The 138,755-nt window shown below is 41.3% G+C and overlaps 5 protein-coding genes and 3 long non-coding RNA genes across 16 annotated transcripts in view; 2 read left to right on the top strand and 6 right to left on the bottom strand.

Annotated features, from left to right (window-relative positions):
- slc7a6os (solute carrier family 7 member 6 opposite strand) overlaps positions 1-7,019 on the top strand; it is a 7,594-nt gene extending 575 nt beyond the window's left edge. Inside the window, exons 2-4 of the mRNA XM_079665679.1 lie at positions 3,143-3,411; positions 5,553-5,685; positions 6,180-7,019. Coding sequence (XP_079521805.1) covers positions 3,143-3,411; positions 5,553-5,685; positions 6,180-6,307 — 530 coding nt within the window. The 3' untranslated portion in view covers positions 6,308-7,019. The remainder of the gene's footprint in view (positions 1-3,142; positions 3,412-5,552; positions 5,686-6,179) is intronic.
- An 11,477-nt stretch (positions 7,020-18,496) lies between these two features.
- pcsk6 (proprotein convertase subtilisin/kexin type 6) lies at positions 18,497-40,714 on the bottom strand. Its single transcript, XM_079663771.1, has 21 exons — positions 40,403-40,714; positions 39,133-39,237; positions 38,515-38,625; positions 38,274-38,417; positions 38,063-38,139; positions 37,175-37,263; positions 36,484-36,656; positions 36,186-36,398; positions 29,216-29,316; positions 28,446-28,549; positions 28,243-28,360; positions 25,753-25,941; positions 25,197-25,333; positions 24,927-25,082; positions 24,243-24,345; positions 22,103-22,299; positions 21,285-21,372; positions 21,104-21,207; positions 19,476-19,605; positions 19,161-19,273; positions 18,497-18,672 (listed from the first exon to the last, which is right to left on the bottom strand). The coding sequence occupies exons 1-21, from the start codon at positions 40,601-40,603 to the stop codon at positions 18,575-18,577; spliced, it is 2,751 nt and encodes a 916-aa protein (XP_079519897.1). The 5' UTR covers positions 40,604-40,714; the 3' UTR covers positions 18,497-18,574.
- A 195-nt stretch (positions 40,715-40,909) lies between these two features.
- LOC307028602 lies at positions 40,910-54,677 on the top strand. Of its 9 annotated transcripts, none has more exons than XR_013805039.1 (9): positions 40,910-41,202; positions 41,905-41,974; positions 42,069-42,170; positions 42,354-42,452; positions 42,967-43,078; positions 43,278-43,445; positions 43,584-43,738; positions 45,230-46,682; positions 53,987-54,677. It is a non-coding gene; the product is annotated as an uncharacterized lncRNA (long non-coding RNA). The 9 variants fall into 9 exon arrangements; XR_013805040.1 differs by having other exon boundaries at positions 42,056-42,170; XR_013805041.1 differs by having other exon boundaries at positions 42,056-42,170; positions 42,945-43,078.
- A 143-nt stretch (positions 54,678-54,820) lies between these two features.
- Positions 54,821-56,205, bottom strand: LOC307028604. Its single transcript, XR_013805048.1, has 2 exons — positions 55,141-56,205; positions 54,821-54,920 (listed from the first exon to the last, which is right to left on the bottom strand). It is a non-coding gene; the product is annotated as an uncharacterized lncRNA (long non-coding RNA).
- An 18,876-nt stretch (positions 56,206-75,081) lies between these two features.
- On the bottom strand, positions 75,082-76,654 carry plekhf1 (pleckstrin homology domain containing, family F (with FYVE domain) member 1). The gene is made up of 2 exons (XM_079662957.1): positions 76,285-76,654; positions 75,082-75,981 (listed from the first exon to the last, which is right to left on the bottom strand). The coding sequence occupies exons 1-2, from the start codon at positions 76,529-76,531 to the stop codon at positions 75,374-75,376; spliced, it is 855 nt and encodes a 284-aa protein (XP_079519083.1). The 5' UTR covers positions 76,532-76,654; the 3' UTR covers positions 75,082-75,373.
- Positions 76,655-80,383: 3,729 nt separating this feature from the next.
- Positions 80,384-88,489, bottom strand: pop4 (POP4 homolog, ribonuclease P/MRP subunit). The gene is made up of 7 exons (XM_079666213.1): positions 88,334-88,489; positions 86,559-86,614; positions 85,647-85,864; positions 83,301-83,378; positions 83,115-83,176; positions 81,508-81,609; positions 80,384-81,321 (listed from the first exon to the last, which is right to left on the bottom strand). Exons 1-7 carry the CDS (start codon positions 88,338-88,340, stop codon positions 81,185-81,187), a joined length of 660 nt encoding a protein of 219 aa, XP_079522339.1. The 5' UTR covers positions 88,341-88,489; the 3' UTR covers positions 80,384-81,184.
- Positions 88,490-89,505: 1,016 nt separating this feature from the next.
- Positions 89,506-133,202, bottom strand: tpcn2 (two pore segment channel 2). Its single transcript, XM_079666901.1, has 25 exons — positions 132,357-133,202; positions 119,166-119,221; positions 118,240-118,316; positions 116,562-116,739; positions 115,514-115,630; positions 114,510-114,616; positions 113,498-113,570; positions 112,005-112,104; positions 111,856-111,921; positions 111,682-111,746; positions 108,600-108,691; positions 108,403-108,484; positions 106,941-107,030; positions 106,455-106,574; positions 105,631-105,690; positions 93,598-93,726; positions 93,173-93,222; positions 92,869-92,968; positions 92,713-92,784; positions 92,342-92,415; positions 91,427-91,532; positions 91,118-91,200; positions 90,963-91,044; positions 90,636-90,727; positions 89,506-90,508 (listed from the first exon to the last, which is right to left on the bottom strand). Exons 1-25 carry the CDS (start codon positions 132,514-132,516, stop codon positions 90,430-90,432), a joined length of 2,310 nt encoding a protein of 769 aa, XP_079523027.1. The 5' UTR covers positions 132,517-133,202; the 3' UTR covers positions 89,506-90,429.
- Positions 99,677-104,630, bottom strand: LOC307030453. The gene is made up of 2 exons (XR_013805664.1): positions 99,997-104,630; positions 99,677-99,776 (listed from the first exon to the last, which is right to left on the bottom strand). It is a non-coding gene; the product is annotated as an uncharacterized lncRNA (long non-coding RNA).
- Positions 133,203-138,755: the final 5,553 nt, after the last annotated feature.

Raw genomic sequence — 138,755 nt, 5'->3', positions numbered from 1 at the left:
TTCAATTTTATTCTTCATTTCACTTGTTTGTTTGTTCTTGTTTGTGTTTGCTCGCTTGCATGCCCCTGCATAGCTATAAGAAATACTTAAGTTGTTGGTCAAGACACTTTCCATCTGATGAAGGCCAATGCCTTCATCAGATGTAAAAAAAGTAGAAAACATTACATTCAGTTGTAACTTCCAAAACAAACATTATTTACACTATTATGGCCCCTGTTAAAAATGTTTGTAATGTTATCTACTGTAAGTTGGTCGAACGAATGCCTCCTCATCCGGAAGCTGACCGAGCAGACCCGAGCAGCAGTCGAGAGGAGCCGAGCGCATCCGCGAAGCATACAAAATGGCGACGTCAGAGTTCCCGGGTTATGGCTAGAAAGGATCCGTCTAGTGTAAATATGACATCACGTTCTCGTTGTAACTCTCGTTGTAATCGGAGCGGCTCGGAAACACATCTACAGCAGTAACATGATGCAACATACACATTAATGCAGCAGCAATATTAATAGAGAAACATCAGACTTAATAGTAAAACACTGCAAGGGAACATTTTATTGCACCAGGAGCTATCTTGGGACTTTTACTGCGACAACGTTGACTTGCCTGTGAATAAAAAATAAACCATAGTGTTGGTGATCTACAGTGTGGTCATTCTTCTTTGAACACCAACAAGACCGCTAACACCCTATTTCAACAATCACACTCCCTGTCATTGACATAATTAATAAGATAGTTTAGCTTCTCACTATCATTTGCTGTGGCCAACTGATGTTAACGATCGTAACTGAAAGGCTGCCTGCCAAACGTAAACATTCAGCCACGTGACATTCAGCCAAACTCTCGCGAGAGTTTTACACAAGACGGATCCTTTCTAGCCATAACCGAGTTCCCGTTGGCCGGCAAAATCTAAATCTCTTCGGTCACAATAATTTCCCTTTAGCACAATACCGCTTCAGTTGCGGCACTTATGTGACAGACAAGAAGAGTATGTGACAGACAAGAATAGTCAATTCTAATGTCTAACACTTAATGTGGAGAAAGAGATGTCCTTTATGGGTTGATTGTGCGTTGATCTGTTGGTAATGCCTCGGGGTTCCGGTGGGCATGTAAACAAATGCATAATGCTGCGCTATACTTTGTGGCCTCACCCAGTTGCATAGCGACACTTATTGTTTAGGTGTCTTTTAATAAGCAGGTAGAACTAGCTAGATCTGATCAATATGGACATAAACGCGAGTGAAGTCTAATCTGACGGGAGAGAGAGATCAGCTGCTGCTGAGTCGACACGCAGTTCTGCATGATCACATGCAGCGGTGAGCGGACAAAACACACACCTCAGGTTAGAATATCACACGTAGCTGTTTTAATTACCTCTCAAACTACCTTAACTAGTTATAGATATGTTTAGTTTTACTGTCGGGTCACTCATTACTGGATCTGCGAGCTGCATGATACTGGTATAATAGATTGCCCGATTGGGCAACCAGCAGGTGAGGCTTCATTGCCCGAGCTAAATACTAGATGGCCCCGGGCCATCGGGCAGCCCTTAATGTCGAGCCCTGATACCGCTATTTTATTGTCTTTTTCGGACACCTTCAAATACTGCCAGACTGGTGAAGCCATTTTGGCGAGCTTGTTTTGCTGCGCACAGAGAAAAGTGTCATGTATTCTACATCATGCGATCGGCTCTCGCGTTTGGCATTTTTAGAGAGCACCAATCGATAGGCAGAGAGTGAGTGTCGGCCGATGTCGATCGGCGGCAGAGAGTGAGTATCGGCCGATGTCGATCGGCGGCCGATCGATCGGAGCATCCCTAGTATTAGTATCATCACTGTGCGATCAAAGCGGCAGGGGAAGCAAACCCAGACATCACACGACGTAGCTTTACGGAGCAAAAACGGAATATAGTCTTACCTTTGCTGATGTTCTGATCAAAAGTTGTGTTCAATGGCATTACAATGATTAAAATGCTGCTGAAGGTTAATCCAATTTGTCTGTGTCACTTCGAAATGATTACTGATAATCCATCATAACATTTTTGTCAAAAACGGAGATTTCATATTGGCTGGTATTAGAGCTACAACCCAGCTTCCGGTTTTGGGCATTCTGGCTGCGCATCACTCTCACTCCTCAATGGTAATGTTTAGATGGATTTTATGAACTTCCTCTCGATTCTATTGGCTCTAACGGTTCAAGAGGTGTCAATCATCAAAATCGAACGAGGGGGGCCAGAGATATGGAAAATGCACCCAAATGACCCCAGAAGTGTTTTTTGTCAAATGTCACTTGTTTGCATCAATCTTGGTACAGGGTACTTATTATATGTTGTACTTTGGATTCCTAAAGCTTTTAGTCTACCATCCCATCATTCAAGGGTGGTTTTCACTATAAGTAATGGGGGGTTTTTTGGACGGAAACTATGATTTACATTATTTTACTATGTTCAATCTGAATTTACTCTTAAAATATAAAGTTCTATATTGATTCTCACTCTTCTACATCCAACTCACAGGTTTATCATTGCTTTGAGAAAAAAGATGATTAATTTGCCCCTTTTTTAAGAAGTGAAGATATAGTCTGTCATTTTGGAGCCTGAGGCCTGAAAAACAGGCTCGGGGGTTAAAAAACAGATTGAATTGGCAGACCTTCAAAACGTAGCCCCATATTATTCAGTAATGGAGTATGAACAACCCTAGACTTGTGTAGTGCGCCATGTGTTGAAGCCCAATTCCCGAGAGGCCAATGCTCATGTGAGGCCATTGGGCGCAATTCATTGAATTGAATCATAATTCAACATGCCAGCACTTGAATAGACCTCACTGAAATAAATAAGTCCTAAGAGTTGTAAAAGGTGCAAAATAGCCTAATCCAATCTTCCCTCCATTATACTCTTTATGAATGTCAATAATCCAGGATAAGATGCCCATCAACAGTGAAAGTTCATAACAAAAATCTTCAATACATTTTCAAAGTCAATTTCTTAAACCAGAATAAGCAGTAAATATTTAGCAACTTATTAAATGAAATACTGTTTGAGGATCAAGAATAGATGTGTGTTTTTGTGACATATGGTAACAAGAAAATCCTTCAATTGCATAAAGTACTAACTGCCTTTTGTTCATCTGTTTATCATTCAAATAATTAGTTGACGATGCTAACATTGACGACCTGTGTAGTGATTTATTTTGTCTCTTTGTATTTCTAAAGACCCTGTCCTCAGACCCAGAGGCGATCCTGTGTAACAACACCAAGATGCTGCGGGAGCGCCTGAGCATCGCTGGAGATAAAGTGGGGGGGGAGCACCGCGAGCAGGAGGACGACTACGTCTACGACCTGTACTACCAGGAAACGGTGACGGCAGGGTGGATCCAGGACATCCTGTCCGTCAGGGCCTACGCCGACGAGGGAGAACTGGTGTGTGTGGATGGATGGACGGACAGATGAATGAGTGCTGAACTCGCAGTGAGTGAATGAAGACATGGGTGAAGTAGAGAGTAGACATGGTGAGGCTTCACACCTGCTATCAAACTGTTATGTGGAGAAACAGGAAGGTCAGCTGACCGTCTCTGCCTACCCTGCAGTCAGCTTACATGCAACTTGCTCTATCAAAATCAGTCACATTCTTCCTAAAATCATACATTGTAGGTAATGAGCTGACGCCTCTCTCCAAAGTGACTTGCATACACTTTAAAGGTCCCATGTCATGCTTTTCTGGTTATTAGCTATGCCCTTCTGTGTTATGAAGGTTTTTATGCATGTAAACGGTCTGCAGAGTCACAAACCCTCAAAGTACACCCTGTAGCGAGTAAAACTCTAACACAGAAAATACCTCCCCAAAACGCCTCGTTGGAGATACGTCATTGTCCATGTGATTCTTCCGGGTACGCATGATGTCAACCGTACCCGGAACGAAATGGACCAATCCGTGGAGCCGTTACGTCCGCGGAGCCGTTACGTTAAGCCCCCGCTGATTGGTCTAAATTGACCAATCCACAGACTTCCTCACACACACACTCAGTGCAAGCAGCTCTGCTGATTTCTCCTGCCTGGATGCAGGCTGATAACAGACAGTTGGGATCGCGGTGAAATTCTCTCTGCAGAACCATTCTCACAGCGCTTATCAACCTTTTTCTTACTCAATATCAAGCCACACTTATTGTTTTTACTTCGGCTGTGACTTTGTGTGTGCTCAGGGTGAGTTTGGCTGTGTTTCGCTAAACAAGGAAACGACACCTCCACGGAGCTTAGCGCGATTCACAACGTCCCGACCAATCAGAGCACACTGTGCTCACAGGGAGGGTTGGGGTTGGAGCTACAACGAGCCGTTAAAGGCAGAGAGTGAAATTCAGTGAATACACGTAGTTTACAGAGATGCTGTATGAGAAACCAATGTGAGTTTGGAAAATTGCACAATATAAATCTATTCTAGTAGACCTCAACAATGGAATTATGATCAGTGGAAATGGCCATGACATGGGACCTTTAAAGCTGTACAGCCTGTAAGAGCCATTTGGGGTTACGTATCTTGCCCAAGGACACTTCATGGTGGCGGCTAGAGATGGGGTTGAACCTGTGATCTGATTGGTATGACCGGAAAATATGATTTACTTAAGAAAAAATATATACATTTAGTTTTTGTTTTCCAAAATCTAAGCAAAGTATGTTGCATAATCTGATGTCTATCACAAAACAAACCATTATGAGGAAAAAGGCCTTGAAATTATTAACCAGAGCTTTTGAAAGAGTGGGCTCCAGGCTTAGTACTTCCCTCTAATAGGACCACAGTTGGTCTATAACAAACTGTTTAGCAGGCTGTCCCTTTCCATTATGTTGAAAAGTCTTATTGTTCACATCCATTATATTGATTAGGCTGACACGTTTTTTATATAGAAGCATCGTTGACAAGGGTGTTTGTTTTTTACTGAAATGATTGAAGGACGCTAGGAAGAAAGTTGGTGGGCTGCAAACATATTTTCATTGTCTGATAATGTCGATAACGGTTAAATATTCTCGTTTAAAATCAACCAACAAAAATCAATTTCTCGGGATGAGCCGTTGTATCAGAGTGCTTTTGATAGGGTGGGTCACATGTTTGCTGAAGCGAAATGCTACTTTAGGCCAGTCAGTACCTTTTTGAAAAGCTGTTGGTCCACATGTTGCTGTTCTCATAAGGGACCAGCATATGGCAGAAACTGCATGCACCTCAATATTCATAAAGCCTTGCTCAACTGTAGGTGACAAGACCTGCATTCTCATTTGGCCCAAAACATTAACAGGATCATTTTAATAAAAGTTTCTTGTACATTTCTTAGAATATTAATTACAAAGAGACTGTCCAAAATTGTTAATTTAGTTGAATGGCTAATTCAATTAATTTGTTTCTTTTAATGTTGTTATTATTACACATTTTGGACAATATAACCAAAAGTGAGAGCATTGTCTTGCTTAATTAGTTTAAAAATATTTGTTAAGTCCATATTATTACACACACTTTGGTAAGGAGAAAGAAGCCAATAGTGAATAGACTTTGTATAAACTGCTTGTTGTTATCGCAGGTTCCTGACCAAGTGGTGCATGAAGAGGAGGTGTATGAAGATGAGGATGATGAGAACGAGGAAGGCAACTGGAGGAACGACTACCCCGATGAGGGCAGTGATGCAGACAGCGACCGGGAGGAGCGCTATGGTGGTACGGAGTTCTGCAGTCATTAATGTGTCAGTTATCACGGGCTCTTTCTTAACGCTTCATTACCAAAGCCCTCATTTCCTTTTTCAAAATGGTTGTCTGATCTGGTATCAAAGTAAATCAACATCACAGTGAGAGGATATCACAATACAGTCATTGTTCTGTAACTTTAGTGAATTAGTATATCTTTTTTTATGTAGAATTCCCAGAAATAACAAACTGCCCCACACCAGGCGTTTAGGAGTTGTTTTCTCTTCTTTCTTTTTTTTTAAAGATAATGTCAATGAGGCCCTGTTGAATGTTTAATTGTTCCTGTTGAAAAATAAAAAAGGTTGTTTGGTTACACTCTGATATTTTAGTTTGAAAACCCCCTCCCTTCTTAACTCACCTGTGCAGTTACTTATCAAAGATATGTGCCAACCTTTGTTGGTTTAGCTTGTCCTTTGAAACCCAAGTGTTGTGGCTTGTTACATCAGATCCTTGTCTAATGTCTGCAGGTTACGCGGAGGATGAGCACTCGTACAGCCGGAGGAGCTGGGGGCTCTACCAGAGGGAGGTGGCGCAGGAGCTGCGGGGTGAAGATGACAACGAGGATGATGATGGAGACAAATATAATTCCGATTGATCTAAACCGCACCTGTCTGTGGATCTTCCCAACGCCCTCTCCACAAATATCACCAAACTCCAGACCTCTGTGTAGTTGAGAGTGGGGGGGGAACACACTTTAAAGAAACCAGGACATGGGTATTAACGTGTAGCAATACTTGTGTAGCACCAACCAGGTTTCAATTGGCTGGAAACCTCCTCATAACTTAACAAAAAGTACATTTCATATGCAAATGCCAAAAAGCTCCCACAATGGAGTCATTCAGATCCCCCCCCCCCCCCCCCCCACCTCTCCTACACAGAGGGTGGAGCAGTGTGCGTTATTTCCTGGAGGATCCAGAGTGTCTTTTTCTCTTTTCTTTTTTAACTGGTGGAGTGAACTTGTGTGTGGGTGTTTGTCCAATGTGGATGTGTGTTAAACTGTTGCACATTAGTGTGATATGCCTTGTATGCTTTGTGCTGTTAACACTGTGTAAGTGAGACGTGTCGGGCCGCGCGTGGTTCAGTTTAGGGTGCAGCGTTATGTGCATGGTAGTGTGTGTAGGTATAACTGTGTGTTAGAATTTTCTGCATAATGTGAAAGCGTGACGCATATGTTTTGTTGTGGGTGTGTGAGATGGTTCAGAAATTCCCCCTTGAAGCTCAGATTGCTTGGATGCTTGTTGAATTTATTTTTTTGTAAATATGTAGATGTGTATAAAAACAAAGCTTTGAAATAAACTTTAAACATCTCAGTGTCAATTTTTCCTACATGAAAAAACACAATTCAAACCTTTTTAAAAGATCAAAATCCAAAGAAAGTATGCAATGCGATAATCTGCTACATTTTGTTTCAATAAAAGGACATTTTCCCAGCATGCTCAGCCTGGAGCTGCTGATCTGACGAGCTGTTTGGTCTCACACTTTCCTGATGCAGAGATGCTGTTCTCTTGTTCAGGGTTCCCGCGGGGTCTTAAAAAGTCTTAAATCTGAATTTAAGGCCTTTAAAAATGACCCAAAAAAATAAGGAAGGTCTTAAAAATGATAGGATTTGAAAGGTACTACTTTGTTGCGATCGCGTCTAAATGTGTTTTGGGGAAAATGTCCGGGCTGCAAAGTAACCAGGACGGTAATAGCCTTTCAGTTCCCCCCAACAATTTGTATTGAATTAAATCAACATGGAACCAGTAATCATTAACTTTGTTTCCCCCGGCCACTTATTGGAGAACACCCAGCTAGTAACCTAGCAACCAAGCTTCGGCCAGCGGCAGTCAGAAACTCGGGTATCTTCAAATCTACTTACAAATACATATGGGGAAGTGTCAGTTCAACCGTATTTGGTTGGAAAACATCAAATTTAGTGCTGGTTGAAACCAGTGGAGGGGAACGTGTTTGAAGCCCGCTGCACCTTTTGCAAAAATAAATTGGCGTTTGTTTTGCTTATGTAGCGTTAGCTAGTGCAGCAGCTCCGAGCAGCTCACGCAACAACACCGGGGGACCTTCGCGCAACGTTTGGGTCTACGTTAACCCTAAAAGCGGAGGTGCTGTAGACGCTAAATACCGTAGCTAAACACCAATCAATCATACAACGGCAACGATGAAAGATTGTAGCCAAGGCAGCAGAGCTCTGAATATAGCAGGTCACCCTTTAAAAAGAGATCTTTTGATCTCAAGGAGCTTTCACCTGGTTAAATAAAGGCTACAAACAAACAATAGCTCTTTTCACTCTCACACACACACACACACACTAGGGCTGCTCGATTATGGCAAAAATCATAATCACGATTATTTTTGGTCAATAATTGATATCACGATTATTAAATATGATTATTCATTGACTTTTGGAAACATCCATTTATTGAACTTTAAAACATGTGTATAATTTGAACAGTATCTTTTTAACTGTTGATTACCCTGAATGCATAATTCAACTGAAAAACCAATACAACAATTAATTAAATAAATGATACATTTAAATAAATAATATCAAAATAATAAATACCAATAAACAAGATCAACAAATATTTTGGAGGGCACTTCCACAAGCTACTAAACATATATAAATATGATAAATACAAATAAATTAGACTAAAATGAATTAAATCAGATATGTTCTAGTGCACTGTCACAACCTAGCAAAGCTAAATAATAGTTTTTTTCGATTATGTTGTTTTCGTAATTGTGGCAGGCCAAAATTAAAACACGATTAATTGCTCAGCCCTAACACACATACACACTTTTTGGCTAACACAGTTCTGTGTACTATTATGCTGTTATGTTCAGTCATTGTTCTTATGTTGAACATGAATACATTTACTTTGTAAGTAATTATGGGACGTATTTCTTCTTTCATAGCAATTTTCCTTCATACTTTCTTGCCGGGAAATATATCTTAAATTCTATTCAAAGTGGTCTTAAAAAGGTCTTAAAAAGTCTTAAATTTGAGTTGGCGATACCTGCAGAAACCCTGTTGTTAGAAACCATTTATATTTACTTAAAGGTGGGGTATGTAATTTATTTCAGAAACAGTTTTTGTTATATTCCATGGAATGCTCTTAACATCCCGATAGCAATTAATACATTAAATGCTTTGACAATTTTTTTTTTTTTTAATTAAATCATCTGTGGAAGTCGTGGTACTGTAAAAAGCACGACCAATCATCTGAGCCGGCCCGGCTAAAATAACTGGATGGCCTGTCAGCCTTCCATCTGTGCACAAACTTATCTCGTGCCCTCATTGGTCATGTGCGCGTTCGTGTCAGGTTCGTGTGTGTTGGAGGAGAGGCTCTGTAAGGAAGTGGCAGATTTTTTCCGGTTGTGTATTTTCAAATTCTAGCGCACTCAAGCTGGTTTCTCCAAAATGACATACCTCACTTGTAAATAATTGTGAGGTACTTGAGTATTTCCATTCCATATTGTACTCTTTATACAATGCATTTAATTGACATCATTAGTTACTCTTCAGATTATACAAATCCATTTATTATTGAGCCACCTAGCAGTACCTACGGTCTTTAAAATGAGCTGCAGCATTAAAATAAGGAACACATTAGCCTCATCCCAATACCCCTCCTCGACTCCTCTCTTCCCCTCCTCCGGGGTTGCGTTCCAATAGTCCATTTAGCTCATAGATGAGTTAGCTTAGGAACCAACCAAGTGAAATGACCCGGAAGTACGTCAGTGGCAGCCATGTTAAGTGCCGTTCCAATTCTCTAAATGAAAGGAAAGGAGGTTTCAAACTTCCTTTATAACCTCCTTTAGCTTAGGAACCACTGGATCTCCCTTGAAGAAAGGAGAGGAGAAAATGCTGCCCCACAATGCATTGCAGCCGCAGCATTTGCCGTCACTCAACAGTTGGCCGTTCACGGAAACAACCGATTATGACAGAGAAATTATATCATGAAAGTTACAGTGCTTGTTAAGCATTTTAAAAAGTATGTGGTAAGTTGCCAAAGTGCTTTGTTCTGAACGTTCATCAGTATTATAATAAAAAAGAGAAATATGAACGTTAGTTTTTACTGAAAAGATCAAATAAAGTCAACATTTCACAGTCTTTATTGAGCTGAGTGGGGTTTGTTCAACTTTTAAAAGATGTTTGAATTGTTATATACACAGTGATAGATGTTAAGGACTAACGTTTATAATAATTAAATTGTATTGATTTTCATAGTTCATACAATCATACGTATTGGGATCATTTGTATTAATGTGGACCGGAGGGAGAGGGTGACGACTCTGACGAGCATAAGTTTCACTTTCATTTTTTATTTCAATTCCAACTTTGGTCATGAAGAATATGTTTCTCTGTTGTCCACGTTCATAAAGCATAAAGCAACAGCATCAGAGCACGGTGCAGAGTCTCTAGATGAGTTTACAGTAGTCCCTCGTTCTTATTATAAATGTTGTAGTCCGCTGTATAGAAAACTGTAGTTTCCATAGTTTCCCCACAGCAGCAGACGCACATTCATGACGTCCGCTGGAGCATCATAAACACGTCGGATAGTGAAAGTGCATTCGGATTCTCTAAAGTAACGCAGTCTCTTCTCCTAAGTCCTTTTGAATTCTCCTATCCACTATCCCTTAACCCCGTGACGTTTCACTCAGAGGTCAAGGAATAGGAGATAGGGTTAGAATTTAGGAGCTGATTTTTGGATTATCGGAACGCAACCGGGGACTTGACCCGGAAATCGATCAAGACACGCCATTTTGAAGGACGTCCCAATAGCTGAAATGCACACGGAGGAGTCGAGGAAGGGTGAGGGAGGAGGGGTGCGGGAGGAGACGAAAGGGAGGAGACGAAAGGGAGGATACACGCGAGCAGACTACGCAGAAGTGTTTTTACTACTCGCGTATAAAAGCCCCGCCCCCACTTTCACAGCTGGTCGATCTCAACAGAGGAAAACCAAGCCCCCAGGAAGTGCGCCGGACTCAGATGAAAATATTCGTGGTGGCCAAACGGCGATACTACGCTTCCGTTTGGTTGCCAGGACCGGAAACACTTTTTCCCATTGACTTACATTGGGAAAGAGTGGTCTGGTAATCGTTGGATAATTTTTTTTAAACTAAATAAACTACCCAGTATGAACACTTGTATAGCCCTTTTTTTTAAAAAACATTCGTTCCTCAAGTTGTAATAATGTGCTAATAACGTTATTCTGAGTTATTTCTCTCTGCATTATGAACGTGCATCTAACCCAAGGGACCGCGCCGCCCGGCACGTTCATGTTACGTGTCCCGACCAATCAGAGCACACTGTGCTCACAGGTAGGGTGGGAGCTGGAGCTATTAGAGCTACAACGAGCCGTTAAAGGCAGAGAGTGAAATTCAGTGAATACACGTAGTTTACAGAGATGCTGTTTGAGAAACCAATGTGAGTGGCGTTTATCTTTACCCATGGATGCACAATAAGAACGGACCCATATCGTCTTACTGCCATCCCACGGAGCTGTAATAATGGATATATTGTGGTGACACGTTATTGGACATAATTCACCTCTCGTATTGTGTTGCCACACGGACCCTTTAGTGGGAACACCTGTAGCTTCAGCTGCCATTCCTGCTAGCTCGTCAAGCAGAGCAGTCATGTGTTAACCTCTCTGTTATTAGTGGCTGAAGGATTATTTGAATTATTTGAAGTATTAAAGTAACGTGGTATGGCAGGAAAGTTCAATCTGGTATATTCCTTTTAATGTCACCTTATATATATTCATGTGTGTTAAATTAGAAGGGACAAAGTATCTTTTCCCTCCCCCAATATATTGAGGTGAAGTCCTTGTGTTTAGAGAGAGATGTGAGCAGGGGACACCCTTATTTGGGGATAGTGCCAAGACGCTGGAATGTTTCCCTCGTAAAAGAAGGGTGTGCGTTACACATGCTTGGAGCAAATGTGTGTGTGTTTTCATTGCAGTAAATATATGTGCTACATGAAACACTGGTCAACTATACCTCTGTTCTTATTCTTTCATGTGCGGGTACTAAATGGCTACAAACATTGTGGAGAAATTAGCTTAAACATGTTTTCTTATTCTATATGAAATGGAAGCAGCTTTTATGACAGGGACGAGAGAGCTGGGGGAGGGGACACATTCCGAAGAGTTTCAGCATGTCAATTATCAGGGAAATCGACTTGTTTTCAATAGATATGTGTGGTTGGTTACTTTGTATTAATAATAACAGTATGTGTAAAGGAAGCTGGAAATATACAATGTGAAACCTTTTATTTGAAGTAAAGATGTGAACGATGGCTCAAACAAATGGAAAGGCGGTAGGACTAATGAGTGTGTTCTCTATATTAGGCCTGTGTGAAGTTTGACTATTTGAAAAGCATCTCTAATACTGCTTAAGAGCATAGGTAATGTGTTCCTCGTTATTATTGATATGAAAGTAATTAACATGTATTACGTACATATTTAGCCAACTGTAAAAACTATATATTAAAACATACTTTTAACTTGTGTGTGGTAACCTGAAGGGGGGAAGATGGACTCAGGGACAAAGGGCCATAAAGGGGATGTGTGTGTGCTGGCTACAAGATGTGAAATAAGATAAGGAAACTTGTTGTTGAGAGCAGGTTCGTACCATACACCAAAAGGTGTCTGGTCTTCGTCAAACTGAAAGACACTTTTTGTTTCCGGGTTTCTTCTGCTGTGTCGCATTGATTGGGAGCGACAGGCCATGTGTTGGTCTCTGCCAATAAGATGACCTCTGGGGGAAAGCACACACACACCTCCTGATGTGATTTTAGTATGAAACACTGTGTTTTTTGGGGGTTCGATCTCTTTTCTTCAGGCTGACCAGGAGAGTAGGACAGGAGAAAGAGCAGGAAGTACTTCCTTTGTGTTTGTATTGTTACTTTTTATCATTAAAGCAAGATTATTGTTTAACTTGTATTCTGGTGTTTCTTAATCCCTTCCTTTTTACGAATTTACCCAGCTTATCAAACGACACGCGGAGACGAGGTTGGTTTTAAACATCCTCTCAAATCTCCAACATGGCTAATAAAGATTGGAACTCCATTCTGAATACACCACCTCCGACTCCCTTTTCACGGCCCTACAATATTGCACATGTTTGCTGTAATTCATTATCATACTACATGGGCTGTATCATTAAATCTTGTACCGTAAATGTTGTATTAAATAAAGTTAATATTACCGACGTTAGATTAACGTCCCTGTAGCTTCTTATTGCACTAAGAAGCTTATTGCACTATATATATATATATATATGCAGTGCAATCATTCTTTCATGCTAAATGATGCTCTGTTGCTTGGATATCACTAGATCCTGTTACAGCAACACACTCTCACTCCATAATCGTCCAGGAGCGACGTTTGGTCAGGGTCCCGTGGCGTGCAGTCGTGACGCTCCTAGGCTCCTTCAGCTTCATAAAGGGACACAAATAGCTTTCAACTGATTGCAATGTATTCCCATCTGCGGCGGGATTTGACGCTCATGGAAGCATGGCATTCGTTAGTGTCGGCTGCCCTTAAAGGCAATGTGAGCGTCCATTCCCATTGGATAACGGAGAATTGTACATCCGGAAGTAAGTATTCCCCTTACTGTCGATTGATTTTACAGTGATATCTGCACTACTCATCGACTAAAAAACACCACATTATCCTTGTTAATTACACAACATTGATTGGTTTGAATTGTGTGCAATGCTTTTGTATTTTTCCCCTTCGATTCGGAGAAACAAATATTTTTTCGGAATAAAGGATGGCAGAAGACACTACACTACCCAGAATCCCCAGCTATCGTTTAGGACTACACATTGTGCTCTGTTTGACAAACCCCGTTTTTTTTCACCATTCATTCCAATGGCTGGCGGCTATGTGCCGTGATCTTCAAATTTCTACCTGCAGAAAAAAAAACATGGCAGAACTTCGTTTTATTCTCTGTGGAAAATGCCTATTTTAAAGTTATTTTGGCCATTAAAATGCGTTTTGATGTAATTTGATGCGAGAAATATGAGTTGTTATTTCAGATTATGTGTGCAGTGGATGTACATGATCTTTAGTTTGCTAGTTATTATGAAGATTACTTACACAAACGGTGTAGTTATGCAATGAATGAAAAACTTGGGTCGCAGGTTCCTCAATAGTGCATTACAAGACATCTATCAATATTTGTGCATACCTCCAGCAATGTTAACTATGTTGAAGCACTTATTTTAACTGACATTATACATATGTATTATACTCTTATAAGATGTATATAGATATGTCATCCCCGGCCTTGTCAGGTATTGAACAATCAATAAATAAAGAACACAGAATTATTAAATATAAAATACAGAATTTGTGTGATTATACTAAATGATTTACAAATAAACACCACTGCATATTTACAACTGTTACACATGCTGATTTAACGCAAATGTTTCCAACTTGGGATAAATAAAGTATATCTTATCTTAAGATGATCGATGGCTACTGCCATATTTGCAAAATTTGCCTATGAACCTTAACAAGTGCATGTTTTAGGCTTATCAATGAATGTAATGTAATGTTATCAATTAACAACAGGAGGGGTCACAAACATAAGACCAGCTGTTAAATAAAGCTCTTCTGACCTTAGCTGGCATGTGGGTATATATATTAATGCTGCCCATTATGGGCACAAGCAATTTTCACCCATTTATTAATTATATGTTTTAAATTTGAGTGTTTCCTATCCCCTAAACCTCCAGGGATGTACACAGTATACTGGCAACTTCTTATTATGGGAAATACGAAAACGTCTTTTAAAACTACAACTTTAAACGTGCCATAGATAGAGAACATGTTGCGAACATGTTTCGCTCTCTCAAAAGTTGGGCCATTTTATCATCATGCGCCAATGAGCAACTCTCATAGGAATGAATGAGGCCCCGCCTCCCACACTGTATCCAGTTCTTATTATACATCCATGAGGAAAACCGACAACTGGAAGATGAGTGGAAAAGCGTCACATAAATGTATAAGTGCGCACAGCTCCGTGGGAATTATTATGTGCAATTCATTTCTAAAAGGCTTTCACATTACTATAATTATAGTTTTATTTAAATGTAGGCTACATTTTACACCAAAATGGAACACAAAAGCAGGACCAACCATCATACATTGAATTCCTTGACTAACAAGAGAAAGATTCATTCATTTAAATAAATATTTAACAACAAATGGGCCGGTTCTAAAGGGTTATTCAGTTAAGCCTGATGAGAGGGGATACAGGTGTGCACATGTCATCATTAACAGACGTCGTTTAAAAGTGACGTTTGAGTGAACGAGGACATCCCAATTAATACCTGAGGACTCCTCTGTCCTCGCGTCACCTCCTCGTGTCTCTCGCTCGCATCTTACGGAGGCGGAGCTAAGACGCAAGGAAGTGAAGCGAGTGAGGGAAAGGAGGAGTCGAGGAGGGGTATTGGGATGAGGCTATTGTCTTAATCATTTATAACTCTATATGCTTCTGATGTAGGCCTTTTATCTATATATAATACTTATTTCAAGATTATTTTAAAGCTAATACCTTTGTAACTTTACTGTTTTAACTAATCTGTGCTGTTGTATTAGCTGTAAAGTGTCTCTAGGCTATTTTTATTATATGTACAGCACTTTGGCTTGACCAAAAATCGTTTATAAATGTGCTATATAAATAAAACTTGATTTGATTTGATTACTGTGAAAGCAGGACTTTTACTTTTAGCATTTTATCTTTTCTGTATAGTATTTGCTGTGAATGCAGCTGTAAAGGCGTTGAATATCGCATACAAAAAATAACTCACGTTAGTCAAGGTCATGTATAATGTTTATCAGGCTTGAGAGTAACATGTGATCATGTTCTCATCCAAGCTTTAAGGAAGGCTTAGTCAAATGTGATAGTAAGCTGCAGATAAACATGTTATCTAATTTAATGCAAATCAATGCTTCACCTCACTTAAAAGGGTTACTTCACCAATAATATAACTTATTCCTCATGCAGTATCAACACTCATTCCTCTTCACTAATGTCATATTCTTTTTATTTGATTTATTTTATGTTTCTTGTCCACCGTTTATAAAAATTGTAATACTGTTTAAAAGTACAAACATCCTATATGAGCGTTTGGCCACAGCAGTAATTGTATTTGTCTCTGATGATAAAGTACCATCTGTTTATCACTGGCAAATCAGAATCTGAATAGCTAAAATGTGCTTGGCAGATATTCAAATATTGTATTAGGCTCTGACCGCCTGCAGAGGGCAGAAGTGTGTCTTCATAAATAAAGGAATACTAATCTTCTGTCGGTCATAAATTATCATACAATATGAGTGGATTCTTGAGGAGACATAGTGCTATTTAATTTCTCCCTTGATAGTCATAGATAGGGAAATTATTAATAAGATTTTATTTTTTTTGTTAAACAGGATAAGCAAAGGGGGAGTTCTTCCTGCCTATCAGGGAAAAAATGTCTTCCGGGAAACGGGACGCGTTTCATTCTATCTGCAAGCAATTTAAATATGTTTTGCTGCTGCTTTGGCCCTAGCTCCGCCTTTGTTCAGGTGTTTCTGATCTGCACTAATTACTCATATAAAAGAAAGGCTGGAGGAGAAGTAGATATTTCTGTCATATGCAATGACTCTTTTTCTGTCTTCGCCCTAAGCGGTTGACCAATCACAACAGAGCAGGCCAGCTAACCAATCTGTTTCAGACAGAGGGTGAAAAGAGGCGCTGCAACACAGGCAGTGTGACACAAAATAAAGAGCTTTTAGAACATTAAAGCATGATGGAGACATGTCACAGTAGAGACACAAAAGACAAATATGAACCTGAAAATGAGCAGAATATGATAACTTTAATTTAATGTTAATAGCATCACTTGTCCTTGTTTACATGCTTGCTATGGGCTAAGGCAGGGGTGGGGAATCTCCGGACCCCGGGCCGTACACGTCCCGCGAGACAATTTGGTACGGCCCTCGAGGTAATTTATAAACACACGCAAAAAAGAAAAAAAATTGAAATCTAGACCGCAAAAAAATTAAACAAGCCTGTTTTTCCTAGCCAAGGTCAGGGTCCTTGAACACAACACGAGCCTAACGTGTCATCACGTGGCATATGTCTCGTCTGACAGGGGTGCAGTTCTGCCGGAGAGCACCAGAACGCGGCTCCGGCACTTCCAAAAATGGCAGTACCCATAAGGAGCCGTACACATGCCGCTGTTTTTGCGTGGCTGTGTCTTTAGTTGAAAGCCCAGTGGCGATCTGTTTATCTGTCATACTGATCATACATTCAATAGCTTTGTTTTATTAGCATCTGGTTAGCTAGCTATGCTAACGAATATAAGAAGCTTTTTCTACAACCAGTGAGGTAAAGGCACATCTTTATAAGATCATTATAGTTATAAAACAAATAAGATAATAAAGTAAACAGGTATAAAATACTATATGACAGTAACATAAAGTTGTTATTAATAAACACGAATACAGTTTGAAAGGGGAGTGATTTGTAAAATATCCATAAAGAAAAATAAATCTGCTTACAGTTCTGTTTCATATGGATGTTGAGAGATGTATCCATAGATCTCTTAATGTTACTCTCAAAGTGCACCAGATTGATGCTTTTCACTTCAACATTTAAAAAAAATCTTCCCAGGAGAGCATGCCCCCCGGACCCCCCTAGAGGAGGTGAAGACCCCCCTTAGATGATGTTAGGTCCCCCACCACTTAAATCATGTCCACATGGATAGGAAACTAAATACATTTGCACACATCTTGTGTCCATATCTTTCTGTTGTGGTGGTCATGCCAAAACCGTGCACGTGCATGCATGTGCGAGTCATGGTAAGATATCTGGATTAAGAGGTTGCTTTTTCTTTGCACATGCTGAAACAAAGGCCAAATGAATGGGCTGTGATTTTAGTATGTTTAAGCAGAGGTCAATAACTTGTACGGCCCTCAGAAGATATTGTAAAAATTGAAATGGCCCTTGAGAGGAAAAAGGTTCCCCACCCCTGGGCTAAGGTAAGCTAAGCAGTCAACCATACCAGGACCAGGACCAGTACTGGTATAAACAGAACCCCCCCTGTTCCATATGATAATTTATATTATTATTATTATACAGCATACATACAGCTCTGGGTCTGAGATGAGTCTGTTTCCTGACAATCTGAACATATTCCAGTTGCTTCAACACTTCAGAACACATGTCTCTGGCTGCAGGCTTTCTTCATCCTCAAGAATGTGTTTTATTTCTACATTTTCGTTCTACATCTCATATTGATCATGATTGCACCATGATCTCATTTTTATTAAAAACAGCTGCATGCTCTTTCTGCTGAAGGTAAAGTGAACACAACTCTAAAGCTGGGTAGTGCAAGTTCATATCAGCTGAAATTTATTTAAATATTCTGTGGAGCAAAACGCGAAATAAAAGAAATGTAGCCTAGCATAAACGTTTCTAGCTACACCAACTTCAGTGTGCTGTAATATTTACATTTTAACTGAGCTGTAGATATAATATGATGAAGGAAAACATATAAAGCTCATACCAGCATATGAGATGTTATCGAGAGTAAAACTAATTTGATCAAAGTATCAGTTATAACTTTATAATGCAAAAAGTGCATTCATTATAATGCAGTTTGTACATGTTAGATACAATTCAAGTTTATTACAGAATATTTCTAGATATTCTACAACTGAAGAGCTTCATCCAAAATGCGACATCCGACATTTGTATAAAAGTTAACCACACTGTACAAAAAGTCGTTTGAGTTCTTTATTAACGATTGCAGGCCAATTCATGGTTTAGAGTGATGGAGAACAAAATGTGGTGGGGGGCCTCATCCGTTCATCTGACAGGTGCGGCAGCAGAATTTACTGTACAGCTTCTTCTCACAGAGACGGTTGGACCGGACCATTTGACAGAACACCTCGTCAGCTGACACACAAGCAGACAATCAGGTTCAATATATAACTAAAATAAATTATACCATATAATACCTAAACTTCACTATCTGGTCCCTGTTTGTAGTGTCAAGTTGGTGTAAACATAATTTATTTAGCTTATATCTGCTAAGTGTTGCATGTTTCCTTTTTATTAAGAAAATATAATCTACCTCCTTTTCACAAAAAATTAAAACATGTACTGTACTGTAATGCCAGTAGTAGCATTAGAAGACCTGAAAATATGAATGATTCAGACTAAGTCACGTCATCCGAGGGTCAGCGGTTCGATCCCCAGTCCCTGCAGTCAACATGTTGAAGTGTGGGTCAAATATACTGTGCCCCAAATTGCTCCTTTAGGCACGTCTATGATATTAAAGTGTTGGTAAGTCACACACCAGGGTGAATTATCATTATCCCTCGACACATTATCATGGGGCAAACCTATAAGTTATTGGCCCCAACATATCATTTGGTACTCACCATTATTACAGGAAGCATCCACAACACAGGTCCTGCTAACCAGACGGTACCCCTCTTTGCATTTGGTGCATGTTGTTCCGGGGCCACTGCAGCTCAGGCAGTTTTCCTCACACCTTTATAGAAAAATCCATATAAAGCCAGTAGTTAAGAACTAAAATCATCAAATTATAAACAAACTTATTTTTATTCATTTTCGTTTCTATAAGGATAGTAGCTTAGAAGTATTTCAGCTGAAAAAATGTTGATCAATGGTGTAAGAAAATATGTTTTAATGAGTATGAACCAGAGATATTTGTAGGACTGAGAATCCCCCACCTGTGGCAAATCTTGTGAGGGACTCCAGCTGCCTCTCCGGGGTAGTATCCAGGACCACAGCTCTGCACACACCTCCACTCCTGCTGCAGGAAGCCCTCAGCACACTGGATACACTCCCTCTTACCTGGACCTGGGAAACACACACATCTTCATTAACTAATGTCACACAGTGCTTTAGGAAAAACGTGATTGAAAAATATTCACATCTTGGTGAGTCCTTAAACCCGGAAATTAGTTAGCATTTTACCACTTCCTGTTCCCTTATCTTGAAGTCAAAGGTTTTTTGGTTGGATGCTATGAATGAGATCTGGGGTTAAAGGTCTCCTTTTACACTACTTTTAGGCATATATTATAGGTCTCAGATCTATAAAAACCTATCTGTGTTTTGCTCAAAATACCAGACGGATCACCCATTCTAGTCATGCATCATACCCCTCTATTTCAGCCTGATAGAGAAGTGCTGATTCTGGGTTCGTAGATTAAAAAAAAGAAAAAGAAAAACGAGAGCCGAGACAAGAGCTCATGCAGGAGAATTCTACCCAGATACTCAGCTAAATGCTGCTGTGATTAAACGCCATATTATGTTCCAAACCACATCAAAGATTATTTCTGAAACAGTATGGAGCTCAAATGCTTTTTTTCTCACGGGTTTACCACAAGGTGAGTACCTTTTTATATCCTTATTTTTTACACATACTCTCTCCAGTACAGATTAGCTCTGAGTGTTAGCGATGCTTGGTAATGTAAACAAAGACCATATTACTTCCAAAACACGTCGCACATTGTTTCTGATACAGCAAGGTTTCTGATAGGGCCGTGGGTGTAAAGCCCGCCCATAGTTTCCGATATAACGTCATATTGGCAGCAAATCTGGATCAACTCCGTTGTTCCCTCGTTTTTAGAGATTAGGGTACAGAGGAAAAGAGGGAGGGTTTGGTTTTCTGACACTTTGTGAGTTCCCTGACACACCGGGGAGACATATTCATTTATGTATAAAAGACATCAAAAAGTGAATTTTGCATGATAGGAGACCTTTAACACAAGTTAAAGAGATTTTCACGTTTTGTTCTATGACATGAAATATGTCAGTTAACACGCTTACTGGTGATCTAATGGTGTCAGAAACGTCTTGTTTTAAAAATGGCATTTGCTAACAACATTAGCCACCTTTAGCTTAAAGGTGCTGACACACAGCCATGTGCCCCTTATCTAGTTAATTTATAGCCATTAGCTTTTACTTCTGCAGATTGTATTTACGCTTCCAAAAACATAAAAGTGGTGTTTGTACGTGAGGATTATTCTTCTGAACAAAACATGTAAATATCATAGACATGTTTGCCACAGATTTCCTCAGAGATTCCTCAGATCCACAGATTTCCTGCAATATTCTAAAATCCTATAGAAGAAAATCCCATTGCTTTTCTCAAGGGAGCTCGTGCTATGTTAATTTCCGGGTCAACCTACAAACATAAGTTATGACTGCATTTTCTTACCTGAATCTTTTCAACTATGCCTGCTAGCCCTTCTAGGTTAACCTCAGGTTTAGCAATTCCCTCATCACTTGGAGGTTTTATTTGGTCTGTTTCTGTGATGGCACTGTAGAAACTGCTCATACCAAACACACTGACCTGTACAAGTCCTACAAGAGGAATGGCATGTGCTGCAGGTCATCTCCTCCAGGTTGGAAAAAGTCCCATTGGTGCAATCAGGAACACAAGTTATTCCTGCCAGACTATAAACACAAATCAACTACATTCGAAACGTAGTCAAAACCAAACTGTAAATGGCGAAAAGACTGTTTCTACATACCTGTAGCCCTCGCTGCAGGCAGTGCACCTATCTCCATATCTCAGGCATGTCATACAGGTGTCATGGCACTTCAGACACTGTCTCTGATCTGGCATAGACAGCATGCTCAAGCATTAATATAGTGCTGCAAATAATATAATTACGATGATTTTCTTAACAATTCCTATGAACACAGCAGGCTTTACATTTAGACAATTTACAAACAGGACACCAGGAGACGTTATGGTTGAATAATATTCAATATAATAGACTGTTTTATGTAATTAGTGGGGTATCTGAATCTACTCCTATTACTCCCCATAATTTTCACATCATGATTATAAACCACAGCAAGGCTTCTTTTTGCAAGGCCTTGTTCAACTTGGATTATATTTTTATATATATATATATATTTTACATATTACATTTTCTTTGAGATGCCAGTGAAAGTATTTCTTGGCTTTGAGTGTGGGTGGGAAGTTTATTATTTAGGAGGACACACTTTCATTATCACCACGTCTCTTTGCTTGGTTTAGGAACCCCAGTAGCTCCTGAATCTTTATAGTGGTAATTTAGGTTTAGAATGTAAGCTGATTATTACAACTAGCTTGCTAATATGGAGCGAATTGAATTTTGTAGGTATAGTAGATAAAAGCCTATCAAATCCAAATGTGTGATACTATGAGACTAATGTTTGCAACTCAATAACCACTAACACCCCAAACACTTCTATCGGCATTAAACTGATAAGAACCGACCATGGAGCTAAGATGTTTAAAACCCCTGACATACATCATTTCTAAATATCAGATATGTATTAAAAGGATGTGTTGACTTACTCTCATCAGCAAAGTACCCTGTGGGGCAGGTATGGATGCAGCTGGAGTTGAGTGTGTTGAGGTACAGGCCTCTTCTGCAGGACAGACAGCTGCTAGCTGACCGGCCCTCACACTCCTCACAGCCTTTAAAGCAGTGTCTACAGCGACGGGACGCAATGTCCTCATAGTGTCCCAGAGGACAGTGGCTCACACAGGTTCTACACACAGGGGCAGCATGGTGAGAGTTAGTTTGCAGCTAAATATGGAAGGGCTTGTATGGGTGGATCGGGGAAATCTGATTCCAAGGGTGACCTGTTCTACCCAATACCCTAGGAAATGAGCCGGCCATTGGTGCATATTTTTGTAGTGGCCAAAACGGTGGGATTACAACTTCTGTGTCATTGGTGTGGCGTCATTGAGCCCAAAAATACTTTTTTCCATTGACTTACATTGGGATTGGAGGATTAGGAAAACTACATTGTACATGTTCCAAGGGCCCAGAACCTCAGATGATCTGGTATTTTTGTTCTTTTCAGTCAGCCCATTTTGACATCATGCGCCACTGAGGAATTTTCATTGAAGTAAATACCGTATCCAGTTCCCTTTAAACATCCATGGTTTTACCCCCTTCCATCCTGGTCGTGGAACGACGGATCAGCTTTTTACTCTCGCAAGGATCCTGGAGGAGGCCTGGGAGTATGCTTATCCGGTCTACATGTGTTTTGTAGACTTGGAGAAGGCGTATGACTGGGTTCCCAGGGAGATACTGTGGGAGGTGCTGCAGGAGTAGGGGGTGAGGGGGTCTCTATTCAGGGCCATCCAATCTCTTCATTCCCAAAGAGAGAGCTGTGTCCGGGTCCTCGACAGTAAGTCTGACTCATATCTGGTGAGGGTTGGCCTCCGCCAGGGCTGCGCTTTGTCAACAATCCTGTTTGTGATATTCATGTATAGGATTTTGAGGCGCAGTCGTGGGGGAGGGGGTCTGCAGTTTGGTGGGCTAAGGATTGCACCACAGTTTTTTGCAGATGATGTGGTTCTGATGGCTTCATCGGTCTGCGACCTTCAGCACTCACTGGATCGGTTCCCAGCCGAGTGTGAAGCGGCTGGGATGAGGATCAGCACCTCCAAAGCTGAGGCCATGGTTCTCAGCAGGAAACCGATGGACTGTCCACTCCAAGTAGGGAATGAGTCCTTACCCCAAGTGAAGGAGTTCAAGTATCTCGGGGTCTTGTTCTCGAGCGAGGGAACAATGGAGCGTGAGATGGGCCGGAGAATCGGAGCAGCGGGAGCGGTACTGCAGTCGCTTTATCGCACCGTTGTGACGAAAAGAGAGCTGAGCCAGAAGGCAAAGCTCTCAGTCTACCGGGCCATTTTCGTTCCTACCCTCACCTATGGTCATGAAGGATGGGTCATGACCGAAAGAACGAGATTGCGGCCGAGATGGGTTTTCTCCGCAGGGTGGTTGGTGTCTCCCTTAGGGATAAGGTGAGAAGTTCGGTCATCCGGGAGGGACTCGGAGTAGAATCGCTCCTCCTTCGTGTCGAAAGTAGCCAGTTGAGGTGGTTCGGGCACCTAGTCAGGATACGACATGGGCGCCTCCCTAGAGAGGTGTTCCAGGCACGTCCAGCTGGGAGGAGACCGAGGGGCAGACCTAGGACCAGGTGGAGGGATTATATCTCTTCGTTGGCCTGGGAGCGCCTTGAGATCCCCCAGTCAGAGCTGGTTGATGTGGCCAGGGAAAGGAACGTTTGGGACTCTCTGCTGGAACTGCTACCTCCGCGACCTGACCACGGATGAGCGGGAGAAGATAGATGGATGGATCTACCCCAGACCACTCCCTGAACACAACCCTGCTACTGCTGCATTGATGGCAGTTCTATTAATGATTATTTTAGAATATATGCTAACAGAAACTGTATATACTGTATACTATTAAGTTCTTATGGCAAGCGTGCTAGCAAACACCGTCTATCCAGCACAAATTGACCAACATTATCATTTATTTAAGTTGTGTTTCTGGCCAGCTACGGACAACCTTACAATCTCCTTTAGACACTGTCTGGGTCACCAACTATCACTGTTCACCAGTTATTCCCAGATGTTCTGTCCTTTCTTTGGAGCTAGGCAGATTTGCAAATGTAAAGTTTCTTTGAACTCTTACCTGCCACTTTTCAAGCTGCCGGAGCTGAAGTGGACACAGTTGAGGCAGTGATCAATATCGGGTCCGTCACAGCCCTGGTCTCTACACTCACTGTGGCAAGGTCCTTAAACACAACATGAATTATAATCAACAAACCGATCCTCATTATCATCATTATCAGTTCATGTTGCACTGTTGGAGGTCACTTAAGTTGTTTTCACTGCCATATGTACACTGTAGCTACTGTGCAAAGGACAATAAAGCCTTGAATCTTGAAAATAGCTTATGTGTGTATTTCTGTCTGAGACTTGTGTTTTTAATGTGTTAGGTGATGTTCCCAGGAGTAACTTGTTGTATTTCTTTCATTTATATGATTATAGTAGTACCGCTTTCTGTTTTTAGGAAAGTAAATCTTTAGTTTGTTTTTGAATTGGCCAGGGAGCCCTTTTATTTTAGCATTATGAAAACAGCATATTTTGTTTTTACAAATCAGTTTTGTCTCTTTCTTTTTGTCTCTGGGGTTTTTAATCTCTTGTTACTCCCCTTTTCCACAAGATAATTAAGTAAAGTAACATATGGACGCTTGTCCGGGCAGACAGTGAGTTACTGATTCGTTCGTCCTCTTGTTTGTCTTGGCACATAACAATAGTATTTTAGTTTAGATGGAAAGTTGTTGAACAATGTTGAATTATTTGATTCTCTTACCAACGTACTCGTCTTCTTCCTCCATCTCTGGTTCTTCCAGGATCTCCACTGTAGCCGGGTTCTCTGACATCCTTGAATGTGAGTACTGAGCAGCGGGGTGCTGGGAAGGGTTCTGAGATGTGCCAAACAGGATCAGTGTCCACTCTTTTAGGTTGCCTGTGCCAAGTAACAAAGAAAATAATATTTGTATTCAGGTTACTTTGTACAAGGACATCTGCTTCCATTTGAATTGTAAATGTGATGCCTGAGGACTCTTATCCTGGACCTTACCCAGCACCTCAGGGTTGCGTAGCTTTGATGGTGAGTCAACAATCTCTAGAGTCCATGTGCCCTCTGCCCTCTCACCCCAGAAATGAACTGTCATGAACTCCCAGTTCCTGAAGCCCTCTTTGGAACTGTCATACAACCTGTGAACATAACAGTGGGAAAGGTGAGGTAAAGATCATGGGCTGAATTACCCATTCAGAGCACTTTACCATTTGAACCATTTACACATGATTGCAATTTTGGATCAACCTAATCTCTCCATCTGGGACCAGATCACATCACTGCTGGTGACACTTAAAAACCTAATTCAGACTTTATTGATCAATGTATCTGCTCAAACCAGATTTAACGCAATCAGAATATGACATGCACTAGCCCAATATGTTACTGGCAGCTGCCTGTTAGAATGACACAGGATGCCAAGAAAGTGAGAGGAGGAATCCCTGTGTTAGTGGTCCGTAGTTCAAATAACTCTCTCAGAGTTAAAGCTCACAGAGCTCCTGGTGCAGCTGATAAAAATGTCTAATTTTCTTTTTTGTATGAACAAAAGATATCTCACCTCTTGGCCAGCAGCTGTGTTCTGGTCCCAGACGGAGAGATGAGGTTAATCTCCAGGTCTCCTCGGCGTGGGTGGACAATCAGGACCTTCACCACCACGTGTTCCAGGTGACCCACGTGCTGCTCCAGATTTCCTGAATACCCAGAGGTGGTAATGCTGCTGTTGAGACGCTGGCCAGCATGGATGTGTCTAGGACAGCCGTAAGCATTAGCATTTATATAATAAAAAAACATGATAACTTTTAGATTGCCCTCTCTTGATATGGTTGGTTCAGCAGAAGGGAAAAGCTTTGGGAGAAAATCTAAATCAGTGAATACTCTTACAACTATAAAGCTCCTTTTTATTCTAGCACCCAATCAAGGCCCTTTTACACCACATGACAACAGTTACCAATCCATATGTGTTGAATTATGGATTTTGTTATTATTGTATGCACACAGACACACACACACACTCACATACAGCAGCCAAAAGTAATTTCTCTGACATGTGTTTTTGAAAATGTTCTACTTCTCAATTCAGATTGCGATTGTGTACTGTAGATATGTCTAACATGTTAAAGTACTTTCTGAATGGACATGGCATTTTCACTATTCACAACACATGGCATATTTGCAGGTAGGTCAATATTGGGTTGAGCTATCGTTAAGATAACACAAATTATTTGTGTTTACGAACTAAAAGTGATGCAACGTTTGTGATCTTACACACACCGATCGATTAGTGGTTGACCTGATCAGGGATCGGGTTTATGTGTAGAGATAACCAGAGCTTTTATTCTCGTTGCTTTATATAATCATAACAGAGAACCAACAACTTAGTAACAAGCATTTTATTTAGCTGCCGTTTTCACAAGGACAGAAAAGATAGACCCTGACTGACTTAAAGGTCCCATGTCATGCTTTTCCGGTTATTACCCATCCCCTTGTGTGTTATGAAGGTTTTTATGCATGTAAATGGTTGTGTGTTATGAAGGTTTTTCTGCATGTAAATGGTCTGCAAAGTCACAAACCCTCAAAGTACACCCTGTAGCGAGCAAAACTCTAACACAGAAAAGACGTGTCTATGCTGCCCTAGAACGCCTCGTTGGAGATTTCGGAAATGTCTCTTTGTCTTCCTGGGTACAGTGACGTGCCCATACCCAAATGGACCCATTGGTACAATTAGAACAATCCGTGGAGCTCCTCACACACACACACACACACACACACACACACACACACACACACACACACACACACACACACACACACACACACACACACACACACACACACACACACACACACACACACACACACACACACACACACACACACACACTGTCAGCGACAAAACTGTGACGCGCTGGGGGGTTTGCTAGTGGAGCCTCAAAGCAGCGAAACTGTGGCACACTTACACTGTAGGTGCGCCGCGTTTGGGGGGGAGTGGAGCCTCGCAGATGGGGGTGCTGCAGCCCCCTCAGCATCCCCCCCTTCCCATTCGCGATGTCTCGCTGTCTCGCAGGTCCCACGCAGCAAGCAGGAAAAGAACCCAGCTCACACTGTCCGCTCCTCGCAGCAGCGAGCCGCGCAACGCCCCGCCAACACGGCACCCAGACCCCACGCAGCATTCTCATCTGTTTGTCCTTACTGGTGTCATTTTCTAGTTGCTAACGCCATTGTAAGATAAGATAGAGCTTTATTGTCTCCCTTAGGAGAAATTTGTCTTGGGCATCGAGATAATAAACATAAAACATTCAGGTCAATCAGTCATAGATACAGAACAGAGATCACATATCACATGGCAAAGAAACAAACAAGAAGCATACAGGTACAGCACTTTCCATATTGCACATATCCCTATTGCACATACATAATCAAATTTCACTTTTCCCTATTGTATTTATACATAAATCAAATATTCCCCCTTCCCATATTGCACCTATGCATAGTGTCCGTCAAATTGCACATATTGTAACACATAATCACTGATGTTCCGCTGTAATGGTAGTGGACTCATCACAACAGAGTGGGCGAGCTGACCAATCAGAGCACACTGGGCTCACAGGGAGGGGGGGGGGGTGACAGAGAGTGAATACACATACTATACAGAGATGCTGTATGAGAAACCAATGTGAGTTTGGAAAATTGCACAATATAAATATATTCTAGTAGACCTCAACAATGGAATTATGATCAGTAGAAATGGTCATGACATGGGACCTTTAAGATCATCAGACAGTGGGAGGAGATTTCCCCAAAATGATTATTGACACAATTAAATGGGAGTGGTAAATACTGTGTCTGTGTGTTGAAGAGATTGATTAATCCACCTCATTTCAACATCTGCCTTAAAATGAGTCTCAAACAGTCTGAATTCAGTCCGTCATGAATGCACCAAGGATTCATTTCCACTTTTTTAGAGATCAGAGAGCTTTATACAGGATACAGGTATGGAGGTCAAGCCAAACCTTAAGCCTCCACTGCACCTGCCTGCAGTTTCCCTCACCTGGTGCGCCGCTCAGAAACCCGACTGCAGGTGTGCTGAGGAGGAACAGTCCTCCACTTGCAGGCCTCCACTACCATGGCCTCTGCATCCACCAGGCCAAAACCATAGAGGTGGCTCACTGTGAGAAAAGACAAACACAGCATAAAGAGAGTTAAACCTTCTAGAATTATCTAAAGCTTTACTGTTGTATTAATTAAGCTTACCTTTGAGTCCTGCAGCGTTGGTCTTCCAGTCATCAGCTTTCAGGTGGACTGGTCTGGACGTCTTCACCAGAAGATGTTGCACATCTCTCCACGTCAGCAAAAGGCTGCAGAAACCAAACACACAGTTCACCTCAGGACAATTCAATGTCTGTAGTTCAACCAGGTTCCGAAGGAATGTGCCATGTTTTGAGCAGATTGTTCCTCTGGTTATCCTAAGCCTTTAGGCTCTAGTACATTCACACATGTAGAAAGAAAAGATACGGGAAGAGGCAAGACACCATTTATCGTTAACTAGACTAAAAGGATTAGAGTGGGGGATTCTACATTTTTCTTATTGTTAGCATATCCCATGAAAAGGCCAGAACCAACAATGAATGTATCCTACCAACATGTGTTGTGCGTGTTGTCCTTACTGGTGTCATTTTCCGGTTGCTAATGCCATTGTAACACATAATTTACTGATGTTCCGCTGTGGTGGACTCATCAGAACAGAGTGGGCGAGCTGACCAATCAGAGCACAGAGGGCTCATAGGGAGGGGGGGGCAGGAGCTCCAACAAGCCGTTTAGGACAGATAGTGAATACACATGCTATACAGAGATGCTGTATGAGAAACCAATGTGAGTTTGGAAAATTGCACAATATAAATCTATTCTAGTAGACCTCAACAATGGAATTATGATCAGTAGAAATGGCCATGATATGGGACCTTTAAGTTGGCAGCAGAAGGTCTTAGAAGACAAAAGAAAATACAGAAGACAGATGCACTGACTTGGCCTCCAGGGCGAGAGCGATGACTCCAGCCACAATGGGAGCGGAGACAGAAGTGCCGGTATGAGCATCGGTGCAGCGGTGTCGGAGGTCAGTGGTGATCTGTAAGGCAGCACAAACACAGTAGAGTTGATTCACTAGCATGGATTTCCTTCTAGTATTAATCTGTACTGTATTAGGGCCTGCATTTTCCTGTTAAAATCAATCAGTATGTATCCTGTCAGGGAATAGATTTAAATTATTAAATGTACCGCAGTCTATCTCTTCTTAAGCCTAGGATACAAATGACCATCTTTTCTGACAGGAAAAGAGAGAATGTTGTCCCATAAAAACATGTTCTTACTCAATATCAAGCCACGATTATTGTTTTTATTTTAAATCGTATAATGTCGGACTTTTTTTGTCGTCTGTGAGGAAAAGAAATGGGGCTCAGAGCCTCAGAATACTGAAATCTGTATTAAAAAAAAAAAATGTGTGATTCTTTTCTAAATAACACACTGTTATTTACTTACCAATAACACACAACTATCCTTGCTTTTATTTATTGGTTTGATTCCATAATCTCAGGCTTTTTTGGCATCCGTCAGGAACTACATTTCAAAATAAAAATAACCGGAAACAGACGTAGGCCTGGCTATAAGGGACTTTTCGAGCATCATTGCGATACACAGCCACTGAACTGATTATCCAAGATCCTCAGCTATGGTTTAAGCTCGCCGATTGGATTTTTTTTGCCGCAATGCATGTAGGGATATGGTGTTAATACGATATTAAATCCGAAAAACATTTCTGAGTTTAGGATGGCCGAAGACCCATAATCCCCAGCTTTCGTTTAGGACTACAGTCCCCGTGATTAATCTTCAAGCTCTGGGATTGGATGTTGGAGTGGCAGTGCGCCAAGGTTACGCCGAGCGTCAAACAGCTGTTTGAAATGGAACGAAACCATGGCAGACTATCCAAAACTGGAATCGAACACCCCCCCAGAACTACACATGCTGGCTATTGTGTTTCGCAAAATGTTCTATGGGACGTCTCTACTGAACGTTTTTGTTTTTCCCACAATTAGAGGTTGCCAGTATCAAACACATTGGTGTTATCAAATGTAAAACATATAATTAATAAATGGGTGAAAATCGCTTGTGTCCATAATGCGCAGCATTAATATATACCCACATGACAGCTCATTGTTACTTTGTAATTCTACTCCACTACAATTCAGAGATTAACCTGGTATTTTTACTCCACTACACTTATTTGAGTTACTTTGCAGATTCTGATTAATGATGTGAAATATAAACAACACTTAAATCAGACTTTAGTTACACGTGAGTAAAATTCAGGTACGGTGATTGTCAAGTGCCAACAATCAGGAGAGATATTTGATAGTTGGTGCTTGAGAAGACTAAACATTTATCTGCAATTGACATGAATGGAAACGAGTAATAAAGTATATTCATTACTCGTTATTCTCTACTAATAGTTAATTAAAGACTGTATAATGGCTATTTTGCACATCCCTTTCAAGATTTTAAGATTTTCAAAGGTTTATTGACATATCATATACAAAACTACGGTGTATGCAATGAAGGAAAAACGTGGGTCGCAGGTTCCTCAACAGCGCATTATAAGACATCTATCAATATGTGTTTGTCCCTCCAGCATTAAACTGTCACATTTCTTATACTATCTACATACATAAGAGTATAATTAATGTGTATAATATCAGTTAAAATAAGTGCTTCAACATAGTTAACATTACAGGAAAGCAATATATTAGACGTTAAGTACTTTGTCAGGCTTAATATTTATCTGTAGATAGATACCCCCAAAGTTTTTTTCTTATTTAAAAGAAGACCTTAATCTAAAGTATTATTTAATATTTAAATAAAGGTTAATTCGTTTTTCTGTTTTGCACATCCTCATATTAATATCTTTGTACATCCTGCACTAAACTGTTTTATTGTAGAGATCACTTATAGTATCTTCTATATTTCTATCATTGACCTTCTACTTTCCCCCTATGAAAGTATGTACTCTTAATATTTTTTTCATCAAATATAACAAACAATTATTAAATAACGTGCTTTAACCACTAGGCGGTGCACACAAGGTTGACACAGCCATAATAACTTTGTATTATTAGTGTAGGTCACTTATGTATGTACAACATCTGAAGATGTGTAGTTTTATTCATGTTTTCACATAATTTTACAGCATATTGCTATCCTATTTCAGACTCAGTATTTACATTCTTATATTCAAAGAAAATCAGTAATATCTTTAAAAACTACAAGTCCTTTTATATCAGCTGTGTGTTATGGTGTAAATATAACCTATCTACGAATTAGATCAAATATAAAAGTCAGCCGAATTAGTGTTGATACTGCAAAGAGACGTATTGTGTGAAGAGAAATTGAAGATGTTGTTTAATTGTTGATATATTTATGATCCACGTCAAGTATTCATTTTCGGCGGCATTTCTTCCAGTTTTTCCAAAGGTCTTCTCATCAGGGCTCTATAAATAAAGAACTACGGCAGATCTGTAATATGTAATGCAGTGTATTACAATGCCGTTATGTGATGACTTTCAAAGAGAAAAGCAAGAACACTCGGAATAAAGTATTATTTTCTTTTAAAAAAAACGTTTTTCGGATTTAATATCGCATTAACACCATATCCCTACATGCATTGCGGCTAAAACATCCAATCAGCGAGCTTAAACCATAGCTGAGGATCTTGGGTAATCAGTTCAGTGGCTGTGTATCACAATGATGCTAGAAAAGTCCCTTATAGGCCTACGTCTGTTTCCGGTTATTTTTCTTTTGAAATTCAGTTCCTGGCGGACGCCAAAAAGCCAGAGATTATGGAATTAAACAAATAAATAAAAACAAGGATAATTGTGTGTTATTGGTGATTCTATAACACATAGGTTTGAGCAAGCTCTCTGATTGGTCAATAGGCGTGTTTGATTCCACGATCAAACAACGATCAAATAGAACGTGCCTAATCACAAAGTATCCAGTGGCGTACACACGCCACTAGCCTACCGAAACTACTTCCATGAACCTACATCGTGTGGTTTCCATAGCGACGTTTAGCGACACAAAGCCGTTACACTGTTATACATTGTCTCTCGTTGGAAATCGGTAGCTACAAAATGTCAGATTTTAAAGTTAATTTTGATTTGTTGGGGGGCCTCAGTATGGATGAATGGTTGGACATGGACACAGACCACAAAACCAAACAAAGATTTGCGGCTGTTTCGACTGACGAGTTGAGTGCGTTGGAAAAAAGTCGCAACGAAAAGAGTACATTGGCGTCAACTACCTGGGCTGTCAAATGTCTCAAAGCGTTCTTAAAAACCCAGGAGAAAATGCTGGATTTTGGAACAGTGTCCAAACCGTTACCATGGGAACTACTTTCTAGGAACTACTTTCTGATGGAGATTAACTCAAGCAGAAAGCATAGGTTTGGGAGCAAATTAGCCCACATTATGAAATTATTTTACGATATTGTTGATTACAATGATAGTTTGTGTAATAGAATCGCAATCATACACTTGAGGGCCGCAGTACTGTCGTACCAATAATGACGTTCAAGAACGGCCTCTCGTGTATGATTGCTTAAGTAAATAACAGTGTGTTATTTAGAAAATAATAACAAATTAGAAGGAATTATTATATTTGTTATTATATATTAAAAAAAATACAGATTTCAGTATTCTTAGGCTCTGAGCCCCATTTCTTTTCCTCACAGAGGACAAAAAAAGTCAGACATTATACGATTTAAAATAAAAACAATAATCGTGGCTTGATATTGAGTAAAACATGTTTTTATGAACCCCACAGTTTCCGGTCTTCCAAGACCCGAACGGACAAAAAGACGTGCTGCAGGCACGAAACATACAACCAATAGAAATACATTGCTTTTAAAATCGTTCTGTGTGACACGAAAGAAAGGGGGAAATCGTGTTGGTGAACACGAATCAATAGATGAAATGTCGTGACTATAACAGGAAATGCCATGAGACTGGGTTGGAGGATCACAGTGTGACCCGGCCGCGTCTATCGTTTTTCCAACCCAGTTTAGATTTAACCACGCCCACTTCCACATTACGCAAGGGTAGACGTAGATCTACGCGATAGTTTTATAGACTTCATCTTCGGCAGTTATAGCAGTCGCGTTAAAGCAGGATATTGAATAGTTGTTTTTTGTCTTTCCAAAGGATTTGTTGACTGAAAGTAAACGATCCTGTAATCAAAGCCATATCGAAGAGTCCTGAGATTGTATTACTGGTGTTTTATCATCTATAAATAGCCTGTGTGTATCCTCAAATGTTGTTTTCAGGACAAACAAAAGATGTTTTAAATATCTTATCAGCTGGTGTAAGTGCAGAATATTGAATATAACCTTGACTATTACTGTGTACTTCATTTATCTGAAAGCATTATTTAATGATACCTAAATATATACAGATGTTTGCTAATGTATCCCTCTTATATCCATCAGGAATTAATATTAAGTGATGAATTAACATTACCTCAGCACTGCATAAGTGTGGTCGTCAGTCATATTGACAAAGAAGCAAAGAAGACGCCGCGTATGCTTGCGTAATGCGGAAGTGGGATCTAAACTCGGTTGGAAAAACGATAGACGCGACCCAGCCACAGAGAGACACGGCTAGTAGTACGAGCCAAAACAGAAACCAACCGTTTGTTGTTGACTACAGCACTGTTAATACATGTGTTAGCATACATTTGTATCACTTCACAGGGTCCATCTTTCTCTTATTTTTATTTACTCTAGCCAACACAACCTCTGTTGATCTTTGGTCTTCTCCCACACACACAAACAAACACAGTACATGAATGTAAATTAAACCTTACAACAACCTTTGTACACACTGTTTTCATGGGCGTAGGAAGCATCCTGAATGTGGGGGGGACATTTTTAACGGGGTTTGGGAATCCTCCCCACGAAAAAAAAATAGATTTCCTGTATTCTGGTGCATTTTAAAAGTTGTTTTGATATTTTTATGTGGCTATACTAGCATGAGGGAAATGATGGGTACATTTTGTAATTTCATCCAGTAGTAAAGAAAGGAAACATATTTGATTATTAATTCAGAGCCGTCTTTGAATTAATAAAAAGCAGTTTAAATGCCCATTTTTTGTACATTTATATACAACAATAAATATTTGTGAGTGCATTGAGAGATATTGTTGTGGAGAGTTATTTATATATAAATCGCAAAATACATTTGTGAATCCTTCTGTGAGCATTTATTAATATCGAGACTGATCTGACTCCATACAGATGTTAAGTTCACCTAGGAATGGTATCATTGACTTAAATGTTCAAATAAATGTTGCTCTTCTGTCTATATTGGTCATATGATGCCCCTTGACTGAAATGTTTCCTGTTCAATATCCCCACTGATTTCCTTAACATTCTGGGATGAGAGTCCACATCACAATTTACTCTAAACTGTCATTTCCCTTTCATCGCTCACCTCAGCAATGGACCTCTCTCCACTGTCCCTGTATTCTGCCTCTGGCTCACTCAAGTCCCAGTCTGTGACATTGGACATTTTGAAGACTCAAAGTCCCAAGCAGTAGGTAGAATATTAGCTAGTCTATGTAATGTGCACAGAAAATAAATAGTTAACTGAATACTGGGATGGAAATTGCCTATAAGCACTCAGTAAAACATAAACACACACAAAAAGCTTCTGAATGATAAGAAGTATAATTAAAACATAATGCACATTACCATTTTGAGAGAGAGTACCTAAGTTAAAGAACTCAGAAAATAAGCTCTTATCGAACTGAGGCTCCAGTAAAACACACTGACTGCGTCTCTACATGGACATCATGGTGTTTACATGAGCACAGAGAGATCGGGTTATTCATGTTCCCTGTTTACATGATAAATACTAGTAACGTGGCATTTTGATGCCTTTTCTCATCTAAACTATTCAGTATTTGTATCTCTCTATCATGACATAAAGACGAAACTCCTCTCAAGAAGTGAGACGCTTTTGCGGCCGCCGCCGCCATCACTGTTAACTGATTAACTGCTACCAGCTGAAGACTTACTTTCCTCTTCTTTGAAAAAAATGTTCTTATGTCCATGTTGTCTGGGGGAGAAAACATATCAAACCAAGAGATCGTCAGCTTTGATTTTCGCTGTATTAACCATTTCCTGAACATTTGATGTGTGTGCCTTACCTCCGCTACCGACATTGCTTCATCTGACAGATCTGAGCTGTCTAACTATGAAAACACTCCCTTGAACATGCACGCGCTATGGGAGAATCTGCCTTGGTACAAACAGCATTGAAAACATGGTACGGAGTTTCATTGATTTGGGCATTCTCTCAATAAGCAAGTGGATTGGATTTGATAGTCAAGCACTGACAAAGCTCTACAAAGTGCGGCGAGTGGATAGACCGATTCACGGACTTTCCACATGGTAAAAGTGGGGAGGTCTAAACTAATCATTTCAAAAAGTGGGGGGGACTTGTCCCACCCTCATATAATGGCTGCGACGCCCAGGCATTGAACCACATGCCTCACCTCATAGCTGTGAACAGGAGAATGGTTCTCTTAAAAATGACATACTGAATTAAAAACTGTGAGAAAGGGCCCCTACTTTTCATTTGATGATCACTTCACAGCAAGCTACCAATAGAGGATGAACATTTGCAATCAGATAACCACAACCTGAGCACAAACATGACTCACAGCGTCAGGGATTTAGCTTATTTGCTACATGCTAACAACGTAGCATACTGTCTCTTTAGCGGCTACAGTCCTGTACATCCACCAGCTTATAGCTAACTGTTGGTGTTTGTTTGGGTACAGTTATCTAAACAGTGCAGGCGATGTGTGGGTGACCATCAGTTAATTGGAATCACACATATTAGATGTATGTCTAATTGATTAAGGAACATTGTATGCAGTACTCACAATCTTCCTCTCGTTAAACTCTCCACTGCTGTAAGTGGTCGCCAGGATGGAGCTGCAGGCCTCCAGGTACCAGGGCTTGTTTCCGTTCTCTGTGGCGCTAGAGATGGAGATGGTGTAGATACTGCTGGTGTAACCGTCACATGAACAGTGGTCCCCCTGCCGGCCCCCGTTACCTGACGCCCAGACAAAAATGGACCCCAAGCCTTTGCGACCCTGTGGGACAAATAGTGATGTAGTGATGTAATTCTACTCAATTATACGTGCATAAGTCTGTTCAGAAGTTCGGTCTTTTTCAAACCTTCTTGATGCCTTGCTCAAAAGCCTGCTTAGTTAGCTGCCCTGGGCCATCCACTGTCTTGCCATCGTCTTTTGGCCCCCAGCTAGCACTGTAGATGTCGATGTAGTCAGGTCGCACTCCCAGGGACTTGGCTTCGACTAAATCGGTCACTTCACCATCCAGCATCCGAATCCCTGTATCCAAGGTAATATCAATACTAAAACTTTGGACACACTCAACAGACAATGTTCTGTTTTCCCCTGTCTGGATGATCATTCACCCTCATCCTAATTCATTTAACCTGTTTCTCATTACCCGTTCTCTTTCATAGTAAATTTACTTTGAGTGCCTATTCCGCTCGTTGCCAGTTCTTCTCAGTACCTTTGTGTCTAGCATTCCAGCATGTTATACATATTGTTACGTGACCCTGCTTTGGCTCACTCACTGCTGTTTTAGTTGCCTTTCCTTACCTGTTTACCAAACTCTGAAGCAAAGACTGTCTTTCTACCTAAGCCGTTATGTTGGTGAATCGTTTGTCTGTGTTCACACCAACCAACACATTAGACTGATGATTGACATTGGGGTCAATCCTGTGGGGATAATTATTGGCTATTCATCAAATAGTAATAAGATAGTCTGGAACAAAATGGTGAATCAGCAGACTAAACTGCTAGTGTGGCTGAAGTGTTGAGGAAAGGACAGAGAACTCTACCTCCGATGCGAGCATTATAGGCTATCCCAACGATACAATGGGAGTTGTTGGCAGCTGCTGCAACTTCACCCGCACACCGAGTTCCATGTCTGCATGGAAACAGAGCAAACACATAAATTACAGCCTGACCCAAAGCTGTTATCTGCTTCAATTGTAGACTCGTGCAAACAGTTCCAGAGGCATATTTGAAATAAAATAACCTTACAGTGAAAGTAGCCTAGAGAAGACACTATGGAGAGTGATGGATCATTGTTGCCAAATGATAAGTCTAGTTGAAAGTTGCCAGCCTATGATTCCTTTGGTATGATATCAAAACCTGACATTTACTGTTGATATTTCCGGTGGGCCTTCCTCGCAAACTCTATTAAAGCTCCGCTTGAAATAGGAAAAGAGAGGCTTTTCACATTAAAGACGTAGGTATTATCATAGGTTGGAAAAAGTCCCAACACATTTTATTTTTAAAGATTATGCTTTTGACTTTTTTATTATACTTAAACAGAAGATAGACAGGAAAGGGGAAGAAGAACTACATGCAACAAAGCACTGCGGTTCATATTGGAACCAGGCCGCTGAAGGACTGAGTGGCCAAAAGGAGTCTTTGTACATGTAGCCCAGCTCTATCAAGTGGTCATGTAGGTTGCCAAAGTGTTGCCTGATTCTGCTGTCCAGATAAGGGCCTTTACATGCTGTTTGGATGGTCCAACAACACTTAGTTTCAACAACACTTACGTACTGATTTTCTGGAAAATTAGTCTGGAATCAATCACCAACTACTCCTATGTATTGTCACTTGGTCCTATATTAGAACAATAGTTACATGATCAAAGGACATAGAGGGGGTAAGTGCACAACAGATTTACGTTGAATAAGACAAGATGGAGACATTACACGTTAGCATTGCGGAAGTCATAACGTGGTGTAGGGTCATGGTCATTCCCATTGACGTCATAACTTGCTAGATGGTCCTAGAGAAAAAAGAAAAAGAACTGCTACGTAAAGGCGTTTCTGAAACTCCTTTGTCTGCTTTAGTTTTGTGCTTTTTGAGTTATGTGTTTGAACTGTATCAATATCTGGAGAAGATTGGATGGATAGCACATACATAGTTCTGAGCCAGATCAGGGTGGCTCCACTCGATGCCGTCATCCAGTATGGTGACCACCACATTCTTGCCGGTGTAGCCCCTCTGCCAGGCTGCCTGGATGTTCATCTCTGAGCGACACTGGCTGTTATTATCACTACAATGCTGGAAAGACACAACGACGACGACAAGCAGCACACTTGTTATGTTGTATTTTCAAACTGGAAATGACAGGATGATTGATTCAGTGCCCTGTACTTACAATGTACCACATGTTGGACCACTTAGGGTCATTGAAAGGAATGAAGCTTGGGTCGCTCTGAGCAAACCTCTTTACTCTTGGCTTCACTACCTGCTGCTGAGCCCAGTCCACCTAATGGTCGAAATTGAACCAAACATCAGTTGCAAGGGGGAAAAAAGGCTTGCTTTTTTCTATAGAAACGTATACCTATAGAATTATATATCAACATGGCTGTTGAAATATTTTATTTTCACTAGATGATTATCAGGGCCCAAATTATTCACAATAGCGATATTGTCACTGTTTCTAACACACATTTAAACAACTAGCTAATGCTTTAAGTCAAATTAATCTTCCACTTTGTTTATTATGGTGCGTATGACTATTATATTATTGCGTATGACTATTTATTTAGCAGATGAATAAAGTTCCATTGACTCGGTCCATGAGAAGCATAAGAACCTACTTTTTATTTGATTGTTTGGTACATAACTGCACTTAATAAAAAATATCTTTATCACTTACGTAGAAAAGAAACACAATCAATCTTTTTAAATCATATTAGGTTTTGCAGGTCTGCTGGGAAAATGGGAAAATTATTTTTGGATTTAATTAGAAAGAAAGTGATCAGAGCCTCACCTCGGGGTCCATATGGATGAAGCTGTGGGGGCCCTTCAGAGAGAACGCAGCCCTGCGAACCACTCTGCTGTGGTGGAAATGGTAATGATCTTCCAGACTTCCTATCTGCCAAACACAACATCAACATCAAGACAATGCAACAAAACATAAAAAATAAAAGTTGGCTATAAATGACATCCATCTAAAGTTCTGATACCTAAATTGCTTATACACTCATGGTATAACTGTTTTAGATTTAAACCTGATGCTACAATGTTCTAATAAAAAAACATTCAAGCCATCTGCATATACTAAACAATAACGCTAAAGGATAACACATGTTGTCTCTTTGCACCAAAAATGTGAGCAGGATTTTTAGCACATGTGCACAGCTGGCACACCGCAGTGATATTCTTCAGACTGTTTCCACCCTCTCCCTACCTCCTTCAAACACTAGTCTCCTGTTATTCTCCTCCAGAGTCACTTTCTGATGAGGACAAGTTGTAGTTTTGTTTATGTTGTTGCATTCTTTACCCAAGGTTTATGGATCATGAGTAAAGCAGGTGATTAATTCCTCCAGGTGCCGGGCAAAAAAACAGAAAAAGAGTAGAAGCTTCTAAAATCTAATGATTCAATGTTTCCACCTCCTTGATCTTGATCAAGTCAATGAACAAAAATCAGATTATAAACAAACTTCACCTAGGCTATATTAATACAACCTTTTACCTTATCTAGGTGCATGGTGTACAGTATCTTAAGGATCAACTCTTCTGAAGGAAGAGAACCAAGATATATTTTTCAACCTGAAAACCGAAAAACAATAATTTGGGACGTGTTATTGCAGCCCTGAATCACTATGGAGTTAATGCAACGCACTTAAATTCAAATATGTAGCCTATAGCCTACTGTAAAGCTCCATATAGATCATATGAGACGGCTACAGTTCTCTCTTTAAACTATACACTACATATATTTAAACATTTAGCATACCTCACTACCTAACAGGTTATCCTTAAATGTTGTGTTAAAGTAATAGAATAGTGGATTAACAGAATATCCACGTAATGACGATCCTGTGGGATCATTTACTTACGCTAAAAAGTAAGTTCCCAAATCGTTTGTAACATAAAAGCAACATTCTGAGCTGATTTTGATCATCAACACATTTTTAATTAGGCCTATAGCTTTCAAATGTACCTTATATCTTTGTTTAAATGGTCATAACTTGTTACTTTACGGACAAAGTCAACATTCGTCAGTAATAACCGATCAACAGAAATAAAGTCGTTACCTGTCCGAAGTTGATGTATCCGTATTTCGCTGCCACTCTGTCCGCCCGCTGCGGCCCCCCGGAGACCCTCACTGCCCAGTGGTTGGTGTAAACCTCCGACCGACTACTTTCTACAGTCACCAACATCAACAGCAGGAACAAAGTCATCCTGAGAAGCAGAGCTATTAACCGGATCTTTAGTTCAGTGAGCGGCGCAGTCATGAATCCATCATGATGTGTTCACGTCCCGGGGAAAGTCACTGTCCGGCAGAGAATCGCAGACGCGCGTTCAGAGCTCAGAGAGAGTGAGCTGCACAGATTCACCTGCAGGTAGATTAACCCGGAATACAGTGACGTGCGGTCAGGTATAGTGTCTCCGGTGTGCGGAGACTTGTATTTCATAATGACACATTTATTTACTTCAAGAGACTCATATTTGATAATGACATATGTATTTATTTCAGATGACTTGTATTTCATAATGACGCGTTTATTTATTTCAGGTGACTTGTATTTCATGATGAGACATTTCCATTCCTTATATGCAAATGAACGGGGCGTGGTTAGCTCACAGATCCAGACCAAAGCAACAGCACCACAACACCGACTCAATAGCTTTTGTTTCACACTCCAGTACTCTTAAGTGGTTTGCAAACTGCCAATAAACCAAACCGGTTCAAGAACCATTCTTGTGCTTTTCTGGTGCTTAACTGGTTCTTCTCTGGTCTTATCTGGTCCGCCCAATGCTGCTCTTCTGAGAGCAACCGCTCTGACAGCTCTCTCTAGTCTCTACTGGGAAACAGCTAAAAGTCCTTCTGGAGGTAAGCAGCAACTCTACACAATTACACCCAGTCTGAGAGTAAAATATTTCTCGAAGGTTCGTTTTGCTTTCTTACAACGTTAAGTTAATGTTAACGTAACCTTAAGTTTGCTAGGAGGCTATTGTTACGAGCTAGCTGTCTTAGCTAACAACAGTTAGCAGCTAACGTTTTCTGCAGTTTGTGTTGCCCCTGAAAAACGTGATGTAATTATTTAAGGGTATGTTAAATTAACGTTATTTTACAAGTTAAGAGAGTTAAATTGTGTTTAAAATCGTCAATTTAATGCACGTTAGAGGTTTTTAGTTGGACATGAAGTTAGCTAACGTTAGCTAACTCTACCAGGTTAGCATGTTAAGCTGTAGGCTACTTTATGTGGCAGCTAGCTTAATACAAAGAGGGGTTTTGTGCTTCATTGCAAACTTTTCTTTGTTAATCTACCTGAAACTGTCGGGACAGTTTGTTTCGACTCAACTATACAGACCATTGTTGAGGAGATGCAAAACATACTGTACATGAGTTGGGTCCAACATATACCTTGAGTAATGTTACTTTGCTGCTAAAAATGAAACATCATTATCAGATGAGGACATCACCAAAGTGTGTGAGTCTGTCAGGGATTTGATCTGTTCTCTGCATGTCATACACACTGCTCTGGTATTACTTATCTTGTCAAATGTAAGTCTCGCTCTTGTCATCGTTCAGGCTTTGCATTTGAACTCCTATGATTGGTTGCGGACTTGAAGGGAACGCCTTCCTGACATCCAGGAAAAAGGTGAGATTCTAATACATTTGAATGCCAAAAGCAAGTTATTGTTTTTAACTTTTTAAATATGATTGTTTTGGGGCATTTCAGTTTTATTGGACAGAGGCAGTAGATATCTACTGGAAACAGTGGAGAGGGAGGAGATGATATGCAGCAAAAGGCCCAGCCGGATGGTTGCTGCTCCGTGTGGAACGTGTTCTATCAGGTAAAGCACTTTGGTAGGCCTACCCAGTTATTTATGGTATTGAGTTTGAATTTAGACTTTGGAATGTCATTTCCAACAGTGCATTGTAAAGACTGAAAGATGTAAAGCTTGACATGATTTCGTCTTTTACTTAAGAGGATGTTTGTCCTCCTGTCTTCTCTTATTTCCTTATCTTTCTTTCAGGTGTAACATCTACCAATGGTTGTACATGACAGAGACCTCCTCCGCCTCTTTGCTGTCTTACTAGTCAATCCTTCTGATCAGGTTCTTTCCTAAATAGTGGTAAGTTTTACAGTTCAGTGTATGTTAATTTAGCAACTTAATGCTTTACCGCTGTTGAATAAATCCTATATTGCTAGTCATTTTATTAAAACTACGATTTGTAAACTTTTTGATTCCAATTAAAATAATATTTTTGTTATAATTGTAAAACATATCTTAACATCCATCAGCAATCAATACAACAAATCATCCAACACTAAATAGAAGAAATCTGGACCTATTTCTTTTTATACAACAGCATGTTTTGGGACTGCTCATTGATGTCATCAAGAGCCATTGAGTCTCCCTTTTGTAGTCGGCCTCTTAGAGTGTTTATCATTTCTTTGTATCTTAACATTCCTATAATAATTAGTTTTTTTATTGTTGATATTGTTTTGTTCTTTATTTTTGTTGTGAGAATCACTTTGCAATTATTGTGTAAGTGCTATATAAATAGTTATACTAATATTATTGTTGTTACCATCATGACTATTATTAATAATATCTTCTTAGTTTTATTTATTTATCGCTGCAGAAAGGATCATGCCAGCCCACATCAAACACCTGATCAAGAACTTGTGAACCTCACTGCTGCGGACACCTGTGTGATATTCGACTCTGACTGGAACCCTCAAAATGACCTGCAGGTACGATATATATATATCTGCTCTGTCTGTCCTAAAGATAGTTCAATAGGGCTACAACAACAACAACAACAACAACAACAGTCTTTCCGTTTATTCCCTCGGTTCTTTAAGTGTATATTTTCCCATTTAATGCTTAAAAACGTTGAACAGCAGCTGCACATGATGCTCTTTTGACCCCTCTTTTAATTTTTTATTTCAGGCTCAAGCTCAGTGTCATCGTTTTGACAAGTCTAAGGCAGTGAAGGTGTACCGTCTGATCACTAGAAACTATGAGAGGGAAATGCTGGATAAAGCTATTCTGAAGCTCGGGCTGGACCGTGCCGTCCTGCAAAGCATGAGTGGGAACAAAGAAGGCAACAACAACGGGGTGAGAAAAAGAAAATCTGTCATATTTTCTAGATGCCAAGTCGTTTTTGGGTCAGTCGCTGTTGCAGTACGCTTAATTTATTTTCGAAAATTGTTTTCTAAATCCACTTATGTAAATGTCTCTCCGCGTCGCCTTTAGCTGGTCCAGCAGTTCTCCAAGAAGGAGATCAGGGACCTGCTGAGGAAAGGAGCCTACGCCGCCATCATGGACGAGAACGACGAAGGCAATCGCTTCTGCTAGGAGGACATCGACCAGATCCTGCAGCGAAGAGCCACCATCATCACCATCACCAGGTATGTTCTTAGCAGCACTAGCCACTTGCGCTTTGTGAGATACCAAGTACTTGGTTATTTGAAATGTAATATTGATGATGTAATAATTAAAACTAGGGATGGGTACCGAGCCCCAGTATTAACGGGCCCCGGGGCTGAATTATTAAAGACCGTGGTACCGTTAAGGTCCAACGTTATCAATCTTTTTATCGGTACTGGAGACATTTCAAAAATAGATGTCATATGTATTATCTCTACATAAACATTATATCGCAGTCTTACTGTCACCAACTCCGTTTCTAACATGCAAAAAGACTACAAGGTGCGTCTATGATTTATTTTCGATCTTTCCAATCCAGACGAGAGATCTCTCTCCCCTGTCGGTGTGCGAGGGGGTGGGGCAGTTTACACACAGAACCTGCTACATGCATGCAACACACACACACACACACACACACACACACACACACACACACACACACACACACACACACACACACACACACACACACACACACACACACACACACACACACACACACACACACACACACACACACACACACACGTGCACACACAAACACATGGCGGAGAGAACTAAGCGCCCCGAGGGTAGTTATGTTACCCGTCTTGAGCATGGATGTAAAATAAGAATTGGATACAGCGTCGGAGGAGGGGTCTCGTTCTTTCCTATGAGAGCTGCTCATTGGCGCATGAAGTCAAAATGGCCCAACTTTTGAGAGAGCGAAACATCACAGATTACACAGCATGCCTGGCTGTCAGAGCAGAAGAACCCGTTAGTGCGCTCACAAAGCATGCGCCCCTTAAGCCCCGCCCCCCGAGCACACACTCTCGGCTCACTAGAAAGAATTGAGAGAGAGAATAAATCTAGATTCGGCTTTTAGTGCATTTTACAACTTTAAGGACTTAATGATTCTAGGGCTATACAATAGTTCATACTGGGTAGTTTATTTAGTTTCAAAAAAATTATCCACCGATTTACAGACGTCTCTTTCCCAATGTTAGTCAAGGGGAAAAAGTATTTCTGGGCCGGTCGACGTCACAGACTGATAAGGAAATTGTAGTACCGCCGTTTGGACACAACGAATATTTTCCTCAGAGTCCGGCGCACTTCCTGGGGGCTTGGTCTTGAGGTGGAAAATGCTCGTTGCCAAAAGTGCAATAAGAATTTAGCATGTAAGGGCGGTAACACAAGCTATTTGTCTAAACATTTAGCAAAAGTGCACCACATTCAGACGGAGGAATGCACCGGGTTCGACTGTCTTTCTAGTAGCTCTGTAGCCCCCCCATCCACGAGTAACGTTTCCACGTCAGGTATATATTATGTATGCTAGCAGCAACACACAGAATTAACTCAATGATACAAACATGGGTTAATGATTAGGGTAACTGAGTTATTTATTTTGTTAAAGTTACAGCTATTCTGTTTGCAGTTCTATCATCACATAATTTAATACGATTTGTTAAAACATTGTTGTTTCTTATTTTCAGTTTGCTTCAAGCAGTGGCTGTACGAGAAAGACGTGGAGGACCAAGAAATGCTGGCCAGATTGGCAAAGACCGGAAGATACATAACAGAGAAGATAATGGATATTAACAAGAAAAAGAAAAAGAATGTTTATAATTTCTTTGTTGCTGTTTACATTTTGAATTATATTTTTTATTTCTAAATCAAATGCATCGATTTAAGATGATATATTTATTTAGATGTAGGTTTTTTTTGTAATATTATTGTATTAAGTATAATTTATTAAATAAAAATACTGTTATGAACACTATACAATGTCTTTATTTTGATAGTTATCAGAATACATTGTATATTTAATACTAACATAAGCTGGTGATAGATAAATGCTGGTCTGCTGGTATGCCAGCAGACAAATATTTATAAAGAAAGAAACAGAAGGGAGGAAATTATGAGAGTAAATCACACAGCATTGAATGGTACGATGCATGTCATGGGGAAAAGTAACAGTGACAAGTGTAGGAACTGTTGAGTTAAAGAAAATGTGGAATATCTATAAAGCTGAAAGAGAAAAACTAAAGGATAACATTTTAGAGGCAGAGAGGGAATGGAGTGTGGTTGGTATTTTGGGAACAAAAGGAGAGGGAGAAAGAGCTAACAGAAAGGCACTGTTTACCTTTAGTGAAACTTGGGTAGGTAAAATTATCTAACATTAGTTCAGGAAAGATCATAGATTGTTGTTTTGTTTTGTTTTATTTATTATGTTTTTTATTTATTTATTTTTGGATTAGATCATAAATACGTCCATAAATTAAGAGATGGAATGATATGATGATTCACACTCATGTACAGTAGGTGGCGGTATGCACCTTAAAGTTGTTTGCAATCCGCCAAAAAAACGAGAGAAGAAGAATTCAACTGGTTTGCCAACGGACAATTTACACCGAAGAAGAAGCGAACATTTCTGGCGGGTGAAATTTAGAGTATCAAATTACATGTGATGTCTGACTCTGAGAATTTAGTAGTTTGCCTTATAGAGAGGCGAAGTCCCGCCCATCTACTTCCGACCCATGGGACCCCGGAAGCGGAAAATTATACATTGACGTCAATGGAGAGAGAAAAGTCATCTTTCGATCCCGTTTGAATTGTGCCACGAATGACACATATGATGTTTGTCAAATTAAAAGAACATTTTGCAAGTCAAAAAAATAAAAATGTGTTGTAAAACTGTGAAGTTACAATTTTTTTTGTGTGAAACCGCTCAGTGAACTACAGGTCTCTGGTCTCGCACAATACTCGTCACCATCACAAAGATGGCTGTCACGTTAGTAAATTTCACCTGTTTCTTTCAGAATGAGGCGAAAAAGTATAAAACGAGGTGAAAATCACTACAAGTCTGGGCATGTTGAGAGCTGTACATACACGAAAGGGAGCGGTTCTGTAAGAGCCAGCATGCGGGACCGGCTTTACAAGGTTTCAGTGAGTAATATGAGTGCAATGTTTAAGGTTAATGTAAGCTAGCTAACAAGGTACACTAACGTGTTTTGTTTTAGCAACTAGTTTTCTCCTTAAGAACTTTGTGGTGTCTGTGTATGCTGTGGATAACATTAGTGTTCACAAGAACAAGATACACTCCCGTGTTTTGTTTTAGTTGCTCTTCAGATTGAAGCGGCCAGTTCTATATCGACTATATGTGTGATCTCCTTTTTACATCTCGTTGTGTCATTTGAGTTTATTTGCTGTGTGTAGATTCAAGGATTTTGGTTATCTTGTCCAGGGATGCAAACTTGTCACCTTTCGGCGAAATTCTCCGTTTTGAATCCAAAATAGGTCGTTTTTGTGATTCCTGTAGATCTGCAATAAAAATATTTTTGGGGTATGGGAGGGGGTCTGGGACCCGGATTAATGTGCGGCCGCGAGCTTTTTTTTATATTGTAACGTCCACCCGGACGTGTCGGAATGACGAGTGAAGCGTTCTCAAGTTAAACAGGTTTATTAACAACCAACGGCTCTCATCCGTCCTCTCTCACTCTCTCTCCTCTCGCGCCAACCTCTCACTCACCTGCACGCGCCCACACAGACACACACACACCAAACCCTCTGCTCCCCAACCCCGCCCCTACCTGCTCTCCTCACAGAAGCCTGACACAAACAGTTAACAGAACACTTGAACAATAAATGCAGATCGCTACATTGCCCCCCCCTTACTAAGTCCCTCGCCCCGAGGGAATGCATAAAAAGTCTCTGAGGTGGCCCGGGGCTCTTCTTGGTCTCTGAGGCCGCCTTGGAGTGAACACAGGCGGCTGCGCTTGCCGGCTTGGAACATCCTGTCCCGGAACAGGGGGTGAGTTTGGGGGTGGGGGTGAATGTGGGGGGTCAGCAGGGGACACAGTCAGTGAATCGGGGGAAGTGACTGTCTGGTTTCTCCTAGACGATGCTGGGGGTCTAGGCCGCGGATGTGCATCGCCTCTGTATGGGGCCAGCCGGTCCCTGTGGAGGGCCACCCGTCTCCCTCTAGGCGGCAGCTGGACCCTATAGACCACCTCTCCCAGCTTTTCCAGCACCTCACAAGGGCCCACCCAGTGACAGTCCAACTTAGGGCACCGGCCCTTCTTTCTTCTTGGACTATACACCCACACCAGGTCCCCGGCCTTGAAGTCCCCCCCTCTAGCCCTCGTGTCATAGTTTCTTTTCTGTCTCATGCCCGCCTTCTGCAGCTGATCGCGGGCAAAGGCATGTGCTGACTCCATTCTATCCTGGAGCCTCCTGGCATATTCCGGTCCCGGAGGAACCGCTGGTGTGTCGGGGGGTCGGCCAAAAGCCATTTCTGCTGGTGTCCGCAGCTCTCGCCCCAGCATGAGCAGGGCCGGTGTGCATGAGGTGGACTCCTGCACAGCCGATCTGTAGGCCCAAAGAACAAGAGGGAGGTGCATGTCCCAATCACGCTGATGCTCCGCGGTGAGGATAGCGAGTTGTTTTCCCAGAGTCCTATTGAACCGTTCGACCAGTCCGTCACTCTGCGGGTGCAGAGGAGTAGTCCGCGTCTTTTGCATGCCCAGCCGGTCACACATAGCGGCGAACACCCTCGACTCAAAGTTTCTTCCTTGGTCGCTGTGAATGACCTCGGCCGCTCCAAATCTGGCAAACATGCCCTCCACCAGGGCACCTGCAACGGTCACCGCCTCCTGGTCTGGTATAGCATACGCCTCTGGCCATTTTGTAAAATAGTCCATGGCGGCCAGGACGTAACGGTTCCCCTTCTCTGTGCACGGGAATGGGCCCATTATGTCCACCGCCACCCTCTCCATCGGGGCCCCCACCGCTAGCTGCTGAAGCTGGGCACGTGACTGATCAGTGGGACCTTTGTACGCCGTACAAAGGTCGCAGCGGCGGCAGAAGTCCTCAACATCTCTCCTGAGCTGGCCCCAGTAACAGCTTTGGCGGAGTCGACGCAAGGTTTTGGAGACCCCAAAGTGTCCTGCCCCAGTAGTTCCATGGGAGGCCTTAAGCACTTCTTCCCTCAGCGCCCTGGGGACCACCACCTGCCACCTCTCCTCCCCCGTTGCAGGCTCTTTCCAGGCTCTCTGCAGCACTCCATCCTTCGTCCGGAGAGCCTCAAACTTTGCAACCAGTCCTTTGGTGGCAAGCGAGCACCCAGCAACTTCATTCCACAGTGGCTTTTGTCCTGACTCCACCCACCTCAGCACTGGCTGTAGGTCAGCATCCTCTTCCTGCCGCGCTCTCCATTCGGGTGAGTCGATGATCCGTGCACCTCTGCAGACCGGCTCGGCTGGTTTATGCCTGTGGTCTCGCTCCTCCTCTGCACAGAGCTCCTTTTCTTGGTCCTCTCTCTTTTCACAGTACCGACAGCCGCTGGGAGCACAGGGGCGCCGGGACAGGGCGTCAGCGTTGGTATGGCGAACCCCCGCCCTGTGCTCCACTGTGAAGACGTACGGCGCCAGTCCTTCTAGCCAGCGTGCAATCTGTCCCTCGGGCTCCTTGAAGGACATCAGCCACTGGAGGGCTGCGTGGTCAGTCCTCACTGTGAAGGACAGGCCACACAGGTAGTACCTGAAATGGCTGATTGCTCTCACAATTGCCAGCAACTCTCTGCGTGTCACACAATAGCGCCGTTCAGCTTTGTTGAAGGTTTTGCTGAAATACGCCACCACTTTTTCCCCCCCAGGCCCCACCTGGCTCAACACCGCCCCCATCCCGACGTCACTGGCGTCCGTATCCAGGACGAACGGTAGGCTGAGGTCTGGGGGAGTGAGGATGGGAGACTCCGTCAAGGCCTTCTTTAAAGAGCTGAAGGCCAGCTCACACTCTGGAGTCCAAGCAAAATCACAGTCTTTCTGTTGCAGGCGGAACAGGGGTGCAGCTATGCAAGAGAAGCCACGCACGAACCGCCTGTAGTACGACGCTAACCCAATGAAGCTCTTCAGCTCCCGCAGATTGATGGGGGCTGGCCAGTCCTTTACTGCCCGCACCTTCTCCTCCAGCGTGCTGATGCCCTCTCCTCCGACTCGGTGCCCCAGGAACTCCAACTCTCTCCTCAAGAAACAGCACTTGTCGGGGTGGAGCTTCAACCCCGCTGCTGCTATCCTCTGTAGAACCCGCCGCAGGGCTCCTAAAGCCGCCTGGAAGGAGCTACCATGGACCAGGATATCGTCCAGGTAGACCAGGCACTCCTGTCGGGGAACGTCAGCGAGCACCCTTTCCATCAGCCGCTCAAACGTGGCCGGAGCGTTGCACAGGCCGAAGGAGAGGACTCGAAACTGCCACAGCCCCCTCCCAGTGCAAAAAGCTGTCTTTGGTCTGGCTTCTGGGCTGAGGGGAACTTGCCAATACCCGCTGCGCAGGTCTAAAGAGGAGAACCAGGATGAGCCAGACACCAAGTCCAAACACTCATCTATGCGGGGCAGCGGGTATGAGTCTTTCTTGGTCACACTGTTCAGCGGTCTGTAGTCCACACAAAACCTCATCTTTGAACTCTTCTTCTTATTGACCATCACAACCCCCGAGGCCCAGGGGCTGTCAGAGGGCTCAATAATGCCAGCTGACAGCATCTCATCAATAGCGCTGTCTGCTGCTGTCTGATGGGCCAGGGGAAGGCGGCGGGGGCGTGTCTTGACGGGCCGTGCGTCGCCCGTGTCGATATCGTGCTGCACCAGGTGTGTCAGGCCCACTTCCTCTTCTGTCAGAGCAAAAATGTCCTTAAACTCCCACAGCACTTGCCACAGTTCCTCCCGCTGCTCGGGTTTTAAGTCATCACAGCTGCGTTTCCACACCTCCTTCACTGCCGCCCGTCTGTCCCCCTTTAGAGCTGCAGGTTGTTGTTCCGGGGCCGGGGGCCGTACATCAACTGGAGTACGGGGTGTGGGGTTGGGGCTGGGGTTAGCATTGATGACAGGGGGCATGGCTGCAGGGGGGGGGGTTTGGGGTGGGGGAAGTGTTTCAGTCACTCTTGATGTAGGTGGGTGTGGTGTCGTGGCGAGTATGGGGTGCACCATTTCAACTGTGGGACCCCCTGGAAAGGCCAGCGTGTTCCTCCCCAGGTCTAGCACACAGCGTGCAACCCGCAGAAAGTCAAGTCCTAATATGCAGGAGTCCTGTACTGCCGCAACCCACACCTTAACAGACACTGACAGCCCCCCCACCTGTATAACCACCACCCCTCTCCCAAGCATAGGGGCTAGCTCACCGGTTACTGTTCGCAGTTTCACCAGAGTGGGTGTCAACCGTGTCCCCGCTGGGACCACGTCCGGTCTCATCAGTGTCGCTGTGGAGCCGGTGTCAACAAGGGCCGTCCATGGGGCCCCTGCCAGGGTGACGGGGACATGGCAGAAATCCCCCGCGTGAGTCCAGCCCACCACCCTCACAGACTCTGCGATGTCGTTTGCTTCTGGGGGAAGCGGAGCCCCGCTCCCCCCTCCGTGCAGCTGGGCTCTGTCCACTGGAGACCAGGCAGGATGGGACCCAACGGCGGGGGTCTGTGACGTCCCATTTACACAGACCCGGGGGCGTTTCCCTGAATATCAGCATTCATGGGGCACCTTGTGCTAATATGGCCGACCTGGCCGCACCCCCAACACACCAGAGGACCCCGACGAGGACGGTTGCTGCCCTGCGGCGATTGCAGTGCCATAGCACGGATTAGCTCAGTCAACTCAGCCGCCCATGCTGGTTTCTCTTGTCCTGGCTCCTCCTGTCTCACCGTTCTCACAACCGGGCCGCCTCCCGTGTGCGTGCTCTCTGCCGCCCCTCCTACAACCTCTCTCTCCAACGCCAGCTCCAGTGCTTCCTGCAGAGAGCGGGGATGTGCCAGTTGTGTCTGGACGCGCAGCTCCCTGGGGGTTATGGCCCGGATAAACTGGTCCCTAGCCAGCTCGCTCTGCACCTCAGGGGACATGTGGCTGTATGCCCTTCTCGCCAGGGTTTCAATGTCATTAGCCAATATGCGGAGCGGCTCACCCGGCTGTCTCTGTCTGCTTGACAGCTCCGAACGCAGCACCCCAGGCTGGCTGCATTGTCCAAACCGCCGCTTCAGAGCCCCAACCAAGGCCCCATAGTCAGTTCTTTCAGCCGGGCTGAGCAGTAGCAAACAGGATAAAGCTTCATCTGTAATACACAGGGCCAGCTGGAGCGCCTTATCGTCCTCAGACCAGCCCACAGCCCGTGATAACAGTTCAAATTGGGCATGGAAGGCTTCCCAGTCGGCTTTACCGTTGTATTTCGGTGTTTTAACTTGGAGCCGGGCGCCGCCATCATTGTTTACAACCGGCGCCGCGCCACTCCCGGGGGAGGTCCCTGCGCCGACGTGCCGCTTCCCGCCGGCCGAGTCGAAACCGGCAGCAGCATTTAATTCACGCCATAAATTGTCTTCTGAGTCACGCCATAAGCCATCCATCTCCTCCTTGACTTTCGGACGAGCTCCGGTCCGGTTCATCTGTGCTTCCATTATTTACCGGCCGATGAAGCAGAGCTAACGTTAGCCGAGTCAGTGCTAGCTGCGGCTACCGGCGATTAGCGGATAAAACTCTGTTTTTTTTGTTGTTTTTTTTACTTCTGACACCAATGTAACGTCCACCCGGACGTGTCGGAATGACGAGTGAAGCGTTCTCAAGTTAAACAGGTTTATTAACAACCAACGGCTCTCATCCGTCCTCTCTCACTCTCTCTCCTCTCGCGCCAACCTCTCACTCACCTGCACGCGCCCACACAGACACACACACACCAAACCCTCTGCTCCCCAACCCCGCCCCTACCTGCTCTCCTCACAGAAGCCTGACACAAACAGTTAACAGAACACTTGAACAATAAATGCAGATCGCTACAATATATTATAATGAAGCGCGAGCTGTGTGCTCGAGTCTTCCTGCCTGTCGGCTCTGCTCATGATGTATAATAAGCCTCTGCTGCTCGGCGATGATGGTCTAGCTTCAGCAGCTACATCTACGGTGCGTTCGTTAATATTAACTGTGCGTCCGGAGTCACTGTGGCACAGACTGGACCGCTGGTGAACAGCTGTTAGAACGGGCCGTTCAGGTGTTCACAGTAGAGCTCCCTGTCGGAGCGGCAGAGCGTGATGTGCACTGAAAAGTTTTTTTTTCCCGTCGCAATATTATCGTTGAGCTAGCCAACTAGCATACATTGTCACTATCTGCTAACGTTAGCTTTAGCCTTCGTTTTCTAATCGTTTTTTTCATAGGCTATAAACAGAGGTGGTATAAGTATATATCTTGTAATTGATTAAAAGTAGAAGTACTCAGTTCTTGTACTTGAGTAAAAGTAGAAGTACCAGAGTGTAGGAATACTCTGTTACAGTAAAAGTCCTGCATTCCAAATGTTCCTCAAGTAAAAGTAGAAAAGTATTATTATCAAAATATAGTGAAAGTAGCGACAGTAAAAGTAGTCATTTTGCAGATTGGTCCATTTCAGAATAATATGATATGTTTTATAATGACTGATCATTAAAGTGTTATCAAAGCTGGTAAAGGTACAGCTAGTTTGAATGACTTTGTATACTGCAGGCAGGGTAGCTTTTGGATTTACTCCAGGTGGAACTAAAGTCTGATTTGACACTTGATTATATTTCACATCATTCATCCACATCTGTAAAGTAACTAAAGGTATTACATACATGTAGTGGAGTAAAAGTAGACCATTTACCTCTGAACTGTAGTGGAGTAGAAGTACAAAGTAGCAAAACATTGAAATACTTAAGTAAAGTACAAGTATCTCAAAATTGTGCCCAAGTATAGTACTTGTTGAGTTTATGAACTTAGTTACTTTACACCAGTGGCTATAAAGATAGAAAGACTAAGCCTTGCACAGAGGCATGAAAATACATTTTCAAAATGCTCAACAGTGCTGCCAAAATTATAAACTGACTGCTACACAATTAAAATAAATGTTTTTTTATATATTTCTATTAGATGTGACTCTATGGCGTTTCTGTTCATATTAACACTGCTGCTTTAGTTGTTCTGACTGCTAAAATCCTCTGTTATTCCTCATTTTAAAGCCGATATTCTGTGGGATCAGGGGGCTCGGATCCTTGTCACCTTTTTCATACCTGATGAGTTTGCATCCCTGTTGTCAATTTGTTTGGTTATCTAGGCACAGCTGTGTGTGACTCCCTCTGGTACACTGGTATGTGTTTTCCTAATGTAGAGAGCATTGATTAATTAATAAACTACACACTGACTCTAGATCCTGACCAAATCCTTATTTTTTGATCAAATGTTTTTCAAAAAAATGTATTGTATATTATATAACAGCTGCACATCACAGACCGGAGTCTCTGCTACTGTGGACCACGAAGGAGGGGATCATCATCCCCATCCCCAAAGACCCTGCATGGCATGGAAATCTCCTCCTCCTGGAACAATTCTACACCCAGCATATGCTCCCTGTGTTGGCCAGTAGAGAGGACATTTAAATAAACATACTCTTAACACCCTCGGACTCTGCGTTGTGTTTCGTATGTGTGATGGGGTGTTATGCAGAGGGGAGGAAAACAGGACACAGCAGATTGGGATTGTGGTGGAGATGCTGAGCAGTTATTTAATTGTTGCGTGTAATTATTATTATACTGCGTGCTTCTTAGTTATTCCATCTTTTGCTGTAACATGGATCTGTATGTAACTATATTTACTTGTTATCTACCACACTTCCTTCTACATCATACACCATCATTATACATGATGGTGTATATAGGATATATATTTATTTGTATACATATCTTTAATTGTATAATTTAATTTTTCGTATTTGGGATTTCTCTTTTGTCCACTCAAATACACTTGGCCCTTTCTCTTTTCCATGTGGAAAATGGCAGCTGCATATTCTGCTTTTCTCATCTGCTCCCTGTCTGCTCATCTACGATGAGAAAATTATATAATGAATTACTAATAATCATTTAAACCTGCTATTACCAATATTTCACAAATTCTTCATGTAAACTTAAGAGTACAGCTGTATGTTGAGTATGTCAACTTTGCTTGGTTCATCTTACTGGGGGGCAGCTACATGGATGTCGGTGCAGTCCACAATAATTTTGCAGCTGAAGGCAGAATGAATTTATTATTGACTCAGAATGAAGCACAACTTCATGTCATACAATACATTGACTTTATTTGTAATTGTGTAAAAAAATATGAATATTGATTAGCAAGCAGGACCTGCAGGAACAGAGAATGGTGATGGATGGAGCTGGGAAGAGAGAAGAATAAAGAAAACAGATCAACTTTATTATCGGATATTAAAAATTCAATTTCAAAACAAGTTGCCGCTCCTACAGTTTTCTAGTATGTAAAGATGATTTCACATGACCTATGCAAAATATCACACTCAATACATGTGTGTCTCTGAGGGGTGCATTGTGCCTTTGATGTATATAAATAATATACCATAACCAAATACTATTACGTACAGTGGAAATCAGGTTGCCAGAGCAGGTCAGACCAGTGTGCATGTTCCTCAGGGTCTCAGCAGTTACAGGTGAGGTAAAGAAAATAAAAGAGAAAAAGGTCAGTAACAACACTTTAAAGTAACAACACTGAATAATTATCTCTTTTAATAATTTTCTCTCAGTAATCACTCAACTACTGTCTTTCCAACAAACAGATTGACTCACCCTCACTATCATCACAATGAAACACGTCCAGAAGAATGTCATGCAAAGCTGCCTGCCTTCCTTCCTTCGACTCTCCCTGAACTGCCTGATCTTTTAATGGTCAATGTTAACCATTTGTGCAGATAGCATTAAGTAGAAAAGATCGCTGATACTAATGTGGCGTTAGCCTACCTCCCGCCCCCTTAGCACCTGGTGGAGGGGGCGATAGGCTACTCTTCAAATGTTTCACAAAATACTTACCATCATGACTACTCTTACTGTTTAACATTTTGGTTTACTTCATGTTAAGGCTAATACAAATGACAAGGCTAAGTAATGTAATATAATGCTAACTAACATGCTCGCTACTAGCTAGGTAGCTAACTTGACTATGTTCCATGCAAAACATGTATATTACCTGATATGTTTGGTCCGACGACTCCTGGTCCTTTCATCAGACGGGAAGCGATAGAACGAGCAAGTGGTATGATCTCTTTTGTGATTACAACCTCGTACAAAGCACACAGGCATCTTGTAAAAGTGAATTTATTGGAGCAATCTCTTATATTTATTGGAGGGAATAAATCAGTCTTCTTCTTCCTCTTTGCTTTGCGAGTCACAACCAGTCTTGGAGCATTATCGCCTATGACATCACTTACGCGACCCAGAATGCATTTGGGATTTGTAGTCTTTCTAGTTCCGTATTATTCATAGTCTTATATTTCAGCATTTTTACGACAAACTGTGACTTTTTTTGCATGGAAATGATTGTTTAAGACTGACAAACATCATATGTGTCATTCGTGGCACAATTCAAACGGGATCAAAAGATAACTTTTCTCTCTCCATTGACTTCAATGTATAATTTTCCGCTTCCGGGGTCCCATGGAGGCTCCCGGAAGGGGAGGGACTTCGCCTCTCTATAGTCCTTCTTCTCCATTTTCTTCCTCTTATCGAGTAGTCAGTGTGGTACTGTTGCTTTGGTCTGGGTCTCTGGATCTGTGAGCTAACCACGCCCCGTCCATTTGCATATAAGGAATGGAAATGTCAAATCATGAAATGTCTCATCATGAAATACAAGTCACCTGAAATAAATAAATGTCTCATCATGAAATACAAGTCACCTGAAATAAATAAATGTGTCATTATGAAATACGATTCTCTTGAAATAAATAAATGTGTCATTATGAAATACAAGTCTCTTGAAATAAATAAATGTGTCATTATGAAATACAAGTCTCTTGAAATAAATAAATGTGTCATTATGAAATAAAAGTCTCTTGAAATAAATAAATGTGTATTTAACTGTACATGTATACATATTTATTGCCTCATTTATTTATTTCATAGGCATATTTATATATATATATGTATTTATGTAATTATTTATGTATTTATTTAATTTTGGCTTAAATGGCATTCCATAATTTATTGCCTCATTTATTTATTTCAGAATTTATTTCATAGGCATATTTATATATATATATATATATATATATATATATTTATTTATTTAATTATTTATGTATTTATTTATTTAATTTTGGCTTAAATGGCATTCCATAGTATCGAGGCTTGTATCGTTTTGGGCCAGTGACGTCATCGATGACAAACGAAGCCTCGCTGCCTGTCAATACCACGTGACTGCTTCAGGAAGCGATTCAGATCGGTTGAACCGTTGAACCACAACGCTCATAATACCCATGGTGGTAACATAATAAGAACGATATTACCCCTCCTGTACCCGCGCCCGCTGGTGACACGATGGAATTAAAAGAGCTCAGAACCTCAGGTCGGAACACATGTCATAAGTATAAATAGATACAAGCATAAATAAATGTAGGAATAAAAACATGCAGATTGGTCAATTTCAGAATAATATATATGTTTTATAATGATTGATCATTAAAGTGTTCTCAAAGCTGGTAAAGGTGCAGCTAGTTTGAATGACTTTGTATACTGCAGGGTAGCTTGTGAATTTACTCCAGGTGGAACTAAAGTCTGATTTAACACTTGATTATATTTCACATCATTCATCCACATCTGTAAAGTTACTAAAGGTATTAAATACATGTAGTGGAGTAGAAGTACACAATTTACCTCTGAACTGTAGTGGAGTAGAAGTACAAAGTAGCATACATTGGAAATTTACTCAAGTAAAGTACAAGTATCGTAAAATTGTACCTAAGTACAGTACTTGAGTACATTTACTTAGTTACTTCCCACTGCTAACTATAAACCTTTGAATCTTGAAAAATCTTGAATCTAACTGTTACCTTTGTTTTGTTTACTGATTTAAAAATCCCATTCAATGTTATCTCCCCAAGCCTGTGTAAAACAAAGGCAAATGTGAGCAGACTTTTTTAAAAACATACACAGCTCTGGCTACTTCATTTCTTTTGTCATGTGTTGGAGTTTTTGTAACAATAATTAATTCAATTTAACTAATGGACAGTTTTTCTTTTTAAAAACTCAAAGATGCTTGGAATGTTAGAAGTTGTGTGAATATACTCTGTTTTAAATTATAATTAATTTTGTGTCACAAAACGTTCCGTAAACTTGTTGGAATACTCTGCGAGAGTTAGAAAAGGATGTTTTGATATAGTTATTATATGAGTCTTCTTTGCTCGTAATTAGTTTAATTTTCAGAGGTTACTACATTCTCACTATTTGGCAGATGTCCTGTTTATTGAGCTGGCACACTGGCACAGTGTTTGAAGTCCTGCAGTTTGTGTCACTGACCAATGAATCACCTTCTCTACAAACACAACACACTGACTGTTGGACCGAATACTTCTGTGCATGGATTAATCACCGTGGCCCCAGCCATCAGAGTCCACCGGCTGCTATGAGATAGAATGAATGTTTATAAAGTGACTGTTGGCACATTGAAAACCCTGACTGCTCAGTAAAGCCACTGCTGATGTCATCTCGTGAAGGAAATGTATAGACAGAGTTTGAGAGAAGTCCACCAGCTTATTTTATTTTATAAAAAGAGAATTGGCAATAGAGGGGAACTCAGAAAGATTGCCAACCTTGTTACATGTCCACCTCCATATAAATAAATAACAGGTGGAGGTTTTGAAGTATGAAGACCTTTTAATCTTCAATGATCATAAAGTAGACCTCTGTAGCACAGTGTCAGTGTTCATGAATAAAACATTGTGTGTACAATCAGTGTTGTCTCAAACCACATAATGTAGTGACATTCTGGCATTAACTGTCATATGTGTGTATTCAAAGAAGAATATTTACACCAAGTGTGACTTAGTGACATCACTATGTACAGTAACACTCAATTGGCTATGGCTCCAACATATTGTAATATGCTAAGAGAAGGCATACAGTATTTACCACCCATCTCTAAGCGGTTGACCAATCACAACAGAGCTGGCCAGCTAAACAATCAGAGTAGACTGGGCTCTGGTTTCAGACAGAGGGTGAAAAGAGGTGCTGCAGCACAGGCCGTATGAGAAAAATAAAAATATTTTTGAACTTTAAAGCATGGATACATGTCAGAGTAGAGGAACAAAATACAAATTTGAACCTGAACATTAACATATGTCCTCTTTAAATAAGCATTTTTATCAGAAACTCCCAACCAACCAACAGAAGATGGAAGACTGTTCCTGTTTACATTTATTTTCAGGGATATTCCTGTGAACTTATTGTGTAATATCATATTTTCATATATTCATCACAACATCTTTATGATTTCAACCAAACCCTGCACCATGTGGCAGCAGGGTTGGTGAGTGTGTTCTGACAGGGCATGGTAGGGGGCACTGTTGATCGCCTTATCAGTGACTCATGTCTCTAACTGTGAGTGCATTGTGTGGACTCATAAACAGGGGAAAAAAACTTTACAATTGACTTTTATAAGTGTAGCTGGTGTCACAGATATGCTCACCAAGATGATGCATTTATGTTTTTCAAGTTACTGTTTTTAATGTGTAGGCAAAATGCTGCTTCCAACATACGGGGGTGTGATTTTAACGCACAAATAATCCAGATCGATGATCCATTTGTCAAGATGAATCAATTTATTTTCCATTTCAGCATCTCTCCTTCTCAGTGTGTCTGGTGTGTGTGGTTGTACTGGTTTAGCTTCCCCCGTCTAACACCAACCCCTTCCCCATAAACACACATAATATAGCAAATAGGAGGCCAAGGGGTGTCAACAAATATATTCAGGGGCGTAAACAACTAAAGTGAGTAGATAAATATTCAACAAATAATATTTGTAGACCATGTATACTAATAAAATAAGGCATATTAAACAATTAAACAATTAAAAATAAAACTTATATCATAAACTCAGTTAAATGGCTCCTACAACTTCTAAGATTCAATCTGCTTTTAGCTCTGCTTTGGTGTTCACAAAATCCCTGAGACATACATCAGGTACAGCTGCTATAGAGGCAAAGAGGCAGGGCAGTTGTGGACTATACAAGACAAGACACACCGAGGCCTCACAAAACGAAGAAGAACTAGTTACTGATCATTACCTTCAGGTTCATTATTATGAGACATGTCTCCCTTTAAATGCAGTTATTTAATCCATTGTTAGTCAAGTGCAGCTTTAGGTTGACCATAAACCTAAAACTTTGTTCGAATACACTGTAAATGTAGCAACACATAAACAAAGGGGGGTACATTGTGTAACAGGAAAATGAATAAAGAAGAATGAGAAATACCAAAATCATTATAGGAAAATAACGTGTTATTGTTAGTTATTGCAATCTATTAAAATGATATATCTATTTCCAAATGTGATTGCATCACTCTTGGTGCAGAATTACCACAGGGTGGTTTGAGGCTACGATGTTGCACTACTCTTCGGCCTGAAAAACATGAGCCTTCCAAATAATAAAACACAATACACTGCCACACCCACGTTCTGGTGTGTCAGCTGCAAGGTATGACTATAATTAACACACACAAACACGCAGAGCCACCTCACAGCATGATTTATGATATCACCTGGCATGCTGGAATAATACAGCCAGCACTTGGGCCTACATGTTAGGAACACATCTTGATTTCCCTCGTGTGCCCTCCTGGTTCTGCTACCCGAGTTCCCCAAGTCAGTTTTGTTATTTTGTTATCTTTTATCTTTCACCTTGTTCCCGATTTATTTGGACCCTGCCTTGCTGTTTAGTTCTGACACTTGTGTTCTACCTTCCTTACCCACCCTGTGACAACACTAAGAGCTACAGCCATGTTTGGCTTTCAGACCAAATCAGGAGAGACTGGAAATGACCAGAAACAGAAATAAAACAACTAGAAAGAAAGACTAAAAACTGCAAAGATATGCTAAATAGCATAGACACACGAAGCCTTTGCATATTTTCATAGTCCTTGTGAGTCCCTTTATTTTTTCCTATGCACAATCCTTACAACATAGTTTGACAATGAACAGTCTCAAGCTTTTCCAACAATGCAACATACAGTACAATATACTTAACATTAAGGAAACATACAAGTGCAGTAGACAAAATCGTTCAAGTATGTTACAGGAACAATACAAAATGTGCATTTAAAACAGAATACAATAATACAGAATTTATTTAACATTTAAATGTATGGCAAAACCACCTCGAGGATGCTCAAAATGACAACAAATAGTCTTCTCTTTGGTGAGGCCGAAAGTAACCTGCAAAAAGTATAAACAGTTAGGAAACAAAACCACAGAAGATGTGCAATGACGATGAAGAACAAAAACAGGTTAAACAACTACAGTACAGTCTGTTTGTGTTGCGCCTAGACAGGAGGGGCCCCTGCAAGTCTGTGCCCAGGGGCCATTTGTTTCAGTCTACATTACATTGCATTTAGCTGACGCTTTTATCCAAAGCGACTTACAATAAGTACATTCGACCAGGAAGATACAACCTTGAAGAAAACAGAATCATATAAGTACATCAGGTTTCATAGAGCCAAACATTTCAAGTGCTACTCAACTGGCTTTAGATAACCCAGTCCTGTATTAGTATATAAGTGCTTTGTTAGTAATTCAATCGCTCGAAGTGGAGTCTAAAGAGATGAGTTTTCAGTCTGCGCCGGAAGATGTGCAAGCTATCTGCTGTCCTGATTTCAATGGGGAGCTCATTCCACCATTTTGGAGCCAGGATAGCAAACTCACATGTTTTTGCTGATGGGAACTTGGGCCCCCCTCGCAGTGCAGGTGCAGCGAGCTGTTTGGCCGATGCAGAGCGGAGTGCACGTGCTGGGGTGTACGGTTTAACCATGTCCTGGATGTAGGAAGGGCCAGATCCATTCGCAGCATGGTACGCAAGTACCAGTGTCTTGAAGTGGATTCTAGCAGTTACCGGAAGCCAGTGAAGGGAGCGGAGGAGCGGCGTGGTGTGGGAGAATTTTGGAAGGTTGAAGACCAGATGAGCCGCTGCATTCCGGATGAGCTATAGAGGTCGGATGGCAAATGCAGGCAGACCAGCCAGGAGGGAGTTGCAGTAGTCTAGGCGTGAGATGACGAAAGCCTGGACCAGAACCTGCGCTGTTTTCTGGGTCAGCTGGGGACGTATCCTCCTGATGTTATAAAGCGTGTATCCGCAGCAGCGGGTTGTAGCAGCTATATTTGCAGTGAAGGACAGTTTGTTATCTAGGATCACACCCAGATTCCTTGCAGTCTGAGTCGGGGAGACAACAGAGGTGCTGCTGTTGATTTTTAGGTCAAGAGTGGGACAATCTTTTCCCGGAAGGAAAAGCAGTTAAGTCTTGTCAAGGTTGAGCTTGAGGTGATGAGCAGACATCCACTGAGAAATGTCAGCTAGACGAGCAGAGATGCGTGCCGCGACCTGGGTCTCTGAGCGGGGAAAGGACAGAATTAATTGGGTGTCGTCAGCGTAGCAGTGGTATGAAAAACCATGCGGGCTAATGACAGATCTGAGCGAGTTTGTGTACAAGGAAAAGAGGAGGGGACCAAGAACAGAGCCCTGAGGGACCCCTGTAGTTAATTGACAAGGGTCGGAATCGGACCCTCTCCAAGTTACCCTGTAGGTGCGGTCTTTGAGGTATGAGGTGAGGAGGGAAAATGCAGAGCCTGAAACTGCAAGTTCTTGGAGAGTGCGAAGGAGGATCTGATGGTTCACCGTGTCGAATGCAGCAGACAGGTCCAAAAGGATGATGACAGAGGAGAGGGAGGTTGCTTTAGCCGTGTGCAGTTCCTCAGAGACAGCAAGGAGAGCAGTTTCTGTGGAGTGAGCTGCATTGAAACCAGACTGGTGCGGATCCAGAAGGTTGTTCTGATGGAGATAACAGGAGAGTTGTTTAAAGACAGCGCGTTCAAGTGTTTTAGACAGGAACGGGAGGAGAGAGACAGGCCTGTAGTTTATAACATCAGACGGGTTGATAGTGGGTTTCTTTAGGAGAGGGTTTACTCTTGCGTCCTTGAGACTGTTTGGAAAGTGACCAGAAGTTAGAGAAGTGTTGATGAAATGGGTGAGAAACGGTAGAATATCAGGAGCGATAGTTTGAAGGAGGTTTGAAGGGATAGTGTCCAGAGGACAGGTGGTAGGACGGGCAGAGGTAATGAGGGTAAGAACCTCACTTGGAGAGAGAGGGGTGAAGGGAGGGTCTGGTGACCCAGTGGTGAGTAAAGGTGAGTCAGAAAAAGAAGAGGGAATATCATCAACCTTTTTTTCAAAGCAGTTAACAAAGTCGCTTGACAGAAGGGAGGAGGGGGAAGGGGCTTTGGGGGGGGTCCAAGAGGGTGGAGAAGATTGAAAATAGTTTCTTGGGATTGGAATAGGAAGATTGGATCTTATCTTGGAAGAAAGTGCTTTTTGCCTGAGAGATCGAAGCAGAGAAAGAGGAGAGGAGAGCCTGATAGGTTAGGAGGTCGTCATGGTGTTTGGATTTCCACCGTTTCCGCTCTGCTGCCCGAAGGATGTTTCTATTAGCACGCAGTGCGTCATTTAGCCAGGGAGCAGGAGGGGACTGACGAGCCTGCCGAGATGTGAGAGGGCAGAGAGAAATTGGAACCTTTTTTATTGGATCCGCCACCTCCCGTGTCACTATGAAAAAAAAAAACGCCCAAAAAAAAAAACGACTGTTTGTTCGGTGTTCAATGTTGTTATATGTCTTGTTAGTGTTTATTCCCCATTGAAGTTCCTCAAAAATCTTGTGTTTGCCTTTTTGATGCGTTTACATTTTTAAGGTTTTTAGCGGGAGAGGGGGGGAGGGGGGGAGACTAGAGGTGTGACACATAGCCTACGCTTGCGCTGGTTGAATACATAACAGTTAGCTTCGTGTCTACAATGTCAAAAAGACAACAAACTTTACTTAACTTTTTCAAAGTCAGTGACCAGCAGTCAGATCCAAAACGATCAAAAATAGTTTCCGAAAATCATGAGTGTGAAGACCACGGTGGACAGAGCAGTAGTATGCAGCCTACCATCGATGCTGCTAATGCACCTGTCGTTAGAGGGGATATTAGCGACCCCCACGGGGAAGGAGATGAAGGGGACGAGACGGATGATGTGAACTTGGAATCTGCGAGAGATAGTGATGGCGATGAAGCAGGTATTGTCAGGGACACTCACGATGGGCAAATCTGGACAGATGCCCAGTTTACACAGAAAAAAAAAAGTTATCCATGGCTGACAATGGAAACCACTGGACTGGGCTGTGCCATTTGCAAACAAGTGGGATCACTGGGTCCGGAAAAAACTGCAGGTGTGAAACTTGCAAAAGAATGGATCTCGGGCTCGGTGACATCATCTGCGCCCGATTTTAAAAAAAAGCAAAGAGCCTTAAGGAAAAAGGTTTTTGAGCATGGGAATACCAAAGCACACGCAATGGCATCAACTATTTTGGATAAGGCAAAGGCAAATGTATTTGTTAACACAGTAGTCAATGCCCAAAATGACCAGGTGCAAACGACTGCCAGAATCTTTCGCACAGCTTACAAGGAAGCCAAGCGTCATAGGCCATCTTATGGATTTGAACATGAGATAGACTGTCAGGAAATGAATGGTGTGGAAATGGGGAGGATTCTCCACTCAAACGTCGCATGTTCTCATATACAACAGCACATTGCAACTGACATGAAAAAAAAACTGCTTGAAAGGATTGTCACTTGCGCTCCAAAAATCGGACTCATGCTGGACGAGGCCACAGGGTTGAATAAAAAGAGCGCATTAATCGTGTATTTACGAGTGCAGTTGCCAGAGATGGATTCACCCGAGAACATTTTCTTTGAGCTCGTGGAGTTGTGTGATTTTGGTGCAGAAGGCATTGCCCGCAAACTGCTGGATGCCTTACAGCACGCCAAGTTAGACGAGGCCTTCCTCTCAAAAACTCTCGTCGGTCTCACATGTGACGGTGCGTCAGTGATGCTCGGGCGCCACAGTGGGGTGGCAGCTCGACTCAAAAATCTCTTCCCAAACATCATGGTGTGGCACTGCTCTGCGCATCGACTTGAGCTTGCAGTTCGTGATGTGATGAAAGAGATGGGGGCTATGAATCATTTCAAGATCTTCATGGATAAGCTTTACACACTTTACAGCACATCAAACAAAAACCGGCTGGAGCTCAAAGAGTGTGCTGACGGTCTGAACATTCAATTGTGCAAAATTGGCCGGGTGTTAGACAACAGGTGGGTTGCATCCAGTCTCAGAACAGTCGAAGCTGTGTGGAAAAGTTTTGCTGCCCTCAACACACATTTTACACACGCAGCGGAGGATTCTGCTCGCGGGAGCACATCTCGGGAAATGCTACCATGGCTTGGCAAAGCGCCTTTCATCCCATGCCTTTGTTTCCAATCTAGGACTTATGTTTGACGCACTGCAAGAATTGTCAGAGCTATCTCTCGAGCTCCAAAATCGAGAATGCAATATCATAACGGCTCATAAAGCCATTTGCCGACAGATCAGGGTGTTCGAGGCTATGTCTGAGCGGCCCGGACGACACAGCCTATTAAGCCAGCGCGGGGTCGAGGAAAACACCTTTCAGGGAGTACCCCTTCATGCAGGTCGGCTCACTGACAGAACCCTGGACCAGAGGACGTTTTTTGGGAGTCTGGCAAGAAACTTGGAGAAACGCATGCTATCACTTGGGGGAGACCAATCAGGATACAACAAGCTAATTGAGGATTTAAAAGTGATTTATCCACAATATTGGCCACAGGATCGTGACGCAGACGCGCTGTTTGGAGAGAGTGAAGTTGAGACGCTCTGCCAGCAGTTTTGCATCGAAAACCCGCGGAGGGTCATCAGGGCATTCAGGGAATACCGTGACAATGATGGGACATTCATCCCAGATGAACTGAAAGACCTCTTGGCTGCGGTCAACACGATCCCCATCTCAAGTGCTGAGTGTGAGAGGGGCTTTTCCCAGATGAACCTAATCTGTTCAGAAAACAGGGCGTCTCTTCTCCCCTCAACGATCTCCTCCCTACTCTTCCTTTGCCTTGTCGGCCCGCCACTTACCCGGTTCAACCCCGTTCCATATGTGAGGTCATGGATTGCAAAAGGACATCGAACTGCACTGGACACAAGGTGCAGAGACAGAAGCAGGAAAATGGAGGCCGGGGGCTCTATGGCTGCTGTATGGGCCGTTTTGGACAAATGATGGTAGGAATATATTTGTCCATGCTGTGTTTGATTATTGGGTGGTCTATGGTTTAATATGTCTGCAAATCTATATTGAAATCGTAACTTCGTAGAAATCGTAATTTTCCCACCTGTTGTTTTGTTTCTCCCGTTAATTTAACGGACAGATATAATTGCTGCTTGTTAAAATGTTGCAGTATATATATTATTTACATTCCGCACTCATTTGGTGCAGTGTTACGTTGTTTTGTTTCTCCCGTTAATTTAACGGACAGATATAATTGCTGCTTGTTAAAATGTTGCAGTATATATATTTTTTGCATTCCGCACTCATTTGGTGCAGTGTTACATCGTTCTGTAATCTGAAGGCTAACAGGCTACAAAAATAAAAATTGACCTGATGTAGAAACATCGTCTGTAAGTGTATTTTTTTGTTTGTTCCCTTACCTCTAACCCCCGTACTGAGCCGCCGGATCCACCCCCCCTCTGCGTTCCGGCACCTCCCACTTTACAAATTAAAGACTGGTGGTCACCAACCTTTTTAAGCCCAAGATCACCGACCTCGGCCTAGGTGAAAGGCGAGATCTACCTATTGCAGAATTGAGTGAAAAAGACGGCCCAGACAATGCTTCCAATTTGAGGCCTTTTCTATAGGCTAATTGCATCTGAATTACAATGAAGGCTCCATAATCAGCTCACGGCATATAGGCAGGGGTAAAGTGCTATTGGGGGGCGGACCTCACCTCCTCAAGGGGGGACCGGGGGGATGCTCCCCCGGGAAGATTTTTTTTTAAATATTGAAGTTGAAAGCATCCATCTGGTGCACTTTGAGAGCAACATGAAGAGGTCTATGGATACCTCTCTCAGCACCCATATGAAACAGAACTGTAAACAGATTTTCTTTGTCTTTATGGATATTTTACAAATCACTCCCCTTTTAAACTGTATTCTTGTTTTACTGCCATATAGTAGGCTATTTCATACCTGTTTTTCATTTATTCTCTTATTGTTTGTATAAAAATGATCAGGTGTGCCGCGGAAATAATGTTTTGAATAATTTGTGACAAAATCGTTCTAAACACTCAAGAGTCCTTTAGCTCACCTGAGCCCCTCAGTCTGACAGGAGAGGACTCTCCTCCAGCTTGTTGTGGAAACAGCTCCTTATGTCCGTTAGTGCAGCTAGCTAACCAGATGCTAACATCACGGTCCCCGCTAACACCGGTCCCTCTCACTCCCTCTCTCCCTCTCTCCCTCACTCCCTCTCTCCCTCTCTATCACACTAAATGCGATATTGCCACATACACACAGAGCCGAGCTTGAATGACACAAGCACACGTGTATTTCCATGCAACTCTCTGATTGGTCTGGTGTGTTGCCTCTGTTGCGTTCACTGAACACGGGAAATTACAGTCCTGCCGTTGTCTCTTGTGTCATGATGAGGTTCACGTAAAGCACGGTTAATATATTATATTATTGAGGTGTCTCAAATATACGTCAATCAAGTGGCACCTGCTAACGGGGTGGTGGATGATAGGTTTACATCTAAAAACGTATTTTTCAAACATTATTATTTTAATTTTATTTTTCTTTCTTTTGTTACTTTTTTTTTTAACGGTCTGCGATCTACCTGCACCACACTCGCGATCGACCGGTCGATCGCGATCGACTGGTTGGCGACCACTGTTTTAGACCCACTTATAATTAAGTGACTGGAGTGTAGGGTCCAGTCACTCGTGCATCTAAGGGTTAAGACCCTATGCTGTTCATCATTACCCTTCAACTTAGCTAAAGGCGTGTCACCGTTCCTCATGTGAATGTCATTACTTTTTGCAAAAATATTTGGTCATAAGGCAAACAAAGACCACTCAAACACTTACAGAAGTTTAGTAGTTATATTTAAGCGTAAAAAATGTTTGTATTGTATAGCAATCAAAGCATGGACTGCATCAAAATAACATAGAAACTGAAACTATAAGAGCTACGTACAGAAGTGAGAACTTTCATTATTATTATATATTATTGTTATTTTAATTTATTATTTTAATCTATTTTTAATGATTGGCCAATGTGCATTTGAAAGAGACAGGTCTCACAAACAGCTTACAGTTTACTCTAAATAAGTTTTTAGTTTTTATTTTGTATCACCCTTAATTTGAATTTGAATTCATTAGATACCTCATTTTGCTTTTGTTTTTCCGTAATGTAAAAAAAAGAAACTGCTTTGTGCTTTACGGTATATCATAGGGCATGTCTGTATGTCTTGTATGTTTTACATTTTGTATTTGAACAATGTCATGTATGGATAAACGATGTCAATAAATAAAAAGTAAAAGAAATGCACCTGTCCTCAAATTGCTGCACTTCCATGGTGTTAGACCACAAGAAGAAAACCCTGACATAAAGTTAACGGGTGTCTTCCTTTGGAGTAAGGTTCATGTGAAACTGCATTTCTTTAGAATAGCAGTTTCAATAAAGAGGAACTAAACTCTTAGAAAAGCCATCCACAGTGTTTCGAGTGACGTGTTCCGAAATCATAGATTAACACACTCGTCATTTCCTTCTTGTTTATCTGAAATCTTGGTGGTTCAGACTAACACGCAGGCTGCAGTTTCTCACGTACCATGCTCATGTTTAGACCATCAGGGGTGGGAAAGCATGTAGCAATACTACATTTACCAAACAAAAATGATAGTTCTGTAGTAGTAATAATTTTTCTGCAATAATCAAATGTTCTGTTGCAAGTAAAGGCCCTGCATTCACGACATTACTGATGCAAAGTGTGGGGTAAACTTCTGTGTAGCGATGCAGGAGGAGTCACCGACTCAAAGGAGACACGGGGAGAGCTGGAGCTCTGATGGCAAACATTGATGGTTTATTTGGAGCCTCGGCCGGAGAATTCACAAAACAAGTCCAAGAGTCAGAGGTTCTGACTTCACGGTAGAGTTGCCACGTCAATTCTGAAGAGCTCTCCCCCAGACTCATGTATTTAGCTAGTTCAGAGAGAATCATCAACATGCTGCATCACAAGATAGAATCAGAACACCTCTATCAGCTGACGCCATCAGGCAGGAACAGGGAGACACAACACTGAGAGCACAGCAGCCAAGGTTAGAAGTGCCTGTGCTCAGTCAGGACAGTATGAACTCATCAGCCACACAACAAAAGCCTGCTGCCCTCATACCCTGCCCGGATCTCAAGCCTTTTTGCCAGCTAGTTTTTGCCAGTTTGCCTGCTCTAGCCTCGCACTTGTTTAATTTCTCTTCCAGTAGGCCAACCACTGTCCCAAGACCAGCCTGAGCTCTCTAGCTACCCAGATCACCTGTATCCAACCAGCCAGCCAGCCAGCCTCACCTCCCAGCTCTCTTTTTCAATGAACAAATGTAACACTTACCATGCTGACTCTGTCTCCTCCAGCACATGTGGCAAAAACAAGTACTTTTTATGAAAAATGTCACCTTAAGGCCCGAAAATCGGCAGTAAATGGGAATCAGGCCGAACATGAGCGTGGGCACGCCCTATTTGGAGTGGTGTGCGCTGCACCGTCGGGTCTTTTCTGCCGACCTTACGCCTTCGAGAACACCACCGGAAGTCGGACAAAGGGATAACACTGATTGGCTGTTCAGCTAGCGAATCAGTGCATGAGAAGCGTTAACGGAAGTGAGGGAGGTAAACAAATGATTTAACACAAGCGTGAGTCCAAGGGCTGCTAGCTCCAGTACCTCCCGTTCGTCCTGCTCGTTCATGTTTTCAATGGACGAGAGTGAAAATGGAAAGAAAAACGCTATTTGTTGTTTGTTTATATCACGGAGTCTGTTCTTCTTCTCTGTCTTCCGGTTGTTCCGGTTGTTTCCTCTTTTGAATGATGAATACACACTACCGCCGCCTGCTTGTAAGGAGAGTTATTGCCACTCACGCATGCGCAGTTCATACGTGCTCGGCTCGGATTTGCGGTGTGTTCCAGTGCGCAAACTAAGTCGGCAAATACGCAGGAGAGTCCGGCGACGCAACAGTCGGTGTCGGCGTCGGCGACTTCTCAGGTGACTGGCCGGTGTATCTGGGCCTTAACATGTCAGCAGAGGCAAATGATAGTATTGATTTAAACAACATTGTAATGTACAATCATCAAAGGTATATCTGTGAAAAGAGTGAAGGGAATATTGTCAAAGGTATATTTCTCTCCAGTAGTAATACAACATCAGCAAAAAGATCTTCAAATTAAAGATGTCTCCACCACCACTGAGCAGATACAAAGATAAATATTATACCAGATCTTGTGAAGCTGTGATTAATTGAACCTAATTTATAGCTGGGAACAATGCTTATGTATATAAACATTCTTTAGACCAAATATAATACCCTTAAAATGTCATTTGTTTAACAATATTCTGACTTTACTTGAATAATCCGGATGAATAATGGAACAAAGGGGAGAAAGGGGAGGTTTAAAATATCCAAAGCTCCTGAATGCCAGGTATACACGGCTGGGAAAATCTGCCATTGTTGTCGAGAGAATCGGTGAAAACCTTTAAAGCTGGATAAAAGGCGCTCACATCCATCTGCATCATATTTACTCATCAAGGTGGAAATGTCTACACAATACATCATGGGTAGTACGATTTGACGGGATGTCGCAACATGAGCATGGCTTCGTTGGTATGACGTTTTTACCCAGTTGAAATAAAGTAAAGTTTGGACACTATAATACTGTTAATATTGTATTATATATAAATAAACATTGATTGATTGATTGATATGTAGAGATACATGTTTTCTTTCTTACATTTTAAGGGTTAAGTTCAACTGAGATACTGCACCTGCCCTAGCGGGCTTTCAGGAGACCTTTTCTTCCTTGAGACAGTTTATGTCTTTATTTCCTCATGTGAATCAGTTCACTGCTCCAAGGTGTCTTCTTTTAGAAACAGTTCTACATGTTATTGTTCTCTGTAGACAGAGTGCCAGAGGGAGGTAAGTCAAACAGGTTTGAAAAGTCAAAGTCAAAGCCGAGGTCACTGCTGGTTTTCCCGTCAGTGGGAAAAGCCAGTTAAACAAGAGTTTTTTTTAAAGGTATAGCGCACCTGTATGAAAGTATCCAGAAGCGTGTCCATTGGTGTGCAATGTTTACCCACTGAAGGGACTTTTACTTTGAACAGGGAAACACCAGATTCTAATGATGATAGTGATAGTCACATCATTTTACCGTAAGCCGCCACACCCCTCTCTATCTGTTAGGGAAACATTGCCGGTGTTACAGTATAAGTTGAGTCATGACAACTGGCGACATTCTATTATTTTCGTCATAGGAATCCGGGGCGTGTACATTGAGGACCCATTGTTGACTTACCAGGAAAGAAACATCGTTTCTCGTTTACGTTCATCTTTTGCTATATCTGCCTTCCTAAGATCACTTTGCTGCACATTCAGTACTCGTATGTGAGGTTGTGGGTGAGAGTCCGATATCGTGACGCTTACAGGGAGGTATCGAACATTACAAAGTAGGTGACTGTGTGGATGCCTGTTCAAAACATTGCAAACTTCAATAAATCATTTAAATTATATATTTGTGTCCGACTTTCATTTGTTCATCGTTCTTAATGTGATGTATAGTAGCTTTGATAGCTGTCCATACCTTCAGACAGCCTAAAAGTAAAACACAAGTTGTTTATTCACAGCCCGAACGCTCATCGAGATGACTGGATCAGTCATGACAACTTGTGATAAGCTCCGATTAAATTGTGATATCAATTCTGTAGCTAACCTCCAGGGAGCACGTTTATTTTATGAAATACCTGTATCCCTCTCATCACAACAAGACTCTACACTGTGCAGAAAAAACAATTACATACATGAAAATAAGTTATAACCTTGATGCATGGGAATTAAACACACAAACTATCTTCCGTGGCTATACTGATATGTCACAGTAACGGTAAACCACAGAAAAGTAAGTCCAGCGGGGCACAAGTTGAATACATATAATACGGTAGTTCTATTGTGCCTTTACGTTTAACCCATAAGAACCCGGACCCATTTCTACTCTTGGGGAAATTAAGGGGAACGTCATTTAGACTAAATAGACACATTTCTGACAAGTAACCTCCCTAGTGTCAAATATCTGGGCTTTAATGGTAAAGTAACTCTTATTTATAACTTAATTAACAAGGATGATGTTTTGGTTTGCATTTGTTTGAACATACTATGAATTGAAGAATAAAGCATATCTTAACTAAATATAATTGGATCAGCTAAATTAACTGACCAGACCATAATCATATTTCTAATTGTGCATATATGTCACTCCGGGTTTACTGTGAATGTTTAGGGTTAAAGTCCCGATGTGACACCATGTGTCACAGCAATATTTATGGCATTTGTTTCATATCAATTTCATCAAGAAATGTTTCCACAACAGGTTAAATGTAATCAGAATCAGAATACCTTTATTCGTCCCACAGAGGGGACATTTACATTTGTTACAGCAGAAAAGAGCCGAAGACAGCTTAATGTTTAACAAATGACATTTCATGTAAGCATTTGTATTCTTAAATGGCTTGAATATTAACTTTAGCAACAAAAAACCTTTCCAAATCTAGCTAGTTCTGTCACATGTTTTAGCCTGACACATGGACATCTTGGACATGTTGTTATGGGAAGACAAAAGCAAATGACAAGGACCATGACCCCAGACTGTTCAGTGTGTGTCACTTTGGGACTTCATGAGATAAAAAAGGCTAAAGCTGTATAAGGAACTTTCCAGAACATTTAAATTTCATGTGACACCCGTGTCTACGCAATTCTGTCTGCCTTCCGTGTTCCTGTTGTTATTTACTTCCTCTCTGCCTTCTTCTGATGATTTATCTGTTAGTTTGTGTGTTTAATTCCCATGCATCAAGGTTATTTTCATGTATGTAATTGTTTTTCCTGCACAGTGTAGAGTCTTGTTGTGATGAGAGGGATATAGGTATTTCATAAAATAAACGTGCTCCCTGGAGGTTAGCTACAGAATTGATATCACAATTTAATCGGAGCTGATCACAAGTTGCCATGACTGATCTAGTCATCTCGATGAGCGTTCGGGCTGTGAATAAACAACTTGTGTTTTACTTTTAGGCTGTCTGAAGGTATGGACAGCTATCAAAGCTACTATACATCACATTAAGAACGATGAACAAATGAAAGTCGGACACAAATATATAATTTAAATGATTTATTGAAGTTTGCAATGTTTTGAACAGGCATCCACACAGTCACCTACTTTGTAATGTTCGATACCTCCCTGTAAGCGTCACGATATCGGACTCTCACCCACAACCTCACATACGAGTACTGAATGTGCTGCAAAGTTATCTTAGGAAGGCAGATATAGCAAAAGATGAACGTAAACGACAAACGATGTTTCTTTCCTGGTAAGTCAACAATGGGTCCTCGATGTACACGCCCCGGATTCCTATGACGAAAATAATAGAATGTCGCCAGTTGTCATGACTCAATTTATACTGTAACACCGGCATTGTGACATCAACAATCAAAAGCAAAAAATATTCAAAACACCAAAAATATGTTATTTCCAAGTATTTGGAGGCCTCTCATGTCTGAAACATGTAAATAATATTGTGAATATTGTCAGCAGTAGTGAACTGCTGACAGAACTGTTTTCATTGCAGCAAGAGTCAGGTCAAACATGTTAAACATCATCAAGTGTCACACTAAAAGTTACTACCATGCTTGCAGCACTAGGTCCGCAGGGCTTTCACCTTCACAATTTTAAGCAAAGAGACATTTACCAACCAGGAAGAGATTCAAAATGACCAGAAAGAGAAATAAATAGCCACGAAGAGAGACAAAAAGACAAAAAGAACTGCCAACAGCTTCAAAGAGACTCATGAGGACTATGAAACGGGGAAACTCAATTATGCTTAAAATGACTTCAAAGAGACTCAAACTGAGATCAAAAGAAAAAAATACATTTGACAAAAAAATGACTACAAAAACATTAAAACAATTATTACCGGAAAAAACCCTTTGACAACTATAAAGTCTTGCTCCAATAAGGTGGTGCGGGAATGACTCCTAAACACAGAAATGTGTCAGCTTTTTACCACTTCAGGTTCCCTCGTCGCGAATGTTTTTGCAGATAGCCTACAAGTTTCATTTTGTTATTTAAAATACGTAAGTGAATACCCCACTGGCGATCCTCAGAAGCTTTAATGCGTACTAAAAAGGGTGGTTGCTTACAGGTTGTCAAATGAGACCACTTTACGTCATCGCAGCAAACATTAGCCCCCTCTAGCTTGGCAGGGACGATGTCAAGTCATGCTACCATGATGTTTTTCATTCATAGCCTTACCTTAGCTAAGAGAACAAAACATGTACATACATGAACATTTGATAGCCACAGGTTCTTCTTTTGACCGTATTTCCAAGGGAGTTCTTGCTATGCTAACATTAGCTTTAAGGCTATGAGCTAAAAAAGTCAGCATAGTAACCTGCTGATTCCTACATTTGATTGTCATTATTTTTTGCAGATGTTTGATTATAAACCAAACTGACAAAAATGACGAGGATGAAGCCTTAATATTGACCTGATGAAAGCATAAGATAAAAAGAGAGACCCACAAGATGAACTGTAATGACTTGGTGAAGAAAATGTGTCAGTGTGTGCTTATCACTATCTATCCAACCTTGGTTACACAAGGGGAACAGTCAGTTCACCAAAGTCAGGAGGATTCATCTTCTTGGAACTATGAAAGTTTTTGTAACGTCAAAGACAAATCATACAACATTGCAGTATATTTTACTGTATATTATACAATATATAATGTGCTGTATTAGTATTAATAAGATAAAGGATAAAAGGGTAAGCTTATTTAAAAAAACGCATCGTTTTTTAGAGGTAAATAAAATCAATCACTTCTATAACTATATATACATGGAGAAATTAGAATTGCAATGCCTGTATTCAATGCATAGGACAATGAATATGATGAATATCACATATGGCCATAACAGTCATCTTATCACAATTTGTATGATATTGGAATTGTTAAAACAACTGTGGTCGTTTATGATCCACATATGATGCCCATTTGACCATGACTGTCTTTCCGTTCACAGTAAATATCTTAGAGGCTTTGTTGCACAGAATATCCTGACTGATAGCCGTAGTAACACTTCAATCATCACAGAAAGATTTTGACTTTGAAAGTGCTTTATTTGTCATGTGACGCATGCATCAGGTCCAAATGCTCTCATGTGCACAAACATTAACATAGCCATACGTGACTGAAACCAGCCTTAAATAACATAGTGTAAAAAATCAAGTTCACAGCAATAGTTTCCACAAACAGCAAAATGTGAAACAAAGATATAGAAACCTACAAATTCAATTCAATATGTACAAAATAGTTTGACTTTATAAAGTATTGTTTTGTTTAGTGATGCCTTGCAAAGCTGCTTTAGTTGTGTGTCCATGTTAGTCCAACTCATGTGAGGGGCCTCACATGCTCTGGTTTCAGGTAGACATATGTGGACCAGGAGTCCATTAGAGAGTCCATCCATCTGCTGGGGTCATGCTCCTCCAGCTGCTCCTCTGCCTCCTCTTCCTCACTGCACCAATCCACCTCATCTTCATCGGAGCATATCTTGTCGGTGCTGCTCCCCCTCCCACAAGACTCCTCCTTGATCTCTGCTCGATTTTTCGTTGTGGACAGGCTGGAGTGACACATGTTGCAGACCCTCAAGAACTTAGTGGGGTGAATGTGTTCGATTACTGCTCGCTTCTTGGAGCAAGCCCCGCAGACCACAAAGCCGCATTTCCGGCAGTGGTGTCGCCGGTGGGCCACGCTGAAGCTGTTGGAGCAGCGCATGCAGACCGTAGAGGCCTGGTCGGGGATCCAGGTAACGGCGAAGTCGGGTCTTGGCCTGGAGCCGGTGCTATGCAGCCTGGACTGGCACTCCTCGATGTGTTCGATCCAGGCTCGCTTCTCCTCGTACGAGACCGCCGCCATGTAGAAGGACTTGCGTGGGGTGCGCAATAACCATTGGTTCCTCATTTTCGTGCTGTCCTCCAAGTCCTCTAGCTGGATGTACTCTGAAATGATTCAAAAAGGGTTTGTTAGGACAAGGCTTCAAAGGTGCAACATGATTTTGCATTTAGGCCTACACAAAACGGTGTGGCAAGTTATGCCATGTAAGCAGAGAGAATTGTCAACAAGATTATGTTTGATAAATGCAACTGATTGCAAAAGATTTAACAAACAAAGACAATGCTTTATTGCAGAAAAAATTGCTTCTATCTGTTTTGGCTCTTTATTATTGTTTATTACAGAAGCGCGAAAGTTATGGAACAATTAAGCTTTATCTTTCTCCTTAGAGGAATGTGTAAGTTGCTCACCTAGAGGGATGACCTGCTGCTTTTTGTTCCATCGTCCGTTCAAAATGATGCTGCCGTACACCAGCACATCGTTGAAGAGGAAGAAGGCTTTGGGCTGTGGCCCCCGGCGGCTCAGCTTCATCAGCCGGCCCTCTCCGATCAGGACCCGGCCCGGTTGGGACAAGGCCTTCCCAGACGGCCCAAATGAGTTCTCCACAGCCTGGATCCGCTCACGGTTATTCTGAGCAAACATGAGCTGTTCTTGCATGGTGTCCTTGTTTGTTGTTAACAGTATGCTGTCGTCTTTCTGCAGATAGTCCTCTGTGGCTGTTAGAAGTAGTAGTCATGCGTGTGTGTTTTGTGTGTCTGGTGAGACAGGCAGCTCTGCAGAGGTATTTAAAGCCTTAACGCCTGGTGACATCACTGGACTTTCCAAAGCAAATTCCGCTTTCAGAAGAAAACATGTTGCAATAGTTGAGGGGGCGGGAGCTAAATTTGAATTCAGAGAAAGTCACCAAAATAAAAAAATAGGAAGGAGGAAATGCCTGCATTTAGACAGCATTTTGACAACTGAAAATCCCTTTCTGCAGAGGAAAAGCCCTTCTGTTTTTCTGATCTTACACATCATTTTGATTCACCTGAGAGTCAAAAAGATTCAGACTGACTACGGTTAATTCAAAGGAACCTGAGGCTTCCACATTTTTAGCTGATAATTGATGCATGCATTTATATTTTACCATCCAATGCATCATCAGCCTTTAATTCAATTAAAATGAAAGGCATTTTACCCCTTTTAAACACCTGAGCAAGTGAATATTGAAGTATATACTGAGGTTATGCATGCAACAAAATGTTATTGGATGACACAAAAGGAGAAACTGCATGAATAAAGTATAAATAGAAACCTTTTTCACTCGACCAGAACAAAAGAGAGCTCAGGTTTCATGATGAACCACATGGCAGTCAGACTGGTCGAGCAGCTGCAGAATACCACATCCTGTCAACTCGTCGTTTCTCGTGTAAACTTTCTACTGATTGATGCACGCTCATTAAATCTGTCTTCCTTCCTTTATAGAAGATGTATTATTTTAGTCACCACACTGCACACCCTAACTAACACATACACTAGCAAGCAGGGTTATGGTAAGAGGCGAATGCTTAACCACAAGAATAATATTTGAACCCTCTAAAGCCTAGCCTAGCACTAATGCTACTCTATTCTACAACACATTAAATAACTTCCATGTTTTGAGAGAGACAAGCTTAAATTGTGTCTGAACTGTGAAAATGTCATTCTGTGTGTCATCATGGCAAAATAGGAGGTGACTTTTGAGTTCTTTGCCATGTAAGATCAGTGTAGATCTTGTTGTGATAGCGATAACGTCACAACCACAGTCACAACATTTTTTTAATGTGTTGTCGAGATCAAAATGAAGGCCGCCCTTAAGCAAAGGTGTGGTACGCACAAGGTTGTGGGAAACACCATTGGAGGAAATGGTTAAGGGCCCATACTATTGAGCTAATTTCCCGCCATAACTCCACAAACAAACTAAACAAGTTTTACAAATGCCTTATGATTAATTAACAAACACAGTGTGGTTTGCAAATACAAAACACCATAAACTAATGCATTTAGTTTTGCAAATAAAAAATGTATCTGTCAAACAAACACATTACATTTTTCTAATAAATCATGTTTCAGGGACAAATTCAGCAAAGGTTCACACTAAGGATCAGGTGTGTTTTGCCTAGGTTCTATTATATTCCCCTAAAAGCTGTGATAGTGAGCAAGCATACAGGAAACTGAAAGAGGATATATTACGCTCATTTTCAGGTTCATATTTGTATGTAGTGTCTCTGCTGTTACATGTCTCCTCATGTCTCTGTTTTAATGTTCAAAAAGCCCTTTATTTGTCTCATATTGCCTGTGCTGCTGCACCTCTTTTCACCCTCTGTCTGAAAACAGAGCCCAGTCTGCTCTGATTGGTTAGCTGGCCGGATCTGTTGTGATTGGTCAACCACTTAGAGAAGTGTTAGAAATGACCCTTCCCTTAGCCTATCACGTACAATGTGTTGGAGTGCTAATCAATAAAACCGTGTTACATTGTGATCCACTATGTTGCTGAGGAAAACAAAGGACTACAATGGTGTGGTTTTACAGTCATTCACATTTAAGAAGCAAGACAAGAAGCAAGACAAGCAAATGATATGTCTATGTTAGACACTGCAATAAACATGATGTCACTCTTATTTATTACACAGAACATTTTAAAAGTACAGTGTAGTCCTGCTCTTCACGAAAAGCGTCTTGAGATAACTTAATATTAGTTGGTAGTACATGAATAATTGTCCTGAATCTCTTAATTTTTGAAAAACTGGTGTCGGGTTTAAAGAAACTTTGGTTTTAAACTTAACAATCAGATGTAAGCATTATATGTAATGGGATTATTTTAGTTGTTGCATTAATTTTGTGGAAATCACAATAGGCTGTTGAAAGCTGGAACTGATGTCTGACAACACTAAGGTTTTTATTAAAGGCTCGGCCAAGAAGAACAGACAAAGAAACAATACAGGTGAAAACAATTATTTAGTCACTTTGTACGTCACAATCGATTCGGAGGCAATTCTCTTCACAGATTTATCCTGCAGTAAGCCTCTTCATCTGGAGGCTTTTCAATGGCTTCTCAAATATTTGATATTATATTAAGGAGAGAGAGACCTGACACAAGTAGAGATACAGTATGTGACCTAATGAAATGATTCCTAACATGACTAGGACAGTGTGATATCAGAATATGAATACGTTATTTTGAATATATTATGTACTGATGGATAGAACATGTTTTGAAATGAAAAACTCAACACTATACATGTCTAAGGGTGACGACGACAAGGGTCTATTTAATCTTCACAAATGTTTTCCTTTTTATATGTCCTATAACCTATTTAGAATAAGTTCTGTTTTGATTGTAAGTGCAAAATCTGTTATTAGAAATGCATGGCTGTAGGGACTAGTTTTTAGAACGTGGAGTGAAATAAATATATTTACGTGTGCTAACATCTGAAAGAAATCCAAACCAGACTCTATCATTAGAAAAGTGGAAATGATAAAAGTGTTTTAGCACACAGCTGTGTGCTTCTAACAGAATCATGTGTAATACACATCACCCCCACTCTCTTCAACCTCCACTGGCTCCCGGTCAAGTCCTGCATCACATACAAACTCCTCCTCCTCCTCCTCCTCCTCCTCCTCCTCCTCCTCACCTACAAGTCCCTCCATGCCCTCTCCCCTCAGTACCTCACAGATCTCCTCCACCCTTACATCCCGTCCCGCACCCTTCGATCCTCAGACTCTGGCCTGCTCTCCATTCCACCTTCACGCTTCCTCCCTGCAGAAATCCGCAACGCCCCTTCTCTCAACATCTTCACATCCACCCTTAAAACTCATCTGTTCAACATCGCCTTCCAACAATAACTCACTCTCCCCCCCACTTACACTTCCATTTCTGCCCCCTGTTTTATGTTTTATGTCTTGTCCTTGTATGTTTCTTTGTAAAGCGACCTTGAGGTTATGAAACGTGCTATATCAATTCAAGTTATTATTATTATTAATAATACTGTGACTTTAGTTTTATAAATGATTGTTTGGAGAAGGCTTTCATTTTACAAAAGATCCAAGATGCATTTCTACGTGTGCAAGCTGAAAGACATTTCAACATTGTGTTTAATCATGACATGATAAACTCCTCCTTACAGATTATATTCGGCTCCAAACAGAAACACACCTGTAAGTCTGGATCAGTAATGTGATCTGAGTGAAACCTGTGTGTAATGAGGGCACACAGCTGTGATACAATAACACACTGATAACATGTCTTGGATATATATAATGGAGAAAAATGTGCAGCTCAGCAGTGTCAGACACGGTTAAACCGGTTCTCTGTAGAACAGTGTGTGAGAGGCAGAGTTTATCATATTTGTATTTAGTTCAGTACACCTTACAGTTCACAGAGCTTCACTTGATCTGTTACACAAAGGGTGCAGACGGACATTTGCGTCACTTTAGCTTCATCCTATTCTGTACAAAATACATTTCATAATGAAAACAAACACTACTGTCCAACAGAAAACCTCCCCTTTTTATTTCCTCATGCACTATACACAAAGCTCTGAAAAGTAAATACCATAGTTTACAGGTTTACAGTCTAATGAGCCTAACACTACACAAGTAACTGGGCTTTATTTGAAATGTAACTAATAAAAAGGCTTTAGTTAGGCTTTTTAACATATTTTCAACCACTTTCTGACATGTTTTTCATTGTTGTCACTCTGAAGCAGCGCTTGCAAAAGCATGCACAAAATACTATTAGAAATGATACCAGGCTTTGGTTCTTGGTTCGAGTAGCTGGTATACAATAGGTTACAAATTACAGTCTGTATTTTTACCGTGTCAGATATGTATTTAATCAACATTACAATATTGAATCAAAAGATACCCAATATTAAATCCACTTGGATTGGGAAAAGGGCCGTAATAGGGACATCCCTATTACTTTGAATTCTCCAAGCAGATGAGTGATGACATCATCAGGGTTATTTTCTCACACACAGAAAACATGATCTAACTGAGTTAGTGGCTTTTCAGTCCTCACCATGTGTAACTATAAAGAATCCAGAGCAGAGTCAGCAGGGATCCCTTCAAAATACAAAAAAAAGGTATGGTTCCACAAACAATAAAAGACCACAATGCACTTGCTAAATGTGCCATTGTTGTTGCAGTTCTCCTGACTGCCTACAGAGGGCAGTACGAGGCAGTGTGTGAGTCATGTCTCTGATGTTCACTGGCTCCTCACAGGTCGATGGTTCCTCTGACTGCATACAGAGGGCAGTGTGTGTCATGTCTGTGATGGTCACTGACTCCTCAAAGGTCGATGGTTCCTCTCACTTTAAACTTCTTGGCTGAGCGTTCACTGGCTCGCTGCTCAAACTTGCTCCCGTAGATGTGGGACACGAAGCCGTTGATCTCCACTGAGAAGACGCTGTTCCTCTTGGGGATCACTGTCACACAGAGAATAAAAACAATCTGTAACCAGCTTCACCATATTTTTGTAGAACATTATATTGTATCGTGACAATTCTGACATGGTGGACCATAGTTAAAAACAACTAAGAATATGATGGAGGGACAGACGACTGGAAAGCAAAATGATTGTGATGATTGTGTCCTGTTTTCGTGAGTCTTACCTTTCAGTTTGTCTTCTCTGGTGATGATCTTGAAGACGTGTTTGAATTCTTGGACGATGATCCCAGTAGTCCCTACATACGACGGGCATTTAGAGCGCACCACTGTGACAGAGACAAACATGAACTATTAGAACTCAGTCAGCACAATAGGATATTCTCTGATGGGCATACAATAAGTAGATTGTTGTGAATGAATGATCTCCATAATCAATAATATCTAAATGAGTCATTTGAAAAAGGTTTCTATCTTATAGGCCCCGTAGGAAAGATCCGACTCACAGTGTTGCTATGTCTTATTTAATTATCCTTTATGGAAGCAGGTGGCCGAATGATTATACATTTAAGATTTTTTACAAAGAGGATGTTCACAAAAAAAAGATGTGATATTTTTGATGCAAAATAAATGTTTGTAAGAGTAGGTTGATTTTATTCATATAAAATCACCCTACAGATTTGATTCTGCCCTCGCAAAAATACTTTTCGGATTGCAGGCTTGGCAGATAGCTTAACACGGAAATAAACACCCAGGAGACAGCAGCTCCGTTTTGGATGTTTACTGATTAAGTTCCATTTTCATTTCCATTTTTCATTTCCATTTTTGTAAAACTGAAATACAAACAAAACCCAAAGTCATGAGACATTGTCACATTAAACACTAAATAAACAAAGAAACAAGACAAAAACAAACATTCCAAACAACAGAGTACCTGTTAGCATAAATACTACAAACATTTCCACTGCTGTTTACAGGCTAACAAGTTTAGCATCATTCATTGTTCTTCATGTTTGCATATAATCAATTTAAATGTGCAACTAAGTATACACGGACAATATATGGAATGGTACTTACAGACATAAAGACCCTAGGATTTGAGCAAGGATTTAGTTGACAGGAAACAACCCATGTGCTCCATAGACAGCCAGAAACAGGAAACTACGGCAAGCATTTATGGACACAGTGCAAAACCCAAAACCCTTTGCAGGCCCTCTAAAAGAGGCAGCACAATGTTTTATGGCCATAAGAGTCTTAAGGTTATTTTGAATCATCAGGATATTATTAAGTCATTATTTCACTTTACACATAAAAGAAGATATATATATATATATATATATATATATATATATTATCATTATTTTAGCATTGTTGTTTTGTTGTGTTTCTTTAAATCTAAAACAAATTAATCAAGAAATCGTTTTGTTTTTTTTAAACCTGAAATCAGGGTCTACGGCTTATGTTCAGTCGTATTAAACTTCACTATGACTTCAAATGTGACACAGATGTAGCTCACAGTAGGGCTGCTCGATTATGGCAAAAATCATAATCTCGATTATTTGGGTCAATAATTGAGATGACGATTATTAAAAACGATTATCCAATCCAAAATGTGAACAATATGTTTTTAACAGTTGATTACCCTGAGCTTTAAATATAATTCAACTGAAAAAACAATAAAATAAAGAAATACATTTTTTTAAATAATCGTTTATTTCGATTATGTTGTTTTCATAATGGTTGCAAGACAAAATCGTAATTGCGATTAAAATACGATTGATTGAGCAGCCCTATCTCACAGTGATGTTGAAATAAGAGAGAGCTGAAACTCTACCTGTGACGATGGCACCGTGGAAGTCAGCCTTCAGGAGCTTCTGCTGCACAAACTGTGGATTGCTGTAAAAACACAGCATCACACATGAGACGGTGCACACAGGGAATCAAAGGACTTTTGCAAACTTCTCATGTGCAGTTTAGTGGGATTGGTCGAGTTGATATGTGACAATCCAAAGTGCTTTACCTTGTTGGCTTCAGCCCGCTGCACAGGTCGATAACGTACTGTCTCCAGAGGTCATGCAGAGGCAGGAAGAGCTCGTATCTACAGGACAAGGATGAAGACAGGGATTTTAGAGATATTTTTCCTTTAATGTTATTCAGATTGTTTGATTATTTGTCTTTGGTTTTAGATTATATTAAGATAATTATGTAAGGATATGATATGCGTGTCCATAAAGAGCAGAACAATGGGGACAGGTGATGATGGTTAGAACGGGGAGGCGGGGAAGTCTTTTTTCCACAAGCTCTTATTGTTATTTTTGGGATGGATGCAGTTTATGTCGATTGTTCTTGTCTGTATAATGCCCCCTGAATCGTAAAATAAATAGGAAGTGTAATGTTGACATTTGTTTGCAAATAGAAACCACAACTCCAACTAAGGAGTTTTTTATTGAATGGACTTAAAGTTCCCATGTCACGCTTCTCCGGTTATTACCCGTCCCCTTGTGTGTTACGTAGCTTTTTCTGCATGTAAACGGTCTGCAGAGTCACAAACCCTCAAAGTACACCCTGTAGCGAGTAAAACTCTAACACAGAAAACACCTGTCTGTGCTGCCCCAGAACGCCTCGTTGGAGATTTCTCTTTTCTTTTTTTTCTTCCCGAGTATCGTGACGTGACCATGCCCAGGTCCAAATGGACCAATCCGCGGAGCTCCTCACACACACACACACTTACTCAGCCTTATTTTTTTCTCAGTTGCGGCTCCGCGGATCTCGGCCTGTGTGCTCAGTAGTGGTGTAACGGTTCACAAACATTTTGGTTCGGTACGTACCTCGGTTTTTAAGTCAAGATTCGGTTCGGTACGTTTTCGGTACAGCAGAAAAATTGATCACAAAACATTAAATATTTCTTGTTTTTTTATTATTATTATTATTAAACTGTGAATAATGTATTCACTCAAATAAATACAAAATATAATAAAATAAACATTAAGGTGCAGCATTTCCATGAACTGAAATAATCTGTATTTGAACTGTACTAGTACCTAAGCAGCCAGTTTGACATTAGGACTTGCTTGTCATTGTATTTTCATGTTTTTTTAAAGAAAAATGAACTTGTCCACATTGCTTGCCGAAAAGGCAGATCTGCTGGCACTAACAATGTCTCCTGCTGTGGAGAACACCCTCTCGCTAGGGACAGAGGTAGCAGATACTGCCAGGTAGCGCTTTGCTAACATGGCAACATAAAGATATTTGGAGTTTGTAATACCTTTGGCTCGGTCTGAACTTTTTGCGAGTGGTGGAGGCTTAAATGCTAGTGGGAGTTGGGTTTGCACTTCAGTCTTTTTTCTTTTGGTACCGGTGATATTCAAGTTTGATGTATTGCCAGCCGCGTAACCAATTTGAGTTGAACAATGCTGACAAACAGCTTTGGTTCGGTCCACCTGTCTTTGTCCATCATCCTTGTACGTAACTGCAAAACCAAAATGTTCCCAAACCGGAGACTTCAATGATGCTGGAGGATTTTCGAGCTCAACTTTATCTGCGTTCGCCATTTCCTCAAATTACTGACTACATTTGAACGCATTCCTGTGACCAGCTCTCATAGTATGTCTCTCGTCCAATGAAATGATTTGCTCGCTCAATGATGTGTTGAACCCAATGTGAGCAAATTACTCAGAATGCTGCATGTGTACCGAACCTGAAGGGCCCGTGCCGAATAATTTCGGTACGGGTACGTATACCGTTACACCCCTAGTTCTCAGGCTGAGTTCTGCAGTGTCTCGCTGTCCCGCAGACCCCACGCAGCAACCAGGAAACGAAACCAGTAACCCAGCTCACAGTGTCCGCTCCTCGAGCCTCAAAGGGCGGAGCAGCGAGCCTCGCCACGTCAAAACGCCAAAACGGCACCCAGACCCCACGCAGCATTCTCTTCTGTTTGTCCTTACTGGTGTCATTTTCTGGTTGCTAACTCCATTGTAACACATAATCACTGATGTCCAGCTGTAACCGTGGTAGACTCATCAGAACAGAGTGGGCGAGCTGACCAATCAGAGCACAGTGGGCTCATAGGGAGGGGGGGGGGCAGGAGTTCCAACAAGCCGTGTAGGACAGAAAGTGAATACACATACTATACAGAGATGCTGTATGAGAAACCAATGCGAGTTTGGAACATTGAACAATGTAAATCTATTCTAGTATACCTCAACAATGGAATTATTATCAGTAGAAATGGCCATGACATGGGACCTTTAAACACCACAGCAACCAACTTAATGGGAAATCTATCACATTCAAGAACAATGATGTGTTAATGTTCCAAACACATTTCCTCCCAATACCCGTCCCAACCTCCACTTTCCTCCCCCACCTCTGGTGCTCAGGTTTAAGCTGGAAGACCTTCATGGCCCTCTTCTGCCGGGCGTTTAGTCCCTTGGGTTTCTTGCTCTTTCTCTTGTCCTTCTTGGGCCTGCTGTAGCCCAGGATCAGAGCCTTGTGGGTCAGCAGGTTGTTCACATCGCAGCGCGTGGTATGCGGGAGGCTGTTCTTCAGGAAGGCATCAGTGAAGGCTTTAGGGTGGGGTCGAGACTGGAAATGAGAGAGAGATATTTACAGAGAGCTGGACTTATTATTAAAACAGAACAAAAAGTCCAGGCTTGTATAGCATGTTCAAATGTGTGAAAGAAAGTTTAGTAGAGTATGATATTTATGACATCATAATACTAGGGAATAACTAAGAGTGAACAATAAATAGATCAATATATAAGATGACATTCCTTTATTTTTCCACTAATCATTTTCAGCAATACATTTCAAAATATGAGTGTCCAAATATATCAACATTTTAGGAGTAAACTCTAGTTTCTTTCTGAATCTGTTGTGTCGCATTACTGTGCTTTTTCCCAGTTCAAATTAAAAAAGTACATACGAATCAAAAACAGATATAAACAATATTTTAAACATCAATGTAGAAAATAAGATATATATATATATTTTTGAGACAACATGATTGAATACAGACACATACAAATTCCAGAAAAAAATCCAGAAAAAAAGATGCATGTAATAATATTATTGTATTCTAATTTGAAGGCATCAAATCCTCCTTTTTTGATAAGGATGAACCAACATGTTTTTGGTGGTTTTCAAAATATCTGCACATGTTGATTCATAGACAAATGATTTCTCATGTCCCGTTATTATCTGCAGGAAGACTGTGCACAGCCTGACTGGAAAGGGATCACTGTGCAGCACATCGTGTCCTCGGTAGGTCTCTGCTTACCTCCACACCGAGAAGCTTCTCCAGATCCTGAGGGATGGTGGCTCGAACAAGAGCTTCTGTTGAACAGAACAAACACATCTAGTGTTACACCAAAGCTGATGGACTCCCTGAGCTTCTGGACCAGAACACAGGAGGGGTTGCTGGGCCGGTGTGAACCCCAGCAGCTAGCCTCAAGGAGCTTCTATTCCTACTGCTGCCCTATACAAAGTCATACATTAACTCAAATCCATCTGTAGGCTGTTGTGGGGTTATTCTATTTTTTTGTTGGTCTATTCACATTACATATCTGGTTGTAATTTACAATCAAAATACCCAATCATAGGATTATTCTGGATAGGAAAGCTATATATAACATATGAAGTTTTCCAGAGAACCTTGAGCCGTGATAAAGCCTGGGAGTTTCACACTGAAGAATGAGGTTGAGATAACTTTACATAAGAGAGCTACAGTTGCATATTTCAAGTCCTCTGACTGACAGCGTTGCTCCTGGGACCCTGAGTTAAAGATAGAAAAGAAAAGCTATGTAGGAGAGTGACAGTGGGCACAGAGACAGACCTGCTCGACTGGCTGCTGCAGAAAGTACAGAGGCAGTTCTGTTTTCCAACGCTGAAAGCTCATCAGCCACAGTGTCTAAGCTCAATGTTTGGTTCCGCCTGAAATGTGTATTTTCAGTTTCATTCTGATTGATCCCACAGTTCCTGATTTCAAATCGTAACTTTGGAAACACTAAAGGTTTTATTATATCAGCAATGCAATTGAAGTTGACCAAATTCCCTTATACCCAAATCAATCAATCTATATTCTTTCTTATCGTAGTTTGTTTATTTTACCACCTGTTCATATTTACTTTATTGGTTTTCCTTATTGGACCCCCCTAGAGGATGTTAGGTCCACTCCCCACTTATAAAAATAGCACTTCACCCCTGCTTACACCCAGGGCCGTCCCTCCCTACAGGCCGATCACACAGACTGCGTGGGGTCTCACCTTGCGGAGGGGGCCTCAACCTATGCGGCACAATAAGTGTGGCGCGGTAGAGTTTCGTCGCTGCGAGGCTCCAGTAGCAACCGCCCCCTCCCCCCGTCGACGCTCGCAAAATAGAGGGCCTCATGTTAGCCAGGGACGGCCCTGCTTACACCTACAGTACATGCCGTGAGCTGATGATCGAGCCTTCATTGTAACAGTCGCGGGTGCACCGTGTGTGCGTGTGGGGAGTGTTGCATTAGCAAATTCCACTGTAGCGAGCACGCTACCCCACAGCACCCCCAAAAGAAAATCTCTGGTGCTGTCACTGTGGGCTAAGCCCCGAATGTTTCCAGGTCCAGGAAACGCCCTTGGTTTGCATCATTATATGAAGTGAAGGATGACACATTAGCCCTTTCTCACCAGAGGCATTTTGATTGGTCAAAGCAGCAACAGCACAGGTGGAAATAACAGCATTCATTAAGACTGTTCAGTGACATGAGCCAGAGAGATATGTATTTGAGCTAGTATCAACAATAGCAGCACGAGCTGCCTTCTGAAAGAATGTTACGTGTATTGTATTTTGTCGTTTTTGTATTTCTACTTTTAGTACATCCTTTTTATTTGTAACAATATCTACACTGTATTGCTACTTTTACTTTTGGCTGAATACTTCTCCCAATGGGTATTTAGCATCCCTACACAGACATTAGGATGAAATAAACAGAAGGGACACATGGTGGGTTTTAAACCAACCTTGAAGAATGTTGTGTTTACGGGTGATGTTCATCACCCTTTGACTGCTTAAACTCACCTTCCATTCCCTCGTTTTCGCGGACTTCCTGAAGAATACCGTAGCAATTACAAATGCAAACGCCGGCTCTTTCTGACAGCAGAACAACTCTTCACATGCGTTTTGTTTACAACACGAGCTCACTTCCGGATTTCTTCTTCTTCTGCAGTTTGCGGCAGACTGACCGCAGTGGGGGAATGTTGCCCTCTACAGTCAGAACAACGCATTACATTACCTTTCTAATCCAGCCTTTTGATCATCTTTTGGGGGGGAAGCCTGAGCTACTGTTGAAAAACCCTTGCTGTGAAAGATGAATTTACATTTCTTGCCTGTGTAATTTCATATTTTTTCACAACACTGTCTAAAATCAATCATGGTGGCCTTTATAGCATATATGTCTATATAAACTGCACATACAACACTGTGCTATGCATGAATTATGAAAACCTCAGTCAGGATTTTTTTTACTAGGTGTTTTTGTTGCTCTTGGGGCATGAGAAACAAGATTTTAACTTTAGTTTCTTTTTTCAAATTTAGAAAAAAAATGTTTTATATGTCCACTCAGGTGGACAGTATGGGTTAAAGTTTAACTGAAGACATGTACATTTAGAAAAAATCATAAACAAAGATGTGCAAACTTAAAATTACATTATAATAACATAAGTATATTGATTTATGGCCCAAAAAGATATTGCAAATGAAGTATTTTCAAGAACAACAGCAGCAGTAACAGTATGAATTGCAGTTGAAATATAGCCAGTGATGCATGACGTCCACTTTAGTGGACAGGTGATTAATCATAATTTCCTTCAAACATAAAATCAATACTTTGACAATTTATGAATTATATGTTTCCTTTGTTGTTACTTGATGTCACCAACATAGTTATACCTGCAGGTGACGCTTTCCATCGAAGGATTGGCAAGATATCGACGAGTGATTCATGGATGGAGTGATTCGGTGTATCTGTCCATCTTGGTTTAGACTTTAGAGACATGTATCATGAACTTGCACTGACTTTCCACTGAGTGGCAGTGTATGGGATGATGCAATAGGGTCCTATGTAGTGGCTGATGGTGCAACCATGCCATCAAAACCCATGCATACAAGAAAACTGCTAACAGGCTAATTTTAAACTGAAAGAAAGGTAATGCCCCTAAGTAATGTGTGAAAAAACCATAAAATACAAAATGAAGTCTTCAAAATATTTATTTAAAATCTATTTGTCAATCTTGTATAAAGAGTTGTATTGTACAAACTGTATCTCAACTTAATACAAATATAATAAAATGGCATTCCAACTTCTCTATACAGATCGCTTTAAATAAAAAAAGGAAATCCCTGTTGTTTTCTTGCTAGAACTGCGTCCTTTCTAGAATAAAAAAATTCAGGATTCCAGTTTAAAACACATCTAAATATGTTACATAAAATACCCCTCTGCAAAGTATTTAGAAGTAGACATGCAGCCTCCATCCTTACCCAGAATACACATGCACGCCTCTCAATAAATGTTCTGGCTTCATTATTTTATCATTATCAATGCTGTATTATTAAGCCCTGGGAAAATACTTTATAGTATTTATTATTGAATACTATGGAATTCGCACACAACCTGGGAATATTTAGCCCCACCCACTCATTTTCGGCTAGACCAATGACAGGACGTCTTCTCTGCAAGCAGTTTCAGTTGTACAGAGGGGGTGTTTCTCAATGTTGAGGAGGCTTGCATGGTAGCACATGTACTGTCACTTGCTTCAGAAGCGAGGCAAGAATCCTTCCTAGCCTCCGAAAACGAAGAATGGTGGAACAGGCTAACAGGTGTGTAGGTGTGCGTCATATGAGAGGCCCCGCCTTAAATGGAGCGCCTTGAAATAGTGGCTCTGGAGCAGCCTTCCTCGACATTGAGAAACACCCAGAGACTTCTCATTGGCAGTGGTTTATAAATAACATGACACACAAGAAGAACATGTGCTTTTTGCAGCAGCAGTAATTACTTGTAAAAATAATAAAAAATGAACAAACATTGGTTGTATACTGTGATTTTGACCTTTCAGTGCTTCTACCACACAATAGACACATTTAGTAGCAGTCTCGCGGGTGATGGTGCTGTGTGTGTTTCACCAGTGCAGGTGTAGGTGAGGGTGTTGGTGTAGTTGGCATATTAACTCCTCTTCAGTGGGCTCCTGGATCTGCTCTCTGCAGAGAAACAGGGGTAAGTTATGGACAACAGAAGAAGGATTGGACAAAAAGCTAGCTGTGGTTTGACAGATAGATTTGTAATTACCGGTATATGAATTACAACAAAACAGTAGAGGGAACCTACCTGAACATGAGTTGAACAGATGTTTCATATCTGATCCTCTCCACATCTGTAACAGAGCAGCTGTGACTGCGGTCCCATTTATAGATGAAGTTCTGTCAGAAAACAAGGAACAGAGTATTTGTGCTGTTAGAATGTTTAATGTGTGTGCACGTTGTTGTGTGATAACCACGCACATTTTAAGCCAATGCAGTAGCAATTGCTGGCTTATTGAAAGCTGAAGCAGGAAGTTTGTATCTTTGTCGTTGAATGTACTTATTGGAAGTTGCTTTGGTTACACTGTTAGCTAAATGTAATGAATGAGTGTCTGTGATGTCTGAGGGAACTGACCTCTAAGATGAGCGCGACAAACAGGTTGACCCACATGACCGAGGAGGTGAGCCACCAAGACACAAAGTAGATCTTTGACCACCTGGGAAAAACAAAACGTGATCATCAGGATCAACACCAGCAACTGTTGTGCATGTGAAATGTGAGTTTCTTACTCAGTGGTGTATCTGCTGTATGCATCCATGAAGGCCTGCCAGTTGTTGACTATCATGACATCATACAGCAACATGATGGACGCCTGAGAGATGGAAATGATTCTCTTTTATCACTTTTCTTTTGGGTATATTCAAGCAACAGTGTGCAACTGTAAACCAGGTTCACAAAAGTAGCTGTACACCATCATTGACAGTGCTAACTGATCATCATCAAAGGAAAAGGGGTTAATAATACTTTAACACACAAAACACACAGAAGCTACTGGAACTACATAGGACAATAAAAGTCTAACTGTTGTTGTTACTCACACCAAAGTCATCAAAGTTATTGGGCCAGTAGCCCAGCTGCTCATAGGTGCCACACTCCATGCTGAAGTTGGAGGAGATGTTCTCCATGGAGGAGTTAGAGAGCCCACTGCAACCAACAACAGAGCGAGTGTTCAACACACAGGATACTATCTGTGAGGGAAGGGCACACTTCCTGCATTGTTGTTTTACTGCACAAAACAGGAGGCTTGCCGCTTATTTCATTTTCTACAGAGTAACACATCTTACATTCTTCAAGTGTTAAATAATGACATCACTATGTAACACTTGCGCTCCAACACATTGTACGTGTTAGCTAAAGGGCGGGACATCTCTCAGAGGTTGACCAATCACAACAGAGCCGACCAGCTAACCAATCAGAGCAGACTGGACTCTGGTTTCAGACATAGGGTGAAAAGAGGTGCTGCAGCACAGGCAGTATGAGAACAATAAAGAGCTTTTTGAACATTAAAGCATGGAGACATGTCACAGGAGAGACACTACATACAAATATGAACCTGAAAATTAGCATACTAGGGCCCTTTAATTGTTTTATTACTATAACCTATTCTTACTATTAGCAAAGGGCAAAGTACGAATCATTCAGCTAGTAGCAACTTCTCATTTTTAGCTTGCACTTAATTTTTGCCCTTGACAGACTGCATCAGTAATCAGTACAACCTTAGTGCATCCCTTTAAGGAATTATAACACATATCATTTAACATCTAAAAAAGACTCCAAGTATTTATAAAAAGAAGCCCCTTAATAATTAAGGCTAGCAAAATCATTTGGATTATAATTCGCTGGATGAAAACTCCGGATGAGTTTCTTATTGGCAGTTTGAAGGACTAAATGTAGAATTTATTTTTGAATTGTCAACAGAGATGTAGAAAGAGCTTCATGCCATGGCTACATACCTCATATTTGGAGGAGGTTTGATGGCTCCTTCAAATAGCCAGATCCCAATCACAGCAAACACATAGAACACCACCTGCACAGAGAGCATGAAGAAGACCCGTGTCAGCTGAAACCCTGTATCTCCATAAGTGTGCTTACAGGAAGACCAAACAATATGTTTTTTTAATACAACTTTTTAAATAGAGCCAGACGATTATCACATGTCATTATTTAGCCTATTAAAAAGCATGGTTTTTCCACCAAAACAGAAACATTTTGATTTTCACACAACACTCATATGATAGGAAGAGGCTTTTATTTTTTCCATCAGAAATATTAATCGTTTCAAAATTTGGATCTTCATATATTGTATGGCAGTATGCCAACTCACCATTAGTATCCCTGCAAAGGCTCTGAGGTTCTTCAGCAGGTCCAACAGTGTACTCGCAACCAAAGCCATGAGCTGTTCAACAAGAAGGAACATATGAGAGATATAACGGACATGAACACAGGACATTTATTTGAAGTATATTTTTGTTTGCCTTACCTTGATATCTGGGATGATGCGCAGGAAGCGGAACACAATCAGCATGTTGATCAGACGCACCATCTCCCACAGAGACATCAAACCATGAGAGGATGGATCCCTGTTTACACACACACACACACACACACACACACACACACACACACACACACACACACACACAACATTCTTTTAGATTTGTTCCTACCACTTATAAACCGTTATTCATCATTGTCGATTATCAAAAGAATGAATACCTGAAAGGAACAAACTGAATTTCCATAAACATTTACTCTAAAATGATTTGATGAAAATACAAACCTACCATTGAGAATAAGGAAGCCTGTAGGTGATATATATAGTGATTTGTAGGAGCTGATGGAGACAAAAACACATAAACAATTTATTTAACCTGCAATAACTGATTTCTTTTCCCAGTGAGTTTCACCGGAAAATGAGGAAATACTCCTTTAACAATCTGGATTGACACAGGTTGTCATGAATGACTGTGCTACGCTTACTAAATACTGCTGGAGGATGGTCAAACTGCATTTAAACTTTTGTATTTTGGTCTTATCAACAAAGATAGAATACCATGGGACACTGTACAAAATATAACAAGCTGCTCACATGTGAAAACTAATTAAATCCTTGTGAATATGCTTCTGTTATCCTTAAGAAATTAAACTAGCTCCACATGTGTTATACTTAACGTGACGATAATAAGAGAGAGGGGGAGAGCAGGGTTACCAGGAGCAGGATGGTGAGGAAGCCATCAAAGATGTTGTTCCTGTAGGAGAGGTACCCTTTCCATCCGAAGGCAAAGATTTTCACGCACATTTCAAACAGGTAATACAGGATGAAGCACATGTTGATGATCTGGCAGTTTGACAGAGGAAGAGGGATTTAGTCCATTAATGAAGCAGGTTATGTTCACAATTTTAGCAGGCAACAGGGCCCCCAAAACATCAAATGAAACCGATGAGATACTGAGGATTTACATATAGGATTTTAAAGACTTAATTTGTCTATGAGATACTTTGAGATGGATAAAAGTGTTAGTTAGGGTGTATATCCAACCCAGTCTCATGGCATTTCATGTTCACCAACACGATTTTTAATCTATTGATTCGTGTTCACCAACAAGATTTTCCCCTTTTTTTCGTTTTGCACAGCACGATTTTAAAAGCAATGTATTTCTACTGGTAATGTGTTTCGTGCCTGCAGCACGTCTTTTTCTCCGGTCGGGTCGTGGAAGACCGGAAGCTGTGTGGTTCATAAAAACATGTTCTTACCCAATATCAAGCCACAATTATTGCTTTTATTTTAAATCGTATAATTTCGGACTTTTGTTTCCGTCTGTGAGGAAAATAAAGGGGGCTCAGAGCCTCAGAACACTGAAATCTGTATTTTTTAAATCTTTTTTTCCTTCTAATTTGTTATTCTTTTCAAAATAACACACTGTTATTTACTCACCAATAACACACAATTATCCTTGCTTTTATTTATTGGTTTAATTCCATAATCTCGGGCTTTGTTGGCGTCCTTCAGGAACTGAATTTCAAAATAAAAATAACCGGAAACAGAGGTAGGCATTTCGAGCGATTACCCAAGATCCTCAGCTATGGCTCGCTGATTTGGATGTTTTAGCCGCAATGCATGCTGGGATTTGGTGTTTATATGATATGAAATCCGGAAAACATTTTAAAAGAATAAAATAATACTTAATTCCGAGTGTTCTTGCTTTTCTCTTTGAAAGTCATCACATAACGGCCTTGTAATACACGGTTCGGCTGCATTACATATTACAAATCTGCCGTAGTTCTTTATTTATAGAGCCTTGATGAGAAGACCTTTGGAAAAACTGGAAGAAATGCCGCCGAAACTGAATACTTAACGTGGATCATAAATATATCAACAATTAAACAACATCTTCAATTTCTCTTCACACAATACGTCTCCTTGCAGTATCAACCTTAATTCGGCCGACTTTTATATTTGATCTAATTCGTAGATAGGTTATACACCATAACGGTGCACAGCTGATATAAAAGGACTTTGATTTTCTTTGAATATAAGAATGTAAATACTGAGTCTGAAATAGTATAGCAATATGCTATAAAATTATGTGAAAACATGAATAAAACTACACATCTTCAGATGTTGTACATACATAAGTGTCCTACACTAATAATACAAAGTTATTATAGCTGTGTGTACCTTGTGTGCACCGCCTAGTGGTTAAAGCACGTTATTGAATTATTGTTTTTATGTGTTATATTTGATTACAAAAATATTAAGAGTACATACTTTCATAGGGGAAAAGTAGAAGGTCTGTGATAGAAATATAGAATATAAAAAATCAAGAAGATACTGTAAGTGATCTCTACAATAAAACAGTTTAGAGCAGGATGTACAAAGATATTAATATGAGGAGGTGCAAAACAGAAAAACGAATTAACCTTTATTTAAACATTAAATAATACTTTAGATTAAGGTCCTCTTTTAAATAAGAAAAAAACTTTGGGGGGCATCTACAGATAAATATTAAGCCTGACAAAGTACTTAACGTCTAATATATTGCTTTCCTGCAATGTTAACTATGTTGAAGCACTTATTTTAACTGTTATTATACATATGAATTATACTCTTATGTATGTAGATAGTATAAGAAATGTGCAGAATATGACAGTTTAATGGTGGAGGTACAAACACATATTGATAGATGTCTTGTAATGTGCTGTTGAGGAACCTGTGACCCAAGATTTTCATTCATTGCATACACCGTAGTTGTGTATATGATATGTCAATAACCTTTGAAAATCTTGAAATCTTGAAAGGGATGTGCAAAATAGCCATTATACAGTCTTTAATTAGCTATTAGTAGAGAATAACGAGTAATGAATATACTTTATTACTCGTTTCCATTCATGTCAATTGCAGATAAATGTTTAGTCTTCTCAAGCACCAACTATCAAATATCTCTCCTGATTGTTGGCACTTTGCAATCAGGTTAACCTCTGAATTGTGGAGTAGAATTACAAAGTAACAATGAGCTGTCATGTGGGTATATATTAATGCTGCGCATTATGGACACAAGCGATTTTCACCCATTTATTAATTATATGTTTTACATTTGATAACACCAATGTGTTTAATACTGGCAACTTCTAATTGTGGGGAAAACGAAAACGTTCAGTAGAGACGTCCCATGGAACATTTTGTGAAACACAATAGCCAGCATGTGTAGTTCTGGGGGGGTGTTCGATTCCAGTTTTGGATAGTCTGGCGTGGTTTTGTTCCATTTCAAACAGCTGTTTGACGCTCGGCGTAACCTTAGTGCACTGCCACTCCAACATCCAATCCCAGCGCTTGAAGATTAAACACAGGGACTGTAGTCCTAAACGATAGCTGGGGATTATGGGTAGTGTAGTGTCCTAAACTCCTAGAGGCCTACGTCTGTTTCCGGTTATTTTTATTTTGAAATTCAGTTCCTGACGGTGTCGGTACCAGATGTGTTCGGGGTACCATATGTGTTCGGGGTCCGTCTCTTACCAGTGACGTCACGACGTACAACGTCACGACGTAATGACGTCAATGACGTCACGCATTGTGATTGGCTGTACGGTAATTTACCCACGCTGTCTAGACGTATAGAGAGGCGAAGTCCCGCCCATCTACTTCCGACCCATGGGACCCCGGAAGCGGAAAATTATACATTGACGTCAATGGAGAGAGAAAAGTCATCTTTCGATCCCGTTTGAATTGTGCCACGAATGACACATATGATGTTTGTCAAATTAAAAGAACATTTTGCAAGTCAAAAAAATAAAAATGTGTCGTAAAACTGTGAAGTTACAATTTTTTTTGTGTGAAACCGCTCAGTGAACTACAGGTCTCTGGTCTCGCACAATACGCGTCACCATCACAAAGATGGCTGTCACGTTAGTAAATTTCACCTGTTTCTTTCAGAATGAGGCGAAAAAGTATAAAACGAGGTAAAAATCACTACAAGTCTGGGCATGTTGAGAGCTGTACATACACGAAAGGGAGCGGTTCTGTAAGAGCCAGCATGCGGGACCGGCTTTACAAGGTTTCAGTGAGTAATATGAGTGCAATGTTTAAGGTTAATGTCAGCTAGCTAACAAGGTACACTAACGTGTTTTGTTTTAGCAACTAGTTTTCTCCTTAAGAACTTTGTGGTGTGTGTATGCTGTGGATAACATTAGTGTTCACAAGAACAAGATACACTCCCGTGTTTTGTTTTAGTTGCTCTTCAGATTGAAGCGGCCAGTTCTATATCGACTATATGTGTGATCTCCTTTTTACATCTCGTTGTGTCATTTGAGTTTATTTGCTGTGTGTAGATTCAAGGATTTTGGTTATCTTGTCCAGGGATGCAAACTTGTCACCTTTCGGCGAAATTCTCCGTTTTGAATCCAAAATAGGTCGTTTTTGTGATTCCTGTAGATCTGCAATAAAAATATTTTTGGGGTATGGGAGGGGGTCTGGGACCCGGATTAATGTGCGGCCGCGAGCTTTTTTTTATATATTATAATGAAGCGCGAGCTGTGTGCTCGAGTCTTCCTGCCTGTCGGCTCTGCTCATGATGTATAATAAGCCTCTGCTGCTCGGCGATGATGGTCTAGCTTCAGCAGCTACATTACCTACGGTGCGTTCGTTAATATTAACTGTGCGTCCGGAGTCACTGTGGCACAGACTGGACCGCTGGTGAACAGCTGTTAGAACGGGCCGTTCAGGTGTTCACAGTAGAGCTCCCTGTCGGAGCGGCAGAGCGTGATGTGCACTGACAAGTTTTTTTTTCCCGTCGCAATATTATCGTTGAGCTAGCCAACTAGCATACATTGTCACTATCTGCTAACGTTAGCTTTAGCCTTCGTTTTCTAATCGTTTTTTTCATAGGCTATAAACAGAGGTGGTATAAGTATATATCTTGTAATTGATTAAAAGTAGAAGTACTCAGTTCTTGTACTTGAGTAAAAGTAGAAGTACCAGAGTGTAGGAATACTCTGTTACAGTAAAAGTCCTGCATTCCAAATGTTCCTCAAGTAAAAGTAGAAAAGTATTATTATCAAAATCTAGTGAAAGTAGCGACAGTAAAAGTAGTCATTTTGCAGATTGGTCCATTTCAGAATAATATGATATGTTTTATAATGACTGATCATTAAAGTGTTATCAAAGCTGGTAAAGGTGCAGCTAGTTTGAATGACTTTGTATACTGCAGGCAGGGTAGCTTGTGGATTTACTCCAGGTGGAACTAAAGTCTGATTTAACACTTGATTATATTTCACATCATTCATCCACATCTGTAAAGTAACTAAAGGTATTACATACATGTAGTGGAGTAAAAGTACACCATTTACCTCTGAACTGTAGTGGAGTAGAAGTACAAAGTAGCAAAACATTGAAATACTTAAGTAAAGTACAAGTATCTCAAAATTGTGCCCAAGTATAGTACTTGTTGAGTTTATGAACTTAGTTACTTTACTCCAGTGGCTATAAAGATAGAAAGACTAAGCCTTGCACAGAGGCATGAAAATACATTTTCAAAATGCTCAACAGTGCTGCCAAAATTATAAACTGACTGCTACACAATTAAAATAAATGCTTTTTATATATTTCTATTAGATGTGACTCTATGGCGTTTCTGTTAATATTAACACTGCTGCTTTAGTTGTTATGACTGCTAAAATCCTCTGTTATTCCTCATTTTAAAGCCGATATTCTGTGGGGTCAGGGGGCTCGGATCCTTGTCACCTTTTTCATACCTGATGAGTTTGCATCCCTGTTGTCAATTTGTTTGGTTATCTAGGCACAGCTGTGTGTGACTCCCTCTGGTACACTGGTATGTGTTTTCCTAATGTAGAGAGCATTGATTAATTAATAAACTACACACTGACTCCAGATCCTGACCAAATCCTTATTTTTTGATCAAATGTTTTTCAAAAATGTATTGTATATTATATAACAGCTGCACATCACAGACCGGAGTCTCTGCTACTGTGGACCACGAAGGAGGGGGATCATCATCCCCATCCCCAAAGACCCTGCATGGCATGGAAATCTCCTCCTCCTGGAACAATTCTACACCCAGCATATGCTCCCTGTGTTGGCCAGTAGAGGAGGACATTTAAATAAACATACTCTTAACACCCTCGGACTCTGCGTTGTGTTTCGTATGTGTCATGGGGTGTTATGCAGAGGGGAGGAAAACAGGACACAGCAGATTGGGACTGTGGTGGAGATGCTGAGCAGTTATTTAATTGTTGCGTGTAATTATTATTATACTGCGTGCTTCTTAGTTATTCCATCTTTTGCTGTAACATGGATCTGTATGTAACTCTATATTTACTTGTTATCTACCACACTTCCTTCTACATCATACACCATCATTATATATGATGGTGTATATAGGATATATATTTATTTGTATACATATCTGTAAATTGTATAATTTTATTTTTTGTATTTGGGATTTCTCTTTTGTCAACTCAAATACACTTGGCCCTTTCTCTTTTCCATGTGGAAAATGGCAGCTGCATATTCTGCTTTTCTCATCTGCTCCCTGTCTGCTCGTCTACAATGAGACAATTATATAATTAATTACTAATAATCATTTAAACCTGTTTTTACCAATATTTCACAAATTCTTCATGTAAACTTAAGAGCACAGCTGTATGTTGAGTGTCAACTTTGCTTGGTTCATCTTACTGGGGGGCAGCTACATGGATGTCGGTGCAGTCCACAATAATTTTGCAGCTGAAGGCAGAATGAATTTATTATTGACTCAGAATGAAGCACAACTTCATGTCATACAATACATTGACTTTATTTGTAATTGTGTAAAAAAATATGAATATTGATTAGCAAGCAGGACCTGCAGGAACAGAGGATGGTGATGGATGGAGCTGGGAAGAGAGAAGAATAAAGAAAACAGATCAACTTTATTATCGGATATTAAAAATTCAATTTCAAAACAAGTTGCCGCTCCTACAGTTTTCTAGTATGTAAAGATGATTTCACATGACCAATGCAAAATATCCCACTCAATACATGTGTGTCTCTGAGGGGTATATTGTGCCTATGATGTATATAAATAATATACCATAACCAAATACTATTACGTACAGTGGAAATCAGGTTGCCAGAGCAGGTCAGACCAGTGTGCATGTTCCTCAGGGTCTCAGCAGTTACAGGTGAGGTAAATAAAATAAAAGAGAAAAAGGTCAGTAACAACACTTTAAAGTAACAACACTGAATAATTATCTCTTTTAATAATTTTCTCTCAGTAATCACTCAACTACTGTCTTTCCAACAAACAGATTGACTCACTCTCACTATCATCACAATGAAACACGTCCAGAAGAATGTCATGCAAAGCTGCCTGCCTGCCTTCCTTCGACTCTCCCTGAACTGCCTGATCTTTTCATGGTCAATGTTAACCATTTGTGCAGATAGCATTAAGTAGAAAAGATCGCTGATACTAATGTGGCGTTAGCCTACCTCCCGCCCCCTTAGCACCTGGTGGAGGGGGCGATAGGCTACTCTTCAAATGTTTCACAAAATACTTACCATCATGACTACTCTTACTGTTTAACATTTTGGTTTACTTCATGTTAAGGCTAATACAAATGACATGGCTAAGTAATGTAATATAATGCTAACTAACATGCTCGCTACTAGCTAGGTAGCTAACTTGACTATGTTCCATGCAAAACATGTATATTACCTGATATGTTTGGTCCGACGACTCCTGGTCCTTTCATCAGACGGGAAGCGATAGAACGAGCAAGTGGTATGATCTCTTTTGTGATTACAACCTCGTACAAAGCACACAGGCATCTTGTAAAAGTGAATTTATTGGAGCAATCTCTTATATTTATTGGAGGGAATAAATCAGTCTTCTTCTTCCTCTTTGCTTTGCGAGTCACAACCAGTCTTGGAGCATTATCGCCTATGACATCACTTACGCGACCCAGAATGCATTTGGGATTTGTAGTCTTTCTAGTTGCGTATTATTCATAGTCTTATATTTCAGCATTTTTACGACAAACTGTGACTTTTTTTGCATGGAAATGATTGTTTAAGATTGACAAACATCATATGTGTCATTCGTGGCACAATTCAAACGGGATCAAAAGATAACTTTTCTCTCTCCATTGACTTCAATGTATAATTTTCCGCTTCCGGGGTCCCATGGAGGCTCCCGGAAGGGGAGGGACTTCGCCTCTCTATAGAGGGGTTTTTTGATCATTACATTACATTGCATTTAGCTGATGCTTAAGTGCATTCGACCAACAATACAATAAAACTTGAAGAAAAACACAGACGAATGAGGAGAAGAACAAGAGAAATCGAAGGTAAGAAGTATATAACGTAATATGGTAGGTAATATGTAATATGTTCAGTGCCGTTGGTACGTTAGTTCAAACAGTAACAACGGACTATTTTTTGCTTAGCGTATGCATGTCAATTTAAATCAATACATACAACTATTTCACATGTACAATATTTTCTTAGCCCTAATACTTAATACTACTTATTTCGTTTTGATTGTTATATTTGATTATATTATATATTATCAATAAATTATATATTATATATCAATATGATATACTTTTCTATATAATAGATTATCAAAAAAAGTATTTATTAAGTAAGGGATAATGTGCAGCAATCACAATCAAGTCCACAATCGAATCCATAAAGACAAAGTAAATCTGTTTACAGTTGTTTCATATGGATGTTGAGAGGTATCCATATATCTCTTCATTTTGCTCTCAAAGTGCACCAGATTGATGCATTTAACTTCAATATTTAAAAAAAATCACTCCAAAGGGAGTGCTTGTTCTTCCTTCTGTCTGTCTGTATCTGTGTATTCTCATGTTCCGATTAACCCAGCCAAATTTTTCTTCTTTTGTGTCTTGATGTGATCTTGAGTCGAGGCTGATCCTCTTGCTGTGGTCCCGCATCCTGGATCCTCTATCCTGAGTTCTGGATTAAGTCGTGGACTTCGGGTCGTGGTCTCGTCGTGCTGCCTCCCTGAAGGCTCCCACAGGATTGTTGACATCTTCTTGGATTCATCCTCTTATTATAGACCCATGCGTTTCCTAACATTCGGTCTACCTATGTTGTAAAATGTATTATCTCTTCGATTTACACACGGCATCTATTGCACGTCTGTTTGTCCTGGGAGAGGGATCCCTCCTCTGTTGCTCTCCCCGAGGTTTCTCCCATTTTTCCCTTTAAACTGTGGGTTTTCTCTTGAAGTTTTTCCTTGTACGATGTGAGGGTCTAAGGACAAAGGGTGTCGTTTTCTTCTCATACTGATATTCTGAACAAACTGCTGTTGTATTAGCTGTAAAATGTCTTTACTGTAGGGTATTTTTATTATTTGTACAGCACTTTGGCTCGACCAAAAATCGTTTATAAATGTGCTATATAAATAAAACTTGATTTGATTGATTTGATTTGAAAGGGTGTGCGCCAAGGTTCCATATTAGGACCAATAATTTCACCATATACTGTATGTAAATAATCTCTAATAATTTTTCAAATGCTGCTTTCCATTTTTATGCAGATGATACTGTTATTTATTGTTCATCCTCTTCTATAGAGCAAAGTCTTGATTTCCTCCAGTCTGCCTTTGATGTTATTCCATCCCATTTATCTCAACTCAAGTTAGTATTAAATGCAGACAACTCCAAACTCATGATATTCTCAAATGGCAAAAAGTTAACTTCTTTTCTCCCCAACATTTGTACTGTTCAAGGGACTGACATTGACATTGAAAAGGTTACTACATACACATATCTAGGTTTTATTATTGATCAGAACTTATCTTTCAAGTTACACACTGAAAATGTTGTTTTAAAATTAGGTTTCTCCTTTCAGACAAGGAAACATTTGATCACTGCAACGTTTTTACCAGTATTGGATTCTGGTGATCTGCTTTACATGAATGCCTCTGACCAGTGCATAAAGACTTTGGATACTGTATATATATATATATATTGTGAGTTTGAAATAAATATGCACCTTATGAAAATTATTAGTTCGTTACTGTTAGTAAAAAACAGTAAGGTTAATACTGGATGTTTGTTACACTTGGATATGTTTTCTGTAACACTTGTAACATAATTATTCTCCAGTTTATGCATTTGAGTGACTTGCAGTTAATGCTCGACATTCAATTAAAAACCTTTATTTATCCAGGTAAAATCCCATTGAGATCAATGATCTATTTTTCAAGGGAGACCTGCAGCAGTAGGTTCCACATGAAGACATAAAAACATAAACAACAGAACAAATTACAGGGATTACAATTTACATATCTATCCACATGTACAGGTACCAACAGCATCTGACTGTGGAGCATCCAACCGAGCTTTAAAAACATGTAGTGGTACCAGCTTGGTAATTTTACATTCTTTTTGCAGACTGTTCCAAGTTAGTGGAGCTGCACATCTAAAAGCTTTCTTCCCTAAGACAGTCCTAGCACTTGGCACATTTAATAAAACCACAGCATGAGATCTCAGGCAATAAGTACTTTCAATTTGCCGAGAGATCAGGGAGCAGATATAAGATGGTACTTTATCCAACATGGCTTTGTAAATGAAAATGTACCAGTGACTGAGCCTCAGTACAGTAAGTTATGGCAAAACCGCCTTGGTTTACAGTGTACAGTGATGCGTAAGTGCTTTACAGTTTGTCACAAATCTCAGTGCACTGTGATAGTAAAACCTAATTGTGGTGTAATTATATATCCAAAGCAGTCAGAAGTCAGAAAATCATTAGTGATGTTTAACCACTCAGAAGACAGCCCATCAAAATGAACACATTGGGACCTTTCAGAGAGGTAGTTCATCTTCTACATATAATAACGGACAAAGTAAAGAATGAAGTGTAGGCTATGTTTAAATGTTCGGAATTTGACCGTGTATGATGGTCCTCTTGAGTTGCCGTACAGCCAATGGCGTACAGCCATGCTCCGTTTTCATGTTTTTTTAACATGTTTTTCACAAACATTTTCACACGCTAGGAGCATAGGAATAATTCAATTCGGTTCGTCATGATCTGTAGATGTGATTTGCCCCCGAGCACCCCTGGGTAAATTACCGTACAGCCAATCACAATGCGTACAATGCGTGACGTCATTGGTAAGAGACGGCCCCCGAACACATATGGTACCCCGAACACATCTGGTACCGACAACGGACACCAAAAAAGCCAGAGATTATGGAATGAAACCAATAAATAAAAGCAAGGATAATTGTGTGTTATTGGTGAGTAAATAACAGTGTGTTATTTTGAAAAGAATAACAAATTAGAAGGAAAAAAAGATTTAAAAATACAGATTTCAGTATTCTGAGGCTCTGAGCCCCATTTATTTTCCTCACAGACGGAAACAAAAGTCCGAAATTATACGATTTAAAATAAAAGCAATAATTGTGGCTTGATATTGAGTAAGAACCTATTTTTATGAACCACACAGCTTCCGGTCTTCCACGACCCGACCAGAGAAAAAGACGTGCTGCAGGCACGAAACACATTACCAGTAGAAATACATTGCTTTTAAAATCGTGCTGTGCAACACGAAAAAAAGGAGAAAATCGTGTTGGTGAACACGAATCAATAGATTAAAAATCGTGTTGGTGAACACGAAATGCCATGAGACTGGGTTGGTATATCAGGGGTGGGGAACCTCCGGCCTCCGGGACGTATACGGACCGCGAGACCATTTGGTAAAAAGAAAACAATTAAAGAAATCTAGACCGCAAAATAATTAAACAAGTACCTGTTTTTCCTGGCCAAGGTCAGGGTCCTTGAACACAACACGAGCCTAACGTGGTATATGTCTCGTCTGACAGGAGGGGTGCAGTTCTGACGGAGAGCACCAGAACGCCACTCCGGCACTTCAGAAATGGCAACCCATAAGGAGCCGTACAAATGCCGCAGTTTTTGCGTGGCTGTATCTGTAGTTGAAAGCCCAGTGGCGATCTGTTCATCTGTCATACTGATCATACAGTCAATAGCTTTGTTGTTATTAGCATCTGGTTAGCTAGCTATGCTAACGAATATAAGAAGCTTTTTCTACAACCATAAGGTAAAGGCACATCTTTATGATAATTATAGTTATAAAAAAATCAGAGAATAAAGTAAACAGGTATAAAATACTATATGACAGTAAAAAAGAGTTGTTACAGTTTAAAAGGCGAGTGATTTGTAAAATATCCATGAAGAAAAACAAATCTGCTTACAGTTCTGTTCCATATGGGTGTTGAGAGAGGTATCCATAGATCTCCTAATTTTGCTCTCAAAGTGCACCAGATTGATGCTTTTAACTTCAACATTTAAAAAAAAAATCTTCCCGGGGGAGCTTAAGGAGGAGGTTAAATCCCCCACCCCCCACACACTTAAATCATGTCCACATGGATAGGAAACTAAATACATTTGCACACATCTTGTGTCCATACCTTTCTGTTGTGGTGGTCATGCCACAACCGTGCACGTGCATGCATACGCGAGTCATGGTAAGGTATCTGGATTAAGAGGTTGCTTTTTCTTTGCACAGCATGAAAGAAAGGCCAAATGAATGGGCTGTGATTTTAGTTTTTTAAGCAGAGGTCAATCATTTGTACGGCCCTTGGAGGATGTTGAAAAAATTGAAATGGCCCTCGAGTGGAAAAAGGTTCCCCACCCCTGGTGTATATGAACATCCATAAGACATTATAATAACATTAGCCACAAGGCTATGCTCACCTCCATGATGTAGTTGTCTCTTTCTGCTGTAGACTTATCAGAGTTCAGAACCAGGACGGTCTGAAACACACAAAATGTACAAATATAATATTGCCATATGGTAGACAGATGATACAGTGTGAGAACAAAACATTTAAAAATTGGTGGTGGTCAATGTGTCCGGGAAGGTTTCAATGTCTCAGACAAGCGAGAGGAATTGCAGTCAAAGAAGCTCGAAAACATTGGATAGGAAGGCTACATAAAGAATGTCATCATTAAGATATGAAGATGCTGCACTGAAAAGTAGAGTTATTTCAAAGAAAACATACGTATACAAATATATATATTACGCACGCCTACGACATAAGTTTGTCTTCCTCAGTGTTAGCCCTACAGATACTCAGATCAAATAAAACTGAATAAAAACTATTTGCTAACCAACCAAAATCCATGTATGCCCTACTGGCTCATAATATTGTAAATAAAGGCCTGCTGTGCTGCTGCCAACTTCAAATCAAGCTCTGCTTTAAATATGTTCTTCAGATAAAAAAATCTTTGCCGGTTGGACCCATCCAGGATAAATGTAGCTTAATTCACCTATGAGGACTTTCAAGCCCCCATAACCAGACCACTGTCCTCACAGTGATGGACCTTGTAGCGCTTGTTATAAGAGCTGCTTGTGCTGACTCACCTAATCAGACTATTTTTAATACACTTCAAATTGTGTTTAGGGGAAATTTGTTTTCTCTGGACATCATAACCAGAGGGATTAACATTTGTCAGACTTAAACAATTTTGCTAATATACAGTACATGTACGCATATGTGTGTGTGCGTGCAACTTACACATATGGACACGACATTGGCCAGAGCCACCGCGTTGCCGAGGATAGTGAGATAGTAGTGACTGAAGATATTCTGGAGTCTCTGCAGGACTGGAGAGTTGTACCCGGGCAAAGGAGGGTGCTGGGAGGAACACACACACACACACACACACACACACACACACACACACACACACACACACACACACACACACACACACACACACACACACACACACACACACACACACACACACACACACACACACACACACACACACACACACACACACACACACACACACACACACACACACACACACACACACACACACACACACACACACACACACACACACACACACACACACACACACACACACACACACACACACACACACACACACACACACACACACACACACACACACACACACACACACACACACACACACAGAAGTGAATGGTAATGTTGAGTAAACAGCAGAGCTTGTGGGCACAGCTTTACCTCCTTAATGCGATCTTTATCCAGTTCATCAAATATCTTCCTGAACTGCTCTCTATCCATGTAGCCAACATCTGCATACTGCTGAACCTCCTGAATCCACATGACATAAAGGAACCAGTCAGGTGAGGATGCATCCTGTCATCTGTATGTCTTGTAAGACCCCCATAAACTAGAGCAGTGGTTCCCAACCTTTTTTCCCAAGAGCCCCCCCAAATGACTCCTGTTGGAAGTTGCGCCCCCCCCCCCCCCCCACACACACAACAGCGGTAATTAAAGTTTAAAAGTCTCAAAAAATTGCTACTACTACTGTCACAAATTAGATGAATGTGAAGTATTTTGTTAAAGGAGGATGAAAGCGTAATTAAGGAGCACTATTGGAGTGACTTTGATGGTTATTGGACTCAGGATTCATTCGTTTTGATTCCCGCTGAATGAAGAAATTAAAGGACGGCGCAAGTGAAAACAATTCACAAAGGGATTAAACTGTTTAAAACACATGTTCAAAGTAAGCCGGATTTTGCCGATGTGTTTATGTGGATTCAAAAGTCGTAAATAATCTACAAAATGGAGGAGACTGATCTAATCGGAGCAACTCTGACAAATAATCTGAAACCGGCATGGACAATGACTATGTTTTAAAAATGCGCTTATCCAGAAAAGCCCGGTTTGGACACTTTACGGGCAGAAGAAACATTTCGATTAAAGAAAGAATTATACATTTCTGTATTTTTATGCCTTTAATAGCTACTAACTTGAATAGTTATTCAAATTAATTAATCAATTATTTTTTATATTTTATTGTAATGTAGACAGAAAAAAAAAAAAACTACTGAACTATAGGACTAGAAATCATGTGGCTGTGACCTTGAAAATGTCTTGACAACATCTTGTCTCCTAGTTAACATGTATACACTTTTTATTTTTAAACGTAGCGAGCTTTCAGTCAGTCACAAGGTAGCCACGCCCTAAAGCATTCCCTGCTATATCATCTATTTGACTGTAAATGGGACAATATTTTCATATCATGCTTTATTGAAAAACACTTGAAACAAGAGATTAAGACAATACTGTTATCACGGAAATATAAGTAATAATAACAGTGATAAGTAGGGTCTTTTACTCATAGACTTCTATACAATCTGACCCTCTTTTAACCAGTGCAGTCGCCCCCTGCTGGATTTTACACAATATCCAAGTTCAAGGCACTTTGGCAATTGCTTCACAAGTGTGTGCACTATATATTTTAAGGGAATATAAGAAAAATAAAACATACTAAGAAGGAGACTGATATGAAAGATGAAGTCTGATTCCCAGCAGTTTGTGCAGGTATGTTTTTTTTGTAAAGTTTCTAGGATTCCCAAAAAAACACGTTATTTTGGTGTGTGTGTGTGTGTGTGTGTGTGTGTGTGTGTGTGTGTGTGTGTGTGTGTGTGTGTGTGTGTGTGTGTGTGTGAGCTCTGACCTTAGTGATAGCTGCTCTGTAGTAGCTCTTCATCTGGACCCTGGACATCACGTTCAGCATCACATCGACAGCCACACCCTCCCTATCAGAGACACCAATACAACTCTCTCCATGTTTCTGTTCATTTTATATAATGGAAGAATGTGACTGAACAATACAAACAATACAGATAAAAATGAAGTATGCGTTGGTCTTACTCAGCAGCCCTTTCCGCTCCCTGGCAGCAGAGGATTTGGAAAGCAGCTCGGATCCCGAGGCGTCTCCTGATGATGGACGTTTGGACCGACATCTGGACCAAAACAAGAACACAATCATTCCCACATTTGACAAAGTAGTTTTATTAGAATAGTTGTGCATTTGTGCTACCTTTTAAGGTTCCTGTATAGATATAGATGACATTGCCTTTTTGATATTTAAAGATGAACTGTCAAAAGTAGTCTCTCCTTAGGCTCATCTCAATTGATTATTTCACCTCCTCCTTTCCCTCACGCGTGTCCCTTCCTTGCGTCTTAGCTCCGCCTCCGTAAGACGCGAGGGAGAGACACGAGGAAGAGACACGAGGACAGAGGAGTCCTCAGGTATTAATTGGAATGTCCTCGTTCACTCCAGCGTCCCCATAACAACGTCCTTTACTTCTGGTGCATGCAGTGTATCACCTGTCACTGGACTCTCCACATAAATCCCTTCAAACCTTGGGTTTAGTTTCTCATTGAAATGATTTCATCCATCTCTTCCATTCATCTCTTTTATTATAGTTTTCTATGTATTACTTTCAGTCCTGTATTGGTTTTTCCAGCTATAACATTTCATTTAAGTTATAATTATAATCACAACAATAATCATAATTGATGGATTCATTTCCTTATGGTATTTGAGCTTGTTTCAGATCAACTGTTGTATTGGATGTTGTTGTTTAATTTGTCCTACAGAAGAGAGACACAAATCACTAAAATATGTATTAGTTATTCTACCCGTATTTGTATACATCCTAAATGTCTGACGTTCTGTGGGTCTGCCACACATGCATCACAAACCACAAGTAAGAACTGTAAGTTATTATTTTGTAATCAAAACATTATTATTGAATTTGTAAGTATATTTCCCACACTTTAATGTTTTTATAGAGTATGATCTCCTCATTCGTTTAAGAGATTAATATATTTTACTCTTAATGAAGCACTTTAAACATTTAATGACTCTGATCCTCCTTTAACGGTAAGATCAGCTGCAGTGAGCAGAGGCTGTGAAGGTGGGGGCGGGGCTTTTATACGCGAGTAGTGAAAACACTTCCGCGTAGTCTGCTCTCGTGTATCCTCCCTCACCCCTCCTCGACTCCGCTGTGTGCATTTAAGAGATTGGGACGTCCTTCAACATGGCGTGTCTTGATACATTTCCGGGTCAAGTCCCAGAGGAGGGGGAGAGATGAGTCGAGGAGGGACATTGAGATTAACCTTGAGATTAACCTCTTGTGTCATGTAGGGTTTCACTTCCTGTCTTGGAAGGCTTCTCAATACTCTAATTTTCCCTCCTCGACTCCTCGGTCCTCCGGTAGCGATCCAGAAATGGATTTCAGCGCGCCATGTTGAAGGACATCTCATTTCTCTAAATGCACATCGAGGACCGAGCATCGACGAGGCTCTTTGGAGGAGCTATGATCGAGGATTCACTGATGGTTCCTCCACGGCTCCTCCGCGGATGCATTTCCGGGAACGGTGGAGTCGTGACGCACGGCCGGACTTATCTCAGCCAATCAGCTCAGCATGCAACCCCTGGATATTATTTTAGTAACTGCTTTCATCACGACGCGGTGCAGAAAGCAGAGTGTTAAATATATATTACTCAGTATAACAGGCCTACATTACTCTCTGTATTTGTATGCTGTAGTTTAGTAGATATCTACATTGGGGATGGGGAACACTCAAAGTTCTTTATTGAGGTAGCCTACATTATTCTTTTTATTTTGTATTTTTCTAAAGGCATTTTTCTGTCCGGAGAGGGCCTTTTATCAGTTATATTTATTCAAACCAGTTGCGTGGAGGTCGTCGCCTCATGCGGGCCGCCGGCTCTATCCACTGGGCTATCTATTCTTTAAACTGTTGAACTTTTTTTTTAAATTCTCATAATTGTCTTTTTGTTCACAACTTCTCCACATTTCGAAGTGTTTCCCGAGCCAGAACGACCTATCTTTCTTCCTGGCTTGCTCTATAATGATCCAATACAAATGCAATACCAACAACAACTCAACAGCAACAACGCAAACTACGACAACAACCCACACATTGCGCATTGTTTAGAGCGGTTATAAAGCGTTGAAGCGCTTAAATTCGAAACTGTTTTAACCTGTCAGAATCGAGACGAAGCAGTGCATTGAATCACCTGATTGGACGACGAACCAGTGAGTTGATTCATTCAGGAGATGAAGCAGTTGCTGCTTCGGACGTCATATGTCACATGATTTGAAGCAAGCTTCGAAGCACTGCTTCTATGGAATAGGAAAACCAGGGTTTGAAGCACGTATCGAAGCTTCAGTGTCAAACTGCCATCACTAGTTATCCCCCATGTTCCCTCATGGATTTTCTGCCTGTGTTTCTTTGAGCCGTCGCAGTTGTTCCTCATTTAGTCTTTGACATTTTTCTTTGTATTTTTACACTCCCCTTTGTTTCTTGCAGACATGATTTCTGTTACAGCTTTACCTTTAAATAAAGCTAGGCATGTGTTATCCTTACTTGCGCCCCTTTTGTTCTGCGTGTGAACTGACTCATGACATTTATTTTGGTCAGAATGGTAAACCCAGCTAGCTACCCCTTATATTCCAGCAGATGGCAGTCACAACTCAGAAACCTGTTTCAGAGATGTTGCCAGGTAGGCGGGTGACCTGGGAGTCTTAAAGGACCATACACATGGAATTGAAGGTATACAGGTACATGTTATTAAGGCACTACTACAAACTCAATTTTGATGACCATTTCCATAAGTATTGGTCCTACCTTCCAGGACAGCCATTGTTTTTTTGTTGTTGTATACATGTGTTACAGTTTGGCTTCAAAAAGAACCTAAACTAAACACATTTAATTATGTTTTATGGACTTCACCATTCATAGCAAGCTGAAGGATTTTTTCTAAAACTGAAATTAATATAAACCAACGCATGCCTGGGAAAGTAAAAAAGAATAGCACTGTGCTTCCAGTGGCTTCCAGTAAGAGTAAGAAGTAAGAATGTATCAGGCTGTAACTGCTAGTCAACTCCCAGAGTGATGTCGTACTGTGTGTGTGACTCACCAGTAAATAGCCCCTGAACTGGTTATAGATGATGGCTGTCAGTAGGTTCATCAGGCAGTAGGTTCCTGCCAGGAAGCACAACAAAGTACCTAAGAAACACTAAAAACTTTTTTTTTGCTTTGACAAAAAACAAAATCTGCTGCATTGACACAGACTGTAATAATCACTGCTTACCAATCACGCTGAAGCTCACAAAGAAAATGGAGTAGCCTCTGTTCAGGGAGTAGGCAGGGATCATCACTGTGACAGGACAGAGAACTGTTGAAAAGAGCTCTTCACAGACACAATGAACAGACATGTGTGTTATGTGAGTGAGTGTGTACCATCAGGGTTGTTGGCTGTGGTGAGCAGCACCAGCAGAGACGTGAGAGAGCTGGAGAAGTCCTTGAAATGTAACTCCCACTCCCCGTTCCGCTTCGGATCCTGAACACAAAAACAGAAGGAGAGTGGCTAACCTTACTTTGTTCTACATACACTTTTATATCATACTGAAATTAGATGTAAAACATTTGGTGCCAGCCCCTCAATTTCATTATTTGCAGTCTTTCAGTTCCTCGAGACTAGGAGGTAGTTAAGTGGCAGCCATAATAAGAGATGTTCGTCACATAAAGATAATGCGGCAGCAGCTCAGTCGACTCTGCAGGGACTTTGTTTGGGAACCGAAGAATCCCCAGTTTGAGTCTTAATCGGCACTGCAAGATGTTCTTGAGCAAGGCACCAAACCTCCAACTGCTCATGGGCACTGGAACACAGCGGCCCCCTGCTTTGACACCTCTCCATTAGTGCATGTTTATAGGTCCTGTTTGTGCATGTGTTTATTTCAGGCCTGTGTGGATAAGTGTATAATAACACCAGTGAAGAACGGAATTTCCCTTTGGGGATTACCATAGTGATCTTAATAAATGGAAAAGAGCTTCAGTGCTTCTCTAAGAATTTCCTATACTAATGCGACACAGCGGACCATTCTTTATGAAAGGACAGGAGACAGTGCTGTCCCACAATTCCTTGCATACGAAAAATGTAAAGTGCAAAGTTCAATGCTTATTCAGCATTTTCCATCTTATGCCATAACTGTAGTGCTCATACAGTATGTTATGAACCTTAAATATTATGTTTAACCAAAAGTGAACATCATATTGTAGATATGTAGTCCTAAAAGGTTATGCATATATTTAATACATGATCACTTACAGTAATCAAAACATTCATACAATCATGCTAGTGGGCAGGGGTTAAATTGTGCCGGGGCAGTCCGGGGACAATGCTCAGACGCCATCACCCTCGCACATTTTTAACCATGCCTATATCATATGTTTACAAAAAACTATATGTATGTTAAAACTGTTTTCGTTCTTAATAATCCGACCCCTCTTGTACCATGGAGCCCGTATCTTAAACCGTGCTATATGTGTTCATAAAGCTGACTTATGATCAGTCACAATAACACTGAATGTTATTATTCATTTAAGATGTAAATTAATTCCAGTTAAATGTTACTATTAAAAAGACGGTTCCTTTTGTAATACTGTCTCATTGTGTTGCATCTATGTGTGCCTTTGATACAGATACAGGAGCAGTTGCTTTAGGATTGAGCCCCCTTAAGCCCTTAAGGTTAACATAATGAGATCCTTGACCGCCCGGAGTTACTTGTTTTAACTCTGGTATATTTGACACGTTTAACCATTCTAAATTGTGGCGTTATTAGCAACTTCTGTTTACATGGTAACCATGGATATACTGACAACAGTCACTGGATTACTGCTGATCAGGAAGAAAATGACTTGTACAGGGCGTGACCACAATGACCTGAACTCACCTCGCTTTTAGCAAACAGCAGCATGCCGATCATGGTGAAGAGGCAGAGGTGGAGCGCCAGCAGCAAGATGACACTGCAGACAGGAGCACACACACACACACACACACACACACACACACACACACACACACACACACACACACACACACACACACACACACACACACACACACACACACACACACACACACACACACACACACACACACACACACACACACACACACACACACACACACACACACACACACACACACACACACACACACACACACACACACACACACACACACACACACACACACACACACACACACACACACACACACACACACACACACACATAATATCGAATGTTGATGCTATGACCATTAGTTTGACTCATTTCAACTTTGTTTCTTAACAATCAGTACTACAATACCCATGAGCCTCAGTAGCTGTTACTATAGTCATAGGCCAGTCAGCAATACAACAAGTTTAGCAAACAAAACATAACCGAAAATGTTCCAAAAATGTGTCAACAGAATCTACATTTCTGTTAGAAGGAAAAAACATACAAATGGAAGTCGTAATTGACTTTCCCTTTACATTTTTAATTATAAATAAATAGTCAATAAATAGTCACCTAACATGTCTTTTGACATTCTTTTCTGAATAACAAATCTTTAGAACCATATATAATCTGAAATAAATCCTTCTTATTGTTCAAGATAATGATTTTTGTATCAGTTGTCATCACATTAACTGTGATGACAACTGATACAAAAATGTGATCACTGGTCTGTGTGACTTGCTGACAAAGTATTTCATAATAAGCACAATGGATCAGTGATCTATATTTACCGACAGCGAGCCATTGTTCACGTTTCACTGCTGCACATCCTGTGCATCAACCAAAACAGACACCGTGACATGGCAGTGACAGTCAGCAGCCACAATCCAGTCTCCGTAAATTCTCATTTATATTTTCACTCTTGGGCCTGAGCCCTGTCGGCTTCAACAAGTCAGATACCTGGCAATCTCTGGAAGAGTCCTCTTGATGCACTTCAGCGTCTTTTTCATCAGGGAAGAGTTCTGCAGGAGGAAGAAGGGCCGGAGGAGCCGCCGCACTCTAAGTCTCTGACGAACAGAGAAAAGACAAGATCCCTTTTTAATGCAGTATGATTAATGATTCATTTAATTCACTACTTCTCAACACAGAGTATGCTTAGGAATTGATTTGGGAGTTTGAACTCAACAAGTCTAACTCTGTACATACAGTATATGGATATAAGTGTTCTTTAAAAATCACCAGCTCAGTTTAGTTGAAGTGTATAGGCAAATATATATACACCGGTACTAGACTCCAAATTCTGCTTCGATGTTTTAAGAGCTGCACTGTATATTTACAATGTACAACATTTGATATCCTTTACTATACTGCCGCTGCTACTTTTCATTCATACAGATATGTTTCTTTAACAGAGCAGTTGTATGCTCTTGACCTTGCCTCTGAGACTTATGTATAACATCTTATGTTTAAAGCACTCTGGGGTCATCAGAGCCACCAGTGAACAATCACAAGACTTGCACCTGCAGAAGGTCCTCATGTCCAAATAGATGGTCATTTCAACAAGGCATTATTTTTGATAAATCGACAAGCTATTTGAAATATAACAAGATAATTTCTTTACTGAAAAAAGAAATTGAGGTGTAGGCAGGAACATTAGAATAATTGTAACCCTAGCTCAAATACTCTGCCAACATGGGTTGATGTGAAAAGCAGCAGGACCTCTGTCAGTCAATAGGTCTCTACTTGGTTAGCTAGCCTTTCATTTGTGTTCATAATGAGAGTGGACAACAGTCTTATTTGTACTCTGCCAATAATCTCTATACAGCTACAGCCAGAGGTTAAAACTCCAGCCTTTCTTTTCCCACACACTAAACAAGTTTAGGATGTACTCCTGTATAACCACATGGTCTCTGAATGCTTCTGCTGGACGTTGTGCTGCACTCCTCTTGGCAGAACATGCTTACCTCATCACACACCATGCTGACAGAGAGCACCCAGTCGATGATGGAGAACACAATGACTGCTGTGTAGGCGATCAGCCATTTGTTCTTTCTGAATTCCTCCCAGCCAATCAGGTAGCTCTGAGGACAAAACACATGATGTGAAGCAGTGGTTCAAACGGACCAATAACGAGGCGGTAAGGCCCTGACACACCAGGCCGAAATCGGCCGTTTTCGTTAGTCGGACAACGAAGCATGCCCTGTCGACCAAACTCAATTTGGTGTGTCCTGCACCGTCGGCCGTGACATGCCTTATTTGGCCTTTCATGGCCGACGCACGGCCGATTCAACATGTTGAATCGGCCGTGCGTCGGTCACAGGCAGTCGGACAAAGAAATTATTCTGATTGGCTGTTCAGATAGCGAATCATTGCATGAGAAGCGAAACGGTTGCTTGAGAATGTCTTCCACAAGCAACACTCCAATGGCTGATAGCTCCAGTACCGCACAAAACGTGTTTTCGATGGACGAGAGTTAAAATGGAATGCACACACTATTTGTTGTTTGTTTATATCACGTAGTCTGTTCCAGTTGTTGCCTCTTTTGAATGACGAATACACACTACCGTCGCCTGCTGGTAAGGAGAGTTATTGCCACTCACGCATGCGCAATTCGTACATGCTCGGCTGAAGTCTTTGCGGTGTGTTCCAGTGCGACACATGGCCAAGACGCAGGAGAACACGCCGACGCAACAGTCAGTGTCGGCATCGGCGAGTTCTCTGGTGACTGCTTGGTGTGTTAGGGCTTTTAAGTTACACAATTTGGAAAAAATAACTAATTGCAATAATTTTAACTGACATGATTTGAGACTTGATGACTTGAAAACATATCTACATACATATTTCCATAAGCAAATATTGTGCTTACTCAATTTGCATACTGTATTCCATATTGCAATTTCAATAACATCTAGATAGATTGTGCAGCCTTAAAGGTAATAACTATTATTTGGAAACATCACATATGATCCATGTCAGGGATGATCCTGGAGAGGTTCCCCCCACCCGGCTTACCTTCACAGCGAGGTCCAGACAGAAGATGAGGAGGCAGAGCATCTCGAAGCTCTCAGTGAAGCCGCAGGGGGGCTGCCAGGCGGGGGAGCGGAACCGGGGGTCCGAGGAGATGGACAGGGAGGAGGGCCGCTCCACAAACGCCAGCAACAACAACACCGCAATGGTGAGGCCCAGGAACCTGGTGATGTAGGCATTGTAGAAAAAAACGTTTCATTTACTAATGTAAACCTCACAAGATAATACATACGACTCCAAATGGTGCTTTCTCAAGTTAAACTCCTCAAAACAGTGTTGGCATATTGTTAACCCTGATCCTCCCATCTGAGGTACCCACATACCCCCTGTCATATCTCACAGGGGCTTACCCCTTTTACATTTGCATTACACTTTCGAGGACATTGTCAAAATTACCAATATCTAGAAAATGTATGGGAATCCTAGGGGAAACAGTTCTAATTCAGTTTTATTAGATGAAGTAGAATAGATAGCTAAATGTTTGCTTCATCAAAATGACTGACATAGATGCAGCAGACACCGACTTCTAACTGTCTAACCTTCCCACAATAATAATACGATTTTATTTTTGCTTCAGATTTGATTAATTAAATAGCTAAAACTGATACATCATTACCTACAGTAGTTTATTTTTGTGTTTTAGCTATTTCAAAATCAATCTGAAATACAGAAAAAAAACACCTTTGAAGGTGTAGACTTTAATTGTATAGACTTAAAAACTGAGAAGTAAGTGAAATAATCTATACATCTGTAGATATATATATAGGTTATATTAGTAAACATATATGAATGCCCAAATAAATGAATAGCCTGGCAACAAAAAAAACAGATAGATAAGTAGATTTAGTTTAGTAGTCATCTTTTTCCAAAATGGTTTCTTTTTCGTAATCAGTCTCTCTCGTTAACTGTATTTTCAGAACACCTAAACACCTCATGACGATATACTCTATATCAGCAGAGATTTGCGTTAGAAATCACAGGAATTTATAGCAGGTAAAGCACAGGTGTTACACATAGCAATAATGATGGTTCAGTTCTAGACAGGGTTCATACTGTATGACTTTTCCATGACTTCTCCATGACCTTTACCTAATTTTCCATGACCAAACAAATAACTCTTTCTCAGCAGTACCACTGAAAAGGGTTTATTTCAACATGGAACAGGAAAATAGGGTCTGCTTATGAAACATGTTGTGCCTATCTAAAACAAATCCAATAGTAGGCTTACTAGCTACACGCTAAAGCAACTCAAATCTCTCACCAGCAAAATACCTCAACAGTTTAATGCCATTTTACGTTTAATTAATATACGATACAGTATTTGTTATCATTATAGTATTACTATTTCGGCGATTAGATAAAATATAAATTATATTTGATGCAACTTGAGTTACATTTCCATGACTGTTCCAAAACTTTGGGAAAAATATTGTTTTCCATAACTTTTCCAGAGCCTGGAATTAGCATTTTGAATTTCCATGACTTTTCCAGGTTTTTAATGACCGTAAGAACCCTGTCTAGAGCAGTTAAATGGAATTCAAATAAGCTGTGAAAAAGGCCTATTAGTTTAAAACACACAATTCTACAGTTTCTGTCCCTGAGGCCCTTATACTTCTACTTGTTGCAACTCAGGTACAGTTTTATTTGTGAACATAGAACTTACCACTGGCATATCCTGGAGTAGTACCAGCGATACAGGCGGAGGGAGCGGGCGTCCACCCGGTGGTTTATAGACCGGTACTATACACAAGCAAACGAAGAGAACAAGACGTAATCAGATTACTGTTACATTGTAAACAATTGGGATTACTAGCAGGATAATAATGTTATTAAAAAGAGCATATAGTGTTTGTTGTAAGGGATCAGATGTTGTCTCTTCTCTGTCAGCTGTTCTGTTCTGTAGGCTAATACTGTATAAGTGTGAATCTATACGCCTACTGCCTGAATCTGCGTTATGGTTTTCTCTTTCTTTGGTTCATTTGTTCTGTTTTCAGTAGGTGATCATGTGTTCATAAAATAGTGTGTTTGAGCTTAACTGTGTGTGTTAAACTAAAACGGAGCATTTTCTGTCAGCTCAGATTTTATTTCTGCTTTTTAAACTGTAGTATGTGCTCATGTGTTTCAGTGTTGGTGTTTGGGCTGCTGCCTGAGTATGCTTCATGAAAGGCAGGTTTTCCTATCAATTCAATCTCTGAGCAGAGGACACATGTCTGATACTAAATATCTTGGTGTCGTCTTTTCTAAGGTCACATTGTTCAGTTGTCTTACATAATACACTTAAATGGAGAGTAATCTGGTTACATTACTTTTATATTTTGATAACAATTTTTAAAGGTACATGTAATTGTAACGCAATGTATTTTTAAAGTAACCCTCATAAACCCAGGTGATCAAAGACCTTATATCTTCACATAGTAATCTATGGTGGGCATAGTTATGGTAGACAGCTTACAGTAAAGACAGGACACATTTTAAGAAAGAAGTCTCTGAGGTCTAACCCCACCCACAAATCATACTGTTCTGTTCATGTTTGCATTTACATTCTTCTATTACTTTACAGAAGAGAAAATAAGTAGGGAAAGTGCTTACTTGTATGGCGTCCTCGATAAATACCGCAGCTTGTTGGAGGTAGAGCTCCTCATCACCTGTGGACAGTGAGACAGATGTAAGCAGCAGCACCATCTGAACGGGGTCTCAGACGCAGGAGTAACAGACAGCTTTACATATCTCAGAGATATTCTGAGCAATGTGGTCTTTACTCTCCAGAAACTGCTGGAACAGCTTAACATGTCCTCTGACTGAAGCAGACAGCAGGAACTGTCTTGGGAATATTGTTGACCGAGGAACTGGTTGGATTTGGAGCCGGAAGATCCAGACTGGGAAAAACAGGAACTGAGATACACAGAATGCTTTGACAAAGGTGTGGCTTATTTTACAAACTCTAGTCAAACAAAAGTCTGAACAGAATGTTGAACTAATGTAAATGCAGATAAATAAAGAAGCCTAGATCTCATTTTGTGCCAACTACAGACTGAAGTATTTTTCAGCCGAGGCTGAATCATAATTACAGTGGGGCAAAAAAGTATTTAGTCAGCCACCAATTGTGCAAGTTCTCCCACTTAAAAAGATGAGAGAGGCCTGTAATTTTCATCCTAGGTACACTTCAACTATGAGAGACAGAATGGGGGTAAAGAATCCAGGAAATCACATTGTAGGATTTTTAATGAATTAACTGGTAAATTCCTCGGTAAAATAAGTATTTGGTCACCTACAAACAAACAAGATTTCTGGCTCTCACAGACCTGTAACTTCTTCTTTAAGAGCCTCCTCTGTCCTCCACTTGTTAACTGTATTAATGGCACCTGTTTGAACTCGTTATCAGTATAAAAGACACCTGTCCACAACCTCAAACAGTCACACTCCAAACTCCACTATGGCCAAGACCAAAGAGCTGTCAAAGGACACCAGAAACAGAATTGTAGACCTGCACCAGGCTGGGAAGACTGAATCTGAAATAGGTACGCAGCTTGGTGTGAAGAAATCAACTGTGGGAACAATTATTAGAAAATGGACGACATACAAGACCACTGATAATCTCCCTCAATCTGGGGCTCCACGCAAGATATCACCACATGGGGTCAAAATGATCACAAGAACGGTGAGCAAAAATCCCAGAACCACACGGGGAGACCTAGTCGATGACCTGCAGAGAGCTGGGACCAAAGTAACAAAGGCTACCATCAGTAACACACTACGCCGCCAGGGACTCAAATCCTGCAGTGCCAGACGTGTCCCCCTGCTTAAGCCAGTACATGTCCAGGCCCGTCTGAAGTTTGCTAGAGAGCATTTAGATGATCCAGAAGAGGATTGGGAGAATGTCATATGGTCAGATGAAACCAAAATATAACTTTTTGGTAAAAACTCAACTAGACGTGTTTGGAGGAGAAAGAATGCTGAGTTGCATCCAAAGAACACCATACCTACTGTGAAACATTGGGGTGGAAACATCATGCTTTGGGGCTGTTTTTCTGCAAAGGGACCAGGACGACTGATCCGTGTAAAGGAAAGAATGATTGGGGCCATGTATCGTGAGATTTTGAGTGACAACCTCCTTCCATCAGCAAGGGCATTGAAGATGAAACGGGCTGGGTCTTTCAGCATGACAATGATCCCAAACACACCGCCCGGGCAACGAAGGAGTGGCTTCGTAAGAAGCATTTCAAGGTCCTGGAGTGGCCTAGCCAGTCTCCAGATCTCAACCCCATAGAAAATCTTTGGAGGGTGCTGAAAGTCTGTGTTGCCAAGCAACAGCCCCAAAACATCATTGCTCTAGAGGAGATCTGCATGGAGGAATGGGCCAAAGTACCAGCAACAGTGTGTGAAAACCTTGTGAAGACTTACAGAAACGTTTGACCTCTGTCATTGCCAACAAAGGGTATATAACAAAGTATTGAGATGAACTTTTGTTGTTGACCAAATACTTATTTTCCACCATAATTTGCAAATAAATTCTTTAAAAATCAGACAATGTGATTTTCTGGATAATTTTTTCTCATTTTGTCTCTCATAGTTGAGGTGTACCTAGGATGAAAAGTACAGGCCTCTCTCATGTTTTTAAGTGGGAGAACTTGCACAATTGGTGGCTGACTAAATACTTTTTTGCCCCACTGTATATTGTCAGACTTAACAAAGCTTCTCCAGAGCCACAAAAGATAATACAAAGCACATGCTGATGGGTATTCTTGTGCTTTATTAAGAGGCTTTTGCATTTAGTTTATGTCAGGAAATATTGTGCTCATCTTCAGGTTCATATTTGTGTTTTGTGCCTTTACTGAGACATGTTTCTATGCTTTAAAGTTCAAAAAGGTCTTTATTTTCACCCTCTGTCTGAAACCAGAACCCAGTCTGCTCTGATCGGTTAGCGGGCCGGCTTTGTAATGATTGGTCGACCGCTTAGGCTGGAGCAACACGAGGACGATATCGCAAACGGACATGGTTGCCATGGTTGCTCTTCTGTTTATTCTCCGCTGTGGACGCTCTGGCTCTTTTTCTCCCACCCCGAGGCAAGCGTTTGCTCCTGCTGTAAATCTCTCCGGTAGTCCACCAGCAGATGAAAAACACCCACCTCTCCTCCTCTTCCGTGCGGCAGAGTTTCAGTTCTATTTTTTTTCACCGGTCAACCTGTCCGCTAAAGTTTAAATCTTCCAGACAAAATTAGAAAAGTGCCGGTCAAAGGTCTTCTTTGTTATTTATTGAGCTTTAAAACAAATTGATAACGACTATATATAATAATATAATAATAAAAAACGGACCCTCTCTTTTCCTCCCCCTCTTCTGAGAGCCCAGCAGCTGATCTCTGAGCAGGAGAGGTGGGGAGAGGAGGGGCTATTGCTTCAACGTTATCAGGAAATGATCGTGTAGGGGTAAACACGGAGCCGTTTGCCCCCCCAGAGCATTTCGTTTGCAGATCTACCCACCTAGGGACCCGTTATCGTTATAGTTTTCTGCGTTTCCATGTCGGCCTCGTGTGGCCGAACCGTCTATCTGATAGAGAACTGTAGCAGATACGACCGTTATTGTCCTTGTGTGGCCGGGGCCTTAGACATGTGCTGGAAATGTCCCGCCCCTTTCATGTACAATGTGTTGGAGTGCTAGCCAATCACAAGTGTTAGTAAGTGTGTAGGGTTTTGGCCTTTGCAGACCATTTACATGCACAAAAACCTTTAGAACACACCACAGGAAAGAGAAAAACACAAAAGCAGAATACGGCCCCTTTCAATTATGAGGATGCTGCTTACTTCTGTGATACCGTTCATGCTTTTGTTCTTTAAAACTGTAAATCAAATATCAAATAGATGATTCTGCATTGATGAACGGTCTCTGGTCATTTCCTTTTGAGGGGCAATGGTGAGACATACAGTATTACAGTAGGCTTACTGCAGTTATGTGGGCTGGATGTTGACTCTATTGAGCAGGGATTTGGTTCTAGGCCTTCCTTCTACTGCCAAATACCATTTACCATCCATCCATCCATCCATCCATCTTCTCCCCGCTTATCCGTGGTCGGGTCGCGGAGGTAGCAGTTCCAGCCCCAAACTTTCTTTTCCCTGGCCACATCAACCAGCTCTGACTGGGGCATCCCAATGCGCTCCCAGGCCAGCGAAGAGATTTAATCCCTCCACCTGGTCCTAGGTTTACCCCTTGGTCTCTTCCCAGCTTGACTTGCCTGGAACACCTCCCTAGGGAGGCGCCCAGGTGGCATCCTAACTAGGTGCCCGAACCACCTTAACTGGCTTCTTTCGACGCGAACGAGGAGCGGTTCAACTCTGAGTCCCTCCCGGATGACCGAACTTCTCACCTTATCCCTAAGGGAGACACCAGCCACCCTGCGGAGAAAACCCATCTCGGCCACTTGTACCCGCGATCTCGTTCTTTCGGTCATGACCCATCCTTCATGACCATAGGTGAGGGTCGGAACAAAAATGGCCCGGTAGACAGAGAGCTTTGCATTCTGGCTCAGCTCCCTTTTCGTCACAACGGTGCGGTAAAGCGACTGCAGTACCGCTCCCGCTACTCCGATTCTCCGACCCATCTCACTCTCCATTGTTCCCTCACTCGAGAACAAGACCCCGAGATACTTGAACTCCTTCACTTGGGGTAAGGACTCATTCCCTACTTGGAGTGGACAGTCCATCGGTTTCCTGCTGAAAACCATGGCCTCAGATTTGGAGGTGCTGATCCTCATCCCAGTCGCTTCACACTCGGTTGCGAACCGATCCAGTGAGTGCTGAAGGTCACAGACCGATGAAGCCATCAGAAACCACATCATCTGCAAAAAGCAGTGGTGCAATCCTTAGTCCACCGAACTGCAGACCCCCTCCCCCACCACTACGCCTCGAAATCCGATCCATGTATATTACAAACAGGATTGGTGACAAAGCGCAGCCCTGGCGGAGGCCAACCATCACCTGAAATGGGTCCAACTTACTGCCGAGGACCCGGACACAGCTCTCGCTTTGGGAGTACAGAGATTGGATGGCCCTGAGTAGAGACCCCCTCACCCCATACTCCCACAGCACCTCCCACAGTGACCCCCTGGGAACCCAGTCATACGCCTTCTCCAAGTCTACAAAACACATCCAGGATCCTTGCGAGAGTAAAAAGCTGATCCGTCGTTCCACGAACAGGACGGAATCCGCATTGTTCCTCCTCAATCTGAGGTTGGACAATTGGCCTGACCCTCCTTTCGAGTACCTTAGAGTAAACTTTCCCGGGGAGGCTGAGTAGTGTGATGCCTCTGTAATTGGCACACACCCTCTGATCCCCCTTTTTAAAAAGGGGAACCACCACCCCGGCCTGCCACTCCTTCGGTACTGTTTCCGACTTCCACGCAACGTTGATGAGACGTGTCAACCATGACAGTCCCTCAACACCCGGAGCCTTCCGCATTTCTGGGCGGATCTCATCCACCCCCGGGGCTTTGCCACTGTGAAGTTGTTTGACGACCTCAGTGACCTCCCCCCGGGAGATTGGTGTCGATCCCCCGTCATACTCCAGCTCTGCCTCTAACATAGAGGGCGGAGTTGTCGGGTTCAGGAGTTCCTCAAAGTGCTCCTTCCAATGCCCTAACACTCCATCAGTTGAGGTCAACAACATCCCATCCTTACTGTACACAGCTTGGATGGTTCCCTGCTTCCCCCTCCTGAGGTGCCGGACAGTTTTCCAGAACAACTTTGGTGCCGCCCGAAAGTCCTTTTCCATGTCTTCTCCAAACTTCTCCCACACCCGCTGCTTTTCTTCGGCCACGGCTGAGGCTGCTGCCCTTCGGGCCTGTCGGTACCTTGCAACTGCCTCGGGAGTCCCCCGGGATAACAAATCCCTGAAGGCCTCCTTCTTCAGTCGGACGGCTTCCCTGACCACCGGTGTCCACCAGGAGGTTCGAGGGTTACAGCCCCTTGAGGCACCTAGGACCTTGAGACCAAAGCTCCCCGCCGCGGCTTCGGCAACAGAGGCTTTGAACACCGACCACTCTGGTTCAATGTCCCCAACCTCCACAGGAATGCCCGAAAAGCTCCGCTGGAGGTGTGAGTTGAAAGGCCTCCTGAACTTGGGGCTCCTCCAAACGTTCCCAGTTCACCCGAACTACATATTTGGGCTTACCAGGTCTATCCAGAGGCTTCCCCCGCCACTCGACCCAACTCACCACCAGATGGTGATCAGTTGACAACTCCGCCCCTCTCTTTACCCGAGTGTCCAAAACATACGGCCTCATGTCCGATGATACGATAAAGAAATCAATCATGGACCCTCTGCCTAGGGTGCTCTGGTACCACGTACACTTATGAGCATCCTTATGTTCGAACATGTTGTTTGTTATGGCCAATCCATGACTAGCACAGAAGTCCAGTAACAAACCACCACTCCGGTTCAGATCAGGGGGGGCCGTTCCTCCCAATCACTCCCCTCCAAGTGTCTCCATCATTGCCCACATGTGCGTTGAAGTCTCCCAGCAAGATTAAAGAGTCCCCTTCAGGAGCCCCATACAGGACTCTTTCCAGGGTCTCCAAGAAGGCCGTATACTCTGAACTGCTGTTGGGTGCATAAGCACACACAACAGTCAGAGTTTTCCCCCCCCATAACCCGCAGGCGTTGGGAGGCGACCCTCTCGTCCACTGGGGTAAACTCCAACAACGAAGCACCCAACCGGGGACTTTTGAGTATCCCCACACACGCCTGGCGCCTCACACCTTGAGCAACTCCGGAGAAGAATCCAACCCCTATCCAGAAGTAAGGTTCCAGAGCCGACGCTGTGCATAGAGGTGAGCCCAACCAGATCCAACTGGTAACGCTCCACCTCCCGCACAAGCTCGGACTCCTTGCCCCCCAGAGAGGTGACGTTCCACGTCCCCAAAGCCAGCTTCTGCCACCCTTCTGGCAGCGCACCCGACCCCATCGCTGTTTCCCGTAGGTGGTGGGCCCGCGGGACGGAGAAGCGGAGGTGTTGCCCATGTTGCCTTTTCGGGCTGTGCCCGGCCGTGCTCCGTGGCAAGCCCGGCCACCAGACGCTCGCCGACAAGTCCTCCTTCTGGGCCTGGCTCCAGAAGGGGACCCCGGGCTTCCTCTGGTCCGGGTATCCTCACTTCGTGTGTTGTCTTTCATGAGGTCTTGTGAACCAATCTTAGTCTGGCCCCTTGCCTGAGACCAATTTGCCATGGGAGACCCTACCAGGAACATAAGGTTCCAGACAACACAGCCCCCAGGTTCATCAGGGCACACAAACATCTCTACCACGGTAAGGTGCTGGTTCTTCAGAGAGGCAAATACCATTTACATTACAGATAAATAAAGACTAAAATACATTATTTAAAATATACAGTAAGCCAAAAATTATATTATTTAAATGAGTTAAAATTGAAAATTCATATTTAACTTTAAATGAAAAAAACTTAAGTTACTCCATACACAGTGGCGTTTCTATATGTACAAAAGTGGTGGGGCACAGAAAACTTAGATGTCTTTATAAACTTCTGCAGTGACGTGCAGTGAGGTTCATGGCTGGTGAGGCACTGGCACTGACTCTTCAGGTTTACAAATATAATATTTTGACCTAAATCAAAATATAATATTCTTTTCAAAAGCTTTTTTTGTCTGATGCTTCGATTAATTTTAAACAGACAGTTCAACAAAAGGATACCCAAAAAATGTAATTTTATCATTTAAATATTGAATTGTTCTCTCTTAGTAAGATCCCATTTTCAATCAAATTGCGGTCTTACCTTGACTTGAAGATGAAGTCCATTTGGTTATCCTTCTGGACAAAAATCTCTATTACTTGTTTCTAAAAGTCCTGCTTATCTTCTTGTAGTTTCAAAAGTCTATAATAAATCTAATCGATAGATTTATGATTCGAAAATTATAAAAGTAGGGTAGACATGTGGATATTATCCGGCTGAACAAAACTTGCATATATCTAACAGGTACGTTTCCCACAGATCTTATTTTGAGCTATTTTCTTAAATCCTATGGAGAAATCTCATTACTATTTGTGGAGGGAACCCATGCGCAGCTTACTTCCTGGTTTTGGGACGCGTCTCTCTCCTCCTCTTCACACACCATACTTTTCGCGGCACAAGTACTTACAGCCAATCAAATCTGAATTATGTGAGATGACATATGGTGGGGATGGCAGCTCACAGCCCCTACGGTCATCATTTTTTTGCCACACACATTAAATAGGACAATACTCTGAGCATGCGCAGTGTAGTTCTTACAGTCACCGTTCACTTAGACACTGAGAGGGAGGGCATGATCGGGTTTTTTTAATTTATTTTTTGCATTTTTTTGTAATCATTATTTTTAATACTTTCTGCTGACACTAGGTGGGGCTTTGCATGCCCCTAATGACCAGTCGCCACTGTCCATACATTTTCCGGAACCAATAAATAGATGATAGTTATTGCATTATTGTTGAATAGATAAGGAGAGGTGTTAGAAATCAGCAGCAGAATATTTCTCTGGCAGTTTCTTTTCTACTCGAATGTTGCTGCAACAAGTGAAAAAGTGCACCTCACACTTGTGTGTGGTGTGTATCTGTAGTGTTAAGTCCTGTCTGTGGCCCCCACCCACCCTCATGACACATCCTGCTGTGTGTGAAGCGTTGACTCAGCAGCACCAATTGTGTATGTGTGTGCATGTATGAATATGTTAGTGTGTGTGTGTGTGAGTGACCACAACTGAGTCACCGTGTCTGTGTGTGTGTAACGGCTGCATGGAACAGTTCAGTCATCGAACATGAGCAGCTGACCGCTGTGGAACAAGCTCTGATAGCTTCTCTGATCTAGCACATGTTCAATCTCCACTCCACTACCTAAGCACTACATTTTAAAAGTAGCAAGAAGGCTAATCACACAGTAAAAATAAATATGAAAAATGTATAGAAATCTACTATTTTGATGCATCTGAATCAATCAAAATAGTAAGGAATGCTTGACTTTCATATGCTTGAATAAATGTCCTTAAAATAATATTCTGCTTCAATCAGTAATACCATCGTGTTCAATAGTGAGGTTTCCAGGTTTGAACATTGTCCCAGCACTAAGGGACTCTTTTGGTGTTAAGATCAATAAGAGGATGCAACATATACATATGATGGTTGCAGTTTATGAGCATTGGCTTTTTACTTTTGACGGCGCTCTGCTAGCAGTTCCCCTGCTCCGTGCTAATCTAGGGTAAGACATATACGATACTGGATGCATCCATGTGATCCTGGTGTGATGTTGTTTCCCGTTGTTTACCGTTTTATTTTTTAAATGTATTATGTCCTTGTGTCTTGTCTGGTTTTACTTCCTGTCTTAGTCTTCCCACCTGTGTGATTGTGTTCACTGCTGCCCTTGTGTTGGTACCTGCCCTCCCCAGCTGTGTCTGACTGTGATTAGTCTTGTGTGTATGTGGGTGTTTCTCAATGTCGAGTAAAGCTGCTCCAGAGCCACTATTTCAAGCATACTACGTCATTGAGTGCCGCCGAAGGACACCATGAGGGTGTTTCTCAATGTCAAGTACGCTTGCTTGCTAGCACATGTCTTCTGAGTCACTTCCTTCAGAAGCGAGGCAAGAATACTTCCTGGCATTCGGAAAACGAAGAGTGGAACAGGCTAGCAAGTGTGCAGGTGTGCGTCATATGAGAGGCCCCGGCGCCTTACATTTTCCGCCAGATTTGGGGAAATTGGTCCGTGCGCAAAGCATTGTGGGGATTTTAAGACCGCGGAGTCTACACATGTGCAGCATCGAAATTTCTCGCTACGAAGTACGCCGGGCTCGGTAGAATTCCAAGTATGCTGTACATTGGAACAGGCCTTCGGCGGGACTCGATGACGTCGTAGTAGGCTTGAAATAGAGGCTCTGGAGCAGCCTTCCTCGGCATTGAGAAACACCCCCGGTCTCCCCTTGTGTTCTCTGTCAGATCGTTGTCTGATGTTCCTGTCTGGTTCCCAGAGGTCCTGCCTGTATTCCTGCTCTCGTTTCTAGTGTCCTCTGGTCTGTACCATAGACTGTATATAAAAAGGTCTGTACACATTTAATCTTTCTTTATTTTCACAGTTTTGTTTCACCTTGTCTAGTCCCCATGTTATTGTCATTAGCTTTTCTTAAAGGTGGGGTATGTAATTTTGGAGAAACCAGCTCGAGTGCGCTAGAATTCGAAAATACACAGCCGGAAAAAAATCTGCCACTTCCTTAAAGAGCCCCTCCTCCAACACACACGAAGGCACACATGACCAATGAGGTACGAGATAAGTTTGTGCACAGATGGAAGGTTGACAGGCAGGTAGGCCATCAAGTTATTGTAGCCGGGCCGGCTCAGATGATTGGTCGTGCTTTTTACAGTACTACGGCTTCCACAGATGAATTTTTTTTTTAATGGATTTTTTTCAAAGCACTTAAGATATTCATTGCTATCGGGATGTTAAGAGCATTCCATGGAATATAACAAAAAGTGTATCTCGAGCCGGTTTCTCAAACTTACCTACCCTACCCTTAATTAAAAGCTTTATTTTTGTGATCTATTACCATCTCCTGCTTTTTAATGTGTTTAGGTCCAACCTTGTCAAGTCATGAAACGTATCTTTTCCTCTGAGTCAATTTAAGAGGATTTCCTAAAACATTTCACTGTTCCTTCTATTACCTAATTAGTCAGCAGGATTTCGATCAATTCTCCAAAATATCTTCTAGTTTTAAGAATCTTGTGATTGCAATGTAATCATATAGTCCCATACCTTTGGAAAGTCATCTAAGGACATGTAATGCACCTGAAGCCCTGATGTGGCATTATACTTCCGTACGTTTTAATAGGTGAAAACACAAAGTGCATGACAGGGAAACCTTTCATCCATACCCGGAGTCACAGGACACATCACCGCTGCTTTAACTCGGTTCACTTTAAAGAATCTGGCTAAGGGTTTAACTCACGATGTACAACAGTTGACTTTGTGTCCATCATAAGTGAAATGGAATTAAACGAGCTAGGAATCTTCAATGTGTATGAAGAAATACTAATGTCCAAACTGTTTTAAACATTTGTATAATGCCTCAACACCTTTTTAATATGTCAAAAAAAAAATGGTATTACATTTTTAGCCATGGTTGTGAACCTATTTTTTTTTTTTTTTTTGCTTTTGCTGTAACAGCTGTGAGACTAATACAGGAATTCTAAATCTGATACATATTCCTGCTTTTCTCATTGTATAATTGTTCTTTTCTTATACCACCTTCTGCTTTTCCACAATACACCCCTGTTCTACACCAACACCACCTCTGTACTGCCTTTGGTTTTATAGCACTTAGAGCACATGTGTCAAACTCAAGGCCCGGGGGCCAAATCAGGCCCTTGGTGGATTTAATTTCGGCCCGCAGGATCATTTCTAATTAATATTAGATCTGGCCCGCTGGTATATTGCACGCACACCTTCACTCAACCCTGAGGATTACCTCAGCTCAGAGCCTGACTCCAAACATTGATGACCTTGCACCCAAGATGAGATGCCAAGTATCTGGCTTGAACTAGCATCACAGCAGCAACCTGAGGTTCAATGGATGTTTCCTTCTGCACTTGCTTTCTTGAGACAAAAGGGCATGTTTGCTTTTCTCTTTGAGCCTGGGAAATAGTTTTTTTGAAGCTGTTGTTGGCCTGTGGAAAAATGTAATCGTAAGAATTGACTCTGGAAAAGCTGCAGATAGAGCCATAAGAAATGAATTCAACTGATTATTTAATATTTAATGTTGTTTTTATGGGCAATAATTTAAGCCTTGTTAGTTCCAGGTTTAATATGTGCAATAAGTTCATTTCAATATGTTTTGCAATAAACATTGAACCAGTCCGGCCCTCGACTAGTACCCATTTTTGTATTTTGGCCCACTGTGTATTTGAGTTTGACACCCCTGACTTAGAGTAATTGATTCCATTCTGACATAAGAACTGAATTAACTGGTTTGACACCTGATGGGTGACGCACTACAAGAAGGAAGCCAAATCGCATATCTCAGTATCCAGATCTAACAAACACTCCAGTGATGCACTTTATTATGTATTTGGTTAGAGCGGGACTGTGAGTTGGACAAAACATCAGAGACTGACATTAGAAGACATGACCCTCTGATTGGGAAATTGTGATTAGTATTATAATTGTATTGCATTTGACAGAATATAAGTAATATATTAATCTTTAACAGTTTAACACAGAAGTTGTGCTGTTAATATATACTACAACTAACGAGTGATTTGCCAATTTATTAGGTGCTGCGAATGTAGGGCTGAACAATTAAGAAACATTTCGATTTTCTTTACTTATATTGCAAACATGATATTACAGGGAATTATAATTTTTGACTTTTTTATTTTATTTTCCTTTAAAGTTATATTAAAGTTAATATTGTGGATTCTTTTTTTTCTTCTCCAGGTGTCTGTTAACAATGTTTTCATACATCTGTAGGATAACAGAACATCCCTGCAGCATGACAATATTTTTGTTTTAAAATGGTATGGGGACAAATGTTGCCAATAAATTATTTTTTGATAAAATGTAGATATTTGATTTAGCCTTAACCGTAGGGCTCAGTTCATGAAGTCATGCAGACATGGGCTAGAGGTTTGCTGGTCCAAACAATACATCATAAGTGTGGTGAAACTGACTTTAAGTGTTTAAGGAAGGATTGTGGGGGTTAGGCAGGGTGGGTTGAGTATATCAGAAAGCACTTTCACACACACAACTGTTTCTAGCATTTGCAAAGAATGGTGTGAAAAACAAAAAGCATCCGGTGAGAATCAGAGGAGAATGGCCACACAGGTTGCAATAAAATAACAGGCGTTGCAATGGTACTATGGGGGGCAGTTTCTCTGAACACACAACACGTGGTGGAGGTGGGGTCTCATCAACTGAGGGACAGGAAACTGCAGCTTGAGAGGGGACAGGCTTGATAAACTGATAGTAGAAAGAAGTTACAATTAGCTCTGTTGCCAAAAAATACCACTCACACGTGAATGCATCAGTAAATGATAAAAATCCAATATGAAAACAGAGCAGGGCACAGGAGCTTTTTAATGGGCAAGTCACAACTCTGCCCAAAGGACCTAAGGGGCCCCAAAGGCTGCAGACTCACAGTGACCCTGGTTTATGGTCTTCCGATAAGTTGATGTTGTGAGACTCTTGAGTTTAATCAAAATAAAATATAAATCTTAGGCATTTACAATATTCAAAAAAAATCTAAACAAAAGAGGCAAAAACTCATAAGAATAAACAGCTAGGATCGTCTTTTTTAACTTAATGGTTAAAAAGTAAGTCTCGACAGTGTCTTCTTCCATACAGGTTGCCCATATCTGTGTCTCTTAAAAGGCTGGCGCTGTGGGAAATGTAGTCTGTGGGCTACAGAGGTCACGATTAGGTGAAAATATTTGGCCTTTTTTACAAAAAACAAAAGACTGGTTCTAACAACCAGGAGAGCCCAGTATCAAACCAAATAGTTTTTTTTATGATTATGGCCCATAGGTCATTTGTACTTCAGGGCCCCTACTATAGTTGGGTTAGAACTTGATGCTAAAGCTATTCATAATACGTTTTTCTTTTTTTCTTTAGTATATTTTTTACTTTTAGTTGAGGAACGTTTTGAATGACTTTTGTTCGTAATGGAGGACTTGACATTGTTGTGCTGCTATTTGTATAGACTTTTGTCCTGAATAACAACCAGAGAAAGGGTCAGCGACCTGAGACAGCGGGCTGAAGCTCCACTCACCTGGGGCCCTATCGACACTGCACGACTGCCCGGCGGCACTGTACGACATCCGCCTGCTGCCCGGGGAACCTCGGTCCTCTGTGCCCGACGAGGAGCCATAATCCCCGGACGCTCCGTTCATACTACCGGTCAGCAGACTGGCCGTTTCCATCCGGGACATCTACAAATTGTTCAGTGTCCGATCCTGCGCTATGAAAGTGAAAGTAGGACTGGGACAGGAGACATTCAGATTGTACTCAGTCTGCACCCTCAGCGGCAGGCAGAGTCACATAGCTTCACCCAGACAGCCTGAAGCAGCAGTAGGGGAATGTGCTTTTAGGAAGTCAGCTCTCTGCCCTGCTCCCCACCCCGCCTCCTGTCCTCAAGTATCACTTACACCGCCTTAAAAACTCAAACTCCATCTACAGTACAGTGCACGTGCTGCAGGGACGCGGGGATTTATTTGAGCAGAATAGTAGTGTGAGACTGACCGTTGAGCGGAGGCAGAGAAAGAACGTCCAAAAATATAACCCGACGTGGGCATTTATTAAAACAATATGCACAAAGTTCACACAGCCTCAATCCGGCTGCTGTTCACGCGAGCCCAGCCTGCAGCCACCAGGATCTCACACACCCTCTACCACTCTACAAGAAACAGCACTTAAATACACAGACACTAACAAGACACAGGTGAGGGGGAAGGAGACAACGACAACCCAGGGCCCCAGGTGCACACAATCATCAGCCACAAACATTCAACATAATAGGCTTGTTTGAGACGCGTTGCGGCTCGCCTCGAAAGTAGACGAGAATAGCCGATCGCAGCCGGGGGAGGTCTCAAAAAGCTCGCCTGAAGTCGGGCAGCTCCGAGTCGGCTTCTTCTTCTTCTTCTTCTTCTTCTTCTTCTTCTTCTTCGCCTTCTTCTTCGCCTTCTTCTTCTTCTTCTCTCGGTTTTTTGGCGGATTGCTAACAACTTTAAGGTGCATACTGCCACCTCCGGAGTCGGCTTGACTCGGTTTGCATTTATAAAGAATACACACATGTGTTTAATCGTTAATATCAGATATGTACTAAGTAAACACATTTGTTCCTCCTCAAGATTAGATTCAACTTTATTGTTATTGCACATATTACAGGTACTGAGACAACGAAATGCAGTTTAGCTTCCAACCAGGAGTGCAACAAGCAGTAAAGTGAAAAGTAATGTACACAATCTACAGAATAAAATATAGAATTAATTGAATGATGAATAAACAGTGAGGGGTAGGAATATACACAGCAGACTGTGAGCAGTATGAACAGTGTGTATGAATATGCTAAGATGTATAAATTATGAAAACGGTAAGCAGTGCAAGTATAGTATACAATATATAGATATTAATTTCATGATGATAAACATTGTGGAACAATGATGAAAAATGTTAATGGAGGGGGCGACGTAAAACTGACACGAAACAACAACAAACTTTTGCCGAGCCAATTGGAGATTTTCATCAGCAGCACGGGGTAAAAACCACCAATGAGCGTTCAGCTCGAGATACCAGCGAGTCGTTTCCCATTAAGCATTTCGCTTCCGCAGCCCGTGGAGAGGAACTGCGCCGCCTCGCCGAGCCTCGCTCTCAAGGCTGAGGGCGTCTTTGTTCCGCGAGATTTCAACGTCTCATGTGAGCGAGCCTCCAGAGCAAGTCGGACAAAATGACTAACCATCATGCAACGCACTAGCAAGACGTTGATCGAAATTGCGCAGGTCTGCGCAGGTCTCGCTTGTCTCAAACAAGCCTATTATTTGCACCCTGATTACTCTCAACCGCTGTCATCCTTATCCCAGCATCCAGATGACATCTCAATAAATACGGCTTAATCAGTTAAAAGAAAACTACTTCAATAATTAGTATAAATTATGTACAAATACGCCATGTTAACTGTACTGTGCAATCACGCTAATAAAGTGCCATATCACCCGGCCCAAAGCCGTCAGTCCATAGTGACGAAGTCGTCACAAGTAGGTAGAAGAACTGTATGGAATGCCATTTAAGCACAAATAACCAATAAAAAATTATTATTATTTTATTATATTGATTGAGAAAAAAGATTATTAATTTAACGCTTTTAGAAAGGAAGATATGGTCATTTGTTCTGGGAATGTCATTTTCGAGCCTGAGACCTGGAAAATAGGCTTGGGGCTTAACAGGTTAAGAACTTATGGTACAAATGACTTGTATTGCAAATAAAGCAGAAAAAAAACATGCATTATTTTACTCTTGTACAGCGATTACCAGTGGCGTTTTCTCCTGGAGGCCAAGGGAAGCCAGGCTTCCCCTGTTTTTTCGGATTGTAGTTATCATTTTAATAAATAAATAAAAACACTTCGTTTAGTTTAGTGAAATTCTTTGTTGTGTGTCTCTCCCCCATTCTCATTGAGTATTTTACAAAGAGTGAAACAGCGCCCCTCTAGATGTTATGGTGAAACAGTAGATTGCACTCTCTGTTGCGAGAGGAGGCTAGCCGAAATGTACTTCCCTTGGTGAAAAAACATTGAGGGATTGACCAATCAGATGAGGCTCATGTCATGCCCCTGCCAACCTGTGATTGGTCAGGGCCATGCCAAGGGAAGCCAGAGGCAGCTGGCTTCCCTTGCCTCACAATCCAATCAAATCGCATCAACTTAGTGGTGCAGTGACGCGTCCCAAAAAACGGAAGTATAGCTGCGCTCGGTTTCCCTCGACAAAATAGCAATGGGATTTATCCATAGGATTTTGGAAAATAGCTCGAAAAAAGGTCAGTGGGAAACGAACCTGTTAGGTAAATGCACATTTTGTTCAGTCGGATAATATCCACATGTCTACCCTACTTTTATAATTTTCAAATCATAAATCTAATCGATAGAAGATAGATAGCGTCACTGCACCACTCTCACCGCCGTTAGAAAGTAGCAAGCAACTGAAGCAAGTGCAATTATGGAGGGTGGAGATTTGGAGTATTTAATCAAAAGTAATTGTACTAAACTTCCGCTGCAGCAGCAACAACAAATACAATCTGATGAAAGGCCAATGCCCAAACTGGAGCTGTGTACAGCGAGGTACAAAGGAGCGAACCGGACGTAAAACGTTAAAGGTCTCATGATTTAGTTTGTGAATGAATGCTTATTAGAGTTTCAGCTGGAGAGTGCGTGCGGACCTGTCGGTCAGATAACAGGCGTGTGTAAATCCTGCATCTGTATGATACAAATGTGTGTAAAATGATACCGGGCGCTGTAATCACTCATTTGGTTACGTTATTACATTGACCACCACACCCCCCCCCCCCCCCCCCCCACCCCAAAAGAAAGGACGTATTATTGGCTTCCCCTAATTTCTTCCCCACGCCGTAAAGGCACTATTAATTGCGCACTCAAAAATTAATAGCTGCTGATTTGACCAAGCGAACACGAGAGACGGCGGAGTTGACCGCAGTTATGCAACAGCAACCGAAGCTAAACTGACTATCTTGACTACTTGTTGCTATCCTATTGTGGCAAACGCCGTTTTCTACAGGCATATTTTACCTTTTCATTATGATTGTACTTGTGATAGTCCGACAGCACAACCTGTGCAGCCCATGTATTGATTCCATCTGATAGCTGCTATAATACAAAACAACAGTTCTGCCTGCTCTCCACAATGATCAATGACAGTGAACGGATGGTCAAAGTAAGGTACAAATAAACAGAATCACACGAAGCCTGGTTGGTGTTGCCTCACTTTATAAAGTGTGTTATTTTTTTATAAGTGTGTGGTTGCGTTCTAGTCACTTAGCGCTACTGCTTGTTACAACTTTCATTTTCCGTACTCGCCATACACTGTTATCATGGCTCAGGTTAATCTCGCCCCCTTCCGACGTGAGCGTGGCTCTTGGTTCTTGCCGGGCAGCCAAGTGGGGTCAGCTAAGGACCGGTTTTCGGTGTTTAGAGCCGGCTCCGCTGCGGCTGAAACAGGAAGAACCAGAGCTAAATCAGGCTGTAGCCCGGAACTGGCTCTGGACTCAGAACCAGAGAAGAACCAGTTAAGCATCAGAAAAGCACAAGAACGGTTCTTGAACTGGAACCGGTTTGGTTTATTGGCAGTTTGCAAACCACTTAGGAGTACTGGAGTGTGAAACAAGAGCTATTGAGTCAGCGTTGTGGTGCTGTTGCTTTGGTCTGGATCTGTGAGCTAACCACGCCCCGTTAATTTGCATATAAGAATTTCAGTCCAAAGTTCAGACAAATAAATGTGTCATTATGAAATAAAAGTCCCATGAAATAAATAAATGTGTCATTATGAAATAAAAGTCCCATGAAATAAATAAATGTGTATTTAAATGTACATGTATACTCATTTATTTATTTCAGGATTTATTTCATAGGCATATTTATATATATATATTATATATTTATAAAACGGACAAGTCAAATCAAGAAATCTGATTGGTTCTTAGCCGTGATATACTGAGCGTATACCACGGGTAGAATTGTAAATTACTTTTCACAACAAGTCAGTATCCCTCCGCGTCTGAGAAAAACAGTATACCATTGGGCTGAAAGCTTTTCATACTGGAACAAGAAAGCAGCGGAGAAGCAACGGGGCAGAAGCCCTCCTTTTTGACGCAGCGGTCCAGACATAGACATCAAACGCCAAAACATATTCAGTGTGCAGTTCCTTTGGCATTAGGGCAGGGATATCTAGATACTTTTGAAGGTTTAACATAATGAATTGTGCTACTTTTAAAGCAAGCAACGATGTTTTCAAATCTGTAATCAAAGAGGTCCACAAAAACGCTATCGACCAATCAGATTGCTTGATTTGACTTGTCAGTTTTATAAATATATTAAAATTTCTTCCGTTACGAAACAAATTTACAAAGCATAAAATGGAAACATTTAAGATTAACTTCGACCTCCGGGGGGGTCTTACTATAGTATTGAGGAGTGGATTGAGCAGTGCCGATCTCCAGAAAAAAAGCACCTAAACTACGACATGCAGAGCTACGTGAAGAGCAGGTAGACCAACTGGAAAAGTACCACCATTCAAAAGCTTTCTGATGCGGGTCTTGAAAGAAAGCAGAGAAATTATGACCGTTAGTGGCCACAGGTGCGAAAGCTCTCTCCAGAGCTACTGGAAGCCCAATCTCGGGGACCGGAGAAAGTGGAGCAATATTCTCGCCACGCCAAGCAACAGCCTCGAACAACCTCAACCTATACAAGTGACCACGTAAGCCATGCTACTGATGCTGGACAGTTTTTCAGTGGATGCACAATAAACAGCAACATACACATTAATGTAAATAAACAGCCAAATAATGGATCAACGCTCTCTGTCTAATATGTTCGCTTGCTGTTAGTGTTGTTGCATAGCAACCACCTTTCACTATGTTTTGTGCAGAAGGCAACGGAGGGACTATTTTATTTTGAACATCATTATTTACTAATAAAAACTATTTAAATTAGAGTGTGTATTTTTCTTTCATATTGCCACACTTGGTAACCGTTTTAAGCTAAGGGGGTTGTCGACCCTCCGCTTCGCGTCGGGCCGAACCACGCCCCTTAGCTGTGATATAATGAGCATATACCACGGCCTGTCGTGAGCTATTGCTTAAATATATATATATATATATATTTATTTATTTATTTAATTATTTATGTATTTAATTTTGGCTTAAATGGCATTCCATATGAATCAAGGAAAAATAAAAACCTTAAAAAGAAGCTTCCATTTTTAACGCCTAAGCAGTTAGGTCTAGGTCCCAGAAAATCAGGTTACGTTGTTTATATTTCCTTTACATTTTAATGCTAATAGCTAACGTTAATCAAGCATCTAACAAGCTAACAACCCGGTTAACTAACAGCTAACTAACTTTAAAGAAGATAGCTTGCAAAATGTAGCTTGAATTAAATTACCTAACAGTTAAATGCTCTTTTTAAGGGGCTTTAATTAAGCCATTACAACCCAAACAGCCGATGCACTGTCAAGTTTAATGAAAGGGGTTAGCTAACAGGTGCTGAGTTAGCTAGCTAGCTTTTTCACATTTTAGCCCGTTAGCTCGTTATAAAAGACTTTGTAAGAGAAAGACTTTGCTTAGCATAATTGTAAAAAAAAAACTGCTTTCTTGCAACTAAAAAGGTTTAATTGTATTGTTCAGCACATAAAGTTGGAACCCCTTCTCCAACAATGGATGTGCAACATATTCTTTCGCCTTGATAAATGTGTATTTACTGCCATTTCCTTTCTTCAAAAAGCCCAGATGGTAATATCTTCCTGGAGTCCACTGTGGCGACTGGTACCAGCCTCAGTCTCTTTAACATGTTGATGAGGAATCCTCTTTAGCATGGGCGTAATTTCCACTGGGGACAGGGGGGACATGTGAGGTCTGAACAGCATCTGAGCCATGCGCGGTTGAATACTG

Source organism: Notothenia rossii, assembly GCF_949606895.1.
Source record: "Notothenia rossii genome assembly, chromosome: 2".
NCBI lineage: Eukaryota > Metazoa > Chordata > Actinopteri > Perciformes > Nototheniidae > Notothenia > Notothenia rossii.
Note: the sequence above shows the minus strand (reverse complement) of the source record. Positions and strands in the feature narration are given on the sequence as shown.

What these genes read in the sequence shown, in the direction of transcription:
- pcsk6 (XM_079663771.1), bottom strand. Translation starts at nt 40,603, where the DNA reads ATGACTGCGCCGCTCACTGAACTAAAGATCCGGTTAATAGCTCTGCTT. An exon ending in CTATAATGCTCGCATCGGAG is followed by an intron (nt 36,657 to 37,174) that starts GTAGAGTTCTCT and finishes CCTTGGATACAG; the next exon opens with GGATTCGGATGCTGGATGGT. An exon ending in TTGAGCAAGGCATCAAGAAG is followed by an intron (nt 36,399 to 36,483) that starts GTTTGAAAAAGA and finishes TTTGTCCCACAG; the next exon opens with GGTCGCAAAGGCTTGGGGTC.
- plekhf1 (XM_079662957.1), bottom strand. Translation starts at nt 76,531, where the DNA reads ATGCAAGAACAGCTCATGTTTGCTCAGAATAACCGTGAGCGGATCCAG. An exon ending in GCAGCAGGTCATCCCTCTAG is followed by an intron (nt 75,982 to 76,284) that starts GTGAGCAACTTA and finishes GAATCATTTCAG; the next exon opens with AGTACATCCAGCTAGAGGAC.
- pop4 (XM_079666213.1), bottom strand. An exon ending in AGAAGCTTCTCGGTGTGGAG is followed by an intron (nt 85,865 to 86,558) that starts GTAAGCAGAGAC and finishes TCTCATTTCCAG; the next exon opens with TCTCGACCCCACCCTAAAGC. An exon ending in AGCGGGCTGAAGCCAACAAG is followed by an intron (nt 83,177 to 83,300) that starts GTAAAGCACTTT and finishes GTGTTTTTACAG; the next exon opens with CAATCCACAGTTTGTGCAGC.
- tpcn2 (XM_079666901.1), bottom strand. Translation starts at nt 132,516, where the DNA reads ATGTCCCGGATGGAAACGGCCAGTCTGCTGACCGGTAGTATGAACGGA. An exon ending in ACAGAGCAGCTATCACTAAG is followed by an intron (nt 107,031 to 108,402) that starts GTCAGAGCTCAC and finishes ATGTGGATTCAG; the next exon opens with GAGGTTCAGCAGTATGCAGA. An exon ending in GAGACAACTACATCATGGAG is followed by an intron (nt 93,727 to 105,630) that starts GTGAGCATAGCC and finishes TCAAACTGCCAG; the next exon opens with ATCATCAACATGTGCTTCAT.